General features: G+C 38.2%; 1 protein-coding gene and 1 long non-coding RNA gene across 4 annotated transcripts; one reads left to right on the top strand and one right to left on the bottom strand.

Moving 5' to 3' along the window:
• Positions 1-27046: 27046 nt before the first annotated feature.
• On the top strand, positions 27047-134181 carry KCNK2 (potassium two pore domain channel subfamily K member 2). Of its 3 annotated transcripts, none has more exons than XM_064648238.1 (8): positions 27047-27115; positions 27798-27990; positions 58143-58453; positions 71679-71796; positions 104501-104661; positions 107764-107950; positions 116009-116148; positions 131997-134181. In XM_064648238.1, the coding sequence occupies exons 2-8, from the start codon at positions 27957-27959 to the stop codon at positions 132312-132314; spliced, it is 1269 nt and encodes a 422-aa protein (XP_064504308.1). In that variant the 5' UTR covers positions 27047-27115; positions 27798-27956; the 3' UTR covers positions 132315-134181. The 3 variants fall into 3 exon arrangements, with proteins under 3 accessions (XP_064504308.1, XP_064504309.1, XP_064504310.1); XM_064648240.1 differs by lacking the exons at positions 27047-27115; positions 27798-27990 and adding exons at positions 55460-55748; positions 56371-56428; XM_064648239.1 differs by lacking the exons at positions 27047-27115; positions 27798-27990 and adding an exon at positions 47299-47408.
• Positions 60798-61723, bottom strand: LOC135411069 (uncharacterized). Its single transcript, XR_010428979.1, has 2 exons — positions 61574-61723; positions 60798-61188 (listed from the first exon to the last, which is right to left on the bottom strand). It is a non-coding gene; the product is annotated as an uncharacterized LOC135411069 (long non-coding RNA).
• Positions 134182-144179: the final 9998 nt, after the last annotated feature.

Here is a 144179-nt window from a genome sequence, read left to right as displayed (position 1 = left end):
AGGATCCTCAGCTGTGGTGTCCTAAGCAGGGCTCTACACGACCATGGAGCAATTGAGGTGGGAAGGGACCTCTGGAGGTCATCTGGTCCAGCCCCCTGCTCAAGCAAGGCCACCCAGAGCTGGTGACCCAGAGCCATGTCCAGACGGCTTTTCAACGTCTCATAGGATGGACACTGCACCGGGCAACCCGTGCTTGGGCTCTGTCACCCTCAAAGGAGAAAGGGATTCCCGATATTCCCCGTGTCTCAACGCGTGCCCATGGCCTCTGGTCCTGCCACTGGGCACGGCTGAGGAAAGCTCGAATCCCGGCCCCGCCCGGCCCTCCCCGTAGCCCCGGGGGGACCTCCCGTCTCCTCGCTGCCCGCGGGGGCCGCGTTACCTCGCAGACGGACCGAAGGAGGGAGGAGGGGGCCCGCCGAGGTCCCGCAGCCCCAGCCCCGCACAGCAGCGCCCTCCGGCCCGCGGGACCCGCCCGGCAACCGCGGCTGCCCGGGGAGGAGCCCCAAGGCCGGGCCGGGCCCCGCTGCCCCTGCCCTGCCCCGGGCGTGCCCGCCACGGCCGCTGCCCCGCGGCCATCCACACACACCCTCACATCCATCCATCCATCCATCCATCCATCCATCCATCCATCCATCCATCCATCCATCCTTCGCCTCCCCCTCCCCGGGGGGCCCTTCCCGAGGCCGCTCTCCGCCCAGCAGCAGCGGCGTTCGCGGGGGCACTTTGGAGCCGCTTTAGGCGGCTGCTATTTATAGCTCTGCCGTGCTATTTTTAGAGCCCAGCGCGGGTCTCGGCAGCGAAGGCTGGCGAAGCGTGTGTGGTTGAGAGCCGGAGCATCACCCCCAGCGCTCCCACACACGGGCAGAGCGGTGGAAGCTGTTCGGCTCAGCAGATTGAACACGGGTTTAATCGGTGTGGGGTTGGGGCTGCTCAGGTGGGAGCAGGGCTGAAGCCTTCACCAGAAGGGCAGTACTGTCAGTCAGCGGGTCCCGTGCCTTGGTGCCCTTCCAAACTGGGTGTCTCTTTGAAGGTGTCACTAAAAAAATAAGATCTGGGAAGCAGGAATGTTCCCCACATGTTTGATGTTCAGAGTGATATTGGAGCTGACAGAAAAACATAATTCTGTGCTGTCAATAAGATGCTATTGACTGAGATGAACACATGATATGTATGTATCAGTCATAAAAGTGCTTCATTATCAATGTTTAGTCATTAGCACTGTCTTAGAAACAGGCATTATTAAGGGAGTTCATTATCTTTTTTGAGAATGTGCATTCATGCTGAAGGGTATGTCCTCTCTTTCCTTGGTACGTTAAATTCACATTAAACTTAAAGAGAGCCACGTGTGTGTAATGAAATGGCGTACAGCCCAGGGCACACACATTCTATAACCACTGTCTGTTATCTGCATTAAGTGACCGGAGGACAAATTAAACTTCATATGAGCACTACCCTATTTTCTGCAGTTTTAAAAAAATGTGTTTATGAAGAACTCTGTGTCTCCTCCCTTTCTGATTATGCAGCTCCCAAAGAAGCTGCTAAGAAGCTGTATCACAGTGCACAGCTGAAACTGAAGAAACTGCAGTGGAAGAATGCAGGCCATGGTATGAGGCAAAATAGTTGTACCATAAGCAAAGCAACTGCATAGGCTCGTGTAAATTTGAAATAAATTCTTCTTGGCATTATCGGCAGGGACTAAATCTAGCATTTTCAGAGTCCAGATAGTGTTTTAGCACTTCACCTGAAGGACTATTTTAATTAACTGGCAGTTGTAGTATACTCTTATTCATTGTGCCCCAGTCAATATAGAGGAACAGGTTTGTTTTAGCCAGTGGTTTTCACCTGCCGGAGAGTAAGAGGTGAGGAAGGGCACTCTGAGTAGAACATACTGATCATTGGTGCTCCTCGTGTACACCTAAAGACATTTAAACATCAGTAGTATTCTCCAGAAAATAGTATCAGTTGCAGAACATGAATTGTTTGCAGTGTCTTGCAGTGTTAAGTTTTCAGTAGAGAGTGACACTGCTGTTTCAGTCATCCTAGTAAAGTCCTCTCTCTGAAGGCTGTCTTGAATCCAAGTGGCATATAGGGCAAGAATAGATCTAGAATAAAGCAACAGTTGTATAGGAGGGACATTAAACTTCCAGCTTCAGAGAATTGTTTAATGTTTTCAGTCACTTCAAAAAATATGGCCAGGTGGGCAGTGTAAGACAGACTTTCTTTCCCTAAAAGTCTTCAGATTAATTAAATCAGGCAACTAAGCATTTTTATCTTCTAACTACTTGTCTTCTAGCAGATCCCTACAGATGATAAATGTTCTGAAGGGCAAACCATGTTTTCAATTTCACCTAGGTAGTTAATTTGCATAGAAATAACTAAGTAGTCCTTTAATTATCCCATAGTTCTGCTGATGATAGACAAGAGCTATGGCTCGTACTCCCTCAGTTATGTTGGTGTAGCAAGAATAACAAGTGACTTAAAAGAAAGCATTCTTGTTATTGAAGTCAGGACACGCATGTCCAAATTCACACAGGGAACAGATGTCATAAGTAAGAAGATACCATTTATACACAGTCGCTGTTTGGGGTTGAACTGTGCTCAAGAGAAAGTTGCGTAGATCACAAGCCTGCAATCAAGAAAAGTTGCTCTTAATGTGCTGTTTCTTTTACAAACAAGGTTTTTACATCCTTTAAACACCTACTTTTCTCCCATCAGTCATTGTTTTGATTAAAGAGAAGGAAACCAAAACAAACACCTTATGTAGAAGATACAGAGCTATTCTGAAGAGCTTCCTTTACAAATGCTCCTCTTGGGACCTGTCTCTCACATAAAGTGGATCTCTTGTCTCAACCGTCCTTCTTTGTGAACACGTAAGTTCAGATGATTTTATTGCGTTTTAATCTAATGGGCAGGTTTGCAGCTTGTATTTAATTAGCATATTTTATACTGGCACTCTTGAAAAGGGGGAAAAAAAAGGTTTGTTGAAAGCAAACTATTAATGAAATTAAGAATGCTGAGGAATAAGCAAAAGAGAAACAAGATCAAAGAGAAAGTTGCTGGTTATCCTCATAAAGACAGAAAAATCTTTTTACTGATCTTTCTTTAGCAGCTTCTCTTCATGCTGACCATGATGGAGTTTTGCTTACAGCCCTGCTCTTGTTAAACTCAGTAGCAAGATTCTGCATGAATAAGGCAATCTCAGTCTTAGTGTATATGTAGCTTCTGATTTGATGTGTTTCTGAGCAATGTCAGTCTCACACCTGAAGGAAGAAATACAACTCTTTCAAAGTGATTAAGTCAAAGTTACACTCAGTGTTTGGGTTTACAAATGCTGTTCCAAATTAAGCAACTCTTTTATTTCAATTCACAAGTGGGAATAAAAAGCTTTGAACTTTAAACTTGATAATTATGACATTCCAGTTATATTGTTATTTTCACTTTTTCTGATATGATTTGGTCAGGAGACAACATAGGAAGAAGCAATGATAAATATGGTTCTGGTTTTTTAACCTTTATTTAAGTGAGTAATAGCGCTGAGATTGGGGGGACTGCTACTGCTACAGGTATCACAGTGATGGGAACTTTTTGTTTCTTAAAGATTTAATTAATTAGTAAAATTACAAGGAAGATGCATAAAAATTTAGTGTCATTGGACTTCTCAAGAGGCATAGCAACTAAACAAACAGTTGAATGATCTAGCAGCAGCAGGAGACCTGCTAATGCAAATACTTAGTGGTGTGACTCATAAAAACAAGTTGAAAGAAAAACATTAACCAGCTTGCCCTTTCTTCCTCCCTCCTTCCCTCCCCTCTTCTTCCTTCTTCCCCTGTCCTCTACCTTAAAAGCACAAGCAGATCAATACCACAGAATTTTTCTTTACTTACATATGGTACATCCACAAGAATTGGTAAGGGAGGCAAATTGGAGTGTCGTCCCATTTTAAAATGTAAACCAATTTATGTCAGTCTCCCTCCTGCTGAATCACTGAAAGAGGTCTAAAGAGTTTTTCTATCTGTTTTAATACATTTGTTAGTTACCATCTTGGTGTATAGGGCTAGTCCAACCATGGCAAAAAATGCTGGAGTAAAAAAGGCTATCAAGACTAAGATTTCAAATGTAGTTGTGATGAGAAAATTCCTTAGAGGCTTTAGAGCCTAGTTTTCCAAGCCATAAATATCAGACATAACTGTATATTCCCAATCTTTGGCAATCTTAATGTATCCTTGGGATTTTCACAGCAATTAATATTATGCTTTGGTTCTCTGCTTTCTTTCTCTCTGTTTTTCTTTCAGTGGATATTGTTTTAAGTTGGGTGTACCGTAATGTGTTTGGAGTTTTTCTGCAGTTTTCTGTGGCTTTATTATTCTAAATTTTCTTTCCAGGAAGCTGTAGTCACATGAGTTTAACCAACATACTTCTTACATTGTGAGGGTGTCACATTAGCAAAGAATCACATTCGAATCAATGTGAGATTTGAGCTATTAGAATTGAAAAGTATTATTGACTGTAGTTGCCATCTACAGCTATCACTTGGGGATGAGACCATTTTCTTAAACGTTTCTCTAAAGCACACGTTTACCTTCTTTTGAGAACACACCAACTGTCAATACTTACACTACCCCCTGAACAGAAGAGGAAATTGTGCATGTTGTAACTTCAAGCACATCATAAAGACTGCAGAATTTAGATGCTGCTGAGATTATTCCAGCATCTTCTTTTTTGTATGAAATGTAAAAATCTGCATTCTCACTCATAACCAAGCTAAACTGATGAGTACTTAGAAATGTACTTACATCTGTTCATTTGATCTCCAGACTACATCTTAATAGCACAGCTATAAATTACTCTTGTTTTTGCTGAAATTTAAAAAGTAAAATCTACTCTTTGTGTTTCTCATCTAATATATAAATAGCCTCATTTGTTTCTTGGAAACCTTAATTCTTGCTGCAATAAACTGGTAAAGGAACATGTTTCTAAAATACATGTTTCCAACCACTGGAAGGAAGTCTATCTTACTAATATATTTATCATTAATTTGCAGTAATGATCCAGAAACTCAAACCAGAAGGAAGGATAAAAATATAGAGGCAAGCCTTAAATAACTTGTTGACACAGGAGCTTTAGAAGTAAATTTAACCCCAGTCTCAGCTACAGTGACCACTTGCTACTCTCTTTTTACATGGCATTGTGTTCTGTGTTGTTTACTGTTTCACTGTGCATCTGTAGAGCAGACACTGTCCCCAGGTCCTTCATAGGAAAGTATATGGCTGAATGCTACTCCATAGGAGAAGGCAGGATTTGGGAGTTGGTGCAAGAAGCCTGCCTGAAGGTACCTTTACTCATGAGATGGACTTTATAAGCAGGGCTTTTAGATTCTACAGGTTTTGAAGTTCATGAAGCTAATTAGGCATTACAGTGATAAAGTACCTCAGCCTGAATGAATCCATCCACCAGCCATATGGAGCACTGCAATTATTTTTCTGTGCAGTGGCACTCAAAATAGAAATTTTCAATCTGATAAAGGAGATTATCTTTACGACTTGTGTCAAGTTGGGCTTGGAGTGGAGGATTTAATATCTTCACCTGAGACCCTGCTAAGCATTGCTTTTCTGTGTTCATTGAAGAAGACACATCTGTACAGCGAAAGGAAGGATGAACATAGACTCAGTCTATTTTAGAAAAAAGCAAAATGAAATATAGGTTTATAGTTTGAGCTTCATTTTTCCAAAAGAAAACTCAAGATCCAGGGATTCCAAGGCCTGCACATTCGAAGGAAAAATGAGCAGCATAGGTACTGATGGACACGTATGAGTTTTAATTAATGATATTAACAAGAATTCAAATTATTGCTGTCATTAACAAGTTTAAAATTAATTAGATGAATCTGTTTTATAATATTTTCAATAAATCTCAATCTGGATGCAGATGGATGATCCCCGTTGAAGTGGAGTGCAGGGATATCTGCTGAAGTATTTAATTTATGTTAGAAGGGCATATTCCATGGCATTGCCATGTCATGTGTTACCTCTGCTGTAACAGTATGTTGCCTAAATCACTGTGAAAGCACTGTTCACTGCATTGTGCAAGAGACTTGGTGATTGCTTCCCAGCAATGATGAGAATGAGTTATGAGCCTCTCTGCCTCTTCCTAAAATAACAGGGAATGAATTTCATGTGGGCAAACACTTGACTCATTCTTCTTGGAACTGATAGCTTACCACACAGGACTTGGAGGCTGCTCAGTGAACCAGTCCATGGTTCACAGGAAGAAGAAGCCTCCAGAGGAGCTCAGACACTCAAAGAATAACATTCTCAGCCAAAAATAACCCTTAGCACTGAAAACAAATTGAAAAAAGTGTTGGTCTACTTGTAAATCTGTTGCAGCAACATGTACCTCTAGTCATATCTGAGAGATGAATGGTACATCCATCTTTGTCTCTTTGCTCTTCTGTTTCCAACCAAAGCTTCTTCCCAACCAAACCAGCACTACATAGGATATACATAGGCTTGTAATCCTTACTCACATGAGCTGTGTCAGCTTCTGGTGGTGAAGACCCTGGTGCAAGATGTGAAGGTAAGAATGACTGCCTTGGGGCAACTGCAACGATACAATTATAGCTGCACAGCAACTGAGAAAAGCAGGATATCTGGAACTGTAACAGTGGCAGTGTGAGAGAGGGACAGTCCCACGTGTGACGTCGTACAATGAGGGTGGGTGGGCACCATTCCTTGTGGGTCCTGAATGAATGTGCAAAGGATGCAATTCACCATGTTGTGTTGTGGCTTTCGGCAATGGTTTGTATGGATGTGTGTGAACAGGGATGTGGGGGTGAGATGTATTCAGAATAGTAGAAGTAATACATCTCTCGTATCTGTTCTCACCCACGGTTGAACTGGAAGTCACCTCTTCTCCTATATCCTCTACAGATGCTATATGTTTTTTTCCCAGTTCTGTAGCTGATTGTGGGGAATGGCTTGGCCAAGTTTTTCAATCTATGTGTTTTGTCTTGACTGACAGACCTTCTGCAGACTCTTTGGCACAAAGTAGAAAATGGCTCACTGACAGCAGAAGGAATATGTCCTTCTTGGAGATGTGAATCCTTCCTTGGATGAAGGAGCTGTTGTGTACTGCCAGCTAGCATTCTTGCTGATTGTTAAGTTTCCAAATTAAAAAAAGATTTAACTCTACATGAGGCAATATGTGATATAAGATGTTGCTGTGGCATGAATCTTTATGGACTATTGCATAGATAGGGTGTCAAAACCAAACCTAACCACACACCTCTTTCCTTCCTTTTTGTTCCTTTCCCTACTCCCTGTGCAACCATTCCTTCCCAGCAGTGATAAAACATTCATTCCTCTCTTACAGGTTTAAATAGGGGGATGAAGAGAGTGATCAGCCTGACAAGAGCAAGGGAAAGGGTCTGGAGCTGTTTGGTGATAGTGGGAAGTAAAGGAGAATTGATCACTCCTCAAAGTAATTCCCTTCTGAATGACTTCTGAAAATATATCATTCCAGTAGTGACAGCACAGAAAGAATATTCTTTCCCATCCCTGGGAAAATTTCAGGTACGCTTGCTCCAAGAAGTAAACTTAGCATCCTCGTTTGTAAGCTGACAAATCAGCCCTCATTCCAGAAATGGCATGAATCTCCAAGGAAAGATTAGCATTTCTGTTCCAGAGTACTAATGGCCTGAGGCTGATCTCTGTAAGCTGTCTACAACTGAGGCTTCTCTGCACTGGGAAATTATATTCATGTTGGAACAGGAATGCAGGAAATGAATGTGGTAACAAACACAGTGCTAAACACAACTGTCTGTATTTGGAATTGGACTCTCCTTTGTACTAAATACTGCTTACCTACACAGGAAGCTATAAAGGGATCTTGAAGTGGATGAAATTATCAGAATCAAGGCTTTGAACAAGACATGGAATATCCCAACTTGAAAGACATGTTTTAATGCAATTTACTGATGTAAACAGAGCATAAAACGAGTAATTTAAAGGAGATTTATTATTATCTGAAATGGTCATAGCAGATTCATGCTGAAGTTAAGTTTGTATTTGATAACAGAGATAAGCAAAATGGAAACCCCCGTGAGCATCTTTACAAAATAAATGAGGATCAGGTTTTTATATTGATATGTTAAATATGATTAGCAGGGTTATGTTACCTGAAGACATTTGTATTAAAAAAACTAGGAAACATCCAACACCATTTACCCATTCTTGCAGCGGGTCAGATGGTATCGTTTAAAAATGGCAGGTCCAGATTGACATGAAAATTCCATTTGCTAAATATCTTTAAGGAGCACAATGTCTCTGTTCTGCCCAACTGTTAGTTTTGTTAGGACCTGTGCATCACTAGGAATGCTTCCTGCTACAATATGTTATCCTTGAACAAAAATAGGTTGCATTTTCCTTATCTGAGAATGGGGATATGTAAGTACCTCTAATGGGTTTGAACAAATCATAATAAGACTGGCAATATTAGACAGTAACTACTTAATCCTGCATTTATTTTATTAATTTTTTCTTTGTTATTAAGGTGGTAAAAGTAATTGAAATGTTAATCTATTTGCTAAGCTATTATGTCTACTCTATGTTCAATTCATGTTGCAGTGCTGTGGGTTAAAGACAGATTCACTACTAGAAAAATACTAAATTCTTGGATCTCTGTAGTTTTGACTTAAGGGATTGAGTTGCATTAATTGTACTTGTTGTCTGCCCACAGGGTGTAAAGAAATGATCAGATGGTTGGCAAGCCTTATACAACTTTGATATTGTTGCAGCCTAACAACAATAGATCTGCAAAAGCAGGAATTTTTCCAGAAGTTAGACTATAGGGTAACTGTTTTTACAGGCATTGTAATGCAGGTGTAAAAAAGCTAGTGAGAGTGTGACCTTGGTGGGAATATACTTGGTACTTTCTGAATCAGATCGTAGGTGCTTTTTATTGAGCTTGGATAGAGTTATATGAAATATTTTTAAAATTAAGAGATATACACAGTACAAGGTGGAAGGTACTGGTGTTATTTTAGGTCTGTTTTCATGCATCATAGAAAATGAGACAGTGTTTTGGATATTGTCCTGAGAAGAAGAGCCAAGAAATTTTGTTTTTAAATCCTGATATTGACATTTACTCAGAGCCAGAGAGTATGCGGCAGCTCCTGAGGCACAGTTCCCCCACTTTTGCTAGAGGATCACTAATTTACCCCTAGTTACCTTATTTTCAAAATTTAGAAACAAAGCTTGTATTATGAAAGTTAACTAGATAGTGTATGACAAATTGCTTTGAAGATTGAGTGTTGAAGAAATTACATACTTTTAAATAGGGCTCAGTATTTAATAACCTATCAGATAGCTGGCTCCTGCTCCCTCTATCTTGCAACAATTTTGCAATTTATTTTAATGACAGTAGGATTACCTCCACAGTTTCTACAGTTTTGATCTACATTTTGTTTGAAGACTGCAGTGCCTTGTCTAAATGACTTCTTATGTTGTCTCCATGTAACACTAAAAGTCCTATGATGATTCATGAAACAAAAAAGCTCCCTAGGCCATAACATCCTTAGCATTTTAGATATTTTATCATGTATCTAAATTCCAGCGTTAAGTTGGATGCACATTTTCTCTACTTTCATCATTCTTCATCCACTATTTAAAAAGAAAGCCGGTTGTTTGGTCAGCTGAATACTCCAGTACATAGATGTGATCAAAATGAAATCATGACAAATAAACAGCATAGGAAAAGCTTAATTGTACAATTGCACACGGGAGAATCAAATGTGTGCTCACTTACTGTGCTTGGACAGGGGAGAACTATTGTTTTGTAAGAATAATTTCCCTGCTACGGGAAAATAAAGTTAAAATTTCCAACATATCTCTTAATCTGAAAATTCAGGGGAATTTAGAGTTGCGTGTGAAATTTGTGGCTTAAACCCAGCCCTGGAGAAAGTAGAAATATTGATGAAGTAAGTCAAGGTAAAATGGTGACAGATGTAATGTTATTGTGATAGACCTGTGAGGGTCTGCCAAGAGAGATGATTTTTGTTTATGCTGTTGTTGTACTCTGTTCCATGTGCATACTTGTGTCAATTCTCAAAGACAGGTACTCAGGTACTAAACTGATTGTATCTTTAGACTGGGAGGATATGGAAATACTACCTAAAGTCCAGGGTTGCTCAAACCTCTGAAATAAGTAAATTGTATTGAACTTAGAATCTGTTGTTGACTTTCACTTAAATCAACAAACATGAAGAAGAAACAATTAAATACATTTCTTGCTAACTACACAGAAGATGTATGTGCTCTACTACATCTCATTCTGTTATTTTTGTCCTCTGGTTAATAAATATAATAAACATGCCCAACTTAAATACATTACTACAGGATGCTAATATACTGAGGATATTGAATATAATAGTTGTCCTGGAGAAATTGTCCAACAGAACAAATAAAAAAATACATCAATAAGTTGATATGATTTGATGAGATTATTCTGTCTTAAATTTCTAAGGACAACAATTATCACTCTAATTACTTTCTCTGAAGTCCTGAATAGCAAGATAGAAGAACAAAGGATGACCACCAGAGTCACAGATTAGTAGCTGATTTAGACCAGTTATAGTGAGTTTTGCTCTAGTTTATTTTAAACAGTTGATTATATGGCATATGTATGCCTAAGGGACTCTTTCCTAAGAGAAATAATAATAGAAATGAGTAATATATTTGTGCTTTATAGAGGAATATATTCATGAACATAATTTATCTGACCTTGGTCAAGTTTGGTTATCTATCAACTGACTTCTCTTATTTTATGATAAATTTATTTTATGAGAAATGGATTATTTAATTCAAAGCAAGCCTGCTATTTTTTAAGTGAAACAAACAAAACCCCAAAATTCAGAGAGCTTTCAAGCACACAAAAATGTTGAACTAATCACTCAGAATTATTTTGTGTTTTTTTATAAAGATTTCAACACTGCAATTTAAATCAGCAGGCTACATGTTCAACATGATTTTCAGGGAGATTCCAACTGAGCCTTGATCTGTAAAAGTGTATACTTTAAATAGATGCTCATTTTTGTAGTGCAAGTGCTCAAGGATCAAATGAAAGAGTGAAATCAAGGTGCATGTGAAGGTCTATTTTTAGTTTTGCATTTTGCATAGCCAGATTGGTTACCAATAGGGTGTGTGAACTCTGGAGTAAGAATTGAAATGCAGACCACAACCATATATTTCTTGAAATAGCACATGGTTTCACAGATACTTTTACTTCTGCATGAAAAATGCTCTGTGGATTTCTTCAGTAAATAAAAGAGCAGGATATTGATGCTTTGAGTCTTCAGAGTCTTCACACATCCTTGCAAGACCAGTGCAAAAAATCCACTTACTCTTCCTGTCATTTTTCTGTTATCAATCATATTCATATCAAAGGAGTTGAATCAGAGCTTCTTATGCATATACATAGAGCAGATAGCTCTGAAACTAGCTGCCCTGAAATACAAAGTTGTTCCTTGCAGGGAACAACTCTAATCTTGTCTGTGTTGATGATATACCCATATAAATAGTATTTCCTGAGTTTTCCAGTGGTTTTCCTTTAACTTGACAGGCTTGGTTGGTTTTGGGGTTTTAGGCTGTCATCATGTTCCATTTCCAAAATATGACTGAAAGAGGCCTGTGCTCTAATCTCTATATGACTGCAGGATTGTTATATTCCAAACATTCACCATCCTAACTGCAATATATATAAAATATGATCTATAGAAAATTTATGCAGAAGTTCACAAATATTAGTCATTTTGAGGAATGACACTTGCTTTATACCAACAACCATTATGTGCCAAATAACTTTGTGTCACCTCTACCTGTACACTTGTATTGGTAAATGTTATTTGTATCAAACATAATTGCAGAGCAGTGTAGATGAGTCCTTGTATGGCCTCATATCACTTTAAGTTTACTGCTTGAAGGCTGCGCATCAAAGCATTTTGTGCATCATTAGCTTGTTCCTTGCCAGATGACATGGTACCCACACAAATATTACCATCTGGTAACTTCTGCTTAAAGCAGCTGTTGTCAGAGTATTCCAGGATTTTAATCGTTCTCTAGATTTCTAAATGCCAAAGTGAAGATACCTTTGATGTCATTGAAAACGAAGGAGCTTCTTGGATTACAGGCCTACACTACAGTGTGCTGATCTTCTCCTTAAACTGTATCTGTGCACAGAAGGGCCGTGTTCCAGATATAAGGTCCTAGATGACAGTTGACTTGCTATAGGATAACTTCCTGTGGGAACATTTTCCAGGTCATACAGAAGGAAGCAAGGAGTAGAGAATGCAAGAGAACGGGTGGCTTTGGCTCTTGAGTTTTAAGGTAGGATGCAGTTATAAGCATGCCAAATGTTTATTTTGGTGTGAAGCTTGTTAATGACTGTACGTTGATAAAAGCTGCTACTACTAGGTTTTGGGATATTTGGGTCAGATAACAATTAAACACTGTAACAACTTGGGCTAAAAAGAAATGAATCTGCTAAACAGCTTTGCAGATAGGAAAATCTAAAAGAACCAATGTTCAGTGCGGTTTATTTCACAGGGATTTATATATAACTTCAGAAGGACACAGTAGCGGAAAGATATTGATCAAAAAAGGGGCAGGAATAGGTCTTCCATTGCTGACATAAAACAGGTGTAAAAATTTATCCTCCATTTCCTTGAGTCACCATAAAATTTACATTTAAAGATGCAGGAATTGTTTGTAGAGATTTCTGTGTGATATAATAGCAAGAAGCAGTATTGAATTGGCTGCAGACACTGGACATATTTATTGCTTTACCAACACAAATGTGAATTTTTGTTCAGTGAATTCAGTATTGGTACCTTGTTCTCCAGTCAGTGGAGTTTTGCCATCAATGCAGCACATAATTGCTATAACCCATAGTTGTAACTATAGAAAATAACTATATGTTGCTGAAGATTATGATTCCTTCAAGCAATTTTTGGAGTAGGAAAAACTGGGAGACTTATTGCTGTAGCAGTAGGCAAAATGTAGCCCTCTACAGATGAATCTCATTGGCATGGGATTTCTACAAAATACAGCAGAATGTAGGTTAGAAATTAGGGAGTACTCTCTTTAAAAGTTTAACACAAAAGTGTTCAAATATCAATTATCAAGTATCAATTATCATCTGATTTTACTCATTCCCAAGACAAAAAAATAAATAAACAAAAGCCCACCCTGCTCCAAAATTCTATAACATTTTATTTCCCTAAACCTTAAAAATTTGTATGCTGTTATTTTCCCCATCTCCTTCTTATACTGGGCAAAATTTTATTAATATTTGCCATGTAACCCTTAAAAACCCTATCAGTTCCAAAGACTGCGGTCCTCTACTAGAAACTGCAGATACTAAAACTGTTCCTAGAGACTGCTCTTTGGGAATGTTTTCCGGTATAGGCACTGGTGTATAAAGATATTACAAAGAGAGAGAAGGGTTTTACTGTGATTCTTGTGTTCTGAAGGTTCTCAAAGATATCATTTCCTGCTGAATTCTTATGTGATTAAGTTTTTTCCACATTGGTGGCAGCTGAATTTGTGTGAGCTTGATATCTGTCTGTCCCACGGAGTCTAGGAAATAGGTGGAGTACTTGCCTCTGCAAAGGTCTTTGAGTTGTAGATATGTCATTGTTGGTGTCTTCTGCCATTGGCACTACATGTTTTTTGCTACCTGCAGTAATCTCCATGCTCATTTCTGGCAGGGCAGCTGGATATCCTTTCACCTGAAACTGCCACTTCTACCCGAGTGATTAAGGGACTGGATCGCAGTCCTAGTTTTTCGCACAGTTATTGTTGCTCGTTTGGTTTATGTTAGAATAGAAGTCAATAGTGAGTCAAATTTGTCCTATGTTAAATGGCTACATACAACAGCACAGGAGGTTAATTTGGATGAATATGCTGAAACATAGTATATATGAGGACAGATACATTCTTCATTACACTTAGGTTTAATTTATATGCTTTTTTTTTGTATATGCTTGTCAGTCCAGGCAAGAGAGTGGGTTTCTGCAAAGCATTTTGTTTTTCCTTTTCTCTGACTTCTCTGAAGGCAGAGGCACTCTCGAGACACCCACACCCTTTTATGCATATCTATTGCTGTTCATCAATCAGAGAGCCACAGTCAGATCATCAAGGCACTTTGCAACCTTTGTAATATGCAGTTGCTGGTGATTTTTTTCCCCTTCCAGCATATGATTGCTCAGCCCCTACTTTATCATAGATTTAATAAGATATTTTTCTCAACCATTCAAGTGCTCTTGCTGAAGTATAATTATAGCAATTATATTAAGGAAGGTTATGATCTGAAAAAAATGTACAAAGCGTTATTGTGAAATGAGGTAATATTAGCTGCAAAAATTACATGAAGCTTGGAATTTGACCAAGATAAAACAGATTAAAGAAGATCAGTTTCTGTAGTACCAGGATATTTTCTGAAAATCATAGAAGTGTTGAAAGACTTCGGAGTATTACAACAGTGCTGATTTGGAAAAGACAAAGGAATTAGATTATTTTGTTCTCACACTTGAGTAGATCAAGAGCAATTCCATTCAAGCAAATATAATTCCACCAGTAGAAAACCAAATGAAATACGAGGAGAATTTGCCTAGAGAATCTTATCCTTTGAAAGCATTATGCACAAGTCAAATCTGACATTTTCTAATTTCTGCATTGAAAAAAGCAAAACAAATATGCCTCCTGTTTGTTTATTTTTGTGCCCCAAACAACACAGGAAGGCATGTGGATGCCAAATGTCATTTTAGTATAAATTACACATATGCATACATTCTGCTGGTACAGAATTCATGGCACTTTGTAGGACAGTCTGCAGCCTCTTACTCCTCCAGTTTGACAGACTAAACTTCAGACGGAATAGTCATCAGGAAAAAGGGAGACTGCAAAGCCATGACATTTCATCAGTACATCGCTTCTCTGAACAAAACTCTGAATAGGCAGAACACAAACAACAAGCTGGAGCTCTCAAGAACCATTTGACATGATTGAGTTTATGCTTAGTACATCAGTAGCAGTCTGCCTTGTGCATTAGAAAGAGACCATGAGAGTCGTCTGATTTTATCAAGCCTACTTGTGTAATGTTTATATTTCTGTGAGATTTAGAGGAGACAGGGACTTTCTGAATCACATTAGATTATTGACTGATCAAGTCAGATATCCTGCTTCCTACAATGGCTGTGTTCTAATACTTCACAGTTGCAAATAGTAACTACTCAGATGTGCCCAACTTAAAGACAGAAAGTAACTTTTGTCTGCTCTTGTCACAGCTTCAAGGATTTAAACAAACTATCCATATTCATTGACTGATAGTTAATATTGTCTTAAAACTGGCTTCAAGTACTGCCTGATTTTATATAGTTCTATTATTACAAAATATAATGCTATAGAAAAGTGTCCTTTTATAAAGTAAAAAGGCATCTATATTTTTTGAACTGCAGGTTAGAAATATATGTCTTCTTCTCCCCCCCTCTTTCATAAGCAAGACAATAAGACCTTAACTAAGTGTATCTCGAAAATGAGAGAAGGAGAAACTGTAGCTTGCTCTGCAACACTACTGATGGAACTGTTTCTGGTATTAAATTTTGTTCAGTTGTAAATCTGTATTGGCTTGAGCTCTCAGCCACCAGCTATGGATTTAATCAAAGTTTGGAGCTGGATGAATAATTCAGTATGATCTGTTCTCTTTGAGCTTGTGAAATCCATCTTCAGGTTTCATCTCCCTCATATGTTTATCCAGATACTACCTGAATTCTTTCAAAGCTGTTCTCGTATCCTTTCAGTATAATGGCTCCAATAACATGATCAGTCTCTCGGTTCTTCAAGGACTTCTGCTTAAATAGCAACAAATAAAAGATGTTGTGCAATGGCAAACCTGCAAAATCAGCCCTGATGTTTTAGTCCTCAAGTTAGATGGGTACATAGGTGATATTCTAACAAGGGTGAAGTGAATGGCACAGTTCCCATTGACTTGTAAAAGAGAGTGGTTTCAGATTAGGTCCCAGTTCCTGCATGTGAGAATGTGAAATTCAGAGCTGAGAATGGGGTTTTGAAATGTGTTTTCTGTGTTCAGCTCTATGAAATGTCTCTTGTCAGTTTAAAGAAAAAGAATGCATGGATAACTGAAATTGTTAAATTGGAAATATTTGTATGAATGCTTATTCAACTCTTTTATATCCGTTTTATGCAAGACCTTCAGGTTGGCCTGATCAAAATACAACATTCTTACTTTAAAGAGGTCAGATTAAGCTTTCTATTTTGAATGACCTGGTGTAAAATAATAACAGATGATTCATTCCCCCTTCCAAAAGCATGGCCTGCTTAGATGCAATTTAAATTTGGTGGAAAATGCTGTTATTTAAGGGGTGGGGATGGTCATTCACAAATTTAGAATGTCTTTGCTGGAGAAGCTGTTCTATAGCAGTCCTATCCTTTGCCTAGATGATCATCCTGCATTTGATGGTTTTTGTATTTTAGGCTTATTTTTCTTGTTCTGCTAGACCTCCATTGCATCATGGGTTCAAGTTGCAGTACCTCATGTCTTTCATTCCCCATAAAAGCCAAGGTGCAGTATTCAATACAACTGATTTCTAATAGCTAAGTAATGTTTCTCTTTTTTTTTTTTTTTTTTGTTTTTGTTTTTGTTTTCTGTTTCTATGTACCTTTGTCCCACAACCCACTCTCTTCAGTGAACACATTTAGCTACTGACATCAAGAAAACAAAATTATATATTTTTAAAACAATAAAGGTGTGACAGTAAATGGCATTATGTTGAAATAGGCATAATGTGGGGATATCATGGACAGCAGGTTGATGTTCTTAATTATTCATTTTCATGCTTTTAGGTGCTTGGATTTTTAATGTAATGTAATTGGTACCATTTTATCATATTGTTACATTTAGTACCTTCAGGTGGATTTAGGAATATGTGTGATGATTTGGTTTTTTTCTTTTGATAACTGGCAACATTTGGAAGAAATGCAGAAACAACATGTAAAATGACAGGTTGGTGAGAAGAAAGGTCAGAGATATGTAACTTCCATTTCAAGGGGAAGGTATAGGCTAAAAAAAGTTGGCAAACAGTTTTTCTCTTGCTACTGCAAAGCTTTCCATCAATGTGGGAACATTTATGTCTGTGGCAAAAGTTAATGGTGGGGGCTAAGGCTGGATTTGGACTGCTCCTGTCCTGATAACGAGGGGTGGCAAGAAAATTGAGTTGAGTTTGGTTACCTTCTTTGCCCTGTCAGCTTATTCCTCAACCTTCCCTGGGACAATTGAAACAATCTTAGCTTTTAAAGGCTTTGGGACACACAAAAAGCATGAAAGTTTCTGTGATTTTCCTGTCCCTGTCTTCAGTTTGCTTTTCCAAATTGCTGCAGTCCATGTAAGAGATATGCATTCCAGTCCTATATTCATCCTTGCCTCTATTTCTTTCTTCCCATCCAGTCTGATTGTTGCTGGCCTTGAAATGTAAGTTTATGTGTCACAGGAGTAGGAGGACACTTCTGTATCCTTATAAGAGTTTTTCTTGACTGTAGAACTAACATGACAGGAGGAAGAAGGAACAGAATGCATTTTTAGCACCACTCTCCCCTCACCTGGTGAATTGGTGAAGAATAAATTCTCTTCCTCAAGTATACCAGTTAGCACCATCTCGCTATATGGTTGTAGGAGGAAACATGCTTTCAACAACCTATTTATAGAACCCAAATATCCATAAGGCCCAGTTGTCTATAAGTCCATGGAAGAGCAATACAGCTCACAGCAACTTTGAAGAACCTTGTCCTTTTGGGTATTTTGAATACAGATTTAAGCACATTCACTTCTTAGCAGTGATTCTCTATACTTTGTACAAAAATGACTGGAAATACTTCTGTTTAATCCTTTTGCCTTCTGGGCCAAGATTATATTATGTTTCAGATCATGATCTGAAAATATCTAATGCCCTCTGTTTAAGTGCAATGGAGAACATTTTGATTTTCATGGATGTTGAATACTAGTAAGGATTTAGCAAGTCAGTTCTTATTTATCTTTCAAACTGCTAAATCTGACATATGTACTCCATGGGAAGTAGAAATCATTTTGTTCCTCACGGTTATGAAATCATTAGAAAGGCTGAGGTACATCTGTAGTGGCTGTTCATTAACATAATTATTGTATTTAACAATAGGCAACTTACATCTTGGATTTTCTTTATGCTATTACTGAGAGAGTTGCTAGTGTTGACCTTTTCAAAGGACTATGGCACTTTTTCCTTCCTTCAAATGAAGGCAATTGGAGGTGTTCACAGCACCCACACCATCTGGAATACACTGCCCAGCAGCACTGAAAGAGAAATGTAGCTATCAGATTACCTCTTGGCTCAACCCATTTATGTGTTGATGTTTCTCGGGTAAGATTTTTCACCTCTCTACTGTAGCAATGTAGAATTGAGACTTATGGCAGAAGTGCTGAGTGGGTGATGGGGATGAAGCAAGTTATGAAGCCAGTCTTGCTCCATGGACGCTACTCAGATGGCAGTCAGACTCATCAGAAAGGCTCATTATAATTTCCTAATGTCACATTTCCATCATCAAACAAAAAACAGCTTAATTGAATGCAAATGACATGTGCAAGATGTTTGAGTGTCTGGTATCACCTATTTTACATATAAATATTTAAATGTTATCTTATGGGGTATTGTTTTTCTGTTTTTCTAAGACAGAACAGCCATCCATCTGCCTCAGCTATACAAAAACACGCATATTTTCTAAAACTGAAGTGTACTCTTGTATAATTGAAACAAATTCTAGTCAGTTTCTGAAAAGTGACAGTAAATAACTCCATTTTCATGCTAGGGATATTGAGTTATGCTGTCTCTTCCCAGTGATACAGTCTCGCAGTCTTCAAATTAATCCTGTCTCTACAGACCTGTTGGGCATAGCAAGTTACTGCAGATCTAACTGCAGACAGCATCCATCTGACTCTGTTCATCCAGGAGAAGCAGAATCCAGCTCTTAAAATCCGCCCTTGGTGAGGCTGAAATTGGCAGTCTGTGTGCATGTATGAAGAGATCATCTGCTTAAGGAAAGGCTGTTTCTCTCTTCTTTGGAGGAGGATGATCTTATAAGAAAAAATGAATGCAGTACATAGCTGAAAGCTGCTGTGCCAGATTAAAGCAGGACAGAATGGGATTGTTGGTTTCCCAAATTTCTCCCTTTTCATACTCCATTCTCCTCCAAATTGGCAGCATTTTCATGAACACTCATTCCTTCCCCTAACTGTTGGCTAGGAGGCCATTTCTGAGGCTGATGCAGTATCATTCAAGATGAGAGTGCTTTTCTTAGAAACACAAGTTGTCATAATCCTATCCTTTCCCCTAAAAGCCAAATACATTCTTATCCCACACTATTCCCTGTAAAACAGCCACAATGGTTCATTTTTCCTTCCCAGATCCTTTTATGGCCACAGCATAGATGTTATTTTAACAGCAACCTGGTGACTGCCATACACTTACCTCACTGTTACATAGATTTTCTGTGGAGATATGGGGCATCTTATTCTTGGGGGGAACTCCAGCTTAGAAAGGTAAGACAACATTAATTGCATAGTCTTCCTTGTTTCATTAGGCTTCAACCTTCTCTGACTCATCTGTTGTTTGCTTTTTGCCTTGTGAAGTAATGAATCTGTACTTTCCTTTGGTTTTCACTAAATTTTGAAGTATTAAAACTCTCTTTTTGGTTGCTTTTTTTTTTAATCCATCATGGCTTTTAGAACTCGTTTTGTTTCTTAGTCCTTCTGATTCTGTTATTTCACTCTTGTGCTGTTTCTCCATAATTATTCTCGTGCTGTTTTTCCATATTAGCCTTAGTCTTGTGGCTTCTTCACAGTTCTTAAATGATTTCTCATCTTAAATATTAGTAAAGAGAAATTTTATTAAGAATTACTACAAAATATTAACTTCTTTTGCAACTTTCATATCAAGTACATAGTTCTGAATATCCTTCTACATAAAAATAGTCACATAAATGCCTGTACTCATTTGGATCTTTTAAATTCTTGTCACACTGAGTGAAAAGAATTTTCTCTTCAGTTTTGGGTTCATCATCTTTTGCTTTCACTGCAGCTGTGGTTGTGTGTCAGCGTAGTATTATATTCCTATTGTGTAATAATACTTTTTGTACCAACACGTGTACATAGATGTATATACCTTTAAAAATATGATTTTTCATCTCAAATTTGCAATTCAGTTCCTGTGGTTCTGTTTCTCATTTCTTAGATGAAAACAGTCATCATTTCAAATAGTTTAGTTATACCTGATATCAGTGGTGCCACTAGTACGGTTCTGCCCGTGATGCTGTTGAAGGTACAGGGGTTCACACTTTTACCTAGATCACCATTTTTTAGGCATTGCATGACTTTTCTGTAACTGATGTGTAATTCACGGGCTGAAGTACAATGCAGGAGCAGTTTTATCCCTAATACTTGCAGTTCAGGCACAGTTAAGATGCTTTATTTTGCCCAAGTATTTGTATCTGTACAATAGAATAGAGTCAATATTGCCTCAGTAAAATGATATGAGATTGAATAGAGAAGCATTATGGAACCTGTATACAGAGGATTAGTTAGACAGGGTCCATATATGTCTTTGAAAGGAGGTGAATTTTTAATTAGAAAAATAGTTAATATTTCTAACTCCTAAGAGTTGTATGTGGGAATTTGTGCTTTGTCATTGATTTCAAAAGGAATTAAATTAATCTGATAAGATTTTATAAGAAAAATATTTACTTTGAATATTTTGTTGATAACATAATGATATCACTCAGTTGCAGACTTTATCCCTACAGATGGCATATCTGGTATAAATATATATAAATTACACCTTTGGGAAAGTTGTATCTTCATAAGGCAAGATAGTTGATGTCTTTATTTAAATAAGGAAAACAGTCCACATTTAAACCATGACAGCCACAGATTCAGTCAAAGAGTGCAGTATTGGTTTATTTACCCAAGATCATTTAGAGCTTGCGTTATGAAATGCTAAACTTGCCCATTTCGAGGGTTAGCAGGTTTACAGCATAACTATTGGACAATTTTCAGGCATTGTGGCTGACGTGAGAACTGATAGTTAGAAGCTAAGAGGTGGCAAACAACAACTTACTAAAAGCTGATTCACTGTAAGGCAGTACATGAGCGCTCTTCACTGTATTTCAGCACAAAGTCAGATAGTTTGGTTAAAATCAACACCAGCAATTCCTGAAACTCATCTCTGTTTGTGTTGAAGCAGGAAAAGGACATAAATACCTTCAGGTACAAGAGAGAGAGAGGCTTTAGGAAGATGTGGAGGACTGATTGTTTTTTTATCTCCTCTGAAACAGACTGAGAGGGCTCATGGGATGAAACCGAGCGAGCAACTTTGCTGTGTGCTTGGGTATCTCTGTGCACTGGCTTTGAACCTCGACTATGTTTGGAGCTGGCCCATTTTCTCAGATACTGGGAATTGAGGCCAGTTACTCCAGCTGAGGAAGTAACTGGGTGTCTTTAGCTTAGTATTTTTAGTAACTAGTTGGTGTTAATTGTCTTGTGATGTGAGAAGGGACCAGCAAGTATTTCCCCTTCAGCTTTTTTGGTAACTTTCCATGCCTTAGGTGTGAGGCAAGCATCTGAACTTTGTTGAACTTTGTCAGCAGGAAGATCTCTTATTACCTTCTTCAGAGAAGGGCAATTTGAGTAATTTGTTGTATTTGTTACAGTACGTCAACAGGTTTATGTCTTATGGTAGAAATCCAAAAAGGCATTTGAAACTTCAAATGTTTTCTGTCTTGTATCAGCCAGTATGACACAGTAAAATTTTCTCTGATACATAAGAGAAACTGGTTCTGGGGTCTGTTCCAGCAGTAGATGTATTTTGCTCAAAAGCCTAGGTTGCTGTGCACATGCATTGCGTGTTTGTGGGACACCAGTCAAAACTGGCTGTATTTTCATATTAGGATATTTCATCAAGACAAACTTGGAATCAATTCATGGAGTTTTTCATGAAAAGTGAGAGAAAGGTAAAGCAATTTTGAGGGGTTAAGAGTATTATTGAACTCTACTGAAACTAAGAATTCGGACTTTTGATGCAGTATATTCACAACTGCAAATTGCAATTAACACAGGAAAAAAACTACAGATAAATGGACAAAAATACAGAATAAAGCAAAAAAATATGCCCAAACCATTTCATGAAACAGATAAACTTATGGAACTAATTATTGGTTTTGTTGTTTTGTTTTTTTTTTAAACCTAAAATTCATCTATATAGAGGCAGTCAAGGAGATTCCTAGAGCATATAGAGGATAATTTCCTGCTCCAGCTGGTAAATGAGCCTACCAGGGATGGGGCCCTGCTAGACCTTCTGTTCTTAAACAGAGAGGGGCTGGTGGGAGATGTGGTGGTCGGAGGCTGTCTGGGGCACTGTGACCATGAAATAATAGAGTTTTCAATGCTCAGGGATGCAAGGAGGGCCATCAATAAAACCTCTACGCTGGACTTCCGGAGGGCAGATTTCGGCCTATTCAGAAGACTAATTCAGTGTACCTTGAGAAACAACCCTTGAAAACAAAGGGGTCCAGGAGGGATGGACGTGCTTCAAGAAGGAAGTCTTGAACGCACAGGAGCAGGCTGTCCCAGTGTGCTGAAAGGCAAGCCGGCGAAGAAGACGACTGGTCTGACTGAACAGGGAGATTTTGAAGGAAATTAGGGTAAAGAAGAGAGCCTACTGATTATGGAAAAAAGGGCTGGATACTCAGGAAGAGTATAGTTAGGAATATAGTTAGGTCATGTAGAAAGAAAATTAGAGAGAAGGCGGCAGAACTTGAACTTAATCTCACCACTTCCGTGAAGGATAACAAAAAGTCCTTCTACAAATACATCAATAGCAAAAGGAGGGACAAGGAAAACCTCCGTTCTTTATTGGACATGAGTGGGAATATAGTTATCAAAAATGAGGAAAAGGCTGAGGTATTTAACATCTTCTTTACCTCAGTTTTCAACAGTAAGGCAGGTTGTCCTGAGGAAAGCTGGCTTCTGGAGCTTGTAGAAAGAGATAAGAATCTGAATAGCCCCCCTGTAATCCAGGAGGAAACAGTGACCTGCCGAGCCACTTGGATCCCCACAAGTCTGTTGGACCAGATGGGATCCACCCAAGGGTGATGAGGGAGCTGGCAGAAGAGCTTGCCAAGCTGTTCTCCATCATCTACCAAGAGTCCCAGCTCACTGGGGAGGTCCCAGATGATTGGAAATTGGCAAATGTCATGCCCATCCGCAAAAAGGGCTGCAAGGAGGACCCGGGAAACTACAGGCCCATCAGCCTGACCTCAGTGCCTGGCAAGGTTATGGAGCACATCATCCTAAGTGCAATCACGCAGCACCTACAGGATGGACAAGGGATCAGACCCAGCCAGCACGAGTTTAGGAAGGGCAGGTCCTGTCTGACCAACCTGATCTCCTTTTATGATCAGGTGACCCGCCTGGTGGATGAGGGAAAGGCTGTGTATGTGTCTACCTGGACTTCAGCAAAGCCTTTGACACCATCTCCCATAGCATACTCCTGGAAAAGCTGGCAGCCCAGGGCTTGGACAGGGGCACTCTGTGCTGGGTCAGGAACTGTCTTGAGGGCCCGGCCCAGAGAGTGGTGGTGAACGGAGCTGCATCCAGCTGGTGGCTGGTCACTAGAGGTGTCCCCCAGGGATCAGTGTTGGGCCCAGTTCTGTTTAATATCTTTACTGATGATTTAGATGAGGGGACTGAGTCCACCATCAGTGAATTTGCAGATGACACTAAATTGGGGGGGAGTGTCAATCACCTGGAAGGCAGGAGGGCTCTGCATAGGGACCTGGACAGGCTGAAGAGTTGGGGTGATTCCAACAGGATGAGGTTCAAGGCCAAGTGCCAGGTCCTCCACTTTGGCCACAACAATCCCATGCAGTGTTACAGGCTGGGGACAGAGTGGCTGGAGAGCAGCCAGGCAGAAAGGGACCTGGGAGTTTGGATTGACAGGAAGCTGAACATGAGCCAGCAGTGTGCCCAGGTGGCCAAGAAGGCCAATGGATCCTGGCTGGATCAGGAACAGTGTGGCCAGCAGGACCAGGGAAGGGATTCTTCCCCTGTACTCAGCATTGGTTAGGCCACACCTTGAGAACTGCGTCCAGTTCTGGGCCCCTCAGTTCAGGAAGGATATTGAGGTGCTGGAGCAGGTCCAGAGAAGGGCAACAAGGCTGGTGAAGGGATTTGAGCACAAGTCCTATGAGGAGAGGCTGAGGGAGCTGGGGTTGTTCAGCCTGGAGAAGAGGAGGCTCAGGGGAGACCTCATCACTCTCTACAACTCCCTGAAAGGAGATTGTGGCCAGGTGGGGGTTGGTCTCTTCTCCCAGGCAGCTATCAGGAAGACAAGAGAGCACCGTCTTAAGCTGTGCCAGGGGAGGTTTAGGTTGGATATTAGGAAGAAATTCTTTACAGAGAGGGTAATCAGGCATTGGAATGGGCTGCCCAGGGAGGTGGTGGATTCTCTGTCCCTGGAGGTTTTTAAGATGAGACTGGATGTGGCACTTAGTGCCATGGTCTAGTAACCACAGCGGGGTTGGATCAAGGGTTGGACTTGATGATCTCAGAGGTCCCTTCCAACCCAGCTGATTCTATGATTCTATGATTCCAAGATCTTCTGGGCCATCAGAGGTGGCAGAAGAGAGAGCAGAGACTAAAGAGATCCTGAAAAAAACATTTCTGGGGACAAGGTTGGAGAGAAAAGGGTAGGAAAAAGAAAGGAAGGAAATAATAAGGACAAAATGGAAATTAATATAAGATCTACTAGCTGTAATAGTTTTTCCAGTCTCTAGAAAATTCAAATTATTACAATTGAAGATTGTAAAGAGATGATATCAGAGTTATGGCTGCATAATCTTAGACTACAAATGAGATTTGCATTATTTTATCAAAGAAAAGATAATTTGATCTGCCCTAATTCTCAGTGGACAACCCAGCAGAGATTCCTTAGGAATTCCAAGAAAACCTGTCAATTAATTTCTGGTGCATAGACTCAAACTCTTCTTGTACTCTGGATTTACACTCAAAGATTTTCATTAAATGACTCATATTAAGTGAACTGATTTCATACATTCCTAATTATTGTCGGTACCCAAGTGCAGGCACACTAGATTTACAGGGAGTTGTGGCAGTTGCTCATGGAAAATGAGTTACACAACTTAACAGAAATGAGAAATGAGAACAGGCAATTAGTGTGCTTGTGTAATAACCAAATGATCAAAAATGGCTTAAGCAAAGAGAATTGATAATTTGAAAGCATTTTCTTAAGCATACGCACCAGACAAATAGTTCTGCCTGTAGAAAAAAAAAGCCAACCAATCAAAACAGAATTAGAGCAGAAACACATGCTGTGTGGAAAATCTCTCATGATAATTTAGGCTTTCAGCTCACAGTGCCAGGCTTGCTTTGACCATCTTTGATGATTCTTTTAGTTGCAAGAACTTCTTACTTATTTTTTACCTAAAATTCCTGCGTCTTGGTTTTCTGTGGGGTTGATTTTTTTGGTTCTTAGGTGGTAGAATGTACATGTTTGTTTTCTCAGAGAGACAGAAGGCTGGAACAAAAGATTTGTATCACTTAGAGCAGAAGTGCGTTGCCTATCAGAACTGCAAGCAGTTGCTTACAGAGTAGCTGGGATCCTGTACCTAAAATGCACAAAACCAGAAAAATTCTCTGATTTAAAAAACTCCTTGCACTAGTGATTAGTAGCAAATTATACATAGCTATATATAATGTATATATATAATGTATATATAATGTGTATATATAATGTATACATATAATGTATATATAATGTATACATATAATGTATATATAATGTATATATATAATGTATAATCTGCAAAGCAGATTTTCCTTTAATTTGCATGTGCATCTCCATCATAGCTGTCAGGCTCTTGGTAAATTTTAAAGTTAACAAAAAATACTATGTGTTCTTATTTTGTTTGGTCTGTGTCAACTGCAATTCATATTTCCAAATTTTAACAACAAGAAAAAGACTAACAATCAAAGAAACCCCCTCCTGGTGTTCTAAAATGTTTGCCTGACTTCAGGGCTTTAAAGAAAATATTAACTATTTTTAGAGCTTCTGGTGGAAAGTTGTGAGAGTTAGATATGTGAAACTATTGAAGTGTTATCACGGGGACTCATATATGGCACTCCTCTCTATTAAGAGGTTCTGTGAAAATCTTAAGAAATGACATCATACGACTGGCCATGAGCACTATGGTTTAGTGCTATCACATGTGCTTCTGTTTTCGGAGTCTGAGTCTGGATTGCCACCCTGTGAAATTCATCAAAAAGTTCCTTTTATGATTGTATAAGAGTGGGAATGAGTTCTATGTAACACAGCCTTCAGAAACAGGGAGGTTTTCAGATTTTTGTTTTTGTGTGGTTTTTTTGTTGGTTTTGTTTGTTTGTTTGTTTGTTTTGTTTTATTTTGTTTTGTTTTGTTTTGTTTTGTTGGCTAGAGGAGTTCATCTGTTGGCCATAAAAGAATTCAGACAATGAACAGTGTATTGGAAATGAAGCATGCACAATTGTTTGGCTACAAATTTAAGTCCCAGAGGTCAAGCTAGACTTTCTTTTGCTGATGAAGATATTCCTTTGTTTGTGGATGCATATATTTAAAAATGGATCATAGAATTTGAGAGATGGTTGCATTCATTCTCTTAATCCCTCACTATATCTTCAAATATTTATGATGTTATGTCAGAAATTTAAGAATAAGGTTATATGACTGCCATATCACCACATTACTTAAAATAGTATTCTTTGTCTACTTGGTTAGGTGACTGCTGTGACAATTGTGTTTTACAAATATTATGACTAACAGACCAGGTTTTCTGTGTAAGATTCCTATGTGATATAATTTTCTAGAATATGGAATAACTACAACATATGATTTTCTTTTAAGGAATTCAATGAAAATATCATGCCTCAAATTAATGACATCTAAACTTAGCAAATCTGTGTGCAACTGAAGGTAGGGAACTAAATAAATTAGGATCCTTTTTCAAAATGTGTATCTGAGATATTCATAATCCTGCAGCCCATGGGAAGGAAGGATGGGGAAGACAAATTTCTAAAAAATGTTACAGAAAATAAAATCAAACTCTAAAGATTATGTTATTCCCTCCTTAAGATCAATAACCACTCATCAATTTCCTAATCAATAACTATTGATACAGTTGAGAAAAGATGCTTAATAGCCTCTTTTGTGACTGCTCCTTAGGAAACTCATAAATAAGAAAAGAAATTGTAGCAATGTAAATCTTCCTTCTTTAAACAATGGAACAAATTTTATACTTTGAGGCACAACTGACCCTAAAACATCCTGGGGGTCTTTCATTGACAATTAGACTCCATGCTGCACATGCATGTTTCATGTGAATGATGCTTAAGAAAGGAAGGATTAATGGTAACACTAATTTTCATGTATTAATTCAGAGTAAAGAAGCTGTGTTCTCTTTAAACCTTCTGGAACATTTCAGAGACAATTATTCAATCTTTTAAGAGAATCAGGTAATTTTGGTTCAGGTTTTAAGCACCTCCTTACGCATTCAATCACCTGCCCTTTGTAAAGTAATACGAAAATTTACAACATGATAAAAATGCCATGTATCATAATTAGCATCTTACTAGTTTACTTTTATCTGTGCATTTAGTATTTTGGACAGGAAATACGGAGACAGAACATATGTGTACTTCGGAAGAGAATATGTTATGACGAAATGACTTGTTCAGAAGACTCCCTAAAGACAGCAATAAAGGAAATGCTTTATCTTAGACAAAAGCATGGTGACTTCTGAATCTTACATCACCAAATGAGGAACCCACAAGCAAGACATAATTTTTACTGTAAGTACCACTACTAAAGACAAATACTTTATTTAGTTAAGCTTTACAGGTTTTAATCAGTTTCCACTACTTGCAATGGTGGACTAGAATGGAGAATTAGATTAATTGATGAAGAATTAAATTAGAGAAAATGCCTAAATGACATACATAACCCTTCTAAATAAGGATGTCTTATTTTAGTTAATGGCCTTTTTTTGAAATGTTGATTTTGTATTAAGGTCTTTTTAGGCACAACACTTGCGTATTTATTGAAGATTTGCAATATCTGAACGATATAATTTACAAAAATTAGGTCAGTTATCCAATATGTTATTACTGAGAATGCTTATTTGGAAAGCCAGAGATACCCTTAACTTTTCTCCAAGCACAAGTATCACTTCTATACTGTGAATATTTATTTGCATGTAACAATGTGATGATTCATTTGGAGCTCGGAAATTAAGAAACTATTAAATAGAATGATTTTTCCAAAAGCTGCCACCTAAAACAATGCTTTCGCTTAAACACATTAGTGTAAATAGTCCCTAACGCAGTCAGATATTGGAAGTCTTTGTGCTTTTATTTGGAAATTACCAGCAGGCATGTAAGTTTTGACCAGAAAGTTCTCTCAGGCCCTGATGAAATCTCAGTTAAAACCTTAGAAAGAAAAAAATGATGCTTCAGTGCTTAACTCACGTTAAAGAGGAAAATCTCTTTGCAGAACTCTATCAGACAAGGGACAGGATTTGCCCAGTAGGTTTCTGAATTAGAGATGAGTCTTTTAAGCTACTGGGAAAAGGAGCTGGGTTCAGAATATTTCCCTCGCTTTTGTGTTGGTCTTTTTTTTTTTTTTACTTTTTTTTTTTCCACCCAGAAATAATTTGGAAAATATCTGCTTCGTTCCAATGTGATGAGCTTTTTGTTTGTTAGGAGGAATTTTCTCCTCCTGCTTGGTTGTCTGTAGTCCTCACAGAGCATAAAGGTAAACATAATCATGAGTAATAGTGTTGGACTGGCCATAAACAATTTACTACCTTCATAATGGAACCTTTAGTGCCATGTAACAGAACTTTATTCTCTGATGCAGTTCTGTTGTTTGCAGAGTTCTGTTTCTCCTTTGAATCACTCTCTACTGTTCAACATTTCTGAAAGTGAATTAGAATTTGTCTTTGTGTTAGGTACTTTATCATGCTGAAATGATGTATTCCAAAATATGCTGTTTATTGAAGGATCACTTTTCCTTGAATTAATTGAATCCTTTGTCTTATACTACTTTCACTGCTTGCTTTAAGATGTGTACCATGAATGTGGATGTTCAATCTGGAATTACTGACTAGAAAGCCCCAGCCTACTGGTGATTTCTCCTTGTTTTACTTTCATTCCTGCTCTGCTCCCTAAGACTTATCAGTGATTACATGCTTTTCTCTAGAATTAATTTAACATTGCTTTCTGAAGCAATGTCAGACACTTTAGATAACTTGCCAACCATTAGCATCACAGCTGAAGAATGAGTAGTTTTGTATCTTGAGGAAGCTGATCAACTCAATTATCTATTTTTAAATACTAAAAACAAACACCACCATCACTACCACCAAGTTACTTTCTACCAGTTTTAATCCAATGATTCTAAAGAGTCTGAAAAAGAGCTGAGGTAAGTTATACTGAGGTACCAAGATTGCTGTAGTACCCAAGTGCAGCTGTTCCACAGCCTGCGGCACCACTACAAAATCACGACAAATGAAGAATACGTTTGCAAAGTTTGAAGGAGACCTCAGGCAGGTAGAATGTAATTACCTAGCTAGAATTTAAGTAAGGCCCCAGGACCACCTAGGAAGGAAGGTGTTGCTCACTGTTAGTAGGGTGCCAGGCAGGAATTGTATTTAGATTATTTACTACATAGAGTAACCTACAGTGCAATCATAATTTAGAATGACAGAATACTAAAGAGAAAAACTCCACCTGTGTCAGTAGTTTTCAACCTAGTAATGAAGCATAATGGAATATAGCCATCATGCTATATTATGCAACCTGCATTTTATAAAATGTGTGAATATAAATTCAGTTATTTGCTGTCTATCAGGGGATAGACAACCTAATATTTAAAAATGAGTAGTATTTTTTGAAAGTAAAAGGAAGGAAGTAGTAACTCTACTACTCCATGAAATGGAATCGTCATATAGGACCTTGGATTAGTAGAACATAAGCCTATCTGTGGCACTAAATCTGAAGGATAAAGTAGGGTACATCTCAAAATAGAGTTGCTGCACCATATATTGGAGGAATGTGGGGGTAAATATTAGCCACAAGCTAATATTTAATTACCACAAAACCCTTCTCATGTGAAAAGCAAAACATAATGTTAACAAGCCAACAAGATATAATGGGATTTGCTTTGAAGAGTGTGTGTAATGAACGTTTAATATGTACATCTTCAGGGTTATTGATGCTATTTCAGTATTTGCATGACAGGTGTTGCCAGAAAAGCCAAAATCTACAACGATAAAGGTGAACTAAAAATAGAAATAAAGAATAATCGTAAACAGCCTAATAGCACAAACAATAGTACAAATCCTCTTTCTCCAAGGATGCTGGAGAAGCTGAGGTGAAAGTCTTTTAAGAGAATGGAAAGAGAAAATATTTCTAGTATTTCTGAATGCCTTAGAAATAGGTATGATGTTTGAAAGTGGAGAAGAAAGAGCAGATGGCTGTCCCAGAACCAGGAGTCATTGTTTGACTAACTGTTCACCTTCCAAATATTTTTGGAACATCCTTGGTGAGAATTCTACTGTGTTCAAGATCTTGCATTTGAACATATACCAAGTGCAGGAACAAGGAAAGATGAAAACTGCCTGGGAGAAAATAATGCATCAAGGTTTGAAAATGACAGAGCAAAAAAACAGATAAAAATTAATTCCAAATCCATGTCAAGTATGAAGTAAAAAATACTGACAAAGCATTTGAGAACTTGAGAGGCACCATGATGAGATTGCATAGACTTTTCATGCTTTTGTTTTTATGTGATTGACATAGATAAAATAGATGGTAGTTTAATTTTCTCGTATGTATAACCACTTCCCATATAAATTAATCTATAATTAAAAGAGAGGATTTACTTCCTACAACAACTTTTGGAAGAGAAGGGAACCACTCTATGCTGGCAGGCAAATTCATATAACATTCAACATAGTATAATGCTGAAATCTTCAGTATGATGTGGTAAGCCACAAAATAACATGAAGACAAATACCTTTTTGGCATCCTTCCACTGTTTTATTTACTACACCCTTCTTTATTTTTGACTGTTGGAGAGGAAAAAAATACATGATTTAAAGTAGTCATGACCACTTTGTAGCAGTTTCATGTTTTGAGACAACACTTACTACATGAAACATTACCATAAATGTATAACTGTCCATCTATGATTTTTGAGTTACTCGAAGAGAGCTCATCTTTCTAAAGGAAAGTGAGAGTGGACTGGGAGAAAGATATTTTTATTCATGCAGTGTTTCCTGTAAAGATAAAATGCGGGTTCACAATGAGATGTAATATACCATAGTACAGGATTCCACAGCATAACTTTGGTAGTTTTTTTTTTCTACCTCCTCTTTCACATCCCCAGGAGTATAGGCCAGGATCTAAGAATTCCTTTCCTTTCCTAACTGTTCTGCCTGCACACTTCGACTAATAGGACCCACAAAGTCTGGGCAGGATCCGATTCCTGTCAATGCAAACAATCCAAAACATTTGGGCAAAATTGTCCAGTGTGGTTTTTCGGAATAACCACTGAGTAAAAATTGCACATGACTTTTGAGTTTTGGTCTCCTGAAGGATTGTTACAATACCACTCTCCTAAATCAAAATCACTAGTAACAGATGTAGAACATCTGCTTATCTTCAGTGTTCAGCTTCAGGTCTAGTGCTTTGGAAGGGGATGGAGTTCAGCTGTTTTGGTCACCGTTTATTCTTTACTAGCACTTAGTAGAGCAGGTAGATGCTCTGTTGTCTCTAAATGACTGTAACTGTGATAGATGAAATGCTGGCCTGCAGATGTATAAGGATACAGTGTCAAAGTAAGGGTTCTCGTGGTGGGACCAAGGTGTTACAACCCATTTGTAGAGGAGTATGTAAATTTTCATCAGGCTGAACAAAGACACTGGACCACACGTCAGAGAACTCCTGTGCTTTATTGTACAGTCACCACAACTTCAGCAACCAGTTGAATCTAAACCCACTGTTTAGATTCAAAATGTGTTGGCTGACAAGACCTTAAATTCTACAATAGACTTTGACAAGCAGAGATGGCTAACAAGTCCTTAGATTTTGTACAATACACTTCAGTAACTCCTCAAGTCCCACAACAAACTTCTCAAGGATTCTGGCTCACAAGGCACAACACAATTTCACAAGCTCCCTACTTCCACATCAAACTTCAGTACAGAGTACAGGGTAGAATACAGCTATTGTATTCTACCCTGGGAATACAGGGAAGAGGGAAATAAAGACAGAAAAGGGAGAGAGAGAGAACAAAGAGTATCACCAGTCCTTAGATCCTGTGTTGGTCCTGCCGCATGGATGGTCCAGAGCTGGGGTTGCAAGACAGAGAAAGTGAAAGCGAAAGAGAGGAAAAAGAGAGCAAGGGGGCCCAATCAACTTCCTTTTAGAATTAACCTGGTGCACCTCTCTTGTGTCAAGCAGATTTTTCACATTTTTTTCACGTATGCACAGCCAGCCCTTTGAGCCCTCCTCCAGGTAGTGAGTCAAAGGGAGGGAGACTGAGTATAAGACTGATAAACAGACTCAGAACAGCGCTGCACCACCTCTGAGGGACTCTCTCCTCTGATCACACTTTAACTGTCATAACAGTCAGAATGTTTGAGCCAAAACGTGCTTATTTCTGGTTCTTTGCACAAGGTGAGTGGCCAAGAGCCAGCAGTGACAAGGCTGTGACACTTAGTACTCAGTATGTATGGTCTGGGGAAGAAGAGAGAATAACTGAGTATTAATGCAGGCAAACTAATCCATGTTGTCAGAAAGAGGGTGCCAGGTGATAGAGCTTTCTGCAGAGAGCTTTTTAACTCTTGCCTCTATCAAACTACACCAAACTGACCTCTGTACAGCTCTGCAGCTTTCCATCCCTGTATACTTTCAAAGAATTAAAGTACTTTCTGTGCTTGGAGTAAAGCAATCCCACCTCAGCAAAATAAAAGAAAATTGTGGCAGAATGAGCTCTGGGTTTTTACTTTAATCCTTTTTTTGCTGAAATGCCAATAATTTACAGAGCAATATTAACAGGAAGGTTTTTTCCTTTATTAAACTTTAGTGAAATCAACCCTCCAAAAGGAAAATTATCTTTTAATTCTTGAAATAAATCAATTGTATTACAGGGACACTGCAATCTAATATTTTTATTTTATTTTTTAAAAAAGACTCATGTTCTGTGTTATGAAACAGTGGAAAAGGTTTTAATAATTGCTGTCTAAAATATTCTTTAACACATATTCTGCCAGAATCTGAACTCTCAGAACTATAAGGACAGGCTGTTCTTAGGCATAAAAGCAAAATTCCTTTGCCAGTCCATAATGTTTTAATCAGAAATCCATTTTAATGACTATATTTACTTCAGAAAAAAATGAAAAATTATAAACAGACTCAGAATGCATGAACCTACATGAAACAGCAAAACCATTAAATAGCCAGCTAATGAGCTTGAAGCATCCAATTTTGCACACTTCTAGTTAAAAAAAAAAATAAATTGAAAAAGAGTCAGTATGTTTTTAAAAAGAAAAAGAACGTAATTTCTTTGCTCCATAATGTCTAGAATGCTTTACCTAATGCCTAAGTTAAAAGGAAGACATTTTTGTCCCTATCTAGCATGCATAATAAATACCAAGCTCAGTGGAGGGCCTCTTTTTTCCTTAAATTGAAGCTAAAACTGCAGAGCTTCATTATTTTCCTGGAAGAATAGTCCTTTTGTACCAGACAACTTGGCATGTGGCCAGGGGCTGCAAAGTAGCACTTTTAGACAGCTTTCTAGTTTTAAGTGTGGAGTCACATCTTTGATTCTGGCTTATGAGATGGATTTGCAAACAAGTAACAATGACAAAAGTCTACCTTGAAGTTTGCTTCCAGCAGGCAAGAAATTGTGTTCTAGAAACGCATTTTCTATGTAGAGTTCTGTTCAAGTGTCAGGCCACAGGGCTGGTGACATTCTAGTACAAGAAAGAATGAACAGCAAGGATGTGTCCCTGTAAAGCTGGTTCATATGCTCTGCCTATTTTGGGTAAAAATGAGGATATTTTAAAGACACTGTTTTGATGTCAAATAAATGATTTAATACATTTACAGATGCGTAAACATCACTTTTCATCTGAATGAGAAAACTTCTTGGAAGTATGTTAAAAATTGAGTGTCATGAAGAATCAAAGGTTGTTTTCATTGCTACAGGATATTTGTCTTTGAATCAATAGCCAAAAGAATTGTCATCCCTGGGAATTAAATATATGTTAGTAAAATGGTAGTCATCAAAAACTACAGGTTTGATTTTTGGGTCAAATTAAAGGCTATTAGTGTCATCTGGAGTGTCCTTATTCAGGGGATTTTCTGTGAGATCAGTAGATCCCATATCACTTGTTTAAACATTAACCTGACCTCTGTTAGATGAAGAATGCCTGTTGCTGGTTCCATGTAACAAAACCCCCCACTACTTCTTTTTAATTTTCAGTCTGCACGTAAAAACAATTTTAAAGCCCCAAATATACCCTAACATCTCTTTGCATCTTGATTAAGTTTTTGTCTTAGTCTTGGACTCTTCACAAGTTAAAACAGTCGATTATTTAAGAGCTCAATGTCAAAAATAGAAAACTATTTTATTTACTATGGGATCAGAATTTAGATTATAATATGATGTTTCTAATGATGATATATGGTGAGAAGAGAAGCCCAGAAAAGAATTAACATTTTTTCTGCAAAATGAATTAGTAGTTTTGGTGGTCGTTGTACTGGACCAATGTATTAGACACAGACAGATCAGATGGAAAGCAACTTAAGGGAGCTCAAAACCTCACTTTTTCCTGTTACCTGAGAAGTATATAAGTCTCCATATATAAAATCAGTGGGATTCTATACCAACATAGCAGATAGTTCAGAATTGATTGACAAATAGAAGATACTCTGCCAAGTCCTATGTTCAAAGCCAAAATAGGTTGCTTATTTCTGTATTTAACATGGAGCAAGCCTTGCACCAAAGCTGAAAAAAATATTTTCATTTCGTACGTTTGTAATAAAAATATTATATGTAGATTATTTAAGAGAAAAATTACTTTGGCTTATTCTCTCCCTCGCAGATTTGGAGTAATATATACTGTATCATATATTATAATACCAGAAAAAAAAAGTTTCTTAACAGTCATTTGAGTAATGGAGTGTTGCTTGCTGAACTGTTCATTTGAAAACTCATTGAATAGCACAGTAATCACAGAATCTCCAGTTTTATTATCTTTTTCGTCACTGAGAAATGCTTGCTGTTTTGTTGTTCTGTTTTCATTTCCATCATATTCCAAACCAGAAATGTATCACTGTCTAAAAAATATGTTGGTAGGTAACAGAGAAAGGCAGGTGAAAGGTCAAATCTCTTGCAAACTGGTGAAACACATAATTTAAATTTACATAGAAACCACATTATGTAACCAGAGATAAACAATGTGTGGGTTGTAGCGTAATTTATAAAATAAAGAATGTTGTCATTAAGGCTGCCTGGGACTGTAGCAGTCATGAATAAGACAAAATTTGCATTGACTTGCCTTTAGATGTGTGCTGGGTTTGGTTGAGATAAGGGCATTTGTTTGGATTTTCTCTGCTGTATGTAATACCTCTTCCACTTTTTCCCATTCTTGACAAAAACACGTGTACAAAACAAAAAATCCGCCCTGGGGGACACACCTACATAATGATTTTATCTTGCTAATAGTCCCCCAAATAGATCTTTCAATTTTCCCATCTACCATTTGCTTTGTATTTGCTCACAAAACAGCTCAGAGTATTGTGAGCACTTAACGTACGTACAGGAAAGTGAGTAGGATGGTAAAGCAAGTGCTGGCACCATGCTCAGTTTTCTCAGACTTGTAACTTTAACTCTAAAAGGACTGTAAAGAGTCTGCTGCAGGATCCTTTCAAAGTCTTGTTCTGCCCCCATGCCTTTGTTGACAAGGATGGCTTCAGAGATGTTACTACCAGACTGGAAGTGGCAGGAGGGACGCAGAGACTGTAACAGAAGTTGTGATCTTTGTCTCACGGAAGACAGGAGCTCAGATCATATCCCCATCTGTAAACACATGGCTTGAGGCTGCGCAGCCTCAGTAGCTCTGAAAGTTGAATCTTCACCCCCTTTTTGGAGTGCTTTCATTGTGTAAGTCAATGAGGCCATGGCAGCTGGAAGAGATCTGCCTTCAGCCCCAGTGTTCCTGTCACCTGGAGAAGATAGAACCTTGAACACATGGTTACACATTTGAATGAGATTGTATCTGGCTATTACAATACCAGTGCTGCCCAAACTGCTTCTGGCCAACTCTCCAGTAGAAAGGCAAGAAGATCAGCAGAGTCCATCTGTAGTGTGCACATTGCTGGCTGAGCCAAGTCAAATTTGCAGACTGGGGGAGGTGATTCTGCCCCTCTGGTCCAGTCTTGTGAGACTCCACTTGGAGTACTGCATCCAGCTCTGGGGCCCTCAACACAAGAAAGACATTGGCCTATTGGAGAGAGTCCAGAGAAGGCCACCAAATTGATTAGGGGGATGGAGCACCTCTCCTATGAGGAAAGGCTAAAAGGGATTTTTCAGTCTGGAAAAGAGAAGGTTTTGGAACCACCTAATTGTGGCCTTCCAGTACCTGAAGGGAAACTACGAGGAAGATGGAGAGAGGCTTTTTACAAGGGCATGTAGTGACAGGACAAGGGGGAAGGGCTTCAAACTGAAAAAGCAGGTTTAGATTAGATATTAGGAAGAAATTCTTTACTGTGAGGATGGTGAGACACTGAAACAGGTTGCCCAGAGAAGTGGTAGATGCCTTATTCCTGGAAGTGTTTGAGGCCAGGCTGAATAGAACTCTGAGCAACCTGGTCTAGTGGAAGTGTCCCTGCCCATGGCAGGACAGTTGGATCTTTAAGATCCCTTCCAACCCAGGCCATTCTATGATTCTATGAAATACTCAAATGATATCTACTTCTAACTCATCTAGGAAAGGGTTTCTAAACTTTTCTTGAGACCTTTTGTAGAATGATGTGGTACTTCAGATAAGACAATGACTAAATGACTACTTTCAGATGTTATTGTAAATATTGCAAGGAATTTTGAAGACCATTGGTCAAGAAGAGTATAAAAAACCCAGTTGCATAAATAATCTGGTCTGGGATTGAAATGGAAACATGTATATAAAGCAATAACACAATGAAAAATGATAGGTATCATCATATTTTTGCTTTAATTTGGAAAACCCTTGAAAAGAATAAACTGTAGGAGAGTGAAAGTAAAGTCCTATTAATGTATGAGTCATTGTTGCTTGGGTTTGATGACCTCTGGAATGTAATTTCCTATAGACAGAACTGTTGCAAGAAAATGGCAGAGAGAAGGGCCTCGCTGAAGAGCTCTGCTGACGTAGCTCAGCCCCATTGTAGTCTGTATTTCAGATTAAGAGCTGTCGGCAAACAGTAAGACAAGACACTCAGGAGATGCTGCATGCTATTGTTTCCCTTGTTCTTTGTATGTGCTGCTTGGAGTTGAGTCGTTTTTGAGACTGTGACAATTGCTACTTAACCAGACAGCTATGGCTTTACGATGGTTCTGTGAGTTACTGAGAAATGGCCAGCTCTTAGCCACTGCAATAAACGCTAAACTAAAGTGTATGATACAAAAGTAAAGTTAAATGCAAACCTCAATTGAAATCAATACTGAAACTCAGCAAAACCAGTGTTTCACTGTAGATATTTAATCAGACAGTTTATCTTTGTCGTTGCCTGGGCACTGCAAATGAACTGTACTGCCATTTGCCTGTACTGCAATTGTTCTGGGAATCTCTTATTTAGCTACTAGAGCTGTTGCTTGGTTTTCTTGCTATACAAATACAACCTAATATTAAAAAATCCAAAAGAAGCTGATCTATAACTTGTGCCTTTTTACCAAGAGTAATAGAAGAATAATTTAATGAACAAGGAATTGGTAGCAATGGTATAATTCTAATGTTCTTTAAAAAAATACACAGTATATATAAAAACTGCATCTCAAAAGCCTATCCTTCATGTACATAAGAAGTAAAATCCTTGGAGACAAGAAACCATGTTACTGATCTTGCAAAATGCACATTTCTTGTCATTTTTATGCTTCATTCCATTAATCTTGTCTTCACACAGCCTGTAAGGAGGCTGGGATACTTATATTCAAGAACTTATTTCAGGTTTCTGTTCACTTGAGATAAGTATCCAGCAGAAGGGGACATCACCATGAAAAGCTCACCTGGACTGCTATTGTGTGGAAAAAAAAAGACACGCAGATGAGGAATGAAGTTTTCTTCAGAAGTTTTCTGTAAGTTACAGGTGCTGTTGTTTCCATAGAAGACTGCACCTGTGCAACATCTTCACAAGTGCAAAGCCATGGAGTAGGGTGGCTTAAAAGATCAAATTTAAAAATGGTGGATATAAAATATCTTTCAGCAGAGATATAATGACAGGAGAGAAAAATGCTTCTATATCCAGGAAACACGCTTATCAACAGGCTTTGCTAAAGTATTTGGAATTCCTAGTAAACCATAAAAACCCTACCAGAAATCCTGTTTTTAGCTGTGAGTTGAGAACAGCTTCTTCACAAAACCCTCAAGTATATTTAAAGGACTAGAGAGATAGGACTGTAAAGGGACAGTTGTAGCAGAACTGTGGATGCCTCCAGCTGTCTGACTTGAGAGTGTGCTGTAAAGCAGTCTTTGTGACAGATCTCTAGGTGAAAAATAATCAGCTCTTAAGCAGAGGGTCGTTCCTTGCACAGGTTGGCAGTCCTCAGAGTTAAAAATGGGGAAAAGTCTACTGTCTTCTCTACTCAACTCCCAGATGTCCTTCCAAAATACTCCAGCTAGGTAGGCATTTGTCTGGCAACATCTCTTTTGGATTCTCAAAAATATATTCACTGCTCTATTGGGCACTGTGCACTTTTAATTTTAAGCTAACATTAAAATGTGCATCACAGCTCTGTTTCCCATAATCTGTGGGAAAAAATGATGGGGTGAGAACTTTGCTTTTACTGAGTTTATTCAACATTGCAGAGTGCCTTACCCATGTACAGTTTTTCTGCATGGATGTAATTCATACTCTGTACTTTAACTATGAGTGTCTATTTGCATCACTGCAGAGATAGCATGTAGGGATGTATGACACTCATGAAAGACTGATGCTCTCATCCTGGTTGATGGCAGACAGAACAAGACAGCAGAAATGCACATCTACCATAGAGGGGACAAGGCTATATTTCTATTCTTTGCTACCATGAGTTGGAGATGGTGAGAAATTTTTTTGAGGTGTATTAAAATGTCTTCGATGACAGAAGCCAGTTCTTCAAGAAAAAAAATTTGCTCACAGGAAAGCACCAGTCCAACTGAAACTTCCCATGGGAACATGAATTTCAGCTCCATGTGAACATAATAGTGCAACAGCTTGATACTACCAGGCTAGTTAAGGTGCTGGATCAAGCAGATTAATAGTGTCTCTTGACTACTCAATATTCCAGGTGAGGGTCCTAACCTGCAGTGTCATTGCTTTTGTGGGATGTGTGAGGATCTTTTAATTCTTAACAACAAAAACAAAATATTATTTAAAAAATTTTATTCTCACAATATGTGGAAGAGGGCATTCACATGTGTGGGAAATCCATCTTCTGACTACTTGACTACCTGTACAGTCAGTGCACACTCTTCCCTCCTAGTTTAGCTTCAGCAGTTGCCTTCTTTTTCATTGCCTCCTCCTCAGCATGCAGGTCATATCAGCCCCTGATGCCCTTTGATGAAACTAGGAAAGGGTATTATTTATCCAAAGTAAGAAGAAAAACTCATAACAGCAGAGAAAATGGAGACAGAAAAATCCTGGAAAGAAAACATTTAGATAACCCAACAACTCCCAGTCAGCCCGAGCCTGCTCTTCTGTTGCATTTTCCTGGCTCTATCCACAAACATATATTTTGTTCCCTGTGACTGCCCCAGAAAGGGTTGTCCTCCTATTCACTATGACATTTTTTTCTATTTCACATGGGAACAAGCACAACCTCTTCTGCAATTTCCAAACACATTCTATAAACAGTATTATATTATAGGGGAAAGTAACCTTGCTAACATACGCAAATATCTGAGAAGAATGAGAGGATTAGATTAGAAAGGGTATAAGAGGGTCAATAATATGAAGAAGCAGAAAAATCAGAAAAAGGGTATTCCCACTTCTTTTTAAATCGTCTTTAAATTATTTACCTGGCACTTCGACAGCTCACAATTTAATTTTTTTCATTCATTTTAATATTTAATCACAGTTTTTAATTATACTAGTGACTTGGGGCTAGTTCTTAACTCAGCAATAGCTTCATCTTCTATTAATAAATGGCACATATCCTTGGCTTTGACACTTGCTGTGAGTGTTTTGGCTTTGGTAGAACATGCAGTCCAGGACAATATTATTGCATCTTCAGTCTCAAATCTTCTGTTTCACCCCGATGATGATAATTTAGCATAAAAATGTTTGATCTTCACTGTGGTTCTTAATGTTACTGTTGCTAAAATTACAGGAGATCAGAGAACAAGTACCTAAACAAAAATCTTATTACAAAAGACATTTTTCCACATAGTTTTTCTTCTAGGTGTGGAGAAGACAGTCTACTACCTGAGAACTGTGGGTTGGAGGAATGTTACATCTCCATGTGTGGCTGACAGGGTTTGGGATGGAGGCCTTAGGTGGTTTTTTTTTTTGAGCTGCACACCAAATGAACTCCCTTGGTGGGGTTACAGTGCTGGTGTGGCACTGTAACAATGCAGTGAGCTGCATTGCTTTGGAGGCTACTGGGGACTGTGAGCCAATGGGCATGACTTTGTCTGGGATGCAGAGGCCATCCAACCCAAATCCACAAGGGAACAGTAAAAGATCTGGGACTTGCTGAGCTATCTACTCTCCTACTCTCTGAAGCCTATGTGGCACTATGTAAAGACTAGAGAATGTGGTTTATGGGTTCAGGAAAGTTGACCATCTTTCCGCTGAGACTCTGAGACCAAACTCCTGTTTTTGCAGGCACCATGTCAGATAAATCTCTTTTATAAACTGGCCACCCTCTATTTTACAATGTTAAGTTTTTGTTCTCATCCTCCTTATTGGGAGATTGCTGCAGAAGTTGGCTCTTGTGTTTTTTGTGACTTCCAGCCAAAATTTATTCGCGGAACAGTTCTGGTTTTTTTGCCAACATGGTTCCTTAGCTCAAAAAAGACTCTTTGATTGATCTACACGCAGCAATCAGATGTCTTCTCAACCTTTATTTTGCCAGACTAAGTGAGCTGAGCTCTTCCAATTTCCTCAGACATAATTCATCTAGAAGTCTTCACTGTTCCTCTTTGGATTAATTTTTGTGGATCGCCAGTGACTAGAACTGAGTGTACTTTTCCCACTGACAGTTTACCAGGGCTCGTGAGCTGGCATGCATCACTCTGATAGCACTTGCTGGCCAAACCCCACCTCCTATGTATTGTTGATACTAGAAAAATAATCAGTATAAACAAAATGATGGATTTAACAGGACTTCTAATAAATCTGGTTTAAACACAGTAGAAGGGTGGAGCTTATTGTATTCACACAGTGGTAACACAGGATCGAGAACCAGCACGCAGTGGCCCACATGGGTAGTGCTATTTGTTGGTGCATCTGAAAGGATCAGTACTGCAAATGTGTGATGTTTGGTGGCTTTCTGTGCTGACCACTCTGGGTTCTGCCTTCTACTCTGGCCACTTTGGGTTCTGTTCATAACATGCTGACTTTCCCCATTCACTTATCGAAGACTTACTGCTCATAAGAATTTCTTTCTTGTCACCTGTGGCCACAAAGCCACAAAGCTTATCTTAGACTCATGTTGAAGCAAGGGTTTAAGCATAAGTGGATCCTGAATAGTCTTAGACAGAAGTGTAACATTTCCCATGCGATATATTGCTTCGAACCAGAACAAATCTACAATAAGAGGAAGAGGAGAAGCATCAGCTTCCCTCTCACAAGTTTTGCGGTTACATACCCCCAATATATATTTGTTAGTTTATCTGTTAACCATTAGAAAGATTCATCATGGTTACAAGATCCAACCCAGGCTCTTGCATTAATTACCGCTAAGAGCACTCTATGGTATCTGAAAAAGAAACAGGAAAAGAAACATGCATTCAGTTTCAGAATTCATGTAAAAGGAAACGTGAAGGATGAAGGACCTGGAATAGCAAACAGCTAAGGACTACAGCTGTTGTGTCTGGGATTCTCACAAAATGCATCAGGCGGAGGAATTGAAGGAGTATTTTGTCCCTTCAGAAAGAAAAGGTTCTAAAGAGCAAGGAGGGCAAAAGCTAGCTACTCTTTTTTTTTCATTAACCTCAGGCCAGAAGCAGTGGATGTTATTTAATAACCCACAATTAAAGACAAGCAGTCTAATTACCAGTTCATACTAAAAAAAAAAGAGAGTCACACTCCTTGTAAGAATGAAATTATAAGAGGATTAATTGCAAGTGAAATACCCAAAAGAGAAATTTATTTAACATTGTAAAAAAAGAACGTGATTTTTGCTGTTTATGGGATCCTAATTTTGACATCAGACTGCAGTAGAGAGACCAAAACTGAGAGAGAAACATCATAGGAGATTCTGACTTACATCTAGAAGCAGCTAAATGTAGCAGGCCAGGTGGGAGAACACTTTTGGATGAGAATGCAAGTTTTAGAAAGAAAAGATGTGATGGTGCAGTAGACTGGACTGACAAACAAGTCTCAGCAAAAAAAAAAAAAAAGACAAAAAAACCTTCAACAATTCAATTCTCACATGGAGTGAATTTACAAGAAGTAATGTGAAAGTGAAATGTCTGGCCTTTGATAGAGTACTACTATTTTATCAAGAAACAAAGTTACCTGTGGAAAGCTGGAGCTAAAAGGAAATTAAGTATAAGTATTCTGCACAGTGGTTTTTCTGTGGAAATTGCTCAGATAGAGCAATTTCAGATGACTGAAATACATCCTTGAACATGAATGGTATTGTTGCTTATAAATTGAATATTGATACCAAACCTTAAGTCAATTTGAACAAAAAGAAGCCCAGGTTGTGCAGTGACAGAGTCAGTTCCATAATAGCTGTATACAAATGAAATGTAATTGCAAAGCAGTCTCTTGAAAAAATAGAGTTTTACTTATTATTGAGGGAGAGAGAAGAAGGAAATGCGTGTGGTACTTCTTCTCACAGAGAGACTGTATAAGCTAGAAGGCCAGAAACTCTTAGAGATAGAAAGAAAAGCAGATTAAAAAACTTCAAACTAAATTAAGATACAGACAGCAAAGGAAAAATTAGGAGGGAAATTTCACAAGAAAAAAAGGAAGAAAATTAAAATAGTCATTACAGTTGTAAGAGAACACTGAGGAAAACATAGAACAAAAATCACAAGTATTTAAACACATGCATGATGAAACAAACTTTCTGCCTATGATCATGACATCCATTATATGTTTGGAGGATTTTAGAAACAAATGTCCATTACAAAGGGAAAAAATGGCCCAGTTCTCTCAGCACACATTTACAACACAAAGAGCTAAACCACAGCCTGTTAAAAATTTATTGTCCACAGGGAACTCCTTATATAATGTTCTCAAGTCACTGTTTTTCTAGATCCCTTTGATAAAAATGGACATAATAGCACTTTTTCACCTCAAAGAATTAATGAAATAGCTAACACTTCACAATGTATAACATATATATGCTATTGCAATGAGTACACACATCTTACCTAGCTAAACTTGGTAGTCTGTACTAGACAGAAAATTTATGGTAAGGACTAAAGGAATAAGTCAGTTTGAATAATTGGCATGCCCTACATTCTAAATTAACATGTGACTGTGTTTTGTCTTGTTTCATACACTGATTTTGAACATAATGGGTAAGTGGTTTCCATCATAGTTCCACTTTATCCAAACCCAAGTTGTGTACACTTTTTTCCAAGTACATTTTTCCTAGTGTTTGCCTTTCGTGCTTTCCTGCAGTTAATATTTTCTGAGAGCTGTGCTCTGCTGAACACCCATGGAAACTTCTTAAGTGGGTAGGCTACTTCTGTGTCATGGTATGTAGGAGTCCTTTCCATTTCCCTGAGCTCAGAAGCAGATGCAGGCTGTCACTGCTGTACTGCGGCCGGACACAGGTGTGCCTCAATCCCTTGTCCTTGCACCTCTCAGACTGGGGTCCCATGCCAAGGAAAACTTAAGCCCAGAGCCTGAGCATGAGCCATGGCTTGTTGTAGCTGGGCGTTGGTCTGAACGCTCTGTGGAGCAGGACCCTGGGGCGTGCCAAGGCATGCATGGGAACATGAATATAGACACAGCCATAGATAATGTGAGAACTGAATGCTGTAACTTTTTAGGCTTCCTTTGAAGTCGATGAGAATTTGCCTGAATAAAGTATACATAAATGTATTCCATTTTGGCCTGTTAGGACACGGGTGCCAATAGAAAATGCTCTATTGCTGAAATCATAAGCAGCTAGCTAAATATTTGGGGCTTAAGAATGCTCCACCCAATGGCTTGTTGGTTAAAGCATTCACAAGGACGTAAAAGGTGTAGCCTAGATATCCTCTGCTGTTTACTGAGTGGACTTCTCAGCTACTGACTTGCACGAAGTGGTGCCTTTATTCTCTCCTTTTCCTCCTTTTCTTCCCACTTTTACTCTGTCCTTGTCAAGTACTTTAAAAAGCCCACCAAAACAACATCTGGAATCTGAAGTGTGGACAGTTCCTCCCTTGAGGGATTTAAATCCTAGAACTTGTCAGGGTTTAGTACACTTCCTTTTCTTAGTGTTGCTCAGTGCCTAGCTGATAGCAGTTCCAGGAGACCACTATGAGTTCCTCTTGTTCCTCTCATGACTTGCCCCATACAGGGAACTCAGACTCTAACTTTGATCTGCATCTGCTGTGCTTGGTCTTGTTTATCTCACAAGAGATAATGACCAAAGCTTGGTTGACTTTATTTAGCAATGTAAATAAAATGCATTGCATCAGTACACGGTAACTGATGAGATGTGAATCTGGACTGGAAGAAGGACACCCTTGTCCTCCCTTATTGGAAGCAGCTGGACCAGGTAATTCCTTTCACAAGCTGATGAACCTCCAGTCTCCAGCTTGACATTATACATTCTGTAGCATCAAGAAAATATGGGTCTAAGGAACATAAAGTTACAGACTTTGCTACTGCAGCATCTGGTATGTCAGTAGGTCTGTAGTAAGCAGCCTGAGGAACACTTATGGTGACACAGGGAGTCCCATGCTGCGGGTCAGGAAGTCACACATTTCCATGTCAGTAGTCTGTTCAGCTAGGTGATAGCTCTATCTTTTTTTTTTTTTTTTTTTTTGCATTACAGGACTGTATAAACAAGTTCATTAAACTATTGATATTTATTCATTATTATAAGCTCCCTATGATGTACTAATATTTTTTAATACTGATATATGTTTTTTTATATTACGGTAATAATTATAGCCTATAGCTAGAGTGTAAATGCAGTATATGTAGAAAATACAGATGCCTGGTATGTGCAAGTAGTGTGTTGAAGGATGCATTTCTGTTAGTTCATCAGTAATTGTTACATACAGCTTTAATATTATTTACTTTAAGAGAAACATGGCTGGGTGTGACACTTTAAATATAAATTGTGTTTTTCCATATATAGCTTGCTGTTAAATATTCTACACAGCAGCTACTATGCTTAAGTTCTTCCCTAAGTGGGAATTTTGAATGGCTAGCAATTCAGCAGTTACTGACAGGTTGCTTTCTTGTCTAAAAATAGGGGAATGTGTGGATCCTTGTACACAGCAGGTAGTCAAGTATTAATGAAAGTGATTGATGATAAAAAGCTTGCTTTCTACTCTCCTGTCATCAACAACCTATTGGGATCAAGAGAACACTGGGATAGAAATTAATCTTCCTTGAGTTATTCTAAACAGTCAACTGATAGGAGATTTCTTTGATCTCATTCAGTTGAAATTGATTAATTCTGTTAATTACTCTGTTTGAACTGAGTTAGCAAAATTTTCTGTGTGTTGCAGCATCCTTGATGGTTCGTCTTCTTGCATGCCAAACAAGTAAACTTGGTAAAGAATTTGAAGGGAGATGATGTCAATGTAATGTTTGCTGACTAAGACTGATGATGACTATCAGTGATAAATATCTGTTGAAATGATCAGAGGTAATTTGTTTCTGTGCTTGGGATTTTTCATTGAAACTGTCATTGGTTAAAATACATAAACAGTCCTTGAAGCACAAACTCATGTCTTCCTCTGCCAGGAATATACATAATCACTAAGCTAGGAACATTTTCTCTCCTTCTCCCTCTGTCCTTTCCCCACCTCACGAATTCTGAATTCTATAGGAAGAACTGGAATTACATTAGAGTTCTTTAATGCCTGCTGGGTCATGGGAGTGTCATAAATGTAGGGAGGTCCCTCAGGTTTTAGGCCATCTCCTTATTTCTTGATGCCTGCTGAGAAAGTTCCAATTAATAGTGTGGGATTAATCTCCTACCTGGTCTGTTTTTTTTCCAGTTAGCAGACTGAATCCTACAAGCTAGAGGAGATACTTAGGGTCCTTGGGACTGTACAAATAGACTGATATACACTGAAGGATTTGCTGCATATTGAGGACATGGCTGCTTAAGGTTTGTCAGGCATCCTGTCTTTGCTCTGTCTAGCTTTCAATCAAAACCAAAATTAGTTTATTATGCTAAAATTTTAATATTAAAAAAAAAACAGTGAGTATTTCTGGAGAGAGGCATGAGAAATGAAATAATAAGACGTATTGCAGCCACATCTTATTGTAGTTAGTCTTCAAGGTGATTTGACTTTCCAATGTAGCTAGTAGGCCCTTAAAGCCAAAATAATTTCCAAAATAATTGCCACAGCCCTCTGGTGCTGGGATCCAGTTCTCTGTCTGACAGAGGTTAGTCTTTGTTCTATAAAGATTCCTTTGGAATGCCCTTCTGTGACACTGTAGCTCAGCTGGAAGTCAGCAGCTAACTGACTGAAGAAACCCTTTATGCAGTAGGAAGGCAAAACATAATGACAAGCTCAGTACTTGCTCTGGGGGTAAACAGGTAATTTACCTGTTTTCAGTAAAATTCTTTCTGCTGATGGCAAGGGAGGTTAAACTTGCTAAGCACCCATGTGAGTATATTACTATTTATAACACTCAAGTGTAAAATCTATTTTGCACAAATATGTATGTGAGAACAACAAATACAGCTCAGTAATATTTTCTAGCGATCAGATAAAATTACAGGACAGTGCAGTCCTGTAATGTGTTAGTCCAGTAATGTGTTAGGATCAGTGATCTCAAAGTGTGGCTTGCTTGAACTGGGGCTGTCTCAGTGAAAGGCTCTCCCCAGGAAGGTTAAAGATGCGGATTTAAATGCCTTTATGCAGAAGAAATAATTAGAGTCCTTTTTCCCTTATCCTGAGAGAGTCTTCCAATCATTGCACCATTATGTGAAATCTGGTGGAGGCTTTTCTTCTATTTAGGTTTTAAAAGAAAGTGGTAACCATCTCTACCTTTTGCATAAAGTTTGTTCTGCTATCCTTCCAGAAAAGCCAAATAAACTCCCCTTAGGAGAAAGGAAGTCTTATTTTCTGGATTAATTGGGCATAAGAATGTCATTAATGTTGAGCAGTGTGATGGGAAGAATGTTTCTGTCCAGAAGCAGAAAGCTTGTTAAAGAACACCAGTGGTGAAAACTAAGCCACACAGAAATGAAAATAAATAGCCTTTTTGGGGTCAATATTTTGCATATAGACACCTCTGTCCAGGTCAAATACCATATCTGTCCCCTGCACAATGATATATAAAAACCCAAAGTAGCTGACAAAGAAGTAACTCCAGAACTGGAGGCAACCCATATATGCCATGGAAGTACCATATTGGAGCCAGTTTGCCATGCTGAGAGGTCAGAGTTACCAGCTGGAGTGTGCTGCTGTGAAGACCATACCTGCCCTACCTTCAGAAGTTGGCAATATTTTTGTGTTAGGCTGCACAATCTTATGCATGCAGCATCTTGCTCTGAATTCCCACACGACTCCTTGTGTGGGGTTCTGCTGTGATGTACAGGGATATCAAAAATCCTTCACATCTGGATTACATCCAGATTTGCTAGCAGGATGCAGGACCTACTCCCTGTGAGCTTGTAAGTTATGAATAAAGGATATTTTTCCCACAAATCTACAGTACTAGTTACAGCATTGTGATCAAAGTTGACTTTCCTAAATATTCTAGGCAATTTTTATGAGTAAGAAAAATCATCAGATCTTCCCTCTAAAATAAAGAAATTGCCAATGAGTCCCCAAGAATCTAGTGCAAATGTTCAGCCTGAGGCTTCCTTACTCACTGCTTTTGTTTTATTTCTTTCATTGAGATACTCTTGCTGTATAAAGCCTTAGGTAAATTTTTTGAGTAGTAATCCCTTTAATATCCAAAGTCATTATTAGAGAGAACATGAAAAGCTAAGAAAGCAATAACTTCGGGAATTGGTTTCTTTACGGCTTTTCTATTAATTTTTTCCTGGCAATCATGCTCATTAATTTGATATACTCCCATTTTTAATAAATAAAAAAAAAAAATCACAGAAAGTTTACATAAATTGTTATAGGGGGCTGCTTATGCTATATCTGTTGCCAATATAAATAATTTAGAAAAATAATTATATTTATTAAAGAGTACCTTTTACACTAATGTAATGATTTCTTAATAATTTTACTTTGCACAGTTATGTGATAGGGCAATTTATCTTTTTGGGCAGATTATTATAAAAATATTAAGCTGCTGAGAATTTTAGAAATAGAGTAGCCTTCATGTCCAGGCTGCTAAAATGTCATGGAAATTTTATAATATTAATTTTAGCTGTTTTATGTGAAGGAGTCATACAAAATAACTTTCTCACCAGTCACAGCCCTAAGTGCTTTCGGTTCTACTTGGTGCTTGGGGTATTACGTCTGGGGTGTGTTTATATTTGCTGTGCAAAGAGAAAAATACGGGCCACTCTTGCCCTGTATTTTGTACCTATAATTTCCTTGGAGCTGGAGACCAGCTTTTAACATTCCTTCTACCAACTGAAAATAAAACAGAAAACTGTACAAAACTGTGGCTCGATTTCCTTACATTCTTAATATCAGTGGCAGGACACAACTGGAAGACCCTATTTCTAGGGAAAATATAAAGATTAGCAGACACTTTAAAGTTGAAAAGATGAGTATGAACCTGTAGCCTGTTCTCCTGCCACCACAGTCCATAGCTGCCAGTCAAAGATTAAACCACCGAGCCCTGAATGTCAAGATCTATACTTTAAAGAAAATAGAAGACAGTGTCTTCAAGGGTGGAAGTGCTGAGCAATGCCAATGCACGATGCATCTGAATGGAAGCAATATATGCTTCTTCTTGCTGACAAGTACCTTATGAAAACTGGGCTCTGTTCACCCAGCTTCCTGCCTGCATGGTGTTAGTGGCATCTTTATCACCGCAGAAAGAACAAACCTTAGAACAAATTATTAGGAAAAAAAAAAAGACTAACAAATGCTATCTTTCTCTAAAAAATTTGTAGCATCCTTTCCAGATATATCCCTATGTAGCTGAACACATAGAGATTGCCATAAAACAATCTCTGGTGTATATTTGAAAATAATTCATAGATTTCATTACACTTTCTCTTATGGCTGAAGCCAGGTAGAGTAAGTCTGGTGGTTTTAAAACATAGATGATACTTAATGTTCTCCTTTTTCATCTCCTCATTCGTATTCTTTATTTCTGCTAGCAAGTTCTTTCATTATCCCTGCATGATACTTCTTTAGTATTTCCTGGGCTATTTTCTCTTCTCTTGTCTTTGTCTGGTTTGTTTTGTTTCTTCCAAATCTTATTTGTGGATTACTCTAAAAGAAAAGTACTAATGTTATTTTAGGTGGTTTCCAGTGTCCTCTGTCTGTATTTGATTTTATTTACAGATTATTGTGTCATACATCTGTGTCACTAATTCCAGAGTTACCTAAGATGTGGATATAGTACTTTACAAATACAAAAAATCAAATCTTCAGCTCCTCAAGATATAGTTTAAAAGTAAGCACCTGCTTAGTGACTCAAGGAAAACTGCCTTTAGAGACAGACATTCTTGTCAGGCCTGAGGTGTGCAGTCTTCTATGTATGTTTTTTTCTTTCAAAATAGTCCTTGTCTTTTTCCAGTCTGCAAAGATAATACAGAGATTAGGTTTCTATGTCATAAGTTATCCAGTAAAACCATGAAGATCAGTTGCATGATTGGTACTAGTGGATGTGGACAGACAGATACTACTGTTTTCAGTCTCCTGTTTTGAAGAGACCCCAACTACAAAAAATTAAAAACAAACTACAAACCAGCAATTTTGTAGAACATTTTGATGATTACAGAGAAGCATTTTGTAAGCATCCCAAAGCACTACTAGCTGTCCCTCAAGGAGATCAGTAATTCAAAGTAAGAATAAGTTTTTCCTGTGCATAAATAATCCATAATAAAGTTGACATATGGCAATTCACATTTATCATTGATGAGAATGGCATTGACAGTTAGTTATAATTGTTGCTTCAAAGCTGTTCAAGCATAATAGATTTGTGAAAACAAATATGAAAAAACAGTGGCAGAACATGTGATAAATAAATCCCATTAGGTCCAGTAACACAACACAGGCAGGGAGGAAATCCACTGGGAGATTTACAAGTCAGTAAAGAAAAATACACATTCACAATATTAATTACAACAGTGAATACTGTATGAGTTCTAAAATAACTCCCCACTTGCTGCAAGTGGAAAAATAGATAAGAATTACTAGTAAGGGAAAGAATTAGAACCTAATTAAAACTGACAACTGAGCTGTAAGAAAATAGATGGGCACATGTAAACATTTTTTCTAGTAATTGATGAGGTGAGAAACAATGGCTTTTCTGCTGAATAAATAATTTGTCACACTCATGGTAGACATAATATCTTGCTAGTGAGGTAAAACTCATTAGTACTGTGTAGTGCAGTTGACAAGCGGGGGGAAGGAATGCCATCCGGAGGGACCTTGACACGCCTGAGAGGTGAACTGATGTGAACCTCAGGGAGTTCAGCAAAGCAAAGTGCAAAGTCTACACCTGGGTCACAGCAACCCCAGGCACAGGTTGGGAGGAGAATTGATTTAGAACACCCCTGCAGAGAAGGACTCAGGGATGATGGTTGGTGAAAAACTCAATATGAGCCAGCAGTGTGCGCTTACAGCCCAGGAAGACAACAGAATTCTGGGCTGCAGCAAAAGGAGCGTAGCTAGCAGGTCGAAGGAGGTGGCTCTCTACCTTTGCTCTGCTCTTGTAAGACCCTGTCTGGAGTACTGCACACAGTTCTGGTGTCCCCAGCATAAGAAGGACATGGAACTGTTGGAGCAAGTCCAGATAAGGCTACAAAGTTGATTAGGGAACTGGAGCACCTTCCCTGTGAAGACAGGATGAGAAAGTCGAGGCTGTTCAGCCTGGAGAAGAGAAGATTGCATGGAGATCTCACAGCAGCCTTCCAGTATCTGAAAGGGGCCTCCAGGAAAGCCAGAGAGGGACTCTTCATCAGGAACTGTAGTGGTAGGACAAGGAGTAATGGGTACAAACTGAAAGAGGAGAATTTAGGTTAGATATTAGGAGGAAATTCTTTACTGCGAAGGTGGTTAGACAATCGAACAGGTTGGCCAGGGAGGCTGTGGATGCCTCAGCCCTAGCAGTGTTCAAAGCCAGGTTGGATAAGGCCTTGCCCCTTCCAACCCTTAACATTCTATAATTCTGTGATTCTGTGATACATACTCTGGTTGCACTGCATATGCTTAACTCATTTCACAATGTGAATTAAAAGTGATGACATGTTTTTAAATAGGAGGACTACTTTAAGGCTTCCCCAGTTTCAGAGGCAGATGAGGGCTGAGTATCACTTACATGCAAGTATCTTCTGCATGTTGCCTTGTCTTTGCCCTCCTAGTGGGAGGGTGTGCTTTCAGCGTGGTCACTGTGAGCAGACCAGTGTTCTTACTGCCTGCAAAGAACATGGTCTATCTTCTTATTTGCACAAAAGAGAAGCAGGCTGTATGCCATTAGTTTCTTGTTTAGTTTAAATTCCCATAGCAGGATATTACTAATGGTTTAATGGCAGAATACAGTGATGCAGCATGGCCTTAATGTCATAATTATCCATAAAGAACTGACAGAGATCTTTTAATGTCTCCAAAGAAGTCAAGAGACAAGTAATTTGTTAAGTTCTGCTGAATAAGTAAAATAACCCTTAAAATTAACTTACTATACAAGTCCAGTAGTATTTCTGCTAAGCTTTCTTGTAATAAAACTTAGCAGTAGCAAAGGTTTATCCTTGACTCTAACTGGGTGTATAGTTTGGCCAAATTCTGAAGAGAGGCAGAGGTTTCGTTCTTTCATATCATGAGGAAGAGGGGAGGATGCTGTGTTAACAGCAAGGTCCAAAGCCTGTAGCAATACATTGTTTGATCAAAGGTTCAGGTCCCCTGTGGCAAATTAAATGGGAGCCCATACGAAGAAGTTGCTGTTGAAGTCAGCAAGGCAAATGCCCTCACTGGAACCCTTGCCATAATGGTCTTTTGGGAATGCAGAAATCCTTGGCAAGTAAGTAAGGATGAAAAAGGCTGGAATATGTGGTGCCTCCCATTATAAATCTGGTTAAAGGAGAAGAGCATTTACTGCTCAGAAAGGTGAAGGCTTAGCAGAAGCCTCTTGCTCTGGGTGTAAGACAAGTGTTTGTGGCCTTCCAGGGAGGGGATGGCTCCTACAACTAGAAAGAGAAAGTGTTAGAGAAAGGTAAGAATACTTTTTACATACGATTTTTAAATTGGTCTTTCAAGGGCAATATTTTTCTGGAATAATTATTTCCTTGCAAGTGACCTCCTGTCCTGTCAAAGCTACGTTTAGATCATCTACAGCTGTTATTTCTATGAATATATGATTACTACGTTTATCATGTAACTTTGACTTCCTCTGCGTGCTGCATGCCTGTCCCTCTTGGCTGAGCCTACTTTTAGCATTTCAAAGAGTTGAGCAGCTTCCAGCAAGCACCGTCTGTGAGTATTGTGGTCATCTTAAACTCATGTCAATACATTTTTAGACACCATTTGACAGTCCTGTATTTTGTGAATTTTTCTCATGTTAGTATGAAATACACAAACCTGCTTATACTTAATCTTAGAAACATTTTTTTACCAGTTTGTTCAGATAAATCTCTTTGGCTCAGCAGCAAGCCCATTCGTGTGTAAGGCTGGAGCTCTGTGTTGTAGCCCTTTTACTACTTAATCTTGTTCATGTTGGTTGGTGGGAAGATTTGTCAGTGATATGCAGCATTTAAGTGTGTTTGTTTAATAAAGCTCAGGCCTGATGTGTCAAACTAGTCAAATGTCAGTTCCAAATTTGAGGGCAAAGTGGTCATGCGCAATATTCAAACAATGTGTGGGGTACATTATGAAAAAATATCGGAGGGCATGACTCCATAGAGGAAATGCTGGTGCTATATAAGGCCTCCAGAAAGTGGAGTTGCTATACACAATAGTTATTGTTGTAGACCACAAAAAGAATAACTGGTTTTGTTGCTGGTTTTGAAGATATCTGTCACTGCTGTATGTGGAGTGTTCATATCCCTAGTAGAAATGAGAATGCATAGCTCAAGTCCTCTCTAAGTAAGGGGTAAGCTCCAGCTGAGGACTGCGTCTGGGATCGCAATAGGTGGAAAATATCAGCCAAGTGAAAGTAGATGTTGGAGATATTTACTGGGTAATTAATAGAAATAACTACTTTCACAGAGACAGCTCTTCAACTATGGAAGTTAAGGCACCAACGCAGTCACCTTCTGGAGTGGATTTCAAATGGTTTCTGCCTGTTGGGTGGAATGCCTAAATTTAAGGCCTGCTCCAAACCCTCTTGAAGCTATTGGAAGGCTTCCCATTGATTTCAATTTGTAGGCAATGAGTATGAGCCTTTTTCAGCTTTTAATAATAATTCCTTCCCTCAAGGAAAAACAGAATCTCATTCCAAATATTTAGATTGCTAAAGAAAGGCATGTAGTACTATTTTCCACAGTATTTTTTATAGACACAGGTTCCACTTGTAGGTAAATTTTCATGCCTGTTCTCCCATAGGATGCTGAAAGAAATTCTGCGAAATTATTCTTTTCCATGAGATAGGAAGAGGCAACTTTTATGTGGACTAATGATTAAGAAATCTTTTGGGGAGAAAAGGGAATATAAAAAAGATCTTCAAGAATTCCTTGAGCGAGAGAGTATCAGTAGTCCGAAGCAGACACTTCTGTTGTTTGAGGATTGGGACCATGTCGATGAAGTTGACTGTATGACTGAAGGTCTGCTTGCAAGGGTTTCTTGGACTGGGCCCAGAAGCTCCTGTTACTCGATAACTGTGCTGCTGGTTCACAGCAATGGGGAGCAATGAGCTATAGCTTACACTGAAATAGCAGAGGCAGCTTCCTGCCCTGTGCTGCATTTTGTGGAGACGTGTGGACACACTGGGGGAGATTGGTGTGATTGATGTTGCTGAAATTGGAGTCCTAAGGAACTCAATATTACACTCATTTGTATTATGTCACACTGATATGGAGAAGTGTTAAAATAAGTGACTTCTAAAGTGTTTGCTGATGGTGCTGCTGATTTAAGCAGGATTATAGCCCATTAAACACCCGATGTATGACTGTCTTTGGCCATTTTATAGATACAGCCTCTGGCTTTAAATGCTTGTGACTTATACCCATTTGTTATGGTGAGTAATTTTTTTAAGTGGTTGCAGAGACTTTTAAGAGAATGGTTGTGGGAGCAGTTTTTGGTTTCTCTTGGTAAATCATCTTCTGTCTTTTAGACAAGTCTAGATGTTCAGCAACCCAGTGTGAACAACTGACCCATGGATAGTGTCACTGGTGATAGACGACTGGGAAATAGGGGAGTTAGCCCGCGGCAAAGATAGCAAGAATAATTTCAAGCTTTTTAGTGGCAGAAACCACAGTTGAAGCAGCATTTCTGATGTATCTATCAAGACTGAAATGGAAGAAGGCGGTGCGCAGGCGGTGCGTGCGATAGGAGAGCAGCTACCATCCCTGACTCCTAGATCCCACCTAGTTAACTCCTTGCAGCAACACGCCAGGCAGCCAAGCACCGGGTTAAAATCAGGCCGAGCCGAGAAGGACGGAGCCGCCCGGCTCCTCAGCCCCGCACAGCTCTGCGGCGAGGGCCGAGGTCTCCCCGCTTGTCCCCCCGCTCCTACTAATGTGGTGACATTTCGGACAGTTCAAAAGTTCACAGGGAGGCTCTGGCGAGGCAGCCGGGTGTGAGGCTGGAGCGGGGACCGCCGGCAGGTCCTGCCTTGCCAGAGGGGGTGGCCGGTGCCTTCTCCTCCTCTCCTCCCTCCTTCCCTCCTCTCTCCTCGCTCGTTTCCAGGCGAGACCTTGGTCTCCGCAGGTACCGCTCTGCCTCCCCCGCCGCCTCCCCCCTCCATCTTTTCCCCATGTCCCTGCAGCATCTGCTCGCCGCCCAGCCGGGTGCCAGCGCGGAGGGGCGCGCATCCCTGGCGGGCCGGGAGCGGCGAGGAGCGGAGAGGGGCTGCCCCCCCGCCGCCGGGGGGCGCGGAAGGGGGCGCGGAGGGGCGGGGGGGACACACACAGCCAGCGGTGCTGCTGCCCCGCCGCCCCACAAAAGGCACCGCCGGGCTCGGGCTGCTCCGCACGCCCTGCGAAGCGGAGCACACACGGACACTCACATACACGCACACGGGTGGGCACGGACACGCTCGCACACACTCAGGCACACTCGCACACTCTCGCACACACGGGCGCGCCGCGATGTGCGATGCGCGATGCGCGACGTGAGGCACCTCGCACGCCCCGGGGCCGGGGGGAGCCGGCGGGATCCTCGTTGCCAGCCCGCCCGCCCCTGCCGCTCCCTCTCCTACAGACCCATCCATCAGCCTCTTCCTCTCGGTCTGCTCCAGCCTTTCTTTTATTTTCCTTTTTCTTTTCTTTCTTCTTTTTTTTTTTTTTAATTTTTAATTTTTTTTGATTTGCTCTAACTGTATCTACCCAAGCCCTGAAAAAATGCCTGCCCGTGGAGCGAGGAGAGGGCACCGGGTCGGTAAATAAGAAGTGAGTACGAGCACAATGGCGTGCCTCCCCGCTCCCAGCCCTGCGGATGCTGCATGCGCCCCTGCTTCCCCCGCGCCGGACCCCGGGATGCTCCCCACGCCGCCGCGGTGGCTCGGGGCCCCTTTGTACCTTGCCTGGCTCCTTTCCCTTCCCTTCCCGGCCCCGCTCGCGCCGCGCCCCGGCCCCGCCGCCGGCCGCCTCCCCCCCGCGCCGCTCCCCGCAGCGGAGCATCCCAGCCCGCGGCAGCTGCCCGGGGGCTACCGGGGCTGCGCCCCTCGGGGGCAGCGGACGAACCCCGGGGCATTGCACCGGCTGCGGGGAGGGGGCGGCGGGGCGGGCGGCGGAGCGGCGGTGCCCGGTGCCCGCTCCTTTGTTCGCCGCCGGCGGCCGCGGCGGGTCGGCGCTGCTCCGGGCGGGCGGGGAGCGGTCCACGGCACCGTCCCTGGGGGCTCGGAGGGTCTCGGGGGCTGCGACGGGAGACAAGGCGGTGGCGAGGAAGGGGCTTCCCCCGCCAAGGTGTGGAGCAGGGGGCGGGGGGGCTGTGCCCGACCCCCGGGTGCCCGTGGGGCGGGGGCCGGGGCGGTGGGAGGCGGGACCGCGTGGGGTGCCCGGCGCCCAGCCCGCGGGCTGTGAGGGGTGTCCCCGGTCCCCGCCCGGCTCGGGGCTGCCACCCTCCCTGCCGACTCCTTCCCCCGGCGCCGAGGTGTGTGTCAGAGCCCGGCGAGTGCCCACTCGGTGACTGCCAAGGGCCATCGCCTCCCCTGAAGGGACGCGTCCCACCTCCACCGTCCTGAGGGACACTTTCCTCTAGATTTAGATCTGGGCTTTTCCCACCGGCAGCTGGAAGCGTTGTCTTGGCCATTCAAAACATACTCGTAATTCAAAACAATTTAAATATAGATGGTGTGGTCACTGCTGTGGCCATCTTCCCACAGGAGACCTTTACCTGCACTTGATGTGGAGGATTTTTTTTTTTTGGTGCCCATGTAGTTGCTGGTAGTCACATGAGTTATCCAGATACTTGATAACACACTCAGATGCTCTTTTCCTAACCCGGCGGGTTTTTGTAGCTGTAAATAAAAATACCCACTCTAACAAATGTATGACTCTTCCAGTAAGTACACATGTGTTTTACTCGCGTTTTCTGAGAGGTGTAATCGATATGCAATTAGCACTTTAAGACCAGTAGGTTGAGCAACGTCTTGTTTTTACGGTTTTGTCTGGGGAGTTTGGAAGTGATCTCGCAACTTCTCAGAGAGAATTTGTCAGAGGACAGTACAAAATAGGTGAAGGACAGAAGTTTTTGTATTTTCCTGCTACTTCTGAACGCTGAGGTAAAACACAGCTGGAAAGCTGCATAGCAGTGCTCAGGAGAGCAGCGGACGAAAAGAATGTCTGCAGCAAAATACTACCTTGTAGTAATTTAATGAAATGCAAGAGTGTAGCTGAAATCTGCTTTTGGAAATGATTGCATATGACAAAGGGACACACATAGAAAATGTTGCAAATGTGTGTATGCCTGTTAAATGGATACTACTACTCAGAGCAACATGTTGATTTGCTGTAAGGTGCCATGGGGGGTAAGACAGAGATTCAACAGTTAAGAATTCCAATTAGAAGCAACAGAATTTATGTAATTGCTTGACAAGAAGTTCAGTTAACAAAATCTGAGTGGCACTGTAAACATTAACTTTTTTTTTTCTGTTTTTGCCAGTGGCGGCACCTGACTTACTGGATCCCAAATCGGCTACTCAAAACTCCAAACCAAGATTATCATTTTCCACCAAGCCTACCGTGCTTGCTTCACGGGAGGAAAACGATTCGGCTATTAATGTTATGAAATGGAAGACAGTCTCAACAATTTTTCTGGTGGTAGTCGTGTATTTAATAATTGGAGCAACAGTATTTAAAGCCCTGGAGCAGCCTCATGAGACCTCCCAGAGAACCACCATTGTGATTCAGAAGCAGACGTTTGTATCTCAGCATTCTTGTGTGAATGCAACAGAGCTTGATGAACTGATTCAGGTAATCCATACCAAACCCTTGTCACCATGCCTTAGAGGAACAAATTATACATGGCAGTACTACAGTGATAAGGGGCAAAACCTTTGTAAGCAAAGATGTGTATTGGCCAAGTGATGTAACAAGTGTTAAGACCAGAAGTTGAGCAATGGCATTTTCATGCAAAGCCTCATGGTTGAAAAGCTATTGCTATTTTTAGGTCCAGTATGCTTTGTAGACAGCCTTTTCACTGAAGCCTCCCATTATGCTAATTAAATGATTATTCATCAGCAATATATATAATTAATAGTTCACGAAGGAATTGGTGTATTGATTGTGCCTTACTAATTCTGTCAATATTTGAAGTGCCTAATTCTGAGGAAGAAACTACACCATCCATTGCCTTGAAGGACTTCTAATTTACTGTGATTTCATCAGGCTAGCTTTCCTTCCAGCTGTATATTTCTTTTTATTGATTTTGTTTTAAGACAGGAAAGTACCATGGACTTCCTATTTTGATCTTAAATCTCAAACTCCTCTGCTTCTTAAAGGCATATCCACAAATGATGTGCATTGGTGTGTTCCTACTAACGTGACTTTACCCTTGCAGGTCACTTGCTTCAGAACCATAGGAAAAATTTATTTGCAGTAACACAGAACCAGATCTGGAGTCCCACTCTAACCTAAATCCCATGTTCTCAGGAATATCCAGTGGCACTGGAGGGAATAGCAGGGGGCTGCTAAATAACATTGGTTTTGGGGATAAGACAATGAAATATGAGGCCGGAGTTACCAAGAGTTAGTAAGGATTAACTCCTTCCTTAACAGTAGCCATGGGGCTGTCTGGGTCTACAGAGCCTGAGATGAGACAGGGGAGAGCAGGAGAGGGTGGCCAGCATCCAGACCTTGGTGAGCAGGAGCTCTGGAGCATGCCAGTTGCATGGGCAGCAAAGCTTTGTGGAGGTGTTTTTTGACAGCAGATATAGCTGGGAGTTTAGAAGTTGATTTTACCTCTCTAGACTTATCTGCCTTGAGCATCAGCATAGATGTGGGGTTTTTTTCAGTTTAAAATGCGGAGTTCTGATGTACTGAGTTATTTTTATGGTGCACTGCTTTTGAATTTTAAAGGTAAGCTGGGAAAAAGTCTTGTTTATGATTTCTCACCTGCCCTGTTGCTAAAATGTGTTCCAAAATTGCTACCCTTTAAATGGCTGTCAGATAGTTCCTATCTCCATGAATCTTGACTAGGCATGCCTGAGGACATGCTGCAGATAGTAATTTTGATGCTGTGTAGTAACTATGTTTCAGTGGTTTTACCAGCAGATGTGAAATAATCTTTCAGAGAAATATACAAGCACATTCTGATGAAAAATATCTCTTGTAGCTACTATAAATAGCCCCATATGAAATTTTTAGGTCAGATCCTGTACTTATGAAGATACAAAAAGAAATTTTGAAGCAATATTATCTTACATCATCTGTGAGATGGACCTTAAGGCAAAAACTATTGAAGTTTGCTGTGGACTACTTAGATATTTTAGCATTTATGATTCTTTACCCAGAAGCACAGATTGATAATAAAAAACCACTCCATCAGCATTCAATGCCCATTTGATGTTCTGTGTAAAATAATGAGTTTCAGTACAATCATCAGAACACAGATAACCATATCAGCATTAGCTCCCATCTTCACTAGTGATCTTGGCATGACCAGAAAAACACAGACATGTGAAGCATGAGGAGGGGACACAGCCTTCCACTGCACATGGATGACAGATAGTTGTGGGAAGAGTTTGCTCTGCTTGTTATAGGGCTAAATGAAAAACTTCATTTCTCCTTGTTCCCTTCTGCTTCTCTGTAAAGAAGAACACCACGATGTAGGAATGTGCTGTAACACTTCTTTTACAGAAGAAGAGTTGAGGCATAGGGTGCCCCTTTGGGTGCCTTACTTTAAGCAGAATAACTGTTAATGAATTACATCAAGTTGTTTAAGGGCTTGGAAATTCTACTTGTCCAAAGTAAAATGGGAAAGCAATGGTAAAAGAGAACCTCAAATTAATTTTTCCAAGTCTGGGTTGCTGTCTTAAACATGGGGTCATGTTTCTGCCCTAGTTACCACTTTGTCACAGAAGCTGAATTACTGGAATACATTTTGTCACTCTGGGATTACCTCTGACAGCTATTACAGTATAATGCAGTACGTCTTCAGTTTTTGTTGGATGTCTATATGAATAAAAATAAATAGTGCGTGCAAAGAAAAAGTAAATTATATTTAAGGATTCTCTAAAAGCTATAAAACTGAAAATTAATATGTACTAGGGTAGAAGGAAGCTGGAATGATTAGTGGGTGCGAAGAAAATTACAGAGCTTACAGTATGTAATGTCTTCTTTAATCAAGTATTTACCTTGAGTCAAACTATAATGAAAGTCATTATAAACTTTTCCTTTTGAACTTACTGTCCTGGGAATCCAGGAGCTGGTTTGGCCCTGTTTCATGTTAGTCATTGCTCAAGGTGCTTTTCATGCCAGGCTTTTTGTATCTTCACAACTTCTGCTCTGGCATTTAATCCCAACTCAGAAGCAGACTTGACTATCCCAAGACTGTCCAATGCCAGTATGATACGTGGTAGCTTAGTCAGGTGAGCATATTGGAGAGGTTAGTTGGAGAGCACAAATTCCAGTAAAAATAACTGCACAAGTGGAATGACAGTCCAGTTTCTTTAGCACTCAGGAGCCAAAATCTTCCTCTTGTCGCAAACCTGTTCACAAAAGAGTTGTGTGTTTCTATGAATACACACAGGATAGTGAATTTTCCCTTCTTATCTTTTCTATCCTTATTTTATCTCACCAATCACCAAACTCTTTCCTGGTACAACAATATATACTATTGGGAACTTTTCAGCACACGAAGTTTTATTCCCTGGGTTTAGAATTCCTGAAACTGTGTATTGTCACATTGATTCTATGGCTCCTCTAGGTGTAGTAGGTGAGAATTATACTTTTATAGACTTAATATATTTTATATAGGTGTAAAATGTGGGGCATTGGAGAGCTATTATGCAGCATAGAAAATGTGCAAAGTTAATGAAATAGAGTGCTCTGGTGATGGCAGCCAAATAACTTCAGCTCCCTCAGAACAATTACCTGGGTGCTCCTCATAAGCTTTCAGCCCAGTCAAGCAACATCATTCCTGTGTTGACAAGGAAGTGGTCTTTGTGACCTTCTCTATCTGTGACTTCCATTGCCCAGTGTAGCAAATCTCCCTCAGTCTAAACCACTTCAGTTACTTTTTGCCTCACTGTAACAAAATATAAGGAACAACAGCAATATATGACCCTGAGAGGTATATCCAGGTATGTAATTATTTTGATACTTTGTGAGCACCTCTATTTAGTATCATATTAAAAATGTGCAAAAATCATGCAGAGCATACCTGTACACCCAAGAGGCCATTTTTTTCAGGCAGTTTGAACTCCTTTTGCTGTAGCCAGAAGCCAGTATTAACAACAGTATTAAGTGGATCACTGCATGCTGTACCAAATGGTGCTGAGGTGGGCAGTGCACGACACTCACTGCTGGTATATCTAAATCTACGACTAGAGAAACATCCCAGGAGGGAAGCCTGTGGAAGTATCAACACTGCCTTGGTGAGTCTAATGAGAATACAACAGAGCAGCAAGCTGTGCATGGTCTGGTGCTAAACTTAAAAAAAAAAAACCTTTAAAAAAAGTTTCAGTTGGAAGGTCTCAAAAGGATCTCAGTTATTAACAGATGAGAAAACATTGGTTTGGTGAAGGTTATCTGTGATATCCAATACACTATAAAGCTGTAGAAAGGGATGTGATCAGGTACTTTTTGCTGCTATTTCTTCTTTTGGAAGAAGAACACTCTACAATTCATCCACTCTACAATTCATCATGAATGATGTTTTGGTTTCTCTGTCTATACCTGCTCTCAACTCGGCCCTGCCATGCAATGCAGAGTAACTGTCAGGTGACAGAATAAAAGAGAAAATGTAGTTCAGATGGTGTGGATTTAATGTATATGTGACCAAATATATGAACATGATCTTCATATACACTAGGCATTTTTTTACATCTCATGTCTAAATTTTTCCCCCTCCACTGAGCTTTTTGTTGGCAGAAGCTGATAGAAACCTGGGAGTAATCCAGCTACACACACGCAAGCAACAATAAGCATTAAAGAATGAAATAATTCTCTAAATGAAGCACTTGTATCTAATTCTTTCAATCTAATTCTAAGTTTCTTTTTGTTTGTTGACTGTTCCCTATAGCAAGCTTGCCACTAAGCATTTGAAATGATAGAGACAGTTTCTAAACTCAGATGCACAAAGTGTATTGCCAAGTACCTAGCAAAATTTTCTGCTGCATTTATGCACCTGCCCGTAGTAGCAAATGTAAAGAAATGTTAGGTTACATTCTGATGTTTGGGTTGCAGTCGTGTACTCCTGCAAAGCCACTTGTGTCTACCTTCACGTTGTCTCCTGGGGTTGTCTCTGGGAACAGGTGAGCCTGCTGAATATGATACCAGCGACTTCATAAAGTTGTCATTATTGTTTCATACACCTCATGCCCTCCATATGTTCCCAAAGATCCTATAGAGGAAATGAGGTGCATGAAATAACAATGAATTTGCTTTCCCCTCACCCAGAATTCCTGTTGTTCCTGGGACATAGGGATGTGACCAGTATTTTGCACTGTGGGATGTCTTGGCAATGACAGGCAACTGTTTGTCCCCTCACCAAAGAAAAAGCTGATTAAAAAAAAAAAGATAAGAGCTTTCTATGTAAATATCACCTAATTATGTTTTGCTCAGCAGTTATTTGTTTATGTTGAACTTTTTAAACCAAAATGGAAAAAAATTTCCTTTTAATATCCAGTCATCGAGTTGTTTAGAGTATTATTTTTGCATACAAAAATAGGAAATATGAAAAATTTCACTTCTATTATTTTAAATACCTAGAAGTCCTAGTAAGCTGGTGTGAATTATTATCACTATCTTAGGGAGTAAATTCTGAAAATTAATGAAAAGTTTTCAAGTAAAGGTACAAAGAAACATAAGTTAATAATGGAACATATTTAATTTCTGGTTCCTTTAGCAGAAAAATCCTTCAAATATATTTGTTCTCAAAATCCTAACAAGTGGAAAAACATAATTACACTAAACTGCACAATCTTTTAATGTGTTCCAAGTGCTGTATGTGGTAATTCTTGTCTTATAAAACCCTTGTTTTGAAATCTGAACAATTTCAGAATGCTGCACCAAGCTGCCTCAGCAGTAATATTTTTGTAGAGTTTTAAGTCCAGCCCCTGTCAGGGTATGTGGCTTCTTCTGAAAACTGAATGCCCACAAAAATGTGCTTGCATTTAAAACAAACAAACAAAAAAGAATTAATGAACCAGCAGGATTAGCTGAATTGACCTTGATCCCACAAGTTGATCTCCTTGGGTCCTCTGTGGGCTTGTGGTCAATATGGGGAGAAGAGCTCTCTGTGCAAGGGTCCACAGTCGTGTGCCATGCCTGTTTTCATCTCACATTTACATCAACTGCATTCTCCCTTTTCTTTCCATTCATCTCTTAGATTGTGAATGAGACCAAAATGTGTTGGTTTTTTTTTTTTAATTTCCCTTGAGGAAAAATGCAGTTTTTTCTTCTCAAGGAAGCCTGACATAGTTATGAATGACATGGAAGCAGTGTTTTTTTCATCAAACTGGCATCACCAGTCATCATGGCTTCTTATGTGACTAATTTCTTATAAAGATATTTTACTTTAAAACATGTGTTTGCTGTGGCTTCATTTTTATAGTTGAAGATAGGTAGCTATAGAAAGTTGCACCTCCACTAGTAGCTGATTTTGTGTCTCTTTTATAGGCTTCTTTACAGCTTACATTGTAGCCCCAAGAAAATTACTTTGGAAGAAAATAAATTTTCAGGAATATGTTGTTTAATTTCAACCAGATAAGCTCCTTGAGGCGCGTTTCCCTGCTTATGTAGAAAACTGTTAAAATATAGAAGTGTACATCCTTTCTCTCCCAGAGACTAGAAGGTATTTGAGCTTGCTGTACAATTTTTGTAGATTCAAAGATCTTTTTTTCAGACAAATCTAAAATTTATTTAGACAAAATTAAAATTTAAAAGCTAAATCTATTAAGGTCGAATCAAATGTTGTTAGTTCTTTGAATCATAACATTTATGGATATTTTCAGTCCTATGAGCTGTAGCTTGTGGGTCCTCTAAGCAGGAACTTTTCGAAGGAGTTTGAATGTGCCTGTTTAAACCCTAAATATTCTTAGTCTCTTCCTTTTGCAATTCCTTACAGCCTCTCCAAAAGGAAGCAGGAACCATCCCATGTCTGGATCCTAACATGGAAGCAGCAATCGTTTATGCTTTTTAAACCTTAGAACCTCAGAACCTCAAAAAGGTTGATAGACCAGTATAAAAGAAATTGATGCTGCAGAATATTTTATTTATTTGTCTGGGGATGCAAAATATCATTGCATCAGTTTTTTAATGTACCATCTGCATTTCAGACATGAAGCTTATGACAAATTGCAAACATCGGTAGCAGAGCTGCCTGTTGACGGTGTTTCCAAAGCAATGAAAAACGAAATGAAGGACTTTTAAAGTAGTTAAGCCATGCAGTGCAGGAACTGTACTTTGAGTTGTTAGCCTGTGCATGTGTCTGTCCTTAGTTAGGTGTCTACCCATCAGAGCACTCAAGCTTATGTACTCTTAACTCTGCATATCCTGGTAGTCCTAACTGGTGCAGTAAGATCCTGTTTCTCTTTTCCTCTTGCTGTGCCTGTGTTTCCTTTTTGCTTCACTCTTGCCGGAAACAAATGTTCTAATGTTTCTGTCTCCTTCCACAATAAAGCACCCCCAATTCTACCTTTATCTCCAGACCAGAGAAATATTTACTAAACGAAAGATCTCTGTGAAAGACCTTTGATCACAAGCTTCTCCACACAGATACCCTCCACCTGCTGTGGTGGAGTCTGGATGGGTTGCAGAAGCACATGGGTTCTGTGTACTCCTTGCTTAGGTTCCTGCTGTCCTGTCTTAGAGCCAGATCCCCTTTTCTGGCTCTGTACTCAGCTCCTGGAGGGAGGGAATTTTTGTCAAACTTTCTGTTGCCTGGGAGCATTCCAGCCACGGACAGGACAGCTCCCTTTTCTGTAGTTATTTCCTACATGGTGGTTAAACACAAAGAATTTTTTAAAGTGGTTATTATCCTTCACAAGCTTAAGAAAAATATATTTTTTGGGGGAGAATAATAAATAAATTCTAACTGCCCTTGTCACTTTGTTCAAGCAGATTGGTTTCAAACTTTTTTTGCTGCTTCTGGTGTTGAGTCCCTTAAAGATTACATTTGCTTCAGATGAACAGTTTTATAGGGACCTGGAACTTACCTAGCCTGATTGCATCTGAGTGACAGCTTTTGGCTTAGAAAGGGTAGCAGATATGACTCATTAGTAAGTCAGTCCCGTTGAACAGCTGTTTGAATAATTCTGCCAGTCTGTAATTTCAAGAAGCAAAGCCTTCTTCCCCGAACGTGTATGTATATATACATACATATGTATGCACATACAGAGAATTTATACACATATAAGCCCATGAGGTTTTTAATGCTTATTCAGAAGTAATGTTTTTCAATGTTTATATATGTTTTTAGTTCAAGTAGATTATGGAAGAGTGTGAAAAGTGTTCTTTAATTCTTACATCTCTTTCAGCATCAAGGCCCAAAAGTGTGTGCTTTTGGAGGCTGGAGAGTTGTTCCTAAGTGTTAAAAGCATCCTGGTGTGCCTCTGAACTAGGAACTAGAATTTCCATTCCTTGTGAACAAAAGCTGAAATAAAACCATATGACTTGTGCAGTAGCTGGGCCTTACGTGAAATATCTTTATACTGGTGAGAGTGCCCTTGTCGAATGGCAACAGAGCAGTGAAGGAAGAAATCCAGGCTGAGAAATGTTTTCAGAAACTTTGAGACATATCTGACTTTTTGACATCGCTTGATAAGTGATTGCCAGGAAGCACAAGCTGACTCCTGACAAGCTGGGTAACAAAAGAAAGCACACTCTGGATTTTATCAGAAGCATAATTTAAGGTGCTTCTATTTTAATCCTTTGACAGTAGAGCTGAGAGTAATAAAGTGTTGTGTTACATCATTTCATAAAAGTGAAGTGACTGGAAGATGGTACACAAACATGAACACAGAGCCTGGTGAGGAACAAGGAGATGAGCATTAGAGTGACTGGTTTGACACATACTTACTTCTGCCTGATTTCCATGTGAGACAACAGTTGACTACCAGAGGCTAGCCTTCACACTTTATAACCTCTTCTTACTTCTGCTGTGTCTCTCTAGACCCCTGCTTAGTGAATGTAGCTCTATGGCCAACAGGCTGGCTTTTGTCAGTCATCTCCATTGACTCCTTGCAGGGTCAGAGGACCAGAGGATGAAATCCCTGACCTAGAATTGTCCTGTTTTCACAAAGTGACTGTGCTGTTTGAAAGACTGTTTTTATCTCTTGTTTTGACAGAAGTCACAATATACTATGTCTTAATCTGCAAAGGGTAGTTCAGCATGGCCTCTACAGACAGATGCCTGCATGAACACAGGGATCTCATAATACAAAACTCTGCAATGTATTTACCAGAAAGTGTCTCTAAATTACATAGGAAATGAAAAACTGACATCCAATTAAAATGTGATTTGTATTGTCACTCTCCTTTTCCCAGTGTTCTGATTTCAAGCAAAAAAATTACAGTGTGAAAGCAGTACCTATGTGTTTTTTGGAGCTCAGGTCCTGTTTTCGAGAGAAAGGCAGGTCATGCCTGGCCTATCCACTCTGGGCTCAAGCATCTCTACCTCTTTTCTGTTTTCTCCACTAAAGCTTGTTCCCAAATATGGCTGCAAAGCCAGGTAGTTTGGATGTGTGAGTGTAATGCAAGTGAGGGTATAGTACAGAGCTAGCCTAAGAATTCACATAACCTAAAAAATGGGAATGAAGTTTCTAAAGTTTTTAAACATTTCAAAATTTTATCTCAATTCTTTTCACTATGAAAAAAAAAGGCCTTGTTTTCCACCATTATGAAGACAATTAAAGAAGAAAAACATATTACTCTTAGTGTAACCATATAATAGTATTCTTAAATTCATTGCACATAGAGGCCTTGATTTGGTACCAGTGCTGATTGACCACTCCCCTGCTCAGTCATCAGTCCTCTCTTATGAAAACAGTACTAGACAAAGGCTCTGGAAGAAGGTAAGGCAAGTGAAATAATTACATAGTTTCAGAATTTAAACTGTCTACATCCCTATTCTAATGCTGACTGGTTCTGTATTGCTGAAGCAAAACTGATTTTTAAGTCAGAATTTAGTTTGTAAATGGAATAAAAAAGAGAAAAACTAGAAAAATTGCTCCTGGGGAGGTTAGTTAACTTTAATACTATAAAACAATGTTTATAATTCCAGAAGTTCCTGTGTTAAGATCACACGAAGTATTTAAAGGCTGCAACATATGATGACTGCATAGACTATATAGAGTTTCCATGCTTCCACTTCAAGATTTGGAATGCAGAGTTACTGTCACTATTGTGTCAGTTAGGATAAACCAAAAGTCTGAAGTGACAGAAAGAAGTTAGGGAGGAAGAGAGGAAAGAGTAGCGTGCCAGACTTATGACAAATGAAGTGGCTGTGTTTGCTCTAGTAGTAAGGCATCAGTCAAGAAAAAAGGCTGAAGACCAAGAATAAAAGTGGCAGAGAATTGAATCTGACAGCACTGACAGTGAATAATAGCATGTTACTTGAAGGCTAAGGCTGAGACATAGGCCCTTAGTGAATTTAGTAGAAACTAGCTGCATGAGCCTAGGTTTTTATTCCAGGCTAGGGAAGTGTTAATATCTAATATTCCAGGTAAGTTTGTGCAGTGGACATAGTCAGGAAGAAGGTGCTACCCTGAAATTAGTGCCCCGAAATGTATGTATGTTAGGAGTTATGCGATATATTGTTTTCTTTTAAAATTATTCTTGGGAGTAGTCTTAGATAGGAATCTTCTTATTGTTGCTGACCAAACTAAGAATAAAAGTTGTTCTCTGATCCAAAGAACTGAAAGTGCAGTTACTCTTCCCAAAAAATCTATGAGCAATATTCAAAGACTTTATGACACAGTAGTATTGATCTCAGTGAAACAGCAACCTGATTTAAATGAAACAGAAACCTTACCCACCTGTCACCCTTGTTATTAAGGGAGAAGACTCTGTTATATAGAAGACTCTGAAGGAAAATAATGCAGCAGCTTTGTAAAGGTTTAAATCTGGCTTCTCACAAACATATTTACTGTGCAGGATAAAGCACAGTAGTGTGTTTTTGGGAACAATAACCCAGTGATGATGAAGGCATCGTGTGGCCCTTTATGACTAAAGCTATGTTTAAAACAATCAGTAAGGTAAATCAGTAAATGTACAAAGAAAGTCAATGAGAAATACTGGCAATAAAAAATTACTTATATGCAATATTCAGCAGATTTTTTTAAATAGGTGGATATATTATTTAATAAGAAAGAGTCTAATTTGGAAAAATAGAGGAAGCTGATGGGCCTGTAAGATCATTAATTTCTTGAAGGAGACAAATTAGAGACTTCTATTCAAGTGTTTCTCATAACAGAAGAACTTAGAAAATTACTTTGAAGCACATATGAACTCTCAGAAGGGAAATGCTTTTTAAGTGATCCACAAGCAATTTGCAGAACCTACTGCCACAGAATGACTTGGCAGCCAAGTGAGCTCCAAAAGTAGTTAGATAAATTAATGGTAAAACAATCCACCCAAACCAATCTGAAAACCACGATGCAGATGCAGTCTCCTACTCAGAAAGTCCCTAAAAGTATGCATAGTCAGAACTTAGGAGGCTGTATCACTGAAAGTAGCCCTGATTCTTTTCCTAACAAGCGGTTAGATAAAATCAGAGACATAATAATAGTGGTTAATTGTCTTTTGTAGGCATCTGCTTTGGTTTGGGGAGTTCTGGGTTAAGATGTATTGTTTTTTCTGTAAGTCTGTAGGTGTGGTATTTGTAGTTCAGAAATGCATGGCTGTAATGGATGTTTGAGCAGTCTAGGTTGGCACACCTTTCATATAAAAGACATTGGGGTAATATGACTTCAAAATGTGCAGTGATGATATAAAGCCCTGAAAACATTTTACATCAGGATCTGTATAAAACTTGGTCTTGCTGGACTGTCTAAACAGGTGTGTTGCTCTGGGTAGCGCATTCATCCAGTACAAGAAACTATAATAAAACAGGAATGGTCCCCAAAAATTATATTGATCCAATGCTGTATCATATGATGCCTCACTGGAGAGTATGTTCCCATTTTCAGGTACAAGGACCTGCGATGGAAGTTCTTAATCCACTGAAATGTGACAGTACTCAAAATATGTTCAGTACTCACCGTATAATGCAGCACACTGGGGTTTGTAAGTCCAAGGAATTTCTGTGTTGTGTAAATTATGAAATCAATATGAGGGATGGTTCTCACATGCTTCTTAGTCTGATGTGTTCCTTCCTATACTGATGGAAACACCTGTCAGTGTCAGTGCTGCTGTATTTTCTCTTGCTGAGTTGGACATGATGTACAAATGTAGAAGCTTTATTCTTCCAACCCAAAGGAAAATTAAATTCTCTTACCTCTCCCTTTCCCCATCCTTTCCTCTTGCTCAGTAGGATTGAAAATTCCACATCTTTGATGTCTGCCTTTCTGGTATTAAAAAAAAAAAGTTAAAAAAGAAGTTAAAACGAAAGCAGTTTAAAATGTATGTAAAAATACTCCAGCTGGCATTCTGTTGACAACCCTGGATGGTGGAAATGGCTTAGGTGGCTATGGAGATGCAGCTGTGGACTTTAAAATGGTTACTTTGTGCATCTGAGATTTGAGAATGGCAAACTAGAAGTGGTGGATTTAAATTGAGATCCCATCATGAAAAGTCAATGCCTGGTTAATCCAGCATTGGTATTTTGTAATTTCTGTCCATAGCAAGTGACTTCTATGGGCACTGTTTAGTAACAAAAATGTTTTAATTTGCAAGCTATCAACGTCTTTTGGGGCTGAAAAAAGTATTACTACTGTAGAATACTCTTCCTCTGCAACAGACTGCTCACAAGGAAAATGGTTCTAGTCTACCCTATTGCTGAATATATTTACGTAAATAGTGATTGTTGGACAACTTGCCAAGAACAAACTATTAGTTAGTTAAAATGCTCATTTTTGCTCTGCAGTGTTGCTTCCTTTGTTGTTCTTTTGTTAGACACCAATTATTACTATAAGGATCATGATTATGAAATAAGTCCTGTTTTAAAGTTTGAAAAAGAAATGATAACTTATATTCTTTGAGATATTTATAGCAAGCTTAAAAATACTTTTTCTTGATGTGTACCAGTTAACTTAATTACTTAATTATATCTGCAATAGTGATATAGCTAAAGAGGAATATGTTTTGTGGTAAGAATTTACAGTAGGTGACACTGCTGAAAAAGGAAATGTTTCCTATTTCTCGAGATTATGAAAATGTCACTAGTGACAAGTTTGTTTATTTTAGCTGCTAGAACTGAATTTTTCAAGAATGAAATTTATGAAATATGTAGTTGTATAAACCTGTTGGATACTTGACTCTGATTTTTTTGTTGCTACAGTGAAAGTTTTATAACTGTTAAGTGTAATTTCTTTAATTATTGAATTATCTGTTATGCAATATTGTTTTTATTAGTTGGAGTTAATTTGATCCAGAACAATGTATGGGCATTTTTTCTTGATGTTTTAAAATGATTTTTTTTAAGAAGTCCATTTGCTTGCCTAACTCAATAGAGGAACATTTGGGGAAACTCTGATTATAAATTCTGTCTAATGCATGTTTGTCTTCACTAAATAGTTGCAGCAGTAAAAATAATTGTGTTTGCCATCTATCTAAGGTGATAATGTTACTGATATTGTGGATTTTGCATTCTCCCTAATGGTCTGAAATTTACAGCTCTGCTGTGTGCTGAAGTGCCTGGGGTGTCTGCTGAAGATTAAATTGTGGCCCAACTGAATGATAGAGCTCGAGCAAAGCAACACAGATCCTTTTCTAGTTTATTGCTTAGATCAAATAAGTGATTGAATCAATTTATTGTGTAATGTGTATGAATATAATTTTTTCATGAATATTGACAAAAATCTTTTTAAACTTGCAGCAAGTAGTGGCAGCAATAAATGCAGGAATCATACCTTTAAGAAACACATCTGCTCAGATCAGTCACTGGGACTTGGGAAGTTCCTTCTTCTTTGCTGGCACTGTTATTACCACCATAGGTAGGACACAGCTTATTATCTTTTTATAGTAAATGAGATGAAATTTTTGATTTCCGATGTGTGCGTGTATTTGTGAATGCTAAATCTTCCAAATCTACTATTTTGAAGTAGAGAGTTACTTTTTAGTAGAGAGTTAGCTTTTTAGCTGCTACTTTTTAGGGCAGAAATAATAGCTGTCTGTAAGGAGCCCTAGCCGAGTGATTTTTCCGTAGAAAAAAAATGTTACTGTATATTTCTGTGGAAACATTTTTGGGGGGCAATTTTGTCACCTGTATAGTCACAAGTGTTAAATAGGGCATGATTTAAAGCACATGTGCGTTAGACCTTGTCTGAATTTCAAGTCTGTATAATCTCATTAGATACTGTTATTTTATCTAAATTCTGAAAGAGCCACTAGACCTCCAAACAGGTGTAAATAGGAGCAGCATTTCATATTTCAGTTTCTACCCTTTGGCTACAATATAGTGCACATCATATACAGTTAAAAAATGTAATGTAACTCACAGCTCACAAAGCAGAATTCACAAAGATGGATGGAAATTTGCAGCAGAAATCACCAGAAAAATATTTAAGACCTACATTATTAGGGTAATATATAAGGAATTGTTAGAATAATTACTCCTACATAATATTTATATGCATATTGTGATGGAAAAGGATGTTCTTTCAACTGTTGTCTGTACCTTTCTTCTCTCTTTATGCAGAAGTGCATAAGTACCACATTTTTTGTGTGATTGAGTATATACATGTCTATATGTATATGTATAAATATTGTGCCTGTGCATACTATTTTTCCACATCTAGAGTAACTGAAACACAGGTTTAGTGAGAACAAACAGTGAAACTCTTACCTCCTTGACTAGTAAGAAACTTATTGATTTTATAGCAGCAGGTCCACAAGGTGATAAAAAAATCAAGTATTGAAAAATACAGGTTATAACCAAAAAAAGCAAGGCTTTGACCAAAAAAAGCAAGAACCTTGAAAGGATAGCTTTATGATCAGTCATATGTTATCCTCTTCTGACAGCACCAAGCTTTATATTTTAAGCATCCATGGTCCTGTATAAAGTGCATAATAGTTGTTGGGCTTCCCAATAAGGATAAAAACTAACATATGAAAAGTGTTCAAGGAATTAAAAGTTTAAAAATTATTTAAAACTGTGGAACATTTTATTTCATCATCTGTTTTTTTTTTTTTCAAGTAAAAGTAAGACTTTTCCAAATCTAAATGTTTCCTGACTTAATTTATTGACCTGATTCTACCAAAACATGTATGAGTCCTGCTTAGAAGAGAGCAGGGGATCTGCAAACGCATCCAGGCCTCTGGTCCACTGTCCCCAGGAGGCAAGATAACCAAATGGGAAATACATTTGAAAACTTATATTTCAGGTCATTTCTGCAAACCAGAGTTGTCAGAAGCAGGTCAGGCTAGGCAAAAGTAAATACTTCTTTCAGGTTTTGTGGTAGAAATATGAGAAAAAGTAGGAAAAGAAAAAAAATCTTCCATAAAATATTTTGGCTTTGGAGTAACTGTTTCTTTGGTTGTTTGTGTTTGTTTGTTTTTTTTTTTCTTCATCAGAGACCCTTTCTGATGAAAAACTCCCAGTCAGTTGCAGTTTTGAGCATCATTTCTTGGGGTCCAAGGACAGCATGCTTCACACAGCATGTGAAAGCTGTAGCGTGGTTGGCATTGTCTTACTGCTGTGAACCATCTTCCCAATGGTTCACAGGGCTTGTGGTGTGACAGCAGGTACAGCTGTGGTGAAAAGTGCTTGGAAATGCGACTTTCCTGGGAAAATGATGACGAGCAGAACAGTTGGGTTCTTTATATTATTATGTGCCATCAAGTGATTTTGTGTTCAGAATAGTATCTTTTTGTATATGAGTAAACTTTTGAAAATGAAGGCATTCCTTCCAGTTAGGGGACATATGTTAATAATTAACTTGATATTTTAATTTCTGAAGAGAGTCAAAATATGGTTTATGAGCATCTCCATAGAGTTGCCACACGTTTCAGCCAAACACTACAGATATTCTCTATGAACAAAGACAGGACACTATACATTAAAAAAACAACTTTACGGAAATAATTTGTAAATGAGATTTGATAAATATGAATAAAAATTATAAATATTATATCCTTTAGTCTGTATAACTTAAGTACTTGAACAGAAGAAAAGGGATTACTACCATTTAAAGAAAATTATTGCTTTCTAGTATTGCAGCAGATTCTGTAGCTTTCCAAACCTCTTATTACTATAATTTTACCTTATCATTTAGCCCACACTCTTGCTGGTGATATCTCAGAATCTGAGACATTCAAATGGAACCAATAGTCTATTTATGAATAGAGTTTCCCAAACCTTTTTTAATGAAAGCAAAGCCTTTCTTTATTGACAGTAGCACTTGCATCCCACAAATATTTGGTTTCTGGGGAGAGAGGATAATAAATAAAGCCTTTAGCATTTGCCTAAGAAATAAGTTATTGTTTTGCAGTTACTGTTATTGTTGTATCCCAGTAGTGGTGAACATTGAAATGAAAAATATTGACTCTCTATTTTGGTGGCTGTTGGCAGCAGACCAGAACCATCTTCTGGATCTCCTGTAGGCTGCTGAAAGGCACTCTGGTGGTGACATGTGTATCTATTGAGTTTCAAAGCCAGCTCAAAAAAGCAGAGGTAACAGCACAGAAGACATCTTGATATTTATTTAACATTTTTTAAGTTCTCTTATAATCCTTCATGCTATCCAGTAAATGTTCTAGTGCATAATACGAAATTAATAAATTCAGGTTTAATAGAACTGAATCTGTCATACTGCTACTAGATCCTTCCTAAGAAATGGATTTAATTGAGAGTCAGAATCAAACAATTTCACAAGGCTTTTTTTAGAACAGATCCTCCATTTTATCTTTGCATTTACTACTGTGCTAGTGCATAGAACTTGTTTCAGGAAGGGCTATCACTGGTTATAGGTTTGACTGGCTTAGCTAGGTGTTCTTGCTTGTGGATACATTCCTAGAACAAATATGCCTCATCTCAACAAAGAAATGCAAAAGAATATGAAATTTGAAAAATGAAATATGTGATTATTATTCTGTGCATATGGAATGGTTTCAGACAGTCCTTAAGAGGGAAATAGAATTATAAAATTATCTATGAAAAATATTGTTGCTTTGTTCCCTGGGATACTGTGCATGCTGCAAAGAACTAAAAAACCTCTTTTTTCTACCTGAAAATGTCATTTTCCTGTCAGTTGTGTTCTAAGACCACACGTCCAAAGAAAAGAAAAAGAAAGTAGAGAAGAAAAGCAAGAAAAAATGGCAACTAAATCCTAAAGCTGGGGTTAGTGCTGAGGAGGAGGGAAAAATAATCTTTATCTCATATCTTTTTATTCTAAGAGCTCATTGTTGGCAATGTGTATGATTTTTATCCTATAGATCATTTCCTTCAATAGGTAGCTTAACTCAGAAATGAGCATACAGACAGAACCTGTACATACCCCACTTCCTGCCAAACAACTTATATTTTAGGGGCCTAAAAAGTTTTATATTGGGAGCTGATTAGAAAGAGAGACCTGTTATCCTGCAAGCTTGAGACTCGTAACTAGAAAAATGGAAAAAAAAAAAAAGGTAGACACGCCAAGACCTTGAGTTCAGGAGTTGTTTTGCCAAATGACTGGTGTCTCAGCACATAAAAAATGTAGTGCCTGCTGTAATATCAGAAACTCCATCACAAGAACCTCTACTAGACTGCTATGGATCTTACTCTAAAATAGCTGCATTATTTCCACTTATTCTAGCCAGTCTATAATGACTTTTTGAAGAACTGCAAGTAGACACGTAGTGGGAAGAGTATTTGTTCAGCCTCCTGGAAGATGGAATATCTTGGATAGTAGCTGTGACCTTGCTGGGAATGCCAGCAACCCCACTGGTAGTTGCGGTTTGCTAGAGTGCATCCTTTCAAACAGAGCCATGTCTGCAGAGAGATGAGCTCAGGGACTCCTTTAATACCTTAGCACTCGAGGATACAATACAGATGCAGCCATATTGATGTCCAAATCCAGTAGTTCCTAAGGACTGTGTCTACAAATCAAAAAAGAAAGAACACATAGTTTCTTTTTATCCTTTTCTGCTTTTGTTTTTACCAGCCCTTGATTTTCAAATCCAGACTTCTCATGGGCACTGGAAACTGAACATCTTGAGAAGTTCACTCATGACTAAAGTCTTTAAGTTAGGTTCATGCGTCCGGCTATGGTAATATGGTTATGTTTTTTTGGGTCTGTAAGCCTAGCAATCATTTTTAAAGAGTATAAAAGAATGTAAATATTTTTTAAAAAAGAAAAAGAAACAAATTGTAAATATTTATGTTTTAGAGAACAGCTGTGAAGAGGATGCTGGAAGGATTTTTTCCAGCGAAGATGCTGGAAAAAATTGATATTTTTGACTAGAAATTTGAATTTGATTTGTCAATTTTAAAGCTGTAATTAGTTATTTAGCTTCAAATGCAATTTCACTGTAAGGAATCCTTCCTTCTGTCATTTTCCCCCTGCCTGGATACAAGGTTTGCTTGTGAAGGCAGGATATTTTAAGAAGTCTTATTACATTAATTCTTGATTTGAAACAATAATAAAATCCTACTGCTGAAACTGTCCCTTCTGGCACCATTTCACTGCATTTTTGAAATACAAGGTAACAGAGTAATGTGTTGATAACAACAAGGAAGAAACAACTATTGAGGATGAGTATAAAAATTTAATTTTATAATATTGCAGCTTATCAGAATATAAATACTTGGATTTCTGTTTGTGTATTTGTAACGGAAGAGAGAAGAACAAGTAAGAGAGAGTGAAGTGCAAATGCTGAGGTGATAAAAGAGGAGATTGGAGAAAAAAATCCTAAAATTAAAAAACATAAAATACATTTGCAGAAAAATATTCCGATACATGACTTTTCTCCATCATATTGGTAATCAAATCTGCATTTGGGTCTATGACTTAAAGGAACTTGACTGCTTGGTGAACACTGGAGTACGTGGCTTCTGAGGACCTGTTTCTTTCAAGCCTTCTTCATAAGGCAAGATCATGGATCTTATGCTCCACTAATAGCCAGGTGCATGTGCCCAGATATCATTCGGCTTCTAACAGGACTATGTGTGTGGTAAAACTGAGTAAAACCAGCTGATAGGACCAGCTGCAGAGCAATGCATAAAAAAGTGTTTAAGATTTATGGTCTGTGAAAATGTGGTAGTGAGAGACATGCTAAAGAGGTCACTGGGGAATGAGGTGGAAATGTTCCTTCCATCTCTTACTCTGCAGAGGACTCCATTGAAAACTCCTGCTGTCCAGCTGAGAGTCATATTGACTCTCAAAGTGTGTTAAACATGTATATCTCATCTGCTAAGATGTCAACAGAAAGTACTCTTCTGTTTAAAAAAATCCCCTGGAGATCTCTTCAGAATTCAGTCTTTCCTCTGGATTAGTGTTGTGCTTACCTTTTCATCCCTGTGCTGCTCTTCTTAATAGAAGATGTTGGAAATAAATTAGTTTTTTAGTCTCTATTTTTTCCATTCTAATTTATTTTCTTTGCTCCTTTTGTTGTGCCTTTGAAAGAGTGTCTGAATTTGACCCAGTTATTGGCCGCTGACAAATAGTTCAATTGTGCTCTGGAGAGACCTGCTAGGATTTGGCAATGAAATTCTCCAAATATTTCATCTGAACTGAGCATATTCTCTCCCAGGACAGCAGCGGCTAAACAAGATTTCCTCTGTAATTATTTCTCCAAGGAACCGTGAGTTGAAAGTGTATTACCACTGTGCCCTCAATTTTGTCCTGCATTTGCTCTGGCAGTGAGAAAGAGGGCTTATCTGACTCGAATGCTGAAGAAATAATACTTGGACTGTACAAGATACAGAAGCAATAATTAGGATAGGACTTCTGGGAGCTAGGGAACCTGGGACAGTGCTGGGGAAAGGTGAAGAGCTGAAAGGAAATTATATTAGATGAAGAGCTCAGTTAAAGACATTGAGGGCTTGTAGAAAAATTGAATTAAATTGAATGAGCAAATCAGAGAAAAGAAATTGAACTTCACTGACCAGAATGACTGAGACTAAGAAAATACTCAACAATGTTAAGGGTAGCTCTGAAATTGAAGAAACACAAGTTTATGGGATGATACACAGGCTTCATTACATAGACAAGTGATATTTTTTTCTGCCAGCCCTGTTTTGATACACAGGTGTCTGATGTGCAGGATCAATTGGAAGCACTTGCATTTTTTGTGGGCCATATTCAGGGTTTGATATTTCTGCTGATATTGTTACTTTAAGTTATTAGCTATATTAGAAAAGCTTAGGGCGATGTAACCTCTTAGTTGTGTAAATCTACAAGGGAGTTCTTGTTTACCTGGTGAGTTCTGAATTCTGGACAAGAAACTTGGCTGTGGATGGTATAAAATGACATTGTGTCTTCAGGGAAGGTGGTAGCATCAGTGACATTTCGTATCACTTTTCATATCTTTTTTTTTAACTCGTTTTTATTCTTTTAGTCCTGATTCAGGACACTGTCAACTACTTACTTTTCCTGTAACACTGAATTTCTGATTATTTTATATTCTGGAATATTTTTTCTGGCCACCTAGAGTGTTTTATAACATTGCTGTGACTTCATTAAAAACTGGTTTTGTCAAAAAAACCTTTTTAATGTTGTTGATAAGCTTCCTGTTAGGCAGCACTGGCTGTTTTATTTTTGTGTGATGTCTATTTATTGCTGGATCTTGAAAGCAGGGAGGAAGATGTACAATTTTTGCAGTTTGATGTACTTGCACTTTCTGAGCTTTTATCTTCCTTTTTTCTCAAGGCCTGAAAAAAGTTGTGTTAAAACAAATTGCCAGGTGTGCAGCTTTCCATCACTTCATTACCTTTGGTAATTTCCTAAACAACAGACTATGCTTAACACAGTTCTTGAAACTGCAGGTCTTGCTGTGGAGTGAAAATGTCAGTTCATCAGTTGTGACACAGTCCCCAATTTACACTGCAAATGAACAGTGAAGTTTTCACAGCTTACTCTGTTAATTTTAGTGTGATAATGAAACTGAATTTTGTTTTCTTTATTGAGATTTCTCATCACTGGCTGATCAGTACAGGGTTCCTGAGCCTCCCAATGTCTATTTGAATTTCCAGGTTACAAAACTTGTTGTTATCAATAAAGGAAAGGCTGCAAGAAAGAATTGCCAAATAAGATGACACTGTTTGCAGAATACTAGGATGGATGAAATTATTTCCTGCTTCTCTTTTTGCTTATTTTTGTAATTGCATCAGGACTGGTGCAACCAACCATGAGAATCTCAAATTCTATAAGCAAACAGAGGCACAGGATTTTGGAAAACACAGAAAAAAGTGGATGTTTGATACTTAGCTTCTACATCAGAGTCACTGAGTATGTAGGGTTTAGAGGCTAAAGTAAAAGCACCTGTTTGTAGTGTGTATATCCTCTTGTTTTTCTGTGGTTTGGTTTTGTTTTTTTCTTTTTTCATTTGTTTGGGTTTTTTTTGTCAGAGGGACTAACATTATAAGATTACCATGTGTTGTTGCAACCTCTTTTGAAAGTGAAGCTGACTGTCTCAGCTGGAATTCCTACCTCCTCATCACTGTAGAAAATAAGGCACTTTTAGGTACCCTTAGCACAAGTTCTGGGGTTTGAAGACTTGAAGATCTTTGGTTGAGTAGTTTTTGCAGATCTGGCTGAACAGCATACTTTTTTATACCAGGTAAGAACCTGCCTAATACAAATCACACTGTTTGCCTGTCATGTTAATCTGAAAGTAGGAAGAGGTGGTTTTCCTTCCTGGAAACTAAGATCTGAAGAAGTGTGCTTGTGTTGTGTCATGGTTTTGCTTGATGTACATATAATCTGTACATCTGCTCCTGAGGTCCAGGAATGCCCCTTGGTGCTCTGACTGGTTGGAGCAGGGCAAGGGCTCATGGAGTGTAGCTGGGCCTCAGTATTCCAGTGGCCTACGGAATTGGAGATCTAAGAACTGCTTAAGAAAAGAGTCAGTTGGCCAAGATAGACTCCTTGCCCCCTTTTCAACCAAATGGTTTTTTCTTAAACTTGACTGTACCATTCCTAACAGCTGGAACTAACAGCTAGTTCTGTTTCAATGATATCAGAAAGTAACATTTTTCTTTCTAGAAAAGAAGACTATAAGAAGTGTAAAAGACTATAGAAAGGATGTTATACTGATAACCTAGAAGGGCTTAAAGATTTCTTGAAGTGAACTGCCACTAGTACAAAACCTGATATCTTTTACCACCAGTATTATGAAGTAAAATTTCATTCAAGTATCACTACAGATCATGGGAATATCCATTAGCATTTTATGAAAGTGTTTCTTTTTTATACAATGAGAGCACTCTATATTTTATAGATTTCTCATCATTGCCAGCAGCTTGATTCCACTAAAAACCCCTGAAAAATCAAAAGGGAAGCTGGGTAGAAGTACAGGCAAAGAGGAAATTAACAAAATCCATTAACTTTTTTCAGTGAGGTTTTTTTTGGTATTGAATCCTCTTGTGCTTTGGAAAATCTCACCCTCTGGTATCATCCTCTTGCAAGAGCTGTATGAGTTGGTATGACTGCGAGCAAAGTTCTAGTTCACATCTCAGTGTGTGTTAGATATCCATATTTTTCAGCAGTACAAGTTTGTTTCTACAGTAATGTGCATGTGATCTGCATGTGCTTAAGATAAAAAGGATAAAAAATTATAAAAACTTATTTGAACTGCTAATGCAAATATAATTGTTCAGTACAATAGTCTGAGAACTTCAGTTTTTCGTTTGGCTGAAGCAGGCAGTTATAGAAGACACATGTTAATTGAGAGTTAGTAGTAAGATAGGTAGTAAAAAAGACTTGTGCGATGCATAATTTAGATAATAGTCCAGAGAAGCCCTATATGTGCTTTATCTACCTTCTTCTGGTCATGCTGAGTTTCACCAATGAATAGATGCTTTTCCAGTGTGAAAAAAATATGATGTAAGCTAAAGGAAACATAATTGTCTGCTACATACTAGCTAAAAGAAAATAAATTGTATGGTAATGCAGCTATTAGCCTGTAAAACATATGACTTGCTCTCTTTCTCAAGGTGTTCTCATATTGACTACTAATGGTTAAAATTTTAGTCTGGGCTTGCACAGCAGGATTGAGAAGAATAACATCTTCCTTCTAGTTAATTTCCTTTGTAAAAATCATCCTATTCTAGCTCAGGAAGGCTCTGATTGATTTTTTTATGTCTCTATTTGGTTGGGTTTGTCTAAGTGAAGTAGAAATACTCTTGGATGTTTGTAAGAAATTAGTATCTAAGTGTTTGGATTTTTGGTTCTGTGGGGACAAATCTGCAGATTGTTTTCCTGTTGTAGCTTCACTGGAGATGTGCTTTCCTCTCTTTTCTGCACTTGTGTGGGATTCTGATTTGTTTTGCTGGACCAGTAATCAGAGCATAGAGAAAGCCAAGTATAATTAGAGACAAGACATTACTTCATTTGGACATCTTTGCCGTAGTTGCTTCTTAGCAACAACACAGACTGTGTAAATTCAAGTCTCACTTACTGGACAGAAATTTGATAGCAATCATGGTCCCAGTTAGTCTCCCTTACCTCCAGGGATCCTTACTCAAAACCAGTTGTCAATCTGAAATCAGTAATTTAATATGCTCAGATACTGTAGGCATGGGATTCTTATTTTAATATTTAGATGAATAAGTAGAAAGTATCAATCAGTGTAAGTAGAAAAAGAATTCCAACCTTGAGAATTTAAATACTTTATAGAATCCATCTATGCTAAGGTAGCTTTTAATGCTTTGAATATAACTACATTTTTCATTTCCCACAATTTGTTATTCTCTATAAAATGTACGTTTTAAGTTCTAGAATCCAGTTTTAAAACTAAATCTGGTTAAATATGACATGATTTTAAAACACTGGTGGTTTTTCTTATCTGCCAGAATGTCATGAAGTTGCCTGAATTGTAACCAAATGGAAGAATTAAGTAGGCTGCTCTTAGGCCATTTCTTGTTTCTGACAGCCAGAGTCCAACTGTAACTTCTGAATAATTGCTTCCTTGTTGTCATCACATTTTGCTGTATAGATTTTTCATCTCACTTCCTTCCAGGTGTTGAATCTTAATTAAATACCTCCCAAGAATGGATTGGTGATGCGTGCTGTTTATGGGCCTAACAAATAAACTCTTTTCTGTTACTGAGGTTAGTTCTGCAACTTAGTTGAAAAAAGTGTTTTCTTTTTTATACTTGATAGTGTCTTTGATACTTGAAAGATCAGGTTCCTTTTAGTATATGTTAGCATCTTGTTAACCTGTGAAGACTTCTGCTGTCTGAAGAGACTGCATAGGAAGGAAATTCCCTCCTCTTTTCTTCAGCTGCTGTTTCTTCTTTTCCAAATTCAGAATATTTTAGTTGTCTTTTTTAGCTTTTCTGCCACCAGAATTAGCTGTAGTGAGGATTATTCATTCACTTATAATTTTTGCTGACTTCCATTATGAAATTATATCATTGCATCCTGTGTTAGTAATGACTTGCTCAGTTTACCTTCATTCTTTGGATGGTGTGGCATGAAACAGCCATTAGGGAAAACGTGGTTAGATGGAAGGATGGCTTCAGCTCACAGGTCTTTGAGGCTTTTTTGCTGCGTGATGCATCACAGCAAACAAATAATTGTGGAACCAGCATGATGCTTGCCATCCTGTGCTGGTCTCTGTGCTGTTGTGCTGTTTTGTCTGTCTTGTTTATTTAGATAACAAGCTCTTTGAAGCAAGTATTTTGGGTCGTAATGGTAACGACATGATCAAGCACCCCAAGTGTCAGTATTTCTCAGTTTAACTGATGACATGTTAGAGAGATATCTTGCATTATGCAGTTAAAACTTCTAATTTTTATTTCCTATCTCTGCAATCAAAAAATATTTCAGCATCAAAGTTCTCTCGAATTAAGGATCTGTACTGGTTCAAATTTGCATAATCTAATTTTATGTGATATTTGAATACTATTTTAAAAACCCCACAACAGACTAACTTAAAAAGACTGGAAATTTTTTTGCTGTAGTGGTGGTTCTTTTAATCTTATTCTATAATTTTTTAGCTAAATAAGATCAAGTAATGTCAGAGGCTATTAGAGCCTCTCATTTCAACTTTTAAGTAGGTAACAATCTCTGTAGGGGATAACACCATGAATTCTAATGGCCTAAAAAGGTCTTTGATTATATATCGTTGGCACCCACTCTAAACTTATGTTGGCAGTCTTAAGGTAGTCTTAGATTTAGACATAAATATCGAATCATAGAATTATAGAATCATTAAGGTTGGAAGAGACCTCCAAGATCTATCTAGTCTAGGCGTTAACCTAGTAGTGACATGTTGGCCACTAAACCATGACTCCAAGTGCCACAAGTGTTTTTTGAACACTTCCAGGACAGTGATTCCACTACTTCCCTGGGGAGTCTGTTCCAATTCTTGACCAGTATATGCTGAAATTCATTTGATGTCACCAAATGCTTTCAGAAATCTGCCAGCATTGTTGCTGGGTTAAAATGTTTCTCCTTTTCAAACTGACCTGGAGATACCAATTCATGCTTTCATTGCACCACTTCACTCTGGTAGAGAAGCGCAGATTATTTGCAGAAAACAAACAAACAAACAAAAAAACCCCCAGCATTTGAGCTTGTTGAACAACTGTGATTACTGCTTGGAGAAATGGGTGCATGAAGATATATTTGCTAGAATTTGGCAAGTGTTAGGGCACTGACAGTCATGGCAGTGCTCCTTGTGAAGCCAAAAAACTTTTTCTCTCTGGCTTGCTCTAATTTTTCTCCAACAGAAGAAAGAATGATGGATATGAAAAGACATATATTGGGGCTTGTAAATTTTGCTCCATGCTTTGGACAGGGTAATTGGAAAGTGTAATTTGACAGCCTGAGAAAGAACTTTTCTGACCATATGTCTACTGTCTGGTTAAGAACTGGCCAGAGAAAATGTGCTTACCTGAACAAGAATCCATTATCTGATTCACTGATCCATTACAGATCATCCAGACTGAGAAATTTTTAATTTTTGTGTCTCATTATGTGATTTATTGAGCTTTAGTTGAGCCCTGAAGCAGTGTTTTCTTAGGCTACATAAAAATGTAATTTAGGTTTGCATTTGCCTAAGATACCGTATTTTGCTGTGAGATGGTTTGTGGATCATCTGTATGAAGAGACATCTATAAATTTGTAATGACTTATGACGGATTCCTATTAGTATATTTTTGTCCTAGTAAATAGCTTTTAAATCTGTACTTGAAGAATGGCATGTTCTCGTCTGAACTTCTGATGGCTAATTAGTCACTGCTGTTAAATTGTTCAGAATTTTCATGTCTGCAGACAAATATGAAACGTAGATTTGATTGTTCAACTAAATTGATAGACCCTTTTGTCCACTATAGGTCAGTGAAGGCTTGGAGAAGTCGTTATTCTGTACTTTTAGCTCTGTGTTTTTATCTTGAAATTTTCAAGCTAAGCTTTTCTAGTGATTGGGTAAAAGGAACAGTAGCCAGTGTGAATCTACAGCAATAATTAGAGAAGAAATGAGTCAGTGCTGTCAGAAATGCACACACATTATAACTGAGCAATTGCTGCTGGTAGAATATTAATCTCAAAATAGTGTCAGATGGGAGTGAAGATACTGAAATTCAAGAATTAGAGATATCATTGCTAGGTGTCTTGTAAAATATATAGATTCACAGGTACCTCTGAAGCTACAGAGGGGTTTTGGTAGGTCTGGCTTAAATAGGAAAAAATGTTAATATCCCAGTTGATTTTGGGTTAATATAGAGGGTAAGATACCAACCTTTCCTTCTTTTGTTTCATTTTCTTTTACTTATTTGTAAGAGAGACAAATGTTTGCATGGAGTACTTCAGGTAAGAAACCTGAACTGCTTTCATGTCCGAGTGTACATTGTGAGATTCTCTGGGACCTTGTGCAGGCTTTTTTAGAGTTTTTGAAGGATTTTTGTATGAAGAAACATCATTGTGTTGCAGAGACCAAGGACTGTTCTCCATTTTAAAGGGTGGAGTTGCAGAAAGTGTAGGTGGCAGATACCTGGTCTTGGAGCTTGATGTATTATAGCTTACAACAAAAATTATCATTTGATATCTTAAATTCAACTTTTTTGTTTCATTGAACTAATTATGAGTTAGAGAAGGCAAGAGTACAGTTCCTTCAAGCACAGTAGGAGAGGTGTACTATGTTGTACCATGTTCTGCCATCCTTCAAAGTACCAGCCCTGGCAGTTGCCTCAGTAGTAGAGAGTTTGATGAACCTGTATGATAATGTAATATGGAAAATATTCAATCCTGTACAATACAGAGAGTTACAGAGTTTAAAAACACCTTTGGAGATCAGTGAAAACAATAGGAAAGAAGAGATAGACAGGAAAGAAATTGGGAATTTTAAAAATTATTTTAAAATTAAATTTTAAATTATCTTTAAAATTAAAAGACTTCTCAGATGAGCCTAGTGGAGGCAGTTCATAAACATGGGTATAGTTGTATGCAAGAGTAGATTCTAGTAGGGTATGATCACTATTACTTTGATCTATTAGGAGTTTGGAAGAATGTATTTTGTGGGGACTTTTTACTATGTACTAATAAAAAACACAGCAAATTATGATTGAGAAAAATTACTGTAACATCACTAGAATTCAATAACAGGTGATTACTTCTTTGTCAGAAGAGGCATAATCTGTAGGAAAAAGCACTTTCTTCTACCAAAGCCACTCAGAACAGCTGGAAGAACTGATAAGCTTTTGGAGCATAGCTGAGAAAGGCCTCATTTACCCAAAATACTGTTGTTTTTCTAATTGCATCCAATGCTCTACTCAAAGACATTTTGCTTTTCTATCATTTTACTTCACTTATGTTCTTTTATCATCCTGCTTATAAAAGGCCTCTCTGTGAAATATTTGAACAATCTTGAAAATACTGAGAGACATCTTCACTCACATAACAAAACACTTTTTAAAATTTGCATAGTTTTCACTTAATCTTGGAAATAAGATTTCCATCTTGATATGCTACTGGATCATCATACAAATATCAAGCATGGAACTGACAGTGCAAGTGTAAAGACCCATCTGTGCTACTCTTTTTTTTTTTTTCTCACACCATGTTTTATGTTTGATATTTAGAACACCCCAAACTTATTGGTTTTCTAATATTTCTCTGTGAGTGGTAACTCATAGAGAGCAATTAAAAATAATAATCCTTTCTGTAATATGCCTAAAATAAGAGATAAGTCTCAGAATAAATGAATTTAGATACACAACATGTAACAAGGCACTCAAAATTATTTGTCAATCAAGAAAATAATTTGCAATATGTTGGCTTTAATGTTAGTCACATCCCTTCTCCAGGCTCTGCCTGGCTGAACAAGTCCTTTCCTGTGCTCTACAGCCTCCATAGGACAATAGAGGTGAGAATCAAAGGAAGAAACACAGGGACTTTCCCTTAGTACTAGCAATAATATTGATGATATGATGGGACCCATATTCAGCTCTCATTAACATCGAGAAGTGTTGCATTTGACCTGACAGAAACAAACCCATCATGTCTGAGTGGGAGGCTTTACACTGTGGTGCTTTGTAAACCCTGCTTTTGGCAGATGTCTGAGTGCATGTGTATGTATACGACTGTATAGCGTCACCCATTATGGAAGTAGCCTGTCAGTCCTGGGCATGTGTGTGTCCCCTGCCAACCAGGATGCATGCAACAGTGAGCAATGTATCTTTGCTGAGGATACGTGCTGTGATGTGTTTGAGATGGGTAATAAATCTGTCATGGCATCTTGCCACTGTCTGACCACGCACTCCTGCCGTTGCAAGATGGTTCGTGTGCTGGATGTAAAGATTGAGCTACTTCATTCTCATCCTTATCCAGAAAGTTCAAGATTTTTCAAAGGAAAATTTTTTTTGGTCTACTTAAAGCACCTATCTAATGATGGAATAGAGGCAGGAAGTATTGAAAGCTGTTAGAAGATGCAAAAAATTGCCAGATGCCTGGTAGAACAGCATGTTGCTAAATAGTCACGCAGAGAAAGGATGGAAATTTCAACTGCAGTCCTCTGTGAAAATGCTCCCACAGAGATCTGCTTATTAACTAACACCAAAAATTCATAGCAGGAGAAGCTGAGAAAGCAGCTGGGATGGGGAATGCTTTATTGATGAGGGACCATTGGACACAGAATAATGCAAAGATTCCAGAGAGAAAAGCAGATTTAACAATATTTGACAGTATTGATACATACAGCCAGTAAATCTAAACAGGAGTCAGATGGAATCATATCCAACCATGAAAATTTAAAAATAATGCCTGTGTGACATGTGGTGTGTTAAAATGCTAGGTCCTGAGCCTACAAACATCTGTGTGTATGGCTGGTTTGAGAGGCATGAGGAAGTTCTCTATGTGTCACAGCCTTGCAGGACTCCTGTGGAAAAGGGATGATTTTGAGGCTAGAAGACAACATGTTTACCATCCAGGTGGTACTCCTGGATACAATATTTGTGAATTCACTAATGTCTAACCCCAGAATTTTCCACTCTTCTGTTTTCGATCGGTGGTAGAGACATATGCTTCTCAAGTCTTTCTGTAATCATGACATTTTGTCCTTCTTGTGAGGCACTCTGGTAATAGTAATACAAATTAATTAAAATATGCTGGAAAAAATAGTATTAAATTTTTTTCCTTCAATCTGAGCAATACCACCAGGGTCCAGTGTAAAGGCAGTTTTACTGAAACTACATCTAGTTTTCTTGGCTGTATGTATTCTTTGTTTCTTCAAATCTATGCCATTCTAGTTTTCTCTCATTTATGCTTTAGATTTTGATGACTTTGTTTTGATGCTGTTAAAGTATTGCCTGCTAATCTTTGTCCTTTTGTATAGAAAGGTTTCAAGTCCACCTAGTAAGGTACTCTTACACTGACAGGTTTTGGAGATTCTCTTACCTGTTCTAACAGTAGAACAATTGAGTTCATGGTAACTGTGTTGTAGGGCAGCCAGAGGGGTTCTCATAACTTACCTCAGTTTGCTCAGAGCTCATGGGAGTTAAAATAACTTAACTGGAACAGCAAAGGCCTCCAGAAAAATATGTCTTGTTGTATGTAAGAATATGAAGACTTCCTAATATTTGGCTCAGCCATGCAGTAGAAAGAACAGTATAACACAATCTGTGTATGATAAAATTCTTTATTCTCTAACTGCACAAATAATGCATATTTAAAGGTATGAGCGTATGTTTACACGTGTTTTTGCATCAAAGTCTTTTAAATATATACATACTGGCATTTCTACAAAAAATATATGGCTTTAACTTCTAGTAGTCATTTATTGTTCCCACCTCCAGATAAATAAGTGTATGTTAACAACTTCTGTTCTTGCAGAAATTTCTCTTCAACTTGATGCAAAGAGGACAAAGACTGACTAGCTGTGAGAAATCAGAGCTCTCTTTTATTCATTTTTTGCCTAAGATCACCTTCTGGGTGGTGTTTTGAACATTGTTTCACATGCAGCTAATATACCTTGGTGATTGACATATAAGGTCCATTGAATGTATTTGTCTCTGGGACATGAGGACAAAAACGATCCCTTCAGCTGGTATATAAAAGTGGACACTGGTTTAAAACCTCTGGTGTCTAAAGTTCCAGTATGAACTGGGATAATGAATGATTTCACAGCCAAATGGCTGCACCAAGGCTGTGTGAGCCAGTGGCTTGTGGTGTTGATGAAGTGACACCTTTGGTCCTCTCCTCATTGCTCTGATACTTCCCTGACTGGTGGGAGGGGTGTGGGGTACTTCACGTTCTGCAGTTTTGTTCTTTCTGAAGCTCTTGAGTGACAGGTAAGCCTGACTTTCAGGTTTTTTGGGTTTGAGTGATAGCAGCAGTGATCTTGGAGGCATATAATCAGTCCCTTTGAGAACAGTGTAGTGTTATGCAATGTCTCTCAGGGATTTCTCAAGAGTTTTGGGAGGCCTGAGCGGGGTTCTAGCTTATGCAGGTCTAATCTCTGGTAGAAATACTAAATATATTCATCTTCTATAAAACAGTGTCTTAGCAACTTTGCAGAGGAGTCATACTGCAGTCAGAGCCTCCAGCTGAGCCCTGGATGGTGTTCACATTTCTGGTCAGAGAGGTTTTATTGTGGGGCTCAAGAGTTTATCAATCTTCTTTGAAGGGGGTGTATGAAAGGAATGTGAGAGAAAGTAAAAGAAAGTTAACTCACTGACTGTGGGTGAAAAAAACCCTTTCTTTTTTCCTTCTGCTGTTCATATTCTGAAGTTTCAAGGCTCCTCAGCTGGGACGTTTCATGTCACTTTGCTAAAAGATGCAGTTTCCTCCTTCACGTTATAGAAGATAAACAACACAGGAGTAGCTTATAGCTACTCCTATAGGTCAGAAACAGTTATGTGGATAGTAAAATTGAGGATGGTGAGTGAACAGATGTAACCTTTGTACCTGATTAGAAATGCAGGGAGAAAAATGGACACAGTCATGTGGCTTCTCTGAAAAAGAGGAATAGAGAGTTAGCAGTGTGTCTGGCTTACTTTTTGTGCATGAACAACGTGGAGAAATTTTAAATAGCTGATTTTGTTCATCAGGGAGCTCTTACAGGAAGAGGTTGCATTACAATTTATATTCTTAATTTTATTACATAGCCGTCAAAAGGCCAGGCTATATATTCACTTTTGAGGTCTGTGTTTTTCATATGCATGATAATAACTTTGTGAGGAGGTATTCCTTCTCAAATCAGCTTGAGAATGATAGGAGTTAAAATGAGTGATAGTAAAAGGGAAACATTAGCCACTTCGAGAAATGTGTAGATCTAAGTTCAATCCTAAAAATTTGATTTGAATTTCCTTCACTGTCGAGCTGATTTGAGAATAATCTTGCCCAGTTTCTCCTGGTATTCCACTGTTGTTGCAGGCAAGCCTGCATCCAAGAATACTGGTGCCAAGTAAGAAATTAATTTTTTGGTGGCTAAATGCTGCCATGTGGAAAGATTATATGCTATCTGGAGAAAACTTTGGGTTTGGGGATATTTTTCTGTGGAAACCTGTATTTCCTATTCTGAATTGTTCAATTGTGCAGTTTGTGTAGCAGTTTCTAGATTTTCAGTTCATCAAAATTATGGCAACAGTGGGAAACAGTAGGAAAGTCTGGCTGTGCACTGGATGTTTATTAGGACTCTGTAGTGTTTACCAAGGGTTTATGAATACAGGGCTGAACAACACAGCTGAGGCACACAATGTAGTTTTCAGCTGAAGAGGGCTGCACTGGAAAGATCTATGCCAGCTTCTGTTAACGCACACTGTATTTCTCCACTGCAGATATCAGATTTATGATTTATATTTTTTTCCTCCAGTTCTACTGATATACGAAAATGAGCATCTGGAGGCTATTGTTCAGGATAGAAGTGGTAGCATCAAGTGGCTTAGTCATATGCAGTAACTTTTTTAAAAATGTGCAGGAAAAGAACTGTGATATATAGAACCAGCTACTCTCCCTGTAGTATTGGATACATTTATTTTCAGGTCACAGTATATTCTTTGCTTGAAGAAGAACTGGGAGCGGTGTTACCTATTTTGAGATGGTTAAATGTACATTTAAAATTTTTCTAACTTTCTTTTTTTGTCAATATACATCTGAAAATATACTTAACTTCAAAAGTAGATTATTTTTCTAGTGTTATCTGTGAAAAATTGTTATAATATTCTGGTAGTTGATTTACATTTTAATTGGCAAAAAACCTTCTCAAGATAAGGAAGGTGGTTTGTGTTTCATGATCAACATCTTGTGGTGTTTAAGTACTTAGGCATCTCATCATCCCAAGTAACCTGAAATTTCACTTCCAGAACTCTGTGTCCAGTATATGGTGTTTTTGAGGGGTTTTATGCACCACTGAGGATTCTGATTTTAAAATTTGATTCCTCTTTTTCGCTTCAAGAGAGAGGCAAGAGTGTTCAAAGCTTAGTCAGAACATCTTTTTGAAAGACCATTTCTTGTTTGCTTAAATAAATGGACCAATACGGATTCATAAGAGTTACTGTTACTGTATTTCTGGAACACTTTGATTTAACATTAGGTAATTTCTGAAGGAATTGTCTTGAAGCAAGTAACAAGAAGGAAAGGCACATCTGTTGCACCTAATTAATTTTTGTGTGTATGCTACATTAGTATAATTGAAGACATGAAAAGAATATGACACTATTATGTAGAATCTTTTTATGTTCTCTTTGTTTCCTGAGTGTGGTTGTATTGTATGTGGTCCTATGTCTATTTATAATGGCTATTTCAACTAGAGGCAGCTTTGGATCATTCAGTTCTACTCCTCTAGAATGCGTATATAACCATTTTATTCCACTGAAGAGTGCATTTGGGAATAGTTTTTCTTTGGAGAATAGGTTTCATCTGTAGGCATTTCATTAAGGATTTATTTAGGTTCAAAACTTTTTACCTATTTTGATCCCTCTAAGTTGCAGAACTTAGTATAAATTAAATTACATAGAATTGTTAAGAAAAAATATTTCTAGTCTGATTGTTCATAATTTTTATGTATCTAGTGCTCTAGTCTCCAACTATCAAGTAACCCAAATTGCCAACAGTCTCATCTGGAAGAACTGTTATGACCATCCATGCACTTATAATTCTTGCAGTATGGGATTGTACTACTTTAGGTTGATTTCAGAAACGACAGTATGGGAAACCTGTAGGTCCCAGAGTTTCATCCTTTTGGTTGGAGCTAATGTACATTGGACCACAGAAATTCATGCAGTTAACGTTGTGGTCTTATTTTGTGAGGAAAATATACATTCCTTTAGCTTCAACATAAACACCTGGGGTGTAGTACAGTTTTCATTAATGTCTTAGTAGCCAGATGAGAGCCTAAAGGTATTTCTTTTGGCATGGAAAAATTTAAATTGCCAGATGATAAATATTGTAAAGAAAGGAATCAGAAGACTCCCACTGTTGAATCCTACTTTAGCAATATGAATAGACATAAAATTTGTAGAATCATAGAATGGTTTGAGTTGGAAGGGACCTTAAAATCAGTTAGTTCCAACCTGCCCCTGCCATGGGCAGAGACACCTTCCACTAGACCAGGTTGCTCAGAGCCTCATCCAACCTGGCCTTGAACACTGCCAGGGATGGGGCATCCACAACTTCTCTTAGCAGTGCCTCACCACTCTCACAGAAAAGTTCTTCCTAATATCTAATCTAAACCTACCCTCTTTCAGTTTAAAGCCACACCCCCTCGTCCTATCACTACCTGCCCTTGCAAAAAGTCCCTCTCCAGCTTTCTTGTAGACCCCCTTTAGGTATTGGAAGGTACTATAAAGTCTCCTTGGAGCCTTTTTTTCTCCAGGCTAAACAACCCCAGCTCTCTCAGCCTCTTTACATAAAAGAGATGCTTCAGCTCACTGATTGTCTACGTGGCCTCCTCTAGATTTGCACTTGCACATCCCCTTGTTGAGGTCCCCAGAAATGAATGCAGTACTTCAGGAGGGGTCTCATGGTTAGAGGGGGAGAATCAACTCCCTTGACCTGCTGCTGGTCATGCTTCTTTTGATGCAGCCCAGGATACAGTTTGGCTTTCTGGGCTGCTGGTGCATATTGCCAGGTCGTTTTGCTTCCATCTGTTTATGTGTAAACATAAATAATTCATTCAATGGTTCTTTTTCTACCAAGAGTAACAGAGCCATACTGAAAAAACAAAATGACAACAAACACTTTTTTGCCCCATTTTTGTGTTGACAGATGAAGCTGTGAAATATACCAAACTGATAGAGAAGACTCTTACAAATATTTCTAGTCTCAGAAAAGAAATCCTGGTTAAAGTAAGCTAAAAATTGACAGACTTATGTTCGTAATAGTTTAGTTACTTGCTGCAAAATTAACTGTCATCATCTGATTTTTCTTCATGAATAGTATCCAGTAGAATTCGACAACGTAGTGAAAACAAATTAATGTAGACTTTGGGTGGGATTTTTTTAAACATTCACTGTTTTCCCAGTTATCATCCCAGTTAGGTTTCATTCTGGCTGTTTGAGGAAAATGAGATCCTGTAAGCAAAAGCAGATGGAGTTGCAAAATATTTAGAGTAGTACCTTTCCATGATAATTCCATTTAAATAAAATGGGAGTTAATTTTTTTTCATATTTGGACACAAACTAGCTACTCTAATTTCCTTGTTCAAGCTGAATATAAAACAAATAATATTAGTGAAATTATATATTGCTTCGTTTTCTCTGTGATTGTTATGCAGGCTTCTGCAAAATCAACTGTTATTATTTGCCAAAAAATATAAAGAAACTAATTTGCAGCATTTGGTTTCTTCTATAAACCCTTCAAGATAGACAGTCTTGGTTATGTTAGTGTGATTTTTCAGGATCATATATTCCTGAATAAAAATGGAAACTTTTGGAGAAAGTAGATAGCATCTAAATTTTTTTTCTAGCAATTATTTTGTGTGTAAAAGGACAAAATGCATTTAAAGAGAATGAGTGCAGATTTCTTTCTTTATATAGGATTTTTTTCTGAAATTCAATGCATTTGCTGTTTCAAACTGAAGTAACTAATACAGAATTCACAGCAGCTAAAAAATTGATAAAAACCCTATAAGGATGAATCCGAGTAACTATTTGCTTATTCTGGAAGTAATGGAATACTAGTGACCTTCAGTGGGGCTAACTAGCACATGTATTTCTGCAATGCATTTCAGAATGCAATAATAACAACAGAAAAATGAATATCAATATATACCATCTGCTAAAAATACTATTAAGAATATTACTCTTTTTACGTTCATCTTACTTTTAATTTTTTAAGGTTGAATAAGGGCATAAAGTATGCTTTAATGTAACTACCCTCTTCTCAGTCAAGTAACAGTTCTATTTAAAAGTCATTAAGATTTACTGTCCTCAGCTTGCATAACTGCTGTGCTGTCTGTATCTCTATATGCTTTCATGTTTTAGGGGAAAAGAAGCAATATTATTTTATTCAGGAAAAAGTTTTACTTGTCTTTCAGTTCAAAGAGATATTGTGCTTTTGATGAAAAGGGAGCTGGTGCTTTCAGAAGGCATACTAACACTTAAGGAAACACAGAGAAAAAAGTAAACACGTGCTTTTGTGTTTTAAAACTGGCTAAAATGCTTGTTCAAAGTAGGAACTAGATAAAACCTTTATCCATTAAACCTAAGACTTTTATGCTGAAAGACATCAATATGCACTCCCCAAAGGCCATCTTTCCTTTTCTGACTCCATTTTTGTTTTGGCAGTGGTAATTCAGTCCAGGACTTCCTTTGCTTCTGGTATCTTCCCTGGGTCAGCACTTGCTTTCATGTGGGCTGTCAGATCCTGCAGGGTGTGAAATGCCCTTAGGTACTCTAGATTTAAATAGGACAGAAGGCTGTCTCAACAAGGATCTCCATGAGGTTGTGGGGAATACCTGGAGGTCTTTTGGGAAAACCAGGGAAGAGACGGGTTGTGCCTTGTGCCTCACATCCATGAGGGAGAGAAGCACTAAATGTGTGAGCTGATGATCTGTGCTTTTTAGATGTCAAAATCTTAAGTTATTTCCCTTTAGATTTTCCCTTTGTTTAATAAATATATCTTTTCTTACTCTAGATTGGTGGGATTGGTCTAACTGAGACCATATTTCATACCTGACTTCAGGAGGCTATATACATATAGTCCAAGCCTCAGAGCTGTGTTTGCAGAGGCAGATGGCTTAGCCTACACCAACTCAGCTGTTTGTATTCCAGCTTAGGCCTTTGGAGAGTAGGAAAAGAAGTGAAATAATGCTTGAGAAGTATCTTTACATGTGGTTAATTTTTATATATATTTGTTTTAGTGTTTCTTTTCCCCCGTGAACTGAAATACAAGATTATATAAATGGGAGTTCTTTAGCTGAAAGCCTTAATCTCTGTCTCATGAAGCATTCTGTTTGAATTACTTTCTTATGCACAGGTGAGATGATTAGAGATTTCTAAAAGACTCCACTTACTTTGTAAAAGAAAAATCATATCCTGTATACTTAATAGGATGGTGTGAAGGAAATAATTGCTCGTGATTTTTCTACATGCTGAAATTCCTTTCTACCGTAAATCACAATAGCTTCTTGAAAAAGCAAGCTGGGAATGTAAACAAAATATTTCAGTGAACTAAAAGCATGAAATTTGGGATTTATTTTGCACTGCACACAATAGTACAGAAGTAAATTTATGTTCAATTACTGATCCATTAGGAACTTTTGCTTAGAATCACAAACTTTTATGAGAAATTTATCTTTTCTGTAAATTCGTATATTTAGACTGCTCTCTTTGTCAAAGAATCACATGAGAATCTCTAAAGTGACAGTTCACCAAGTGGCTTGGATGAGGGCATGGAGTTGTACGAGGGTTGATAGGATGCTGATGAGCTACAGAGTGCTCATCTTCCACTGTCTTCTGCTGAACTCTTGCTGCAAAGGAAAAACCCACACACCTGCAGAGTTTTAAGTCACTAAAAACTGTGGAAGCAGAAATTAATTCTTGTTCCTTTGAAGAATTTAAAATATTTCTGCAGTCTTGTAATTGCACTTTCTTGAAATGCTTGGATAATGACATTTTATCAAAAATCTTTTGTTGAATAGTGTGACATTCTGGGAAATTAAAGACCTGGTGACAGTGAGATTTGCAGGATTGATTTCTACCACATCATGAGAGTGTTCAAAAGTCAATTGAAAATCTTTAAAGAATTTAATTTGAAAAAGTACATATGCTTGTTCATCTTTGCAGGTGTATACGCTGACAGAGTGAGTAAGCTTGCAGTTATTTAAAAATGTTTAAATTTATCTCTGTTCAGGTAACATTGAAAGTTAAACATGTTACTTGCTTTGCTGAATCAGGAATATAACACATAAGTAGCTAGAAGTTTAAAGTGTGAAGTCAGTAGAAGTTATTTATGCACGGTTGTTCATTTTGTCTTCTTTTAAGATTTCACATTAGTGCTAACTGGAAAGATTTCTTAAGAAAAAAAAAGAAAAGAGACAGAAAAACAGAAGACTAGCTTCACACTTTTATGTACTTGATGGTGAGCCTCACTGACAAAAAAAATACCTTTTTTTTTTAATAAGAAAATAATACCATGAATAAAGATCTTCAGACCTTTTTCTTTTAGAAATGTGGCAGTGTCCCTTCTTTTTTAACCTTAAATTTTTGAGGAAAGTGTTTTATAATATGCTGGTATATGTTAGGACTGCATCAAGAAGCAGTTTTGTTAAGAATGAAGTATGTGGCTGTTTGGCGTGTGCAAAATAACATGTTTAAACATATTGTCTCTTGAAGAGCCCTTCTTCCTACCTGTCTCACTAAGATTAAGCAACTGTGTACTTATGTGTAAGTAAGGAGTTTCTCTTTCCTGGCAGTCTCCTTGCACTGTCCCCTGCACAGCTCTCTCTTTACCAGAATTTCTCTGCCTATCTCTGATTCAGGGTAAATGGTCTGGATACATGGGCTGTGTATGTGCAGCATATAAGCAAGAATAGACACAGAAAGAAAAAATTGCTGAGGAAAAATTATCGTATTTTTGAACACAGACCTGGGGAAAGGTCTCCTGAAGCGAAATAGGGTGCATGAAGAAAAGTTTAAAATGGGAAAGAAAATTATAGCTTACCTGATAGGTCAGGGTACCTGCATTCACTTTGCCCATTTGTATCAGCTTAACATGATTTGAGGTCCAAGTCTGCTGATCATGAGGGTTTTAGTTCTTGTTTTAAATGTGTGGCTTCACTTAAACCCAGGTGTGTTCACAGAGCACCTGTGCTAGCACAGAACATGTTTCATGGGAAACTGGATGTCCTCACCTCTGGGAATAGCAGTGCTCCTAGAGAGAAAAGCCAAGTGCTGGAGACTTGACATGTTTTAGCTGTTCCCATCTCATTTGTTTCTGTAAGTCTGCCACAGCTCTAATTTGCTAGCACTTCTGCTACATTTTATTATTTGTAGGGAAGACAGAAACATGTAGAGGCAGGGTAGTTTTTCACTCTGCTGGAAAGAAAGTGGATTGCTTTGCCCCTGGGATGGAGAGGCCAGCAAAACTTGCTTTACCCAGCAGCAACAATTGATTTATTTGTAAACAAAAATGCAAGCCTGTTTCTTCAATTACTTATAGATATTGAAAGAAGGCCCCCAAAATCTAGAAAAAAAAGTTGTTTCAGATTTCCATAAAAATTGCAGCATCAGAAAAATTGTACATTTACTGTTTTTGTCAGTACATCTAAAATTCACAATTTTTGTTTTTCTGTGGATCACCTGGGTTAATTTATTTTATCTACACATTGATATTTCTGTTGACTTTTTGTGCAGAACGAGTGTCACTTTGTCACATTTGATATAGATTTACACTTGATAAAAATATGGGGGTAATAAAAGTTTCATGATATTGTTAAGTATTAACTTTTTCATTTAAAGTACATCATGTTTTTGCCAGCCGTGTTAGCCAGGCATCTTGCTCCCATGGAGCAATCTTGCTTAGAGGAAAAAAAGCAAGTGGGAGTTTTTGAGTTTTGGATCTGATTCAATATTGCTAGTATAAGAATTAGAGGTAAAATTATTACAAGCAATAACAACAAAAGCAACAACAAAAGGAAATAATTGAAAAAGGGAGAGAAGTCCTACTACTGATGAGATGTACATACTCTTTAGTGGGCGAAGTGACAGCTGAATGAAATGAAGAACCTGTACTGGGAGGCAGAGCTATCTGAATTGATGTTTAAGCTTTTAAAAGCATTTTAACAGTTATTACCCAGTTCCTTTAGAAATTGCCTTAGCAACTGAATGTGGGTTATTCAATACTGCAACAGCTTCTGTATCCATACAGAGACTTTCCTTTCAATGCTCCTTCACCTCTCTAGCACAGCACTTTGACTTGACTTGAAGGAAACTTATTTTCTATGAATATTTATAGCCTGTTCTTTTAAAAGAAGTTTTATTGATTTGATTACTGCTCCCACAGAACACAGATGAAAAGAAACCACTGAAAGGAGATCAGCTGCTGTCTTGTCAGTTCTTGACATTTTATTAATATCAGTATAGGTTTTCCCGTTATTATTCCTAGTTTAAAGAGGGGTTTTGGTAATTGAGAGAGGTTTTTTTAATAAAATGTCTTTTTTTCAGGCTTAAGATGGAACATCATAATCTTCAAAATAATATATTTACAGGTTTGCAACATAGAATTTTGTATTAGTGCTAAAAATAAGAATTTTGTAGGTTGGATTCCAGAGAATAACAAATACCAAATAAACAGCAGTACTTCATTGACAACATGGTTCCCAAATCAATGACTAAAACTAGAGAATTGTCTTCTGGGAGCTTGAGTGGATGAGTGAAATGATTGAGTCACCAACCCTGGAAGTATATAAAAGATGTGTAGATGTGGCACTTAGAGATATAGTTTAGTGGTGGGCTTGGCAGTGTTTGGTTAATGGACTCAGTCTTTAAAGAGCTCTCATAACATGAAAGATTCTATGATTCTATGAAGAAATTATGCACAACTTCTGTAAAGCAGAGATTTTCAGTTTCATAGCAGAATATTGCTTAAAACAGAGATACCTCTACTTCTGTGTTATTGCACAGGGCTCCTTCTTCAGGAAGACTTATGCAGGAATTTCTTAAATTTAAAAATTAAATTATTTTCTGTAAATGCAATTGAATTAACTTGATGGAAGAGCATTATCTGCGTCCTCATAATGGGATCTACAGGCAACAGCTTGTAAGCGATGCCTGTAACACATAGAATGTGCACGGGTGAAAGAGTTCTTGAATATATGTAACACGGGAATATTGTACTTTCAAAGCAAGAGTATTCGTGTTCAATGCATCCAAGTACTTAGATTTTAGAATAATCCTTGTCCTTATTCAGCCTTCAGATTCTCTTGGACTGTGTTCAGGAATGTATGTGCATGGACATGTGCATCTGTGTTGGCCCTGACAGGAGAGCAGTCCAAAGATTTTGTAAATATTGACAACATATATCTATGTGGTCTTGGCTGAGGTTCTTTGAAAACTTTGGATGCCAAACTTTCACTAGTTAGGGGTCAATGTAATGCATAGTCCTCACCCATGGATTTGATGTGAGTTATGGACCTAGAGAAATTTGGAATTTCCTTCCCTCTGTGCTTCAGTTACCTGCTTGTCAAAAAGGGAATAGGAATTTCCTAGTTACTTCACAGTGTTGAGGGAAGTCACATGGAAAACTGAAAATGCCCTTATATTAGTACTAACTAAAATCATAAAACCCCATGAAATATTTATAAATATATAAATATATGACACAGGCATACACAAATATGTCAAACTTGGAAGTGTAGGACAGAGTTAGGAAGAGGCAAGGAAAAGAGATCAGAGTAAAATTGTGGATTTTTCCACACGATGAACACAGACATGCAAGTTATAGTATTTCTGCAGTGTATGCAGAGATTTCCCCATAGTCAGTAAGGGTACATACACTATCTTTTTGTTTAATAATTATGTCTAGACCATTATTTATGCTAAAAGGCATATCTTATTTGTCTGTGATTAAGTGCATATCTTTGCTTTGGCACTGATGGGCAGGGATGTATTTCAACGCTAATCTCCTGAACCCAAGTAGTCATCCAAAGGGAAAAAGCATTTTAGCTTCTAGAAGTTCAGTGAGGTACCTTTCATAAGGATTTCATCAGATAGCTCCTCAGGGCCTAGAAAAAGCATCTTTTGATCTCTTAAAATCAATTTGACAGTCAGTATCAAAAGGGTAATCGCTGTAATTGAGCTGGGGGTCAGGGTGGATGTGAATCCGTGGCGATGCTGCCATCAGTTGCACACAGTGCCCAGTGGCTGAGGCCAAGGGCGTGGCAGCCGCTTCCCCTGGCTCCACCCTCGTGGGATTCAGCAGACCAGGAGCTCAGCCTTTTCTCTGAGTGTATGAAATCTTCTCAGTATCAACTTTCTATAATTCATTTTTGTGTAATTAAGAGTGTGCCTGCTCAGCAAATCATTTATCCTCCAGTATTGAGCTGTTCCATCAGTGGGCTGCATATCCAAAGCTACACTGAGAGTAGATTCTCATATCTCAAAATATGTGACATTAATTTGGTATCATTTTTGCTTTATTTGATACCTGAAGAATGATGCCTTGTGTAGTCTGAGTTATGTCAAAAACAGTGAGAAAACATTTACTAGTGTTTGAATTTATGTTTTCTTGTTTGGAAAGAAAATGTTTCAAAACTTCCCCAGACCTTTCAATCTCACTCAAGATATTTGCTATAAATTAATCATAAGTGGTGACACTCTCATCCAGTCAATTTTACAAGTAAAATCTAGTCCTGGAACTCTCAAAAGCATCTATAATCTCTCACATGAGAAATACTTAATTACAGTCAGCTAGTTTCAGTAATAGTTTTCTGTGAAAAACATGCTCATTTGGAGTTTTTCTAAATCCACTCTGAATATGTGGGTCTAAAAGAGCTATCTGAAGAACTGAGTTAGTGGTTAACTGGAAAGCAAAGGGATCTCTTTCTCTAGTTAAAACAGAAAAAAGACATTTCTTTAAGTTAATTGTCAGTCTTCCTTTTTATGAATGTTTGAGTGCAAGGACACACTCATCATCTGAACAAAAGTGTCTTGTCAGTTGTACGAGAATTCATAGCATTTCAGACTTCTCCATATTCACAATATAACTTGATGTTTGTCATGAGGGAGAAAAAGACTCAACCAGAAATTGAAACTTCAAACAGTGATAATTATAAATCTATTATTGCTTTTGAGCAAAACAAAGTTACTAATTTCTGCTTAATAGGAAATCTACTTCAGATGAGAAAGTTACAGACTCTTTTATCCTCAAAGAAAGATGTCAAAAAAGAGAATATGAAAATAAAAAAGAATCCTATAAAATCTTTCTTTTTCCCTTTCTTTTAGCATGACTCTGCTTCCACCTCTATTGCTGACCAAGAGGACCCAGACTCCCTTTGAATCTGATTTGAATATCAGAGGCTCTAAGGGGTTTGGAGTTGAAACTATGGAATATGTTATTTTGTTGAGTGGAGCAATTAGTTACAATCTACTTACAATAGCTTTTTATTCTTAATTCAGTCAGGGGTCGGTGGAAACTCCTTCTAAAATGCATTTCTTGTCCACAGCTGCTTCTCAGAGACAAGACCTTTGGACACTAAAAGCATGCTAAGCACTTAGCAGGACATGAAAGAGATGTGGTGAAATTAGGAGGCAAATCATGCTCCTGGTTATGAAAGTGAAGTGGGGAGGGTGCATCGGGGAGGGACTGTCTGAAAAGGACACTATTTTGGATGAAACTGATCTCATTTGGCAAGTTAAATTTTGTACTCTGTACTGTTCGCTGTGGATAGCATTGGTTAAAAACCTTGAGGGAAACTTTCCAATAAACTTAGCAAGTTTAAATTAAGCCCTTTGTTCACTTCCACTTCAAAACCAAGCTTTTTGGTTGATATGAGGAACAAACTTGTTCTAGGAACCGGTAGTAGGAACCACTTAGTAGAAACAGAGGAACTGATAAACTGCACAGGACTGAAGGTGTGAAGAGTAACCAAGGTACTGAGGCTGCCTTTATGACTGCAGTGTGTGTGTCCTGTTCACATCCCATCTAGGCAACTCTGAGGCAGGGAAAAGGCAGAAGAGCATGGTGTGATGTGGCTTATTCCCTGAGGTTTCTCAGTGAACAAGACAGTCACAGCCATACTTTAGCTGGCCTCTGGGGCAGAAGGGAGAACTCTGAAGTGACAACACCATGTCAGGGAGCTACTGCAGTGGGGCCGGGCATTCCTGCCCTGCACATGGAGAAGAGCTGTGTGATATGCAGAGATATGTGGTGGCATTCCTGTGACCATGTGCTCCCCTCCAAACACTGTGCCCCAAATTAAGTTTTCCTTGTTTTTTACTTAGCAACAAAATTTTCTTTGCCTTAATTATTATTATTTAAAGAAAATAATAATATTTTTCTGACACAAGCCCCTTGGGAATTACGTCAACCATATGAAATATAAATACGTTTCCTCTGCTGTTGTATAAATAATGGATTAGCTTTTCACTGGAGAAGCTGAAAGTAGGATGGAAGGACAATTTGTGTAACTCACAAAGTAGGCTGTGGTGTACAGCAGCAGCCTGTTATAAAACATGACACAGTAGGAAATGTGATTACTGTGTTATGGAAACCCCTTGGTGGATCAGGTCACTAAAGTACATCGTCTATGTTGAGAGCACTATGGTTTGTATTATGTGCAGTGAGCATCTGGACACAAATAAACTCCTCCCTGTTGGTTTATCCAGTAATGTGTGAGAGTTTTGAAAAAGCATTACTGATAATACAATACCTTTTCTGTTGTTTATCAAAGAAAAGCATCTGACAGTTTCTAGGATGAAAAGCAAGAATTTGAGTGTAGAAGTGAGTCAGCATCTTTCCCTCAAGGAAGACATAACCAATTTAGGGAGGGGAATATACAGAGCCAAACGTGAACTTGGTGTCCTCTTACCAATTAGCAGCGGATGAGAAGCATGCTCCAGAGCAACTGTCTCTGTAATAGCTGTGAGGTGCTCAGAGAATGCCTGTTTATTTTATGAAGTAAGCCAAGAAAAACTGCCTGCTTGGCATGTGCTTCACTGCACTGGTGTTTTGTCACTATTACAAGACATCTCTTTTGTGGAGCAAGTGCATACAAAAACAAAGGGGGGGAGAGACCAATTTCCAAATCCCATAGTATGAGTTTTCTAAATCTAATGTATCCAGATTCCTGATTCTGAATTCCATTGAGACCGCCCAGGAATTACACCCTGGAACTATTCAAGCATCTGTTGATGCATAAACAGGCATGTTTATGAAAACAGCTTGGATCTGTTTGTCCCTTTTTGGTTGGTGATGAGCTAATTTTATTTTAAAACTCAAGAGTCCTTACCCCTTGGTGCATGAAGGGACAGAGCAAATTCAGTGGAGTTGAAATTTCCTGAATTATAATTAACAGTAATTTTAGCCCTGACTCTCATTTAGGGAAGCATACTAGGTTAGTCTAAAGTTCCTGTGACTTTTTTCTATTTGCCTGATTCAGACTTTTTTTTTATTATATTAGTGCAGGGAAAATTTTAAAAGCTGTTGGACTCCACAACCTGTATTTGATATTTCCTGTAATTTTGCTCTTTTTGTTCAGTTTGACAAGGTTTATTAGTCAACATTTGGGGAAAATTTTTATATCAACTTTCTTTTGTCTAACTGAACTCTATCAACATTGCATTTCTTGTTTATATAATGACTATCTGAACATAGATATTAGGGCAAATTATCTAGGAGTATAACATATTCCCAATGTGATTTATTTTTATTTTAATGAATCATAGGATCACAGAATGACCTGGGTTGGAAGGGACCAGGATCAAGATCATCTAGATCCAACCATCTCTGCCATGGGCAGGGATACCTTTTACTAGACCAGGTTGCTCAGACACCCATCCATGCTGGCCTTAAAAACTTTCAGGGACAGGGCATGCACCAGTTCTCTGAGCAAACTGTTCCAAATTAAGCGAGGGACAGCTTTGTGTTGTGTGTACTGCAAGGAAAAAGTAGTTTTGGCAACAAAGCTCTGGTGTAGCTTACCTACATGAGAGCAGAACCAATAATTAGGATAATAGGTTTCATAAAGAAAATCTATATGTTAAACCAACATGCTCAGAATATTTAAATACATTGTGAAAAAGCACTAAGCTATTTTAAAATTAAAATTTGTCTATTATCTCATTCACAAGAAAAATGGATTTTCATTGAAGGACTTATGTGTATATGGAGCATCTCATGCAAAATATAAGACACAAATTTCTCAATTACATGCTAAAATATTTTGCTACTTATTTATGAGCTATTTTTGAGGGCATTCTGTGGGTGCTGGGGCTGTGCTCTTTGTATTTCAGTTTCTCTGTTCTAAGTGGACCAGCAGCAAATGAGCCAACTCAGGCATTTTGGGATGCTCTTTTACACACAAGCCAGTGAAGACAAAATGATTTCCGCTTTCATATGGACAGAGCTGTGAACTGTTTCTCTAAGATTTGTTTGCAACACTGAAAGAACCAAAGCCTTTAATAACGAAGAATCTAAGCAGTCCTATTTATGCTAGAAATCCCTGTTTTGCTCATCCAAGTGGTGTTTTTCAGACTGCTTCACTTTGAAACTCAGCCTGTCTGAAGGAAAATTGTATGTTGCTTACAGGTACTGCAGCCAATTACAAGCCCGGTAGCAGACACTTGCAGGTAGCAGAGGCTAAGGCATAACAACCAATTGCTACTAACTATATGTAGTAGATAAGAAGAGCTGTCATGCAATTAAAGAAAACATTTCTCAGAGTTTTTCTTCTCCACAGTACACACAGAGGATAAGTTGGTGAATTGTTCAGCAGTCTAATTTTAGCTCAGAGTGGATTGTATGACCTACATTTTCACTTAATTTTTCACAATGTTTGCTGTGTCATATGGTTAACCTGGTAGGACTTGTTTTTAACTGTTCTGTTCCTGTAGTCCTTTTAAAATGTGTAATGTAAAATCTGTTACCTCTTAAACATCTCCAGTTGTTTGTAACTTAGGCTTTGGAAACATCTCACCACGCACACAAGGTGGAAAGATATTCTGTATCATCTATGCCTTATTGGGAATTCCTCTGTTTGGTTTTCTATTGGCTGGTGTTGGAGACCAACTAGGGACAATCTTTGGAAAAGGAATTGCCAAAGTAGAAGATACCTTCGTTGTGAGTATGCGGGCTGCCTCGTTTGTTTTTCATGCTGCTTGTTATTCTAAATTTAACCATTGAAATTAAAAGTCTGAAAAACAGGGTATAGCTCATCAGTGCAACCAGATGTATAGCAAAAGGCAGGAAGGACTTGACGTAGTCTGAACTTGTTATTGTACACTTCTAATTGGGTGAATTGGATGAAGCCAAACATTTCCTGCAATGATTATGACTGAGAAGAGGAACAAGATCCAAAATATTTCATGAAGCCCAACATTTCCTACAATGATTGTGGCTAGGAAGAGGAACAAGATCCAAAGTATTTTATTTTTGCTTTGCCCTTGTACTCCTCAGCTTACTGTGATCCTTGACCTTAAAGGATTTTATATAGATTGTGATAAAAAATCAGTGACTCAAAGAGATATAAGAGGGGAGCTGTAGGGGTAACATGGAAATTGTTACTGTTGCTTTGAATTGATTCACAGATCATGTTTTGTATCTGAGTCTTAAAATCGCAATTCTTAAAATCTCTGCTTAGATTCCATCATACCCGAGGAATGCTTACATTTCCAAGTTTATGGGTCTGTAGGTGACTAAAGCTTTGGTCATTCACAGCAGCAAGACAGGATAAAAGATAGAAAGCCTATTGGTGCTCCCCTGACATTGGACTACACTTTGTGGTCTCCTCAGTAGGCTGTATTCACAGTTTAAGGTGTTTTCAGCCTCTTCTGCTAAACCGTTTAGCACAGACTACAGGATCATGCCCTTTATTTTATTTGGCTACAAGTCTTTAATCATTCATGTGAAGTAGCACAGCTTCGATAGAGGAAGAGACCCGTCAAACAGACTAGAAGCTTGTGCAGATATTGATAAAAGTTCAGGTTCTTAACAACCAATGCCTTGAATCCAGAATCTGTTTCACACACAAAAAATTACATTAATGTTGCATTTTACTAACAGATTTTTGAAGCTGTGAATACTTAGTAACCAACTTGACTTTGTAGCTTTGTTTGCATCAGCACTGCTTGTGTTAGAAGGCCTGTTTTTCTGCAACAAGCCCTAATCTTTCATGGGGGACACTTTTTCTGTATAGAAAGGATCTGGCATGGCTTTATTTTTGAAGCAAAGCAAACTGGGCCTGTGCTGAGTAGCCTTATGCAACACGCAAATACAAGCCTGAAAGGTGTTAGAAAAGGCATATATTTTTGGCTTTGAACCATAAGTTCAGGTCCAGACAAGGTACTAGTGAATAACATAGAAATCCACTGAGGCTTGTCTAAAAAAGGCAAGAACATTCGATAAGAACATTTTATAATTTCTGGTTTTTTATAACTGATTTTCTTTTCTTAAAAGTGTAGAAGATCTGAAATCAATTTTTGTGTCTCTTTTGCTCAGAGGGATAATGGTTTTCCTTTTTTTTCTTTTTCCTCATGGATATATCCCTACAACAAGAATGTCCCAGCACAAAAAGTAGTATCTTTCCCTCTTTTGACAATATCTGAAAGAAAACACCAGTCTTTAAGTTGCAGTCCTTTATCCTATTTATTAGTTCTCCTTAGAAACTGGAAGGTGCTGATGTGTCAGAGCAGGGAATTTTATGTTGCCATAACCCAAACTTCTACTGTGATTTGGGTTACAGCAGCTTGACCTTGGTCATGTTGACTGTAAAATACAATTTCCATTAAAACTTAAAAACAAGAAAACCTGCACCATGAACAATCTGGTTTCATTTTTGATCTATTTTTGTGGAAATTTCTGGGTTTATATATTCCCTTCTTTTAAGCTGAACCAGTATGCATTGGATGGATGGAAAACTTTTTTTGTAAAATGTTAAATTGGCTGACCATGTCAAATGGGACTTTGCAGTAGTCTGTTCTAGCTTTGGTACAGTTTAGAAGAAAATATTAGTAGCTGACACAATACCTTAACAACTTGGTTCATTAAATCTACAGATTATCTCAAGATGGGGAGAGAACCAGAAGGTGGAAGACAGAATAAACATTCAAAATTATCTTAAAAATTTTGAAAAGAAGTCTGAATAGATAGGTTGGAATTCAAGAAGGACAAATTCAAAGTACTATTGGAAGGAATAATAAAATATTCAATTATATGTCAATTACAGATGTATAGGTGCAATTTTATAGAAACTTTCTGCAGAATCTAGGGGCTCATATGGGTTAATGTCTTATTGCTGTGGAAAAATCTACATCACAGTTGAAAGTATAAATAGGAAAGTAAATATAATAATAGGCAAAACATATGAAAGGATCCTTCCACTCTATTTTGTGCTATTTTTTTCATATCTAGTTTTTAGTACAACACTTAGTGAGACATGGGATAGTTTGCTCATGCCAAGTAATAACAACAAGAATTGAAAGGGGAAGAAAAACAAAGAAATTAATTTATTTGGACTAAAGAACATATGACTGAAAGAAAACACCTGTGAAAGTTTGCTGGAAAGACAAAACTAGCAATCTTTTGATTTGCCTTGGATAAGATCATAAATAATATACTTAAACTGAAGGAGTTGAGATGCAGGTTATGCATTGGAAACTCTCAAATGACAAGAGCAATTAAGCACAATCACATGCCTGGCCAGTAATGTGTTTGCAGTGGCTTAAGTGGGGTTATTTTTGTCTTGGACCAGGTTTGGAAAAGGTGATCTCTTACATCACTTCCAGTTCTGTTTTCTATGGTTGTGTTTAGCCAATTACTTGACTAGAGAGAACTGTATGGTTAAAAGTCACCTTATTTGTTTGCTTATTTGTGGATGCACAGAAGTAGAGATATTACAGGTGCCTGCACTGCTTGAAGGTCACTTGAATATCTAGACCCCCCTCAAAACTTTAGCATGATCAGCTGTTAATATTAATTAATGCTATACATGCCACTCGCCCAGAACACAAATGTGGCCACAGTATGACTATCCTAGGATAGTCATGTTTGCTTTGAAACCTCTTCAAAAATAAAATCTTGCTTGGATTTTCCTGTTTGAGAGTTATAATGCACTGTCTTCTAGAGCAATGCAGTGAATACCAGGAGTGATGGATGGGTATTTATGTGGAGTTATGTGCAGTTTTATTAACCATGGATTTCTTCTCTTTCCCCTTCTATTTCCAGAAATGGAATGTGAGTCAGACAAAGATTCGCATAATTTCAACAATAATATTCATACTGTTTGGCTGTGTGCTGTTTGTTGCTCTTCCTGCAGTTATATTCAAGCACATAGAAGGCTGGAACACACTAGATGCAATTTACTTTGTGGTCATCACTTTAACTACCATTGGATTTGGTGACTATGTTGCAGGTAAGATTTTCTCCTAACTTTTTATCTTATAATATTTTGCACAGTGATATTAATTCTGCATTTTTTGTCTTATTTTTGGAACAGACATGTCTCTCTTGTGGTGCCTGTCTCCCAGTTTTACCCTTTATCATTCCTGTGTCAGTGCCTGTAGCAGAACCTGCCCTCATTTTGGTTGATGTGGCAGTCTAGAGATGGGAGGTGGGACAATGAAAGTCATGGTACCTGTTTCTACAGGTGCCTCCCTTACTTTCAAAATGTTCCAGAAATCTGTTTCTGTCATTGAAGTGTCTGTAATGCTGTTGGATCCTGCTTTGGGGATTTTTTTTTTTTGTCAGTATGTGTTTGTCCCATGTGTGTTTTGTAATGTAAGGAGAAGGCTTAGCACAATTCACAGATAATGTGTCCAACTTTTATGGTTCTATTAACCCGGATTGGTTGCAAATAACTTTGACATACTGAGGTAAAAAAAGCTTGGGCTGGTTCTCTGTGTCAACTTTTTTATTGAAAAGGTGTTAGAGGTGTTAGTCCACTTCCCAGAATAGATTTGAGTGTATGCTGTCTCTGTTGAGATAGCATGTTGATCAAAGTCAGTGATGTGTAGAAGTGAGGATTAGAAATTCAGAGCTTTGTGCTTTGAGTCTGAGACTTACTTTCTTCAGTCTGATTTGATGCTTCTGCTTGTGTGGCACCATCAACTCTCTTGCATGAAACACCTCTCCCAGCTCTGAACTCTGTGCAAGGCAGAGGTGGCTGAGGACAGAAGTGCTGGGCTGCTGTCCATAGCTACTCTCCTAGAGTGTAGCATTTATAATAGACATATACGTGCTGTGGGCTCATCCTATGCCTCATCTGTACCCACGGCTGTTGCATGAGTCCAAGTGTACCAAGCTGAGGGTCTCCAACTGGGTAACTCCTCTTATAAACTTGCATGAAGTTTTGCCTTATGGCAGTAATGTGGCTGGTCTTTTTGCTGGCAGAGGGTTGTTGAAGCCTGACAAGGACCTCTGAAGTATCTGAGCTGTTTGACATATTCACAGAATCACAGAATGCGCTGAGTTGTAAGGGACCCACAGGGATCATCAAATCCAGCACAAGACCACTCCCAAGAGTCATAAATGATCTGGGTAAAATGGGAGGAAATTTAGTTATTGTTGAAGATACTAAGCTATGAAAGCATTTTAAAAATGAAGGTTGCACGAGAAGTTGCCAAAGATTCTTGTAAATTATAAAATTGAGCTGTAAAATAGCAAATCAAATTTATTTGAACTTTTACACAGTTATTTGTGATGTTCATTTTTTTTGTATGTGTGTCGCTGATTTCTCCCTTTCCCTTTTCTTTTGTATATTCTTTTAATTCTGTCTTCAGGATTTTGTGATTCTGATCAGATACTAGCTAGCATCAAATAAAAAATTTATGGTGTTCCAAGTCAAGAGTCTGGGTGCTTTAGACTTTCATTCCTGAAGGGTACATGTATGTCAGGGAATAAAAATGATAGACCTATGAAGATCTAGTTATATTTACTGTAAAGCATTATGTGAAATGCCCACTTGGCTCTAATGAGAACACTGAGTACATTCATCATTACTCCCATTATATATTTCCATAACTTTTCTATTTGTAGGCCACTTGATATCATAATTTGTTCCTACATCACGTCTGCTTTTTAATTTTACCAGGAAACACTTTCTACAGAATGTCCTTGAATTACATTGTTCTATAGCTGATGGCCTTTTATGGTTCACTTGCTACATTTTTTTATTTATTTTAAAATCCATTATTTCAAAGTGTCATGAATGTTTTCTATTTTCTTTGAGTAACGTGTAAGACTGGCATTCGAACTGCAATAAGTTATTGACTGAAAGTTTCAGTATTTGGGAATGGGACTTGTACTCACAGAGATAATGCTCAAGAGAACAGGGTTAGATGTTGACTCCATCCTAACTGGGAGATTAATGTTGCCACTGGACTATATTTTGTCAGAGATGAAGTTGACAATATTATCATCTTTAGGCGGACTAATATAGTTTATGGCCAGTGGCTTGAAGGATTTTTCAGAGAGGTCCACTTGTTTTCTTGTTATTTAACATGGCTGGTTAAATAAAAATTCTGAAAAATAGGTAAGATATTAATTGAATGTGCTTTACATGGTGGAAGCTTACAGTCACCGTGTGTATAAGTACCAAGCTATTTGAAAAAAACTGACATTGCAAGTTCTCAATACAGCTGAGAGAATTTGTCCTAAGGGCTAGGCTTCCTTATTAATTTTGAGGAAATATGAAGAATCTTTTGTACTCTAACAAATTACTAAGTTTTCTCTATGATTTTTGGGTTGCTTGTTTTTCCTTTAGGTAAGTCAAAACTACTGTGTGGATGCAAAGGGCCACTGATATTTTTGTGGTAGGCTTTGTCTAGAGCATTCTCCTTGAAGCTGTGGAAAGCTGAGTCTGTAAACAGGGGAGAAACATAGAGTTAAGGCATGGAATGCTCTATAAGGATGTGGGAGAGGTTGTCGTGATAGAACATGGGTACTGTATCTGAAATTGTGCCTCTTGAGCATGGTGGTCTCAGTTTGTCATGTAGCAGACAGAATTGTGCTTCAGTCCACTTAGTGCCTCAGTGCAATGCATTTGGAAAAAATCCTCACATTGGATTCCACAGAATTCCAGTTAAATCTGAAGTGTGGTGGTGGGCAGTGATATTCTAATTTGCAATTATAGCAGAGTGTACTCTTAGCAATAAAAATCAAAATGGCAATTCTTTTAGCACACCAGAGGTCCACATGATAATTCATAAATATGTGTCAGTTTTGGCTCATGAAGTTCCCTCAAAAATCCAAAATTCCTATATAGTTGAAAACTTTCAAATAATTTCCTCTTTTCTGGGAACTGTCATCTCAGAGAGAAAAAACATAAGTTTGCAAGCCCTACATATAAATCTCATGGTTGTGTTAACATAGGTATTGGGGTTTAAGGAAATATTTCTTACAATATCTGTCATTTTTCATGATCATAGAATTTGCTGCTTTCTGGCACTACTACAGGTAAGACATGAACAGAAGCCCTGAAGAACTTTTAGGAGGCAAAGGAGAGTGTGTTTCTGAAAAGCTGTACGAAAAGGGAGCCAACAGAAGAACTTGGGATTTAGGAACGTAATGGTGTTAAAGGCTGTAGTGCAGATTGTCATATTAGAAATTCTTGTAGTTCTCCAAAATTTTTTCAAAAGTTTCTTCTCATTTGTACATGAAATCATACACTGTGTTCCCAGAAACTAGAATGCCAAAACATCCCCTTTGGTAGTCAGAGTCTAAGTTGTTATTTGGAGCCTGTGGAAATTTCAGCTGTGGTTTCCATCAGCTGTGGTTTCCATCAGCAAGATGCCCTAAGGCAAACATAAAAGACTGATCACTCATAGTTCATGCAGGGAGGGAAAAGAGGCCTTATAGTGCATTTCAAGAAAATATATGAACTGTATTAAAAAAAAAATAAACTAAATGTTCCTCTGTCTTATGAAATTGATTTTTCTAATTTTTGGAGTGGCTGAACTTTTTTTTATGGAGACAATTTTTTAATTAAAGAAAGCTTAGTGTAGCTTTTCATGAAAAAAAAGAAAAACTGAATTATAGCCTGCATCGTTGTATGAAAATCAGGACATAGTCAAACATCCCTTTCTTGTTTTCAAGAGAAGCCATTGACTTGAACATGACAAAGGAAAATCCAGCCAAAACTATGAATATCTTGTGAAAGAGAAAAAAAATCTTTCCATGTCAATATGTCATTTTTTATTACAATGAAAGGTATTATTGGGTACTAAAGTTAGCACTGAGGCACATGAATATATGTACAAATGACAACATGTTGTTCAAATGTACAGATAAATCCTTTAACTTGCAGAGCAGTTTGGAAAGTTTAGTCAAATATTTCTAATGAAGTTAATCTAACAGGTTTCAAATCAAAATTAGGTGACATGTCCAAAACTTGACTGAATTAAGTAGAGGGCAGAAATATAAACAGCACATCAATAGTCTGTTTCACAGTGGGGTATAATGATGACATAAGATTATTTCTCAATTGGTCCAGTTAAACAGATCACAGAATTTTACAGGTCTTACTTTAAAACTGTATTCCAACTCTTTTGTTAATTTTTTTTTGGGGGGGGGGTGTTTGTTTGTTTTGTTTTCCTAGTTTGAGTTCTGATTTTTAACTTGCTGCTTTTTTACTGTTTCAGTCTGTGATTGAATCTGATGTATGGCCATTGTAATACAGACACCTGGGTCTGCACTGTATTGGTTGGATTGAGACCCGGGTTGTAGAGTGCTGAGATATTTTAGTCTCATTTAATGTCACCAAACTGGAACACTTCACCTGGTGGTCAATAGCAGCCCAGTTGATCTGCTCTCACCATGTGATACTACAAACTGGCAGAAAGGCCTCTACAGAAATCAATTCCTGTCACGCTGAGCAAGAGGTGTGTCAAACATCCCATAAGAGAGCTGTGCGCTCTCCCGCAGGCTTTGTGTCTTTTTTAGGCATTTGGAAGTGCTCTTTGCTCCCTCAGGACTTCATGTCCATAACAGGGGCTGTCTAGTGTGAACTATGCAGCCTATTTTAAGTTTAAGTTGGAGTGCTATCTTGCTTGATGTCTGTGCAGGGCAGTGCATAAGGAGTGTTTTATACCTATGCTTTGTATTCTGAAGTAGCTTTCCATTTTCCACTGAGTAGCATCAAGTGACTCGTGTGGCCTACTTACATTCTCCCTCACAGACAGTGCAATATTATCTTGTCCCAAGCCTTCTGCATTTCTGCATCTCCTCAGAAGCTAGCCTTTCTCTGTCTGTCTTTCTGCAATCCTCAGAGGTAACTCCTTTCAAGCTGCAGGGCTGAACCTCCATATTTCTTTGGAGTGGGACAGGTGACATTTGTAGATTAAATGTGTTTGCCAGATATTTCACAACAGATGTGATGGACAGCTACTCATTATTCTGCAATTAAAACTGAATTAAATCATATTTTTTTACCCAGACTAATTTTTACTGCTTATGAAAAATCATAGACATTTCCTGATTTGAAGGGCCAACTTCTGAATAACTCAGAAATTTGTGCTGGTATGGAATTAAGATACTCAACATCAAATGTTTCTATTTTGAGTCAGTTAGCTGTAGAAAGAATGGGGAAAAGAGTGGCAACAGTAAAGAAAATTATTTACTTAAAAGATATTTGTTTTATGTATATAAATAAGTAAAAATATATATATTCGTACACTTGAGAAGCAGAATCTGTCCTAAAGTACCACTGAAATATTCTCTAATGCTATTCTTCACTAAAATGGAGTTCTTCACCTCAGTAAGGAGTATGTGTCTGGGCCATAGAACAACCTATGCTTTCCAAAGTGTTGAAAATCCCAAATAATTCAGAAGTTGTTTTGCAAACATAAGGATGGTGGTAGCAGCAATATAGTAGCCTCTGATGAAGATGGATGGGAAAACTCTTTGATTTCTCATAGATTTCAAGCTACTTTGGATCAAATCTTTACCACAAAACATCTTGGCAATGAAGTGTGGCTGCTCTTGGTAACAGATTATGGCAGTGAAATTGCTAGTTAAAGAGTAAGCATGCTCCAGTTGTGAGATTTCTTCTTTATTGTGGTTGTAACCTATTTTGGGTAGAGGTTAAACAAAGCTGGGAAAAAAATTTTGTCCTACAGCCCACAAAATTGGTTTTGCCAAACAAACAACAGAATTCAACTTCTGCCTTCTCAGCATTTTGCTTCCTACAGGGCTACATAAACCAATTTGCTTTGCAAAAGAAAGATGATAGCGAATCATATTGATATGCTTTTTATAATGTTATGCATAAACTCATTGGATTATTGCTGTACTTCAGTATAAGTACATTTAGCTATGCCCACTCATACCTAAATACATTCATACCAATTTAAATGAATTGTAATTCAGTAGGTAATGAATTCACTTACTTGGAATTCAGTACAGTTGACTTTCGATCATGTTTTCCTACCAGTAAAATCCTACTAATGACATTCCCAGGTAGCTGCATTAGGGTAGTTTGAACATCACAGGAGACAGTATTCATCTCAGGACAAACATCCTTAGGTATGTCTCTCTCTGTCTCCCTGAGATTCGATTAAATTGAGAATTCGCCTGAGGAGTCCTTGAAATTCAGAAGTTCAACATTTAAAAGGGTTTAGCTGCTAAGCCTTATCCTAGATTGTTTCTTTGGATACTTTTTGTCCCTTTAAATTTAGGAAAGCTGAACTCCTTTGGGCACAGCTAGATGGAGCCATCTCCTGGCCAGACAGTACAGAAAACTTGATCGAATATGACTATGTCCTAACTCCTGCCCCAGTAATTAACTTTGCTCCAAATAAATTAAGTATAAACTGTGAAGGAAACTCTTCCCGCAGACTGGCAGAGTTAGGTTCCAGTTTCGGTTTATAAACACAACATGCCAAAAATTAAAAACCAAGTGGATGCTTTCTATGATACTTTCTTGTGCATTGTGTGAACAGCTGAAGAAGATGAACCAGCAAACACTAGCCCCTGATAGAGCAAAGACATGGTGGTAATCAATGATTTTCTGAAATACAACAAATTTTTGGTGAATTGTCTGTAAAATCCTCTTTTACTAGATTGACGTGAGATGGATGTTGTTAACAAATTACTTCATTTCTGATGTTTTGTTTGTCTTGTGCTGTGACAAACTCATCCCATTGGTGTTTGGCTGTCTTCTACCTTTGCCTGGGGATTACAAGGGTGTCAAAACATATCCATTTTCACAATGTGGATTCATCTCTTGGATAGTTGAGTAAACCATTGCAGCTCGATGTATTTTGATGAAAAGGTCTAATTGACATGAAAATAACAAAATTTCTGTCCGTGAGGGCTTCCATACAAAGATAACTGTCTGTAAAATTCTTTGTTGTTTGCAGGTAATCTCAATGATAATAAAACTATGTAAAAGCATTACTCTCCATGAGAGTTAATCTTGTTAATGTAACAAGGTGCATGATATTTTGGGGCCAATTTTCCTTTGACTGTTTCAGTATAGGATGCAGATACATAAAGCAACGTGTTATGTACACATACAGGCTACTTCTATGTGTCAGAAAAGGTTTTACTGTAGACCCTCTTCAATTGTGGGCAGATATGCACTTAAACCACTGTTTGCAGCAACATAAACCAGAAGTCTGATTTTATTTGTTGTAACAGAGATGCACTGAAAGTTTAACGCTTCTGTTTTATTATACTGCAAGATGTGAAATGTGAGTTATTTCATATTGTCAAGACCTCTGGAAGAACATAACTTTTTTCTGTGGAGATGAGACATCTGTTCTCTATAGCTGTATGATACCTGAAAGCCCCATTACAGACAAGAAGTTTATGTTTGTTTTTCTTTAACGCTGAACAGAAGTGACTGGTAATTATGGCAGTGGGATTCAAAAAAGCTGCCGTCAGCTGACATCTATTTTATCCATATTTTTTGAGTATGATCAGTTCAGCTCAAGTCCCTGTACCCTGGTTTCCCTCTGCAAAATGGAGATGATAATGTTTGCCTACCCAACAGGGACACTTGCTAATGCAAGTGTTAGTCTTTCTTTACTAAGGCTAAAAGTTCGAGATGTTTTAAAGTCCTTGCAAAACAGCTTTCTCAGGGTATGAACACATTACAGCCAGAGTAATACTTAAAGTCTAGTACAGCATGGTTATTTGGAGCAGGTGGGAAGTCCTTTCTCTCAAGCTGTCCTCAATGATCTCTACCTTAAGGGATCATATCAGAAATGGAATCAGTTTGAGTTCATTTATTAATATTATGAATGATTAGCAATCATTGTCTAAAATTTACATACTTCAGATTTTGCTTTCAAGAGTGGATGAATTTTTATTATAGTTATTCAAATGCAACAAAACATTTTGCAGGAATTTTTGCCTGGGTAAGAAAACAGAAATTTTAAGAAACGCAACCTTTCTGGGAAAATTAATTTTAAACCGTCTTTGCACCTATAACTATTATGTTTGATTTAATTTTAACTGTGTTGTTTTTCAGGGGGATCAGATATTGAATATCTAGATTTTTATAAGCCAGTGGTGTGGTTCTGGATCCTTGTTGGACTTGCTTACTTTGCAGCTGTCCTCAGCATGATTGGAGACTGGCTAAGAGTCATATCAAAAAAGACAAAAGAAGAGGTAAGAACATTTTGAAAGGGGCAAAAATACTCCTTTGAAAGAACTTCTATTAGAAGTCACATGCTTTTATAGCTGCTTTTGCTCTTAGAGTGCATAGGTCAAAGCTGTTTATGTATAAAATATATGCTGCATCTCAAACTGCATCAAACTTTGTAGCAGACTTCAAACATACTGTGATTTATTTTCAAATGGCTGCATATAAAATTAGATTAAATGTACTAATAAATTAAGCATATATGCACAGTTGCACCCGATTTATGGGAAAAAAAATCTCAAAAACTCCTATCTAGGCAGTAGAACGCAGACCTTAATTTTGGAGAGGAAAATTGTTCTGCTTTGTTTCTATAGGGGATGCAGGTATGTAAAGAAAAGTAATAAATCTCTAAATAGTTATATTTGAGATACCTTTGATCATTTTATAGCAATAAGAAAATAAATGTTTCATCTCATGCAAGGTATTGAAATGAATTATTTAAATATGCCTGGATATATTTTATCATGGTATCTTCAGCAGCATCCTTAATTATTTGTAGTCAGGTATATTGTTTTTAATTCAAACATATTTTACTTGTAAATGTGTATTTATTATTCCACTGATGCTGCAATATTTTACTTTAAATTTTGTCATCTAAGAAAGTGTCCTGTTTTGAAAATGTTAGAGGGTAAAAAAAATTCCTTTTATTGTAGAGCACACAGTTCAGATTTTACTAGAAGTTAGAGAAATAAATTTTGGTTTCAGCAATGCATTATTTCCCTCTAATTTAACTTGAGTTTCTTTGCACGCATCAGTTCATTTATGCTACTCAAATATAAAAACTCTAATTTGTTTTTGATGGAACGAATATGTTGGCTACTGTGCGGTGGCCTGCTACTTACATTGTTTTAAATTGTTTTCCTAGCTGTAGGGCATGACATCAATGCCTATATGTGTTCCTGACAATCCTTGAGTTCCCAAAGACCTTGCTGTAAAGGGTAGCTTACCCCTATATACCTTCGCTCGTTACAGACCCTCAGGGTGCCTGCCATCTTCTGAGCAGGGGGCGGTGGCGATGCTGGCAGCAGGCAGGAGGATGTGACCTGCGCGCTTGGGAAGGATTAAGCCCACTTTGTGTGGTGGGCAGCTCTTTTTCATTGCCCTTGTCGTGCTCTTGGCTCTTTGTAGTTAGAGGCAGCATAGTGGCAGGTCTGTTGTGAGTGTGCTTACACACCAGGCAATTCATAAGCACTTAGCACTGAAGCAGAGGACAATATTTATTTGATCGGTTTCATTTCAAGAGTATCATCTTTTGCCACGTGCTGTAAATTTAAAAGGATATTTATGACTTTCCTGACACAATGAGCTTTACTAGTGTACTTCACAGGTAGAGATCAGCACACAAGTGTTCCCATTTGCAAGTTCAACAGCTTGCAGGATCACCATTTTGTTTTCTGGAAAAGCTCTGGGGTTGTCTTTAACAGCCAACCTACCTGACTCACACTAGCTGCAGGGAAACCAACAGATCACTTCCAATGCCAGTAACCTGAATGGTTTTGTTTTGTTATTTTGAACTTCAGAATTAGGTTGGTTCCCTCTGCACCAGGAAGAAGAGTGGGGTAAGCACATGTGGTGCTTTCCCTGTGCACTCTCCTAGTGTCTAACTGTTCTCAACTTGGGGCATTTCCTAAATTGTCTTTAGTTTCCCCGGGTTACTTTTTTTGGGATGTTTTAAAAAAAATACAATGTGACTGAGGCACTGTGACTAGGGACTATGGAGAAATATCTTGTTCAGGATTGGTTTTGCTGTATTATCTCAGACACTGTTGATACATTTTAGTTCTTCTCACTATTTCCTAGAATTAATGTAGTCTTTAATCTCAGTTTTCTCATATTCTTTTCTGTTATCCAAACAGCATATTATTCAGAGATCTTAGTATCTTGACTACCTAGCACGCTGAGGTTTTAATCTTATAATTATGATAATATACTAAGAATGTTTGAACTTTGTAATATCTTGTGAAGCTATTTCAACATCAACTAACTTTGGAAAAGATTTAGAGAAACACGAGTTGAACAAACTCATGTATTCCTCTAACACATCAAATGCATTCCTGTTTCTATCAAGCAAAACTCTTTGCCAGGGTATGCAGCACAGTGCAATGCTGAGCTTTCTTTTCTCAGGCACTGGGAATGTATACCCTGTTTCATCTTTCCATTCTTTCTCACCTTTATAGCCTAAACAAGCACATTCATTTTGTCTACAAAAAGGAAAACCTCATTCTTCAGATATATCCAAGTTCTCTTGGCTGATGCAGGTATTTGGGATTTTGCTGTATACGAGTCTCATGCATGTTAGGTTAGATTAAAGACAGATATAACATAATTGGTACCATTTGTTCAATTAATCATATCTCTAACATTCAGAAACATCCCCCCTACTTCTTCACCCATTTCTCAGGCACGTCTGAGAATTCGTAACAGAAATAAAATGGTTTAGCACTTTAAAAATGCTACAGTTTTTAGAATGGCAGAGACCAATTTGAGAACTGAATTTTGGCATAAATTGTGTGCTAGTTAGAATATAAAAGATAATTTCTGTGTTCTAATGATACTTTTTAGGGAGAAAGTGATATAAATATATTAAATTTTGTTATAAGATTAGTTTGACCAGAAGTATTATACAAATATTTACTTTACATGTTCCATTTTATGATAAAAACTACTACTCTTAGCTCATCCTTGGTATCTGCCTAGGAAAATTTGAGTTAAGAATCTGAGGGAGCTTAGTTGAAATGCAGTCATCAAGTCTCCTATATACCATCAGAAGCCAGAGGAGACTGAATTTCTTGTACTGTCAGCTTTTTCAATTAAACCTAAATTTAAAGTTGACTGTTCCAATTTCTGTGGGTGCAGATTATAGCAGGGGAACCTATCTGAAGTTCCAATAGAAATGAGTGCAATGAAAAACCCTAGTTCTATGTTTGTTTTTTTTAAACTCTCTTAGGGAAACATTATGTCAGTCCTTGGGGAAATAGCTCATTATACCCAAAGGTAGCCTTTGAAGTTAGAAACAATGTATACACTGAAACCTGTTGAGAGACAGAGGCTATGATAAAATCTACAGGACCATTACTAATGCACTCTGAAAACTGAAACAGTTTAACATATTTTCTAGGGAATAGGACGCTGAAAATCTTCCTTCATGGAATTTCTCACTATGGATATCAACACCTACAAGTACACAAGAGTTTGTGTAGGACTTGTATCACACTTTCCATGAAAAAAATAGTAGTCTAACATGTTTTAGATACAGGTGGGAGCGGATAATTCAGTAGTGATCAATTGTATTGGTTTCAGCAGTCTAAGGCCAAGCAGCAAAGTCTGGTGAATGTTATTAGAGTCCGGGATGAAGACGGAGAGGTTATAAGTGTTGAAAAGACCCTCTTTACTTTCCCTCAACAAGAAAAATATATATCAGTAGAGGTTATATCTCTTTTGATGGGCAGCCATGACTGGGAAATATCAGGTTGGAGTCCAGTCACTAGTGGGGTTCTGCAGGGCTCCTCCGTCTTAGGCCCAGTTCTCTTCAACATTTTCATTAGCGACATGGGTGCAGGGCTCGAAGGAATACTAAGTTTGCTGATGACACTAAATTGTCCTGGCAGCCAGGAGGGCCAACAGTGTCCTGGGGGCCATCAGGCAAAGCATCACCAGCCGGTTGAGGGAGAGGATTGTCCTGCTCTGCTCCACACTGGGGTGACCTCACCTTGAATATTGTGGGCAGTTTTGGACACCCTAATATAAGAAAGGTATTAAGCTATTAGAGAGCATCCAGAAGGGTCACAAGGATGGTGAAGGGTCTGGAGGGGAAGCCATTTGTGGAGTGGCTGAGATCATTTGGTCTGTTCAGCCTGGAGAAGAGGAGACTGATGGGAGACCTCATTGTGGTCTTCAGCATCCTCATAAGGGGAAGAGGAGGGGCAAGCACTGATCTCTTCACTCTCGTGACTAGTGACAGGACTCAAGGAAATGACATGAAGCTGAGTCAGGGGAGGTTTAGGTTAGATATCAGGAAAGGATATTTCACCAGAGGGTGGCTGGGCACTCGAACAGTGTCCCCAAGGAAGTGATCACAACACTAAGCCTGAGTTCAAGAAGCATTTGGACAATGCTCTCAGACACATGGTCTAATTCTTGGGGTGTCCTGCAAGAGTTGGTCTCAAGGATTCTGATGGGTCCCTTCCAACTCAGCATATTCTATGATTCTATGATAATTATGTAATTTTTGCCCTTTCCTGTATTCTAGGATAAAAAGTACTGATAAATAAATAAATATCATAGCATATTTAGAGTATGAAAGGAAATCCCCCTTATTCCAGGAAGAGAGCATGCTGATAATGAATATCAACTATTATCTATAGTTCTATTCATATTTTTTAATGCGGTTGCATTTTTCTTAAAAGCAGTATACATAAGATTTTGCAGTAATAATGCATTTCACTGTCTCAACAAAGTAGAACATCTATCTTTTTTCAGGATACTAGCAGGAAAGCTTGCCATATGCAAGTGGATCTGAGACAAATATGATCAGATATGCACTAATGCACAAGAATGCTGTATTTTGATAATAAAATCCAGACAACCAGTATGCCAGTCAGTTGCTCAGGTGACTTTTGTCTCCTGAAATACTCTTGAGAGTTTTGTATGCATCAAATGGGGAGGTAAGTGAAAGACAAGTAGAGACAGAAGTGGGAGTTTTAGAAGGATAGATCTGCTGCTGGAAGCAGTTCATACAGTAAGATAGATGAAATATCAGAAAGTCACTGGAACATGCTGTGTGCTGTAATCTTAAGTAGGTGATCTGTCTCTGAAGTTCAGCTTCAGTGGTACTAGCTTGCCTTAAACTCCCTCCTATTCATTATTCTCTATACTCTGATTACTCAGAGCACTTTTAAAGTCTTCTGAAAAGTAAATTTTCAGTAGGATTTTTTCCCTTATCATATTTTTTCTTTTACTTCAGTATGCAGTAGCTTCTGAATTTCAGAATTTTGGACTATAAATTTCAGATTTCTGTTTTTAAATTTAAGTACCTAAAACCTTGACCTCACAATATTCTCTTCATTAAGTTCTAGTCCAGATTCCACTCAAGTCAGTGAAGATAGGATTCATCTCTAGTGTAGATATCAATATCTGACCTAGTCATCTATATTTCCTTTATAGTAAGCGGAAGAAAACGAGTGTTTCTAAGATGACTCATCTGAATTTTTTAAGGTGTCTGCCATATGAGACAAATTGCATCTTAGATGAGCCTGTTCTCTTCACTGTATATCAGGAGTGCAGGTGACTGACTTATGTTAGACATCAGCTCAGTTTGAACAAGTGGTTTTTCATGCTGGGTGTCTGTCTCTTGAATTGAACAATATAGTTCCAGCTTTAAAGACTAAGCTTAAAATTTCATAAGAAATAGCACAGTCACTTCTTGCGGAAATTCAAGAGGCAGTTGTTATCTTTGATATTTATAAACAATGTAAAAAAATTTGACTCATCTGAATCATTATTCAGTTTAATCTTCTTGGCACCAGTGACAGAGCTGTCACTCGTGCCTGTCAAAACAGAATTAGGTTTGACATGATGAAGCCATGGAGATTATTGCACTCCCTATATTATTTGTTGTCTTTTCCTTTTACTAGCTTCAGATTAAAGGTGCTCACCCAGCATAGGGGTGCCAGTTTAAAGAGAGCTTGAGGCTGTTTCTCAAATTCCCTGGGGAGGAACTCTTAAGTGTAGGCCGTATACATGAAAAGATGGAAAAGGGAGTGGACTCAAGCAAGAAACAGTTTTGCAAGGTTTTAATATGTTGAGCCAGCCTACCAGGCAAACAGATAGGCCTCAGAGGCTGTTTAGTGAGAGTGTGTGACCAAGGAAGAGGAAGAAGTTGTTCAGTTGTGATGAACTCTTTACCTGGCTCTCACTGTTTCAAGAAACAAAATCTATTCACTTAGAAATGAAGGTCATAAGAATAACTCTTCAGCCTGGTGATCAGAGGCTTTTAACAAAGGTATGAGTCAATTGCTAACACATTCTGCATTATTTTAAGTGAGATGGATCAGCTTCTGTTGAAGAAAACTATTTGGGCTTTTCCTTTTCTTATGCCTCCTTCCCCAAAAACAAACTCTATACAAACACCCCTTCCCTCCCCAACCCCCATAACCCCCAAAAGCCAGTTGCAGTAGTTTTATTTTAGAATTTTACATTCGTGAGTTCAAAGGGTTGGTCAAACTGATGTGATGGAAGTTTGTTCCTAGAAAGCACTGAATTAGAAATATTTGTGGGCGACAAACATACTGTGAAAGCAAGTGCACGCAAAGTCATTTTACAAGGCAGTGATTAATAGGGGTGACAATTTTAAGATGTGCAAGCAGGGGATCATTGAGTTTCTGTAGGAAAGTGGTACTACTGCTGCAGATGTTACTAAACGGTGTATTACTGAAAAACAGTCCCTAAATTTGAGGTCTAAACTTCAGAAAGAATGCAGAAAGCTACAAAAATGGCAAGAGAAATATCCAAAGAGAGGTCCATCTAGCATTAGGATGGTTTTTTTCCAGTACATCCCAGATGTGCAGAAAAGTTTATTTGAGAAGGAATAGCCACAATCAAAAAGATGATTGTTTCTAATATTTTTTGTGAAATTCGGAAAAGTATAAAATCTTTGTAAATACAATCATATGTCTTCGGTCAAATTTGTCTAGCAACAGGACAGAAAAATCCCAAACAAACCTCAAAATAAAAGCTGGGAGTATAGTCCATCTATAATATCCCTGAGTCTCAGAGATGCATAAGGAGTTATATCGGTGTAAGGAGAAGGTAGAAATGCTTGACCTGCTTTTGAATGCAATTTGATCTCTTCCCTTCTATGAGTTTAAGTCTTCTGGGCGTTGTTCTTAAACCTACCATAGCAACAGTCTGCAATGCTGAGTTTCTCTATCGATCACTCTTTTACAAGTCTACTGTAGTATTATGTGCAATAATGAATAAGAAAGAACATCTTGTTCTGAGAGTCCCAGGGAAACTAATCTGCTGATGGTTTTGACACTTTTTTGGAGATGTCAAACCTTGTAGTTTTGTGTAGTTTGGACATGTGATGACTGCCTAACTTCAGATTCAACACACACACACACGCATAAAGATAACATCTACACTCTTGTCTTGCTGTGATTGTATTGATATTGTTTATATCATCCCTCTTAGCTGGGCATAACAAAGTCATTTAGGGACTGCTGTTTTGTTATTGCATATTAAGTACCAGGTCCCAATGTGATGCTGGTGGGGTGTAGATTACAAGAGATATCCTGCCTAAATACACTCCCATGAGGAGCAGCACAGCCTGTGGTGCTTGCTGTGGGCATGGGGACACTGTCAGTGTCTCTCCCGAGAGCCCCTGTGCCTGGCCCTGCTCTCCCACAGTGCTCTCCCTTGCCTCACCAAACCGAATGGACTGTTGAGGGAAGACAAAAATGCCTCCAGTGGGGGCTGCATGCAGCAAGGGAGCGATGGCGCTGTTGAATTCACGGAAATAAAACTAGAGCAAGTGACTTATACTTCATAGTAAGAGAAATTTATTAAAGAGAGATCAGTTATAGCAGTGGCATTTCTTGGAGTTAATTACCCATAGAGATTCCCGGAATGTATGTTATGATGCTTTACATTAAGAAATCTTAATTTTTGGAGAGAAGATGTAATCGATTCTTTAGGTTACAGTGACAACTATATCTGTGATTTAACTTCTTTGGTAGTATTTAATCCAGAGTCTGTTCAGTCTATGTCTTTGTGATTAACATTCCTGAAAACTTTACCTTTTTTTTAAGATAATCTCAGTGCTTGGATATTGTTAGGAAAATATACCAAAGCATGTTATTAATAGTGAGTGTATGAATTTGATAGCTGTCTTGAGGACGAGTCCCCAGACAAAGCCAATTCAAGCAGAATGCCTTTGCAAGAAGTTGTGTTGATGTTGAGGAAAATGCTTTGCAGTTGTGGACAAAAAGGACTGAAGAAGCTGTGGAACACCTTCCTTCATAAGGGATGGATGCAGTTGTAATACTAGTGCTGAACAGCCAAAGGGAACTTCAATATTTCACAAAAATATCACTCCAGTTATTGACATTAGAATGTTCAGAAAGAAACAGTTTTTGACAATACTATGTAGTTACTATAATCATTCTTTAGTCAGTACCAAGTCAAAATTAGAAGTCCTTTTCTATATTTTCTTTAGCACTTTTTTATAAGATAAATAAGTCCAATGAGTTTATGAAACAGTCGTTGTCTCTTACCTGTGGGAGAAAGTTAAGGCAGTCTTTCAACTACCTGTGGCTTGGGTTTCATTACACTTCTAGTATAGTTCTTAATGATTGCTATTTCTGGCTGCAGCAAAGTCATTGGCTGTATAGTGCAGGCAGAGAATACACACTGTTCTCCTGAATCACCTTAAGCTCAACTGGTAGAGCTTTATGTAAACCTAAGTAGTTTCTTGTGGTTAATGCAGGTGGATCTCATTCACTCTCATCAGGTTGAAAGAAGGGTTGGATGGCTCTCTGAGGTAGATGGAACCACTAAATAGAACAGCTGATTTTGAAAGAAAAATGTCAGTATCTTTTTTTTTTTAATCTTTGGAGTTTAATAATAAAGCAGAACATTAGGGACTGAGATAATCAGGCCGATAACTTGTCTACAGTATTGAGGCATACACATGTGCAGCTCTATGCAAAGAGGTAGCTGATGAACAATATTCAATAATAGGTCTGAGGAGATACCTAGCGTAGGACTCTTCATATTTATGGGGAAAAAAAAAATAAACCAAAATAAATGTGTTGACTGTAAGTATATCTGGTTCTGGTTTTGCAGACATGATTTTTTTAATATAATTTTTAGGCTGTTTTTATTTTGTTGAATTAGACCAAGAGGGCCATTTCTGCATCTACCATCTGTCACATCTCCACAAAACATATTCCCACAGCTGCCACCATAGATGTTCCTCTGCAAATAATCAAACTTCATGAGCTCTCTGCATTCCCATTGGAGAATGTGGTTTGTTTCATCCAAGGCATCAGATGTGCTCATGGAAATAATGTGGATGAAACCAAACAATAATTGCTCACCAGAATGAACTCACAAACATTGCTTATTACAGGACTGAATAATCCAGTTTCCATCAGAATAGCATTGTTCCCAAAACATTTCTGACCACCATGGCTACAAAAATAAAATTCTCTATGTAATTGAAACATTACTCCAGAAAGTAGAAATTTCACAAAGTAGAAAGTGGAGAGTCAAAAACTAAGCCGTTCCAGATATGTGGTAGAAACTGGAATACTTTATTGAACGCATGAACACAATTTAAGGGCCTTGGAGGTTGGACACGTTAATGAGGAGGACGAGCTATGTTATCTAGGGAATTACGCAAGTTTTTACTAAAGTTACGCAATGGGTTGATATTTCCCTCAACCAAGATTACATGGGGGGAAGAGGATTAAAGGGTTTGGACATGGTCTGATACAATCATCTCAAAATCCTTTCTTAATTTCCTGAAGAAGCCAGGTTAATCCATATATTTGAATTTTAACAAGTCTTGTGAGGAAGGTCCAGTCCTTCAGGTCACAGGATTTCTCTCAGCCTCTGTTGCTCAAGGTTTACTGCATTGACCCATTAAGCTCCTTTCTGCAGATATTGTATTTTGGGATCCAACAATAGAATCTTTTCCCCTCTAATATTTGCCTGAAAAACAGAGGGACATGTATACCAGGTGAGGGAACAAAAAAAGACTTCACTTATTGTTTAATGTGTGCCATTCACTTCGAAATGAACATCCGCTAGCTTAAAGACCTGGTGTGGAAGAGTTCTCTGCTACAGAACTGAGGTCCTGACAGGATGAAGGAATACAAGTTGGTGGCTAAACACCTAGGAAAGTTCAGCATAGGTATCTCGTTAGTGCCTGTTTTGACCATTTTCCTTCACCCTTAAAGACAAGTAGAGGACACTCTTCTCTAAATACCTGTCCACAAAATACAGTACAATGGGATTTGGGTATATACTAATAATGCTATAATTACAGAAATACTAACAGCCAGATAATTGACCTGGGAATTTATTTAGTTAGACTACACATGAAATTCCTTTAATGTATGGGAAATGTACAGGATTCACTAAAAATATCTGTGAAGCTTGTCTTTTTCTCTTCTATTCTCTGGTCTTCTTTAACCTATAGACAACTGCTGTGGCCAACAGCAGCTCAGGTGAGAAAAGGTGGTGTATGCTTGCCCAGAACTGCAAGAAAGTGAGATGGCAGGTAGAAAAACCCTTCTGTGCATGCAGGGATGAACTCATCCAGCAGCTGAGATGTTAAACCTATCAACCCTCTCTGTACCTCCATTTTTTTAAAAGGAACAATTTCTGTGAACACTGGATGAGTTTCCTGAAAGCTAAGACAAAATGTTATGTACTGTACTCTGCTGCCTGCATAATGTGACATGTAATGCTCTTTCTAGTTTTGTCTCTGAGTAGCATATCATGGAGAGGTTAATTGGATGTGTTATTTTTAAGTAACAGGATAAAGTACACTGGAGAGGAAAAATGAAGCTATGAAAATTCGGAGAATGCATTAGGGATGAATGTTAGAAATTACATACTGAGGAACATCTAGACTGTTAAGAATATTTGCAAGGAAGGCCACTTTTTCCCCCCTAAAATGTAGTCAAATGGAGACCTCCAGCTCACCTACTTGCTTTTTAAATTCAATTTTTTGCTTGCACTAACATGCTCATCATAAAATGTATGAGCCCTGTAAGCCAAAGGGAAACAACATAAAATACAGCTATGAAAGAAAAAGCTGCACATATTATTTAGAAATATATGTTTTCATTTTCTTGCATGACATATATATAATGCTTTTTTTTTTCTTATTTGGTACTCAGTGGTTTAGTTCCTTCCATAACTTTCATGTCATGTATCTGAGTTCCATCCAAGCAGGATATATTTTTTCCCACTCTGTAAACAGAAGTAGATTAACTGGTTATACTGTAATGTTTATGTGATGGGATTTTTCAAGAATCTCCCTGAGAAAGAAAAGCAAAACTAAGGCAAATTTAAGTTAGGCAAGTGAACATTCATTTTGGCCTATTTAAGGAGGTCCTTAATTCCACTTGCATTTGTTTTTTGTTTGTTTGTTTGTTTGTTTTCCTATTAGACGCAGATGTGGCTTAATTCAAAGTCCAAAGTACTTGTGTAGAAGTTATGGCTACATGGCTTGTGCTTTCCAGACCACACTTAATAGGATGAGTGGTCTTCCTGCACGGTGGGCAGATTTGTTTGTAAAATTATTTAGATATTTTTTGTAAGTGGAGTGTCCAAAAAGATTCCCAAACTCTGGACAAGTATAAGGGATTAGAGTAAATGTACTGAAGAATGAAGCAGGTTCTTCAGTATGTTCCAATGTTTTTTTAGTTAAAACAGTAGCATCCCCTCGGACATACTTGCATTTGGCTTATGCTGTTGGCCTTTATCCAAGTGTGGAGCTCAGGTAGACAGTGAAAAAGCTAAAACACTGGCAATGAAAATGAATAGGAAGTTTTGGTCCTACTAGAGTTGAGTGAGAGCCAGTTTTAGGGCATTATTCATTTAGATGGATTTTGGCAAGAGTAAGTGAAGGAACGGTCACTTAATGTCCATGGTTTTTTTCCTAGTTCTGTCGAATTCAGTTTGTCTGTCTTGGAGTTATAGTGGTGATAGCATACGTGGGAACCATTGGGTCACTCAGGAAGTTCATGCAGTATTTTTTTGATATCTGTTTGTTTTTCACTACACAAACTCCTCCCAAAAACCCCAAGTGACTTTAACAGCAATGAGTAGACACAGTTCAAAATTGTTTAGAGACAATTTCTCATTATAACCTGATAGAGTAAATGTGACATTTCCACCACAGGTAGACAGAGACACCTTGGCATAGACATTTGGAGATGCTACTGGAGATGACCTCTGATATTTGAGACATCTCCATAGGGCTGTCGGATATGATGCAGATCATATGGGATATCCAGGCAGTGGTAGCTGGAGGCCAAGCATCCTGTGCTGGGCAAGGAATTGAGTCAATGTGCTGTTTATTTGTTAGAAAAATATCTTTGTGGGTTTGTTTTGTTTCTTCTTTGTTTGTTTAGTTTTTGTTGTTGTTGTGACGTGTGCTGTGTGTAATATTTAGCTACTATAAACCATAATTCTTGAGATCTTGTAATTGAGACCTCTCCACTGGAATCATAAGGCAGTAGGGTGCTGCTTTGTAACTACATAATGAAGTTACTAGCTGTTGATATTCAATGTAAATAGGTTTGAATTGATACTCCTTGTGAAATATGCCTAACACCTTGCAGTCTAATTTGGATTTTGATGTGGAGTAAGTCAATTTTGGAGCTGGGCTATGGACTATGTCCTATTACTAGTGGCATTGCAGCATTTCTAATCCTGAAGGCTAAGAGTGAGAAGCACCACCAGATTAGTGCTGCTTAGTGTATGGCTGAGTCAGGTGTTATCACTGTGACATGTTTTTCCTATTGCTTTTGAAATATTTTTTGACATTCAGCCTTATGTTAGGTACTTAGTTGTCAATAAATTCTGTGGCTAAGAAGCCTTGTCTTCATGTCATACTGCACCCAACTATGACAGCTGCAGAGTCTACAGAGCTGTGTGCTGTAATGAGGCAAGAAAATTGCAGAAAAGTAAATAATTGTTACAGTAGGTAGGTATGTTAAAAGTCTGACTGTTTTGAGCAGCACAGGCAACTGGCATTTCAATCGCTTTGCATAAGACATTTTGTGGCTGTCAGCACCCCGATGAAGAGGAGCTGTAATGCAGTGTGATAAAATACCCTAAGGACAGAAAGAACCTGAACATATACAAAAATGTCCCTATGGATCAAGGAAGGATCAAATTATATTAGCAGGTTGCTAACTACAGGTAGTTAGAATCTGCAATTTTCTAATAACTTTTTGTGCTTGAGTCCTTAATTGCTATGGAATTAAGAGTTTTATTCTGAAGAAGTAACATTTTTGAGTACATTTCAGTTTACACAAAAACTAGAGGGATGAAAGCAGTGATTTGGGGCATGCCTAGTTAAATGGCACTGAACTTCTAGTTTCCTAAGCATGCCAATTCCCTGTTTTACTACTAATGCATTTCAATTCTGCACATTTTTCAATTCGAGGTTCTTTTCTATGATTTTATATCAACTAGCATCATAGTTTTGGTTTATGGGCAGACAGAATTGAGTCCACCATGTTAATGTTCTGCATCACCTTAATTGGAACAAGCCTATTTCCAAGGGCATATTAATTATGTTCTTCAGCTGGCTGCAAAATTTGCTTCCCAAAAGAAATCTAACTAGAATTTAGTCATCAGATATCCCAACAACTACAATTTCAAGATGCTCTTGAATAACTTGCATGCACAAGAGCTAGCTACCTACTGTAGCAAGGGCAGCTTGCCCTGTGTGGGAGGCCCATCACCAGCATACATTCTGAGTCTATCCTAGAGGTTACACAGACTTGCTTTCTTCAGAAGCAAGGCCAGTTGAATTTTTTTTGCTGGACAAAGGGGAGAGAAGTGGGAATTGGAAAAAAAGGAGATTTAAAAGAATATGGGGACCCAGTTCATGGTGGTCATAGCTTCCAGTAAGTTGCCAAAACACAATTTTAAAGCCTAATAGCATCTCTTGAATGTTACCATACGTAATGCCAGAGATGTGTACCTAAGCAAAATAACTGGTGTGGTAAATGCTTACACAACTGCTGAGGGGTACATATATATATATATATGTATATATATGCACATATACATACGTAGAGAGTAAAATAGAAACCCATATACTGGCTCTTTGCTCCCCTAAACAGAAGCATGCTTCAGAGCCTGAGCAGTCTGCCTTCAGTAAGGCTTAGGAAAAGGGCAAAACTGCCCCAGGGTGTACACTGGTACTATTTATCACATTTTTATTACTTGTTTACTACAAATAAAAATATTGTGACAGCTGAAATGTTTCAGCATTACATATTTCGTTATTTTCAGATCTGAAGTGCAGTGTGTCTGATCCTAATTGCACAATTTAAATACTAATAATCATTCAGCTAGGCGAGTCCTCTGTGTATTACTGATAATAATCCTTGTTTTAGAAAATGTACATAATGGGTCCACGTTCATTATCTGTGTAATTCACTGAAGTGGAGACAAATGTAATAAAATGACCCCTGAGTAAAGAGACCTTTTTGTTTCAGTTTTGGAAAGGGAAAATTCCTGTCACTCCTGGATGAGCTGATTAATTTTTGCCTTCATTATACTCCTGTTTTCCACTGCAGTGCAAAGCGTGAATAAGCCTGTGGCCACTTTTCTTTGACGGTTTAGCCCCCAATTTTTCTCTGCGTTAATTCTTTTTTCATTTCAAGTCCAAGCTTGCTTGCCAATGATTGAAATTCTGGTCTCAGCAGGACCAATTAGACTAATTTATTTATGTGGGTTAAATTCTCCTGAAATGCTTTGCTTAGGAGTTGTATTTATCAGTAGTGAATTTTCTCTGTGCTATCCCTTCCAAGTATTAAGCTGCATTCAAAGCAGAGATTTAAAGAGAAACAATCTGTTTCCTTTGCACTTACAATGAGATATTGTCTTTGAAAGGTACCTCTGTTAGTTACCTATATAACTTATTTAATATTGTAACAGTGGTTTGGCTGAAATACAAGAACAAAAATATAAGTAGTATATAAATTACAGTCCATAGTTCATCTCAGACTATTATCTAGAGGAGCTTCTCTGTCTACCTCATTCTCTATCTGAGGAAAAACAAGGATAATTTGGGATTCTGTGCCCCCTCCTCAGCTCCACTCCCAAAGCTTGGGTTCAGTTTTCTTAATACTGAAACATTGAAATAGTGGAAGGAAACCTTAAGAATTTAAAAATTATGGTCGTTTTCACTGAAATTGCTTTAGCCTTTGCCATAAAGGCTGTCAGACCTGTAGAGTTGGAGCACAGGAACTGAGCAGGCAGCAGACATCTATGGACATTTGTGAAATGGCAGCAATGCTACCAACTGGCAGCTTGCAGCCAATCTGACTGGAGACCTGTGCATAGCAGGGGAAATACCCCCCTCCAGCTGTAAAGGAATTGCACAGCAGTGGCAACAGGCAGGATGCAATCCCTTTGCATGTGATCGATAACAGCTCTCCAAGTCCCAGGCTGCAATTGAATTCAGGCTGCTTTGTAGAGTGTCGTTTCAGTGGAGCCAGGGTGGTAAGCAGACATGTCGCTGGAGTGACTGAAACTGTTGCTGTATTGGTGCTACTTTTGAGCAAGCACAGAAAAGAGAGAACACAAGCAGGCTGAAGGTTTCTTTAAAAAACCTTTTCTGTCTAAATTTAGAAAATCCTCTGCCAAGTCTCCCAGGGATCTTTCCAGAGACGGTGAAAGTGCTCATAAATAACCCCACACCCTAGTAACAATGCATGACACAGCCTGGATTGCTGGAATTTCAGCATCTCCTGACCAGCTGGGTATTGTGCAGCTGTCAGGGCTCTGCAGCTTCCCCGTAGTGCTGACTGCCTATAATGAAAAAAAAAAAAAAGAATAAAAGAATTTTACTGTGTTTTAGGAATTGTTTTTAACTATTACTAGTGCAATATTTCTTCCTGTTTAGTTGCTATCAGGAAAAGTGTGAGAGTCTGTAGCATGAGAAATATGTGCTGGCAACAGCAGCATTTTGGCAGATCAAAGGTCTTGAGCTTAAACAATGTCTAAAGTCATTGGCCCTGTAATACTTCCTTTTTTCCCCTCATTTTTGCCACAGGTAGGGGAGTTCAGAGCCCATGCTGCAGAGTGGACAGCCAATGTCACTGCCGAGTTCAAAGAAACTCGAAGGCGCCTGAGCGTGGAGATCTATGACAAATTCCAGCGGGCTACCTCTATCAAAAGGAAGCTCTCTGCAGAACTCGCCGTCAACCACAATCAAGACCTGACTCCCTGCAAGAGAACACTGTCAGTCAACCATCTCACCAGTGAGAAGGACATCTTACCAGCTCTGTCAAAGACAGACAGCATTTACATGAATGGTTTGACACCCCACTGTGCAGCAGAAGAGATAGCCGTTATTGAAAACATTAAGTAGCTGTGACTTTGGATCCCAGCCCTTGGGAAGCTCTCGGCTTAGACTAGCCATATACATTTTTTCTCCACCCTGTCAATGATCAGTGCTAACAGCATTTTGTATGTGTGCATGAGTTCCACAGAAACTACAGTCCAGAGTTACCATCGCATCTCTTCAGAGACACCAAGATGAATGGCACTTCTGTTTCAGAAAGATGCTCGAACAAGCAATGTCTTCTGCCTTTATCTGCCCAGACTGTTTTTCACTTCTAATGTGCCATATGGCCTCACGAATGAATCACACTTGTTTATGGTAACAATGTAGCTTTGAGGGATCAGTCCTTAAAATTTCAGGGTCTACCTTACTGAGCCTAGGAATGGACCGTTTCTGGACTACACCACCTTTGTAAATGGCAAGAAATTCTTATGCAGCCTTTTACCTAAGAAATTTTTGTCAGTGCCTTATCTTTTGAAGAACCAGAACCTCTACAGTTCCTGTATAACTTTTGTTTGATTGTTTACTTTTTTTTTGCATGAGAAATGTATTTCATTTAAGCTTTCATTCTTCTTGAAATGATGGTGTTTCAAAGGTGTCTGTCATGAGGATACCAACCAGCATGAATAAATGCCAAAACTCAACAATCATCAATTGATGATCTTAGCTCCAAATGTAAAGGCACTGCAGTTTCAAAAGTTGCAAACATGTCCCCCAGAATCATTTTGTTTTACTCAGGTCCAGCTGATCCTTGTTCACACTGACTGGTAGAATTTGCAGCATTTGCAGACCCTTTTCTGGTCTTATTTTTCCAAGCAGTGTTCAGCAGTTATTTTGCTCTGCATCAGATGTACCAAAAAATCTACAGCTTATCTGTCACTAAATTATTTGGTAGATGACGAGAGCAAATAAAAATTATGGTTTTGATGAGAGGCAGGGGAGGCTTTTAATTGCTGTATTCTAATAATCACATCCAGAAAACAATGCAGAAGAATACAGATATTTTTAATAGGCATAAACCTTCTGCCAGATGCTTGGTATGAAAAGGATTCTTAACCTCCTTTTTAAGTCAAGTCACACCAGAAGCCACACGACGTTTTACCCAGGAATCCTGCTGGAGTGCTTTCCTGAATGTCACAGGGGCTGCCTGTGCTGGAGTTGAGATTAACATGGGAATGCAATTGAAACTGGTATCACTGTGACTTTCTACATTTCAAATTGAGATAGCTCTGAATATAAGTGCAGGCATGAAGAAGAGCTGATAAATAGCACAATCTGAATACTGATGATTGTTCAGACAGGATAGGCTGATGAGAAGTGGATCTAAACCAGACTATGGGTTTTCTTTATTGGTTTTAAGAAAACATTAATTTTTTATCATCTGTTTTGCTTAGAGGTGTACATGAGATTCGGAAGAAATGCAGGATGGAATGGATAATTTTGCATTTTTTTTTTTTTTTTATGTTAGTCTATTGTAACCTGGCTGTACATAAAATGAATAGAACAGGCCTTAAAGAATAATTTAGGCCCTGTGTAAATTAAAAAAGAACGGGACTTTGCTGATTGGGCATGATTCATGTGGCAAATCTTACAGCATCTCTGACCATTAGATAACATGCAAGACATGAATGTTAACGTTTTTTGGATGCTTAGCTTGTTTTCTAATAAATATAAGTTAATATGTAAATTCAGTGTAAATATCAGTCAATTAACCTTTACAGAGAGTATGCTTTTAAAACTAAGGAAGTTCCATGACACAGCACCGAGCAATGCTCTTATAACAAAGACCCTTGTTTCCCCAGCACAGTGTTCTGAATGTCCACATGGCAGAGGTTCTTCTTGCCATGTATAAACTGTGAATTGTAATGAAAAATAAAGTTTTTAATTAAAATAAGCTTTTCTGAATCTCCTGCTTGCTACAACTGGAATGCTAAGAAATAATTTGTGAAACTGATTTTTGTGCTTTCATTGGTTACAGATTACAGCAGTTTGCCACCTGCTTTAGTTTAAGCTGGTTTAGCAATAAAGGCTTGACTCACCTAGCACAAAAATTACTATTTTTTTGTTTGTTATTAAAAATAATGTTCTTTGGTTGGTGTACCTTGAGTTTCTTGCTATTTTGTTTCAAAAACTTATTAGGGTGAAGTTTCTCCTGTCATGTGTAACAGAGCTGATGGCGATTGCTCCATCTTTGCACCAAGGGAAGTGCACTGAGCTGGGCCCCACTGTCCTGATGATTCTCATGTGGTTGCTGGTAGCTTTCTGCAGAAGCATGTGAACAAGCAGCTCTGAGGACAGCAGCCTTTCACATCAGAGCCGTTGTTTCTACAGTGAATATTTTACAATGATGTCTCTAATTAGGTCTTGGCTAATGGAATGAAAGCCCACACCAGTGTGGGGGTAAGTGAGGAGGACTGGTATTTTATATTGTTTCAATCTGATTTGTGTGGTATGCATTTTAGTGCCTTTTAGAGCTGATTTTGTCAGAAAGGGACAGGTAATGGTCAATGATTATTGTCTTTTACACTCTGAGATGCGATATCTGATGTCAAAGCCTCGTATCACTCTAACCAAATTATTTCCAGTTACCAACCTATAGAAGTGTGTGGGCTAGTGATTTCTTTCATTTTAAAGAAACTTTTGGGTGTCTCAGGACTTGCTGAAAAGAGTGAATTGTTTTGAGATCCTTTGACAATATTTGAGATTCTAGTATGGATATTTGTCCAATCCAGTTAGTTTTTATTTGCTTTGATTTTTGTATATGATCTCTGGGAAGAGAACTCCAGTTAGTTTATACAGATAAGATATTGTTTTGTTTTTTCTCTTTTGTAACAGATCTAAATTATCATCCCCTATCAAACTAGATTTGCCTGTTGGAAACAAAGCAATAACAAATAAAATCCTTTTCTTTGAAGTTTAATAATTGAAGAAGAAAAGATGCCACAGTCCAGATGGTGAAAGTAGCTAGAGTTATCATGATATCCAAATGTGTCTAGTACCATTGAAGTTATTGGAAAATCTTTTTCTCCTTCTCCACAGACAGTGATAGACCACAAATGCTAAGGATGGTTAAGTTAATTTATAATACTAGATGAACTCTTTAAAGGTTTTTCTATTAATTCCCATAAGACTAGATTTTTATATTAAAAAAACTGCCTTTCTTGCCACTGGAAATTATGAATAGCTCATTTTGCCTTCCAAATATGGAGCTACGAAAGCATGAATTAGGAAACATTTGTACCCTCTTTTCTGTCACCCATACATGGTAACATTTCAGACTGTTAATACGCTTGGTACTTAAGCAAGTTTGTGAAAATGGTAAGGGGTTTTTTCTTTTATACTGCCAATCAAATACCTTTAAAAAAATCAAAAGACATTGGCAAAATGTTCTGTGAGAGAGACAAGCTGTAGCACATAAGACTGTAAAGGCACATATGCCACCTAATAGAACAATTTATTTCTCAATATTAAACACTGCGTTAATAAAACCAATCTGAAATCTCTTACAGCAGTAGCTAGGGGTGATCTATGTTGTTTACTCCTGGCTGTGATAGTCTTGTCTCTTTTTTTATTTCGTGACTATATATGGTAAAGTTCATCAGAGCCTCACCCCAATTTTTGGATAGTCCTGCATGAGAGGCAGGGAGATTGAGTTGCAGAGAATTTGTACCATGCCCCATTCTTGCTTGAGTACCAGGGTAAGAGCTTGCTTTGGCATATCCTCCGTGCATTGTAGCTCCAAGCTGCCTGTCCTCCTTTTTCTAATATTTAGGCAGCCTTGAAGTGCTACTGTCGGAGCTGCAAAAAGCATGGAAGGCCTAGAAGTTTGCTGAATCCCATGAACATCCTAGCCATGTCTCCTCTCTTTGCCTTTTCCTGATTCAACAGGAGGAAAGCTGGAATGTGACACAGGAACCCACGAAAGGGTTCCTTTACCTGGAACAGACCTTACCTAGGTCACTTAGGTCAAACTGTAAGACGGGAGAAAATCTGGCCTGCATGTTTCTTTGGAGTTCTTGCTCCTGCAACATTATTTCCACACCAATGCCCTCTAAATAGGAACACAACACACCCCACGGAAGAAGAAACAGAAGGTTGCTCTCCTTAGTCAATTTTACATGGACATCAAAAGTCTATATACATTGGTAATTATTTCCTGGGAAGGAAATTTTCCTGTCAGGGAAACTACATACAGTGTCGAAATACAGCAGTAATACTTCTAATAAATTGCTGTCATACAGTTACATGGTAATTACCTTTTATTTCCTACCCTGCAGTACTGTTTGAAAGGAATGGATTTTCTATATTTAGAGAAATACAAGTTTTGCATGACTTTCAGAGTTATTATTTTATCATAAAAAAATTATTAAAATTTTTTTGTTTGTGTTTCTCTGTGGATTTAAATGAACAACGTAACCTTATGGTGAATAAGGTGTTCTTTTGGGAAAAGTAGACAAGATTCTCATTTACTGTTACTGGAAATAACAAGCTGTTGAGCTACATGGAGATTAAAAATGTTAGCTTTTTCATTTGAGAAAGCATTCTGTGCTTTACCAAATTATTCTTACAGTTGTAAAGAGCCTGTGTGAGAATCAATAGGAATAGGTTTATTATACTTAGAAAACTTCAGCATTTCAATTTCAGGTCATTGCTTTTCATGCTTTTACAACTTTCAGAGAAATATGTTGAATAAGCTTGTAAACAAGTACATTACTTATTGTAGAACAATAAGTACCCTTTATATATAACAGCTGATATAGTAGCATATGCAGCTTTATATTCTGCACTGAGATATAATTGTGCCTTCAATGTATCAACATTGTTGTATCATCTTAAATTGCCTGAATAGCCACCTTGGTGTATTGACTATTGTTTCATGTAAACTTAGTGATTTAAAAATATAGCTCACTTTTAAGTCAGTATCTTAGAAAATCAATAGTCTTCAGAAGTTTTATGAATTATAACAGTCTATCTCCACTGCTGATGTAATAAATAATATCTTATTGATTGCCTGTTTTAGTTATTTATGAATGTTTATCTGTTTTCCTAGTCTAGTTGCTGTAGACAGATTATTGTGAACAAAGCAACTCATCTCTCTATGGTTTTTAATCAATACACTGTGACAGGGCTGCTAGTATTAGAATTCTTAGCTGCTGAAACTGGGGTAATACATTGTGTTCTGTCTCCACTGTTACAAATTATTATTGGTAGTATTCATTAAATGCTCTGGGTGCACTGATTTTTCTGGGAATGTCACAAGAGTGTTTATATAGACATCTCTAGTCTGACTTTGGCAAACAAATGTCCTCAGTGAGAAACTCCTTTAGAAGGATTTACTGTATTAATTCAATTGTTAATAACAGCTAATTCTCAAGACTAATTATATGCAGCCAGATCTTTGTCCTCCAGAGAAAGGCATATAACATGCGTATAATAGAGGTCCTCATGGGAATGTACTATTTGTCATTAGTAATAAATAACAACATTCTTCCAAAGATAATCAACAGCCTGAAATGACTTCTTAAACAGCAGTTTAGTGATATTTCCATTTTTTTCCCTTTCACTATTAATTTGATCCTTCAAATTAAATGGAGTTCTGAGAAGTTTTGCTGAAGAGATATATTTACTGTGAAAGATGTATTTTAGTCTTGTTTGACTCAGGGGATACAGAGACTAACTTTGCTGTGTGACTATAAATATGAACTTGTTGAAAATTTTCTCATGGGAGCATGAGAGAATATATCTCTAAGCTGCTGATTCTGACTTTTATACCAGTAACAATCCTGTTTTGTGTGGATTTTGTGTTTTCTCCAAAGACTGTAGTATTCACTATTCAGGTACTCAAGCATGCTAAGTCTACTAGATCTGATGGTAAATGTGATAAAGAAGGTCCTACTTTAACTAGTCCAGCTGTACTTAGCATACCCTTCTCTGTAATGTATTGACATTAGAACAATTTGTCACCTTGCTTGTTTTGTAGCAAAAGAGAGAATTTTACAGATTTAAAGGTGACATGTTGCACATTTGGACCAAGTAATAGCCCAAGAGTTGCAGCCTGGGCCCTTCTGAACTACAGTGACAAGCCACAATGTCTGAATGCTTTATTAATAGAGAATACCATGGTGGTTTGTAGCAAAAAGGAGCATAAAAATTAGGCTCCACTGTGAGAAGTGAAAGTGGGAGTAACGTGTCATGTACTATTATGCACTTTATAAAGCAGAGGTGGTACAGGCACAAAGACCTTTTCATTTCTCAGTGTCCTCAGAGACTGTCAGAAGAGTCAATGCAGCCTGCATTTTAGCAATGTGCTCTTGCTCTTTTGCAAGCTCTGAATGTGCCCCAGCTGTAAAGGTACTGTACTTTCCTAGGTGCCAGTTGGCTAACAATGATGGGATGGCTTGACAGGGATAAACTTTCTCTTGCTCATATCACACAGGTGGGGTAAGAAGAGATGTTGTAGGAACAATACATCTTCCCTCTTTGGGAAGAGGCAAGACACAGCTGAATGCCAGACAAACTTAATTTTGTCTAATATGTAGCTCTTAAAACTGTTTTACATAGAGGAAGCGTTTTGGAAAAAATGGATTTCTATTTGCTCTTCCAAGATCAGAGAAGAGGCTGTAGTTTTATTTTATCACTGCAGCTGCATGCTGCTTTTGATCTTGGCTTGTCTTTAAATGAGCAAGACTAGCACAGAATTAGTACTGAAGATGGTTTCTGCTTGCATAAACAGAAGATACAAGCAAACAGTTCCTGGAGAATTAGGAAAGGAAAAATTCCTCTAAATTCAGGCTGCTGGCTGGTGATCATGGAAGTCAGGTTTAGAATGGACACCAACTTTTATTGTCAGTACAGGAACATTTGCGCATTGCTCTGTACTTACTGTCCTTTAACAGAGCCTACTGCTCCGAGAGTAAAAGACTACCAAGGAGAACATGTAAAATCCTTAACTACAAAGCATGCCTTTGTTTTTATTACAGATCCTAAACCGGTTACTCTGTACAGAAAAAACCAGAATGCAGAAATATACAACTAGTCTTCCTTTCATTCATTTTGTTATTGTTTCTCTTTATGTCTGTAGGCTAGAGTTAAAAGACGTAACACATTTTAATGTGGCATCTTGCATAATAAATGTAACTCATGGAAGCAAATTTATGTGCTGTACACCCCTGGTTTGCACATTCTGGTCCTACTAGGAGTTAAAAAAAATCTCCAGTGTAGGTGAAAAAGGATTATTGATGAAAAACGTACATGAGAAATGGTTAAGATGGACTAAGCATCTGATTAGTGTTTTCCCAATTAATATACCAGAAATTTTGAAAAAAAAAATGTTACTATGGAGGTTGTGGCGTGACATGATGCATGAAGAGGACAACATGACCATGTGCAGATCAGCATGGGTTACCATGTCCTGCAGTGCCTAAGACAGCCGTTGGAATTGCATGCAACCAAAATGAAGCTGTTTTCCTGTCTCTTCCAGCATGTCTGCCTGTCAGTTTGGTAACTTTGCAGCAAAAAATATCTTTGAAACCAGTTGGAAGAAGAGAAAGACAGGGAATGCTAACCTGAACAATAGGGACAGCTGTGGTGATTACATCAAGTTCTCAACTGTCCTTTTCTCCACCTGTGCTATTTGAGAGCTGTGTGAGAGACATACCTTGACAACTGAAGTGTTATCACAACACTGCAGATATAAAGCTTGGGCTGAAACTGCCTACAAGCCTCCACTAAATCTTACCCTGAAATAAAGAAAATGAAAGTGATTTCAAAGAAGTAATGGCAGTTTTGGGGGAACAGTTATTATCTCGGAAGCTTTTGATGATCAGTCTGTGTTTGAGCTATGTGTAAGAGACTTTTTATTCCTCCAACATCCGACAGAAAATGATAAAAGCCAGAATTAAAAATCATTGCCCTGAAAATTCTTTACCAAAAAAAAAAAAAAAAAGAGAAAGGCAGTCCAGCAGCTTCTTGAATTCCTTCTTTCCTCAGTATTTTCCAGCAATATCCCACCACTATAATGTGACTTTTTCCATCTTTCCTCATCTTTTTCCAATTTCATTTTACATTTGTTGTGTTGCCCAGCAGTTATAGAGGAGTTTGAGAGTTAAGTTTATGTACTCTATTCCAGTTTGTGGCTGATTCAGGGAGCAGCAAGGGTTTAGCAGAGGCAATAAATGCATTGGGATGTCTCTCTAAAAACAAAACAAAACAAAACAAAACAAAAAACCTGATGTGGAAAGCATTCTGGATTTGCATTTTGTTTTCTTTTTCTTGCTGCAGATTAGTTCCAGCGCGTGCTTCCCTTTGTTCTTGAGAGAAGCTCTCTACAGGTATTTTGTCTCCTTCTCTTCAATGTCTAACAAATTCTCTTTTACTGTGATAAAAAGAGTAATGTTTGGCTGCTGTCATGCTCAGAGCAAATTTGATGTGGTCACTTATTTTGTTTCTATTTTGCTGAGATACTTCTTGTCTGTCTGTATCCTCGTACTTTCTCTTGTTCTGGGATTGTAACCTTTGGGGACCATGACCATCATTTTGCTCTCTGTTTTACTCTCTGCTATGCATGGTGAGGTTCTTTGTACCTGACTGGTTGGTACTTTGGAAACGTAATTCATGGTGTGACCATACAGCTGTATCTTTTCACTGGGTTGGATACCAAAATGTTTGATTTGTTTCCTGTGGCAAGGAAAATGAGTCATCTTGAATACCCCCATAGTGTAGACTTCCAGGAACTTCTCATACTCCCTTGATCCCTTGGTTTGTTTATTGCCTCGGATATCTGGTGAAGTACAGGGTGACTCCAAAGAAAGGAAAATTGTTGCATAAAGAAGAAAACTTTTTGAATTAGGATGTTAAAAATAGCTGTATGCCTGTAGAATTAGAATGACACTTTAATTCTTAACCAGTGCAGTTGACTGGGAATGATTTGTGGCTATGTAATAAATAAATAGGATAACCGTAGTGAAAAGTAGGGGAACCACAGATAACATGTTAATTTTGTTTGTAAGGTTTATTTGAGAGCACTCTAAACATCTGTCAAGTCATCATAATGACAGGCACGTAAAATTAAAAACAGTACTTGGAGTCTGGACTTCTCCCCAGAACAGAACTGCTGGCTCACTGCAACTTCGTAGTGTTAGGCTGTAAAGGAGTACTCATTAAATACCCTAATTTTTCTTCAAAATAGGCAACACTAGAGTAAGACTCCTGGAAAGTGTATGAAGAGGGATAGTCTGGGGACCTGTACTTCAGGCTGTAACAATGGTTACTTCTGAATTCCCTTTCATGGGAGGTGACAGAATTATTAAAATTATGCTGCTAAATTTCAGTAAAACACTAGACATGAAGCTGCTTTGATAAATGAGGTAGCCAGATTGGTGGAGTGCTTCAGAGGTGAAAAATCTGAGTCCATTGGCAGGTACATGAAAGAAAAAATATACAAGAGAAAATATAAAAGGAGAGCCTTGCTTTGAGTGCTGCTTCCAACAAGCAAAAGCCAAGGAGGCAGAGTCCTGTTTATGTCAAATAAACTGTCACTAGAGGCAACATAACAGCCTCCTCATAGGAAGCAGAGTTATTTAAAAGGATGTCCTTCCATCTGGGCAGAATATGAGGCCATGTTCTCATCTCTGCTTCTTTGACTAACTCTGTCCCCCATTCTCCTCCTGGAGTAAGTTAAAACAAGGTAGTTTCTACCCAAAGGAACTGAAGGATTGGGCAAAAAAGTAGCAATACAATGTTTGTGGAGATAATTTAAATGCTCTGTGCCTCTCTAGGGTTCTAAAATTTGGATGAAGTGTATTGTTGAAGTGTTTTTCCAACAATTTTTTTTGATCCTGTTTGTGAAAATATACTATTGTGTAGTTTCTGAATAGGGGAAACAAAAACAAAAGTCCTTCCTTGCAGTTTCTTCTCATTTGCATGTGCAGTTGAACTTTGCATTATAAATATCACAACTGCTTCTGCTCCAATAACCCACACAGTGCCATTGTCTTTAGAAATAAAGTGGGAGAGCAGGGACATTGCAGGGAAAGGTTTTCTCAAAATCAACCCCAGGTCTTTGTATTTGCAAAATCACAATTTATGCAGTGAGTGGGAGCTTAATATAAGTGCAATTAGGTGTAATGACATTGCTAATATGCCTGAATGTTTATATAGCTTGGCACTCAAATGTACAAAACCAAGTCACTCTCAGGTCCGTAAGGGTCTGCAGCCACCTCAGCTCACTGTCCATGTACTTGAGTGGCCGAAGGGCAAAAACCTGCTGTGGTTATCCTAGAGCTGATCCCTATGGAGATGAGGTGCATGGAACTAGAGCTGTTACAGTTGCCCTAAGCTGTGGCAACTTCTGTTCCCCTCAAACCTCTTCTGCTGCCTCTTCGCTGGAAAGATGCACACTGATGTATTGGAGTGGCACACATGGATTCAAACTGAAAGCAGAATAGTCACGTCACTGTGGCACTTCAAATCGCCTGAGCTTTAGGGAGATTGTTGTGGTGTTCAGTAGCTTGCCAGTTCAACTGGGAAATTTCTGAACAAGTGACAGGGTGTGCCCTGAGCAGCATGGAGATGAGGGAAGAGGTGCCTCAATAGTCCTTTTGAGGTTCTTCATTTTACAGAGCAGCCAAATCTTCTACCTTCTACCTAAAGGAGTGCCTGTCCCATCTTTGTCACTCTTGGTTTATTCCATATGTAGGAGGATAGATAGGCTGACAGATGAGGTTTCAACTGGATTTTTTTTTCTTTTGATAAATCAAGCTAGGAAAAAGAGGTGGATGAAGAGGAGGAACTCAGCTTCATCTTCATTCTTGGGCAATGGCACTCCTAAGATTGTCTGAAGATCTTGTCAAAGCTTCCCAGCAAGTAGAGGGGAAAAAAAGGTCATGGTATTGCTTGTTTAAAAGAAAAAAAATAAAACACCCACCCTGAAAGAACAGTTTCTCAGGCAATCTTCATGTATCTAAAATTCATGAAGGAAAAGGAACAGTATGTCTAAATTTTGTTTCACAAATCATATGGAGATGACAAGAGCATGAGAGATGAGGCTGGAATATCCTGTGGTGGGGCTGATTTGTTAAGTCTTGCCCCATTTTTGAGTGACCTCTGTGCAGCTGAATTCTCACAGTATGTAAAACGCCTATCAACTCCTGGTTTTTGTGGGGGTTTTTTTGTGGAATAAAATGCAGTTAATTAGCATGCATTAGAATAACCTCTCGCTTTCAGTTTTTTTATATTACAGAATATTTTTCTTCAACTTCACAAGTCCTCAAGTTTAAAAGATCAAGCTTGACATAAATATATCTGAAATGACAGAGAGAGACCTCTGATCAAATGAGGGAATGCTAAGCTTTTCAGCTAACATGAAAGACTAATTACTGAAGTGAGCCTTAATAATTGATGCCTTCATTCAGTATAGCTCTGAGATTTAGGTCCAATAAAGAATTTATGTACCTAAAAATAGCAAATGCGGAACCTAATTTTCCAGTATTTGGTCCCCAGATAGGGACCCAGAACCCTGTGCATATCATTGAGGCCTTAGAGCAACAACGCAGCCAAGAATATTTCTTAGATCATCCAAGAGGGATTAAGGCTGGTGCCCTCAGCCTGCCCACAATTAGCTAGGCTGGATGTGACTCTGTTAATGATGCAGGGGATGTGGTGGGGTGGGGTGGCTGAACAGCGACTCAGCTCTCTTCTGCCATCTGATAGGAAGCATCAGGGTTTTCTAAGTTGTGGTTTCCTTCAGCTCCCCACTGAATCCTCATGTCCAGGCCTGGTTTAAACAACAGAAACAGTAAAAATAGAGGAAAGCACTGTTTTCAAGATGTATCTGAGGAGGCTTGGACATGCTTTTTCACAGTCCTTGACCTAATTTGTTACTAAGGTTTTTCC

This window comes from Pseudopipra pipra, chromosome 3 (genome assembly GCF_036250125.1).
Source record: "Pseudopipra pipra isolate bDixPip1 chromosome 3, bDixPip1.hap1, whole genome shotgun sequence".
NCBI classification, from domain to species: Eukaryota; Metazoa; Chordata; class Aves; order Passeriformes; family Pipridae; genus Pseudopipra; species Pseudopipra pipra.
Note: the sequence above shows the minus strand (reverse complement) of the source record. Positions and strands in the feature narration are given on the sequence as shown.

Bases quoted from the DNA above. Each gene is read 5' to 3' on its own strand.
- KCNK2 (XM_064648238.1), top strand. From the start codon at position 27,957: ATGAGGAACCCACAAGCAAGACATAATTTTTACT. The intron at 58,454-71,678 runs GTAATCCATACC...TTAAACTTGCAG, and splicing joins AGCTTGATGAACTGATTCAG to CAAGTAGTGGCAGCAATAAA. The intron at 71,797-104,500 runs GTAGGACACAGC...TTTGTAACTTAG, and splicing joins CACTGTTATTACCACCATAG to GCTTTGGAAACATCTCACCA.